At 40.9% G+C, this 114,299-nt stretch overlaps 2 protein-coding genes across 6 annotated transcripts; one reads left to right on the top strand and one right to left on the bottom strand.

Annotated features, from left to right (window-relative positions):
* The first annotated feature begins 19,978 nt into the window (after positions 1 to 19,978).
* On the top strand, positions 19,979 to 97,785 carry LOC112215312 (guanine nucleotide-binding protein G(olf) subunit alpha-like). 5 transcript variants are annotated; one of them, XM_042298761.1, is made up of 13 exons: positions 19,979 to 20,715; positions 30,050 to 30,122; positions 31,168 to 31,222; positions 31,406 to 31,525; positions 41,602 to 41,699; positions 70,502 to 70,556; positions 90,042 to 90,115; positions 90,731 to 90,789; positions 91,729 to 91,849; positions 95,544 to 95,674; positions 95,826 to 95,909; positions 96,228 to 96,295; positions 96,451 to 97,785. In XM_042298761.1, the coding sequence occupies exons 1-13, from the start codon at positions 20,286 to 20,288 to the stop codon at positions 96,595 to 96,597; spliced, it is 1,515 nt and encodes a 504-aa protein (XP_042154695.1). In that variant the 5' UTR covers positions 19,979 to 20,285; the 3' UTR covers positions 96,598 to 97,785. The 5 variants fall into 5 exon arrangements, with proteins under 5 accessions (XP_042154695.1, XP_042154696.1, XP_042154697.1 ...); XM_042298762.1 differs by having other exon boundaries at positions 95,841 to 95,909; XM_042298764.1 differs by lacking the exon at positions 19,979 to 20,715 and adding an exon at positions 29,023 to 29,811.
* Positions 97,786 to 98,479: 694 nt separating this feature from the next.
* On the bottom strand, positions 98,480 to 111,726 carry LOC112215313 (metallophosphoesterase 1). The gene is made up of 9 exons (XM_024374241.2): positions 111,071 to 111,726; positions 110,209 to 110,317; positions 108,667 to 108,770; positions 108,379 to 108,459; positions 108,100 to 108,208; positions 107,660 to 107,740; positions 101,868 to 101,990; positions 100,435 to 100,575; positions 98,480 to 99,458 (listed from the first exon to the last, which is right to left on the bottom strand). The coding sequence occupies exons 1-9, from the start codon at positions 111,304 to 111,306 to the stop codon at positions 99,276 to 99,278; spliced, it is 1,167 nt and encodes a 388-aa protein (XP_024230009.1). The 5' UTR covers positions 111,307 to 111,726; the 3' UTR covers positions 98,480 to 99,275.
* Positions 111,727 to 114,299: the final 2,573 nt, after the last annotated feature.

Here is a 114,299-nt window from a genome sequence, read left to right on the forward strand (position 1 = left end):
TACATATCCACTTTATACATATGAATCGCTGCAGAGAGGAAGAGGTGAAGCGAGTGAATTTACTCCACCCATTATCTGTCCACGTGAGATAAGCTCTGTATTGTATGGAGGTCTATGAGAGAGTGTTGAATTACGTGAGGCTTATTTGATCGAATAGAAGTTTCGTAATGTTTAGGCTGGCACACATGTACTGATATAACTGGATGCACATGGCTTTCCGGCAACTTTGAGAAAAACATGTTAGCTGTGCTTGTTGTTCACATGCTTGTGTGCCCTCTCATTGGCTAGAGTGGTTCCTCCTGATCTCTCCTCCGCCCACCTGCCTTCAATCATTGATGACATGTATTTCCATTTTTAGAGCTGTTACTCGGTTATAATGTCAATATAATAGATAATCTTTGATCGCGGCAAAGTTGCTTCCTATTTCATTCACGTCTTCCCGTTCGCGTGGGTCAAACAAACATTCAAATGATTAGTTAACAAATAGTGCCTCGCTCAATGCAGGCTATGGCTGCAAGTTGCAGCAGGTGAGGAGCAACTGCAGAAAATGTAAGTAAACTGCAGACGAAACTTCATGACCTTTGGTCACATGGTTGTTGTAAAGTGCATGCAGTTCACATCAGTGGAGGCTGCTGAGGGGAGAACGGCTCATAATAATGACTGGAATGGAGTATAATGGCTGGAATGGAGTACAATGGACGGAATGGTATCAAGCTAATGAAAACCATGTTTTTGATACCATTCCATTTACTCGATTCCAGCCATTATTATGAGCCGTTCTCCCCTCAGCAGCTTCCACTGGTCCACATATAGGAGCAAGTCGGACAATCTTTAATCCCATAATGCAACACCCTTGGTCACCGACTTGACAAAAGTGATCCGCCCACACTCTCCCTTGTGTATTCTTTGGGTTGTGCTATATATTTATTTACAGTGGCAACAACGTTGGCAACTACAATCAGGTGATCCAACCAAGTGGCCAAGATTCTGGTTAGGAAGCACACCATCCCATGTACCTAGAGGAGACTGACAGTACTGCACTTTAACAGACACTGAGCCCAGAAAGACAATTTCCATAGAGAAGTCTGAAAATCACTTTGTGCCAAAAATATCATAGAATTTTCCATGAATTGACTTCGAGGTCGATTTTCTTTCCAACGCTCACAGCCAAAGTTATTTACGTTTTATATTCATGCTGTTAAGTGAATGAGCTTGTGTCACATGAAATCACAGAAGGAGAAACTGCAGAAATCACTCACACACTCTCTTCTGGGACCTGCTCGTTCAAGGTGCTGGATTCCTTATACTTGAGTCTAACAACATATTTGCAGGTATTTCAGTAATGTTCTCATAACATGGTTGAAATAAAATGTTTATTTTCTTTAGTGTGTCTGTGTCTATTTATTCTTAATTGACTTGCCTAGTGAAATAAAAAACAAGTACAAATGTGTGTGTGAGTGAGTGTGTGCGTGCCTGCTTCCAGTGTAAATATGCTTCTAAACTAACTGTAAATATAAACATGTAGAGAGCTAATCTTTATCCATCCTTTACTGGTCTCAAAGCAATGGAAATGTTCACTATATGTTGACATACAAGTTGGAGTAACAATGAGTATAATGCTTGTCAACGTCAATCTATGTTAAAGTCATCATCACCAATCAACTGCTTTACAGTTAAAAACTCCTCATTTACCACCATTGATTTGTTTTGTATACTAGCTTCTAAACCTGATTTCTAAGAACAATTTATAAATGCATTGAAAACAGCCAAATATATCCAAATGTGACTTCAGTAACCACATTGTGGGCCTGTTGCTATACATGACGGATTTGACTAATATCCACTTTATTACATTATAGTTGTTGAATGTGAGCCAATGACAGCATCCTGCCTTTCCACTGACCCCTTTACCGCATCTTGTAACGGTTGTCTTCCTCTTCCTCTGACGAAGAGGAGTAGTACGAAGGGTCGGAAGACCAATGCGCAGCGTGGTGCGTGTTCATGATGAATTTATTCAACACAGAACACTAAAACAAAAATAACAAAGAGAAAGACACAAAACGAAACCGTCCTGTCTGGTGACATACACAAAGACAGAAAACAATCACCCACGAAACACAGGTGGGAAAAGGCTACCTAAGTATGATTCTCAATCAGAGACAACTAACGACACCTGCCTCTGATTGAGAACCATACCAGGCCAAACGCAAAACACAACATAGAAAAACAAACATAGACAACCCACCCCAACTCACACCCTGACCAACCTAAAACAAAGACATAACAAAAGAACTAAGGTCAGAACGTGACACATCTACTATGCTCTTAACTAACATTGTCTTTGTCTACTAACAACACTCCTAACATTGTGTTTACTAATAACCCACTCCTAACATTGTGTTTACTAATAACCCACTCCTAACATTGTGTTTACTAATAACCCACTCTTAACATTGTGTTTACTAATAACCCACTCCTAACATTGTGTTTACTAATAACCCACTCCTAACATTGTGTTTACTAATAACCCAAACATAAAACAAGACATTGTGTTTACACAGGATCAATACCAACTGAGAAATGACCAAAAGAAAGGGACCTATAACATTGTGTTTACTAATAACCCACTCTTAACATTGTGTTTACTAATAACCCACTCCTAACATTGTGTTTACTAATAACCCACTCTTAACATTGTGTTTACTAATAACCCACTCCTAACATTGTGTTTACTAATAACCCACTCTTTGTAACGATGCCGTTGTGAGTCGAGAAGCAGGTGCAAGTGAAACGTTTAATGAATAACAACACAAACATAAAAACAAGACAACATTGGGAATAATGAGATAACATTGTAACAACACACTCTTAGCTAGAATAACAACACACTGAACACAGGATCAATAACCACACTGAGAAATGACCAAACTCTTAGATAACATTGGACCTAACTAACATTGTCTAATAACACACTCTTAGATAACATTGAATAACAGGGGTGATAACATTGTCTAATAACACACTGAGATAACATTGAACCACACTGGTTAACATTGTCTAATAACACACTCTTAGATAACATTGTCTAATAACACACTCTTAGATAACATTGTCTAATAACACACTCTTAGATAACATTGTCTAATAACAACACACTCCTAACTAACATTGTCTAATAACAACACATTGTCTAATAACACACTAACTAACATTGTCTAATAACAACATTGTCACTCTTAGATAACATTGTCTAATAACAACACACTCCTAACTAACATTGTCTAATAACAACACACTCTTAGATAACATTGTCTAATAACAACACACTCTTAGATAACATTAACATTGTCTAATAACAACACACTCTAACTAGATAACATTTGTCTAATAACACACTCTTAGATAACATCTTAGATAACATTGTCTAATAACAACACACTCTTAGATAACATTGTCTAATAACAACACACTCTTAGATAACATTGTCTAATAACAACACACTCTTAGCTAACATTGTCTAATAACAACACACTCCTAACTAACATTGTCTAATAACAACACACTCCTAACTAACATTGTCTAATAACAACACACTCCTAACTAACATTGTCTAATAACAAAGATAACATTGTCTTAACACACTAACATTGTCTTAACAACACACTAGATAACATTGTCTAATAACAACACACTCTTAGATAACATTGTCTAACATTTAGTAACTTTACTAATAACAACACACTCTTAACTAACATTGTCTAATAACAACACACTCTAGATAACATTGTCTAATAACAACACACTCTTAGATAACATTGTCTAATAACAACACACTCTTAGCTAACATTGTCTAATAACAACAAACTCCTAACTAACATTGTCTAATAACAACACACTCTTAGATAACATTGTCTAACATTGATAACATTGTCTAATAACAACACACTCTTAGATAACATTGTCTAATAACAAAAACACTCTTAGATAACATTGTCTTTACTAACATTGTCTAACAACACACTCTAACTAACATTGTCTAACATTGTCTTTACTAATAACACACTCTTAGATAACATTGTCTAATAACAACACACTCTTAGATAACATTGTCTAATAACAACACACTCTAGATAACATTGTCTAATAACAACACACTCTAGATAACATTGTCTAATAACAAAACACTCTTAGATAACATTGTCTTTAACATTGTCTAATAACAACACACTCTTAGATAACATTGTCTTTAGATAACATTGTCTAATAACAACACACTCCTAACTAACATTGTCTAATAACAACACACTCCTAACTAACATTGTCTAATAACAACACACTCCTAACTAACATTGTCTAATAACAACACACTCCTAACTAACATTGTCTAATAACAACACACTCCTAACTAACATTGTCTAACAGCAAAACACTCTTAACTAACATTGTCTTTACTAATAACCCACTCTTAACTAACATTGTCTTTACTAATAACCCACTCTTAACTAACATTGTGTTTGTTTTCTAACAACACACTTTTTCTCCCTTCAGATTGCAACCTCTCACTTTCGGTTATCTCCAAAATATTGCTATTTTTAAAACAAGCCATAGAAAGTTGGTTGCAATTTCAGTTTAATTCACAAGAAAAGACAGAACAAATATTACAACAAATGTTATGGTTAAACAAATATACACATTTATTTAACAAAGAAGCTTAAGTGTTATTGTCCATTAGTTTACTCCAATTAGGGAGGGATGTTAGGGTTTGGAAACTGGCTCTAACCAGAATAGAACGAGGAGTGGGAGGCCCCGGTGCACAACTGAGCAAGAGGACAAGTACATTAGAGTGTCTAGTTTGAAAAACAGACGACTCACAAGTCCTCAACTGGCAGCTTCATTAAAGAGTACCTGCAAAACACCAGTCTCAACCTCAACAGTGAAGTGTCGACTCTGAGATGCTGGCCTTCTAGGCAGAGTTGTAAAGAAAAAGACATATCCTATACTGGCCAATTAAAAGAAAATATTAAGATGGGCAAAAGAACACAGACACTGGAGTGAGGAACTCTGCCTAGAAGGCCAGCATCCCGGAGTCACCTCTTCAGTGTTGATGTTGAGACTGGTGTTTTGCGGGTACTATTTAATGAAGCTGCCAGTTGAGGACTGTGAGGCGTCTGTTTCTCAAACTAGACACTTTAATGTACTTGTCCTCTTGCTCAGTTGATAACCGGGGCCTCCCACACCTCTTTCTATTCTGGTTAGAGACCGTTTGCGCTGTTCTGTGAAGGCAGTAGTACACAGCTTTGAATGAGATCTTCATTTTCTTGTCAATTCCTCGCATGGAACAGTCTTCATTTGTCAGAACAAGAATAGACTGACGCATTTCAGAAGAAAGGTCTTTGTTTCTGGCTATTTTGAGCCTGTAATAGAACCCACAAATGCTGATGCTCCAGATACTCAACTAGTCTAAAGAAGGCCAGTTTTATTGCTTCTTTAATAATCAGTTCAACAGTTTTCAGCTGTGCTGACATAATTGTAAAAAGGGTTTTCTAACGATCAATTAGCCTTTTAAAATTATAGACTTAGCTAACACAACGTGCCATTGGAACACAGGAGTGATGGTTGCTGATAATGGGCCTCTGTACGCCTATGTAGATATTCCATTAAAAATTCCAGCTACAATAGTAATTTACAACATTAACAATGTCTACACTGTATTCTGATCAATGTTATTTCATTTTAATGGACAAAAAATGTGCTTTTCTTTCAAAAACAAGGACATTTCTAAGTGAACCCAAACTTTTGAACCGTAATGTATATTTACAAAAACAATAAAGGGGATTGGAAATGATGCAGGCAGTTACATTGATCGTAGCTACAATCCATGTGCAATATTAAACTGATCTAAAAAACACACTCTTAACTAACATTGTCTAATAACAGCCCACTCTCAACTAACATTGTCTAACAACAGCCCACTCTTATCTAACATTGTCTAACAACAGCCCACTCTTAACTAACATTGTCTAACAACAGCCCACTCTTAACTAACATTGTCTAACAGCAACACAAACTTAACAAACATTGTCTAATAACAATACACTCTCAACTAACATTGTCTGATAACAATACACTCTCAACTAACATTGTCTGATAACAATACACTCTCAACTGACATTGTCTAATAACAAAAGACTCTTAACTAACATTGTCTAATAATAACACACTCATGGCCTGTACCTGTACCTGTACCTTCAAACCAAGACAGGCCATTGATTTCAGCATTTCTTTTAAATACTCAGATAACCACCTGTGTGGACACCTGCAGGACTACTTTCTGTATGGATCCAGGTGTGAATGTCACAGCTGCAACATAACTCTTCAACATGACAGAGGGACGAGTTATTGGACATTGAGTGTGTCTGTCTGTCTGGCCACACTGTCTTTGAGTTGGCTTTAGTTCTGCATTGATTGAATACATATTTTATCATTAAATTTAGTTTTGCACTAAATACATCGAGTAAATGACATGTTCAGTGTTCTAGCATCCCTGTGTTGTCTGTTCCTACTGTCACTGTGAGGTGGCTGAGCCGCTGGTGAGAAACGGGGCATCGGTCAACGTAACTAACTGATTTCACCCCTCTCTTTGAGGCTGTAGCCAGGGGTAATTAGCTCAAGGTTAGTCTTCCCGCCTTTCATAAAGACTCTTCAAAAATAATTGCGTTTGATTAACTGATGGCTACTAGGAAGTTTATTTTTATTTTTATAGTCAGTAGCCTGCAGTATGTATAATGATAAATTTTTACTTCAAATGCTTCTTGTGCATTTGAATGACTCATCTGTCTGTATGTATCCTCACCAAGAAGAACTGTGACGGTAACATGTCTCTGGGCATGGTGAAGGAGAGAGACAAGGGCATCCTGGACCTACTGAAAGGAGATGCTGCCCTCCTGGAGCACTGGGATGACGACAACGCTCAGGTCAGAGGAGGCCTCATCTCCCTGCACAACGGGTGAGTCCATACAAAGATTACATCAGGCCTTTGAAGACATTTTACATGCTGTACAGTTTGCCATAAGGTTTTTACATAGACACAGACAATGCATACAAAACACATATGCTGTGACATTGTGGCCTATGTAATAACTTGGATGTCATCATGCTTTAGAAGATATTGTGGCCTATGTAACAGCTTGGATGTCATCATTAGAAGATATTGTGGCCTATGTAACAGCTTGGATGTCATCATGCTTTAGAAGATATTGTGGCCTATGTAACAACTTGGATGTCATCATGCTTTAGAAGATATTGTGGCCTATGTAACAACTTGGATGTCATCATGCTTTAGAAGATATTGTGGCCTATGTAACAGCTTGGATGTCATCATTAGAAGATATTGTATGAATTGTTTAGTTGACATAACCTTACAGGAAACCATACATCACATCAAATAAAATCACTCTCACTGTGATGAAAGAGACCTGGTGGATGTTCTACAAATGCATTTTCTTGGATGTCATCAGTCTTTGGGCAAATCATGATGTTAAATCATGTCCCCTGTCTCTCTCGCTCCTCTCCTTTCTGTCTCTGCTGTCCTCTCTTCTCTCCTCTGTAGCACATGCATATTGTGGTCCTCCTGATCAAGTTTCATTCAGCGGCCCAGCACCAGTCAGCATGTAGCCTGACATCACTGGAGGTGAACTGATGGACAGTGGACCAGCACCAGTCAGCATGTAGCCTGACATCACTGGAGGTGAACTGATGGACAGTAGACCAGCACCAGTCAGTAAGTAGCCTAACATCACTGGAGGTGAACTGATGGACAGTAGACCAGCACCAGTCAGCAAGTAGCCTGACATCACTGGAGGTGAACTGATGGACAGTAGACCAGCACCAGTCAGTAAGTAGCCTAACATCACTGGAGGTGAACTGATGGACAGTAGACCAGCACCAGTCAGTAAGTAGCCTGACATCACTGGAGGTGAACTGATGGACAGTAGACCAGCACCAGTCAGTAAGTAGCCTGACATCACTGGAGGTCTTGATGGTACAGTATTTGTGTAGAATAAAAAAAAAACAGTAGGTGACCAGTAAAATGCAGACAACTTTAGTGAACTATTTACACATAACACATACACAAGATACCAGTATAAGTAGGAGCAGATCAGTCTGTAGTTGACAGCAATATGAGCGTGACCATATCCCTGTCCAAAGGCAGTAGTTCAGACACCTCCATCCCAACGCCGATGGCCACGCACCCCAGAGATCTCTCATCCTCATACCACTACTCTTCCTCCTGCATGTCCAGCTGAAGCTCCCTGATCTGACTCTTCTCCTCCTGTACTCTGGCCTCTAGCGATGCCAGCACCTTGTGGTAGAAGCTTGGGCTGTAGCGGGCTTGACTAGGTGAGACTGGGGCTTGACAAGAAGCTCATACAGGGCCTGGAGACTCCTGCTGGCTACCAGGGCTCCGATGTACCTGTCTGGAGGTGAGAGGTGCGCCAGCTTTTAAATGTAACAGGCACAAACTATTATGTAGGACCAACATCTCCAACATATTAATTTATATTTGTGTCATTTAGCAGAGGCTCTTATCCTGTGGGACTCATTGGAGCAATTAGCCTTGCTCAAGGGCACATCGGCAGATTTTTCACCTAGTCGGCCCGAGGATTCGAACCAGCGACCTTTCAGTTAAGTTCAGATTGTATCAACAGAAATAGCAATACATGGCATGCATGAAATAAAAATGTGAGTGAATTTCATGACGTAATGACATTATTTGGAACCATTCACTTCACAGTCAGTCTTCCAGTTTCATCTTCCAATCTCAGGAATCCTGCACCATGAAGGAGCAGGTCCCCAGACTAGAGCCAGTCAATGATTTCCTCAGTCTGTCCTTCTGTGATTGTATGTGACACAAGCTCATCCGTGTAACAGCATGAATATACAACATTAATAACTTTCGCTGTGATCAATGGAAAGAAGGTCAACCTCGAAAACACTTAATGGAAAAATTCAATGGTTATTTTAGTCAGAATGGAGATAACGAAAGTTTAAAAAAAAAATCTTTATAGACTTCTCTATTGGAAGTGTCTTTCTGGGCTCAGCGTCCGTTAAAGTGCAGTACAGTCAGTCTCCTCTGGGTACATGGGAGAGTATGCTTCCTGACCAGAACCCTGACCGCTTGTATCCACACAGGGGTGTAGTGCTGCTGGAGTGTGGAGGGGCAGCACTCCCTCACTTTTTTTTCCCGATTTGAGAATACAAGGTGCTGGTAAAACTATTTCAGGAAAATGTATTCTGAAACATTCAAAATAAATTATATTTAATTACCTCTTAAATTCCATGAAGAACGGTAGAATGACAAACCAAATAAATATGTACAGCAGTCTAGAGGTAAATGGTGGTTTCTTCCATGTCTTCTTTCTGGTGGTGGTAGGACCTATGAAGAACTATATAGGCTACCTGTTATGAAGAACTATATAGGCTACCTGTTATGAAGAACTATATAGGCTACCTGTTATGAAGAACTATATAGGCTACCTGTTATGAAGAACTATATAGGCTACCTGTTATGAAGAACTATATAGGCTACCTGTTATGAAGAACTATATAGGCTACCTGTTATGAAGAACTATATAGGCTACCTGTTATGAAGAACTATATAGGCTACCTGTTATGAAGAACTATATAGGCTACCTGTTATGAAGAACTATATAGGCTACCTGTTATGAAGAACTATATAGGCTACCTGTTATGAAGAACTATGTAGGCTACCTGTTATGAAGAACTATGTAGGCTACCTGTTATAAAGAACTATGTAGCCTACCTGTTATGAAGAACTATATAGGCTACCTGTTATGAAGAACTATATAGGCTACCTGTTATGAAGAACTATGTAGGCTACCTGTGTATACTGCAGAGGCCCATCACCTTGGCCAATCAGAACACAGAAAAAATTATATCCTAATTCACTGTGTGTTGACCATGTCTTGAGCAGTGGAACCCAGAACCATGTGACCACTTGGTAATGACGACACGTTTCTGCCAAGGACACCCAAACCAGAGGAAGCCTGACCCTCTGTGGAAGTTGCTGTAGCCCTGCTTGGGATAGTTTGTCTACATTGGCTATTGGTTGCGATGCAGGGCCCGTTCTAGCTTGGCATGTCAGGGTGGGAAATTGGAAATGTGAATTGGGAGGTCATAAAGCCTTTAGGTTCTAGTTTACTGAGGTACATGAATACACCACACCAAAAGGTTGATTTGACGGCTGTTTCAAAACAAATTTCCTGCAATTCCACATTCATTTCTGTTCACTACTTTGTCAATTGATTTGATAGCATGTTTAATCGATGCAAATACATTCTATGAATTGATAGTTCACCTCTGTTTTTTTATGAGCTTGTAGTATTGTAACCATGTGTTCCAGCTAATCAAATCAACGTTTATTTATGATACATTGTGTAAGCTACACAATACAAAGACATATCAACTCCCAAATAAAGCTCTCATCAACAGTGCAATGATATTAAGCTATATGTATTTCCAATAGTCTTTAGTGTACAAACAGCTGTACAATGTAGACACAGACCTATTAGACTTTACTGCAAATGATTGTTTGTTCCTGAACTGGTTGAATGTCAGAGCTGTCATTCAGCACCACACGTTGGTTCAACTTCTTTAATAACATTTTATTGCAGTGGGCTAAATCAGGGTCAAACGGTGACTCTTGGTATTCTTAAGCAAATCTACTTTAAAAAAAATAAGACACCTGTACCATGTCAGATATAGAGTTGAAATTGATCAAAATGTTTGAGTTTGCATCCCAATATTACACTTTATATACATCACAGAAGACTGAAATATAACAAAACTGTTTGACATAGAAACACCAGATTTGCATCAGTTTTATTTTTTTGAATCATTATTAATGATGAGATTCAGGAAAAATATGAATAACATTCCACCCATGAGGCTAAAGAGGGCGCTTTTGGTCAATGACTGCTGGAAAGGGATCTATATTGCGCAATCCTGACATTGTCCTTTCAGACCCCCGAAGGGTGCTCCAACGGTTTAAAATAACACTCATCAAGACCTGCTGCCTACGCCTAACAGTCCTTCTCATCACCTATTATTACTACAAATAGATGATCACTTCTCACAATGCTGCTCGTTTAGTAAAGTTCGATCAAAGCTGAATCAATGTCTCACAAGGTCACACAACGACAAAATGAGTATTTTACATAACTGAATATAATAGCATAGTTAAACCTATAGCGTATTGTTAAACAAAAAAAAACACCTCATTTTGAATTAGATTTTAGAATCTTTAGCGGGAGCTGAATAGTAGAAAAATAAAAAGATAATGCTCCAAAACAGATTGTTGCCACTACGATGATGTCTGCATTTGATTTAAAACAAAAATACAAGAAAGGCTAAAAGTTTGTTAACATCATCTGCTCTAATTGGCTCACGAAACAGTAATTCATGAAGATGGAAATTCATAGGCTGTTCCCATGAAACTAATCGAGATCAATCAAATGATTGGCATGCAGATGCAGTTCCCCCGGTAAAACGATTTACAGAGTGATTAAGGTCTATTTTGAAATGAGGTACGTAATTAGGTGTTTGAGGGTATTACAAATAGACCATTTTCTTGAGACAATATGTGTGGGCACAGGCAGACGCAATTGGAGGATGCATTTAATGCAAATTCTAAAGCAGGGCTGTCCAACGCTGTTTCTGTAGAGCCCTTTACAGCAGGGGTTTTCAACTCAAAGCCAATTTATGCTTCATCTGGATATGTGGTCGGAGGCTTCATATGGATGGTGTGACGCAATTTCGGAGCCTTTGGAGGCACGCAGAGGCCAAATCAAGCTCTGTACTGCATGGCCGTATGCCTCTCAAATGTTGTAACAATGTGGAGGGCTCCATATAGCTCCGTATTGACATGACTGGTTGACTGTAGGTGAGGGCAGGAGGTCCTGAATTAACACACTCACTTCCTTGACAACTTCCTTCACAACAGCTCTGCTCCACGAAGCACAAGAAGTATGAATGCCCCGAGTTCTGCAGAGGCCATATCACTATAAATGCTGCACAGCCAATGCAGATGTCAGATTGATCATCCAGCACCTTTAAAAGGCTCTGCATGGTCAATCTGAAGTTTGCAGTGGTGTTACGTAGCTCAATTTGGCGTCGCGTCACACCATCCAGACGATGCCTCTGACCACATTTTCGGATCAAGCATAAATTGGCTTCAAAGCTACCATCCTGTAGGTTTTCATTCCAAGTCCAACCCTAATCTAGTGTAACTGATTCTAATAATTAGCTGGTTTATTAGATGAATCAGGTTAGTTACAACTGGGGTTGGAGTGAAAACCTACAGGAGGTTCTCACCTAGCAAAATGTCATTAAAAAGATGTTGAAAAGATGACTATGCCCGACATCCTATCGATGTTTGATTTTGGTAGAAAGTCGAAAATGCATATTTTTAATGTAATTGAAATAGGTACATGTCATGTCCTTGAAAATACATGTTTTTTTATGTCGTTGAAAAGACAACTATACAAAGATTTCCGCCTACGTTCGTAAAAAAAAAAAAAACACACGTCGTTGTTTCAAAAACGTAATTTCAAGGAATTTCCATACACATGGACACAGTATAAAAAAAATGGGTAAATGAACTATTTTATTAAGAATCATATGTTCCAGTATTTACAAACAGTATTTATTTACAACATACGAGTGCCAATTGTTTTTATTACACTACTGAAGAAGCATGACTCAAATCACCTACTCATATTTCAAACAACCAGTGTTAAAAAATATAAAAATGTATTATTCCATGCCTCACCATTAAGTGAATTATTGCTAATAGATAGTAACAGAGGGGATTCCATTCGGTGTTGTATTTGATGTTGTAAAGTCGTGGCCAAAAGTTGAGAATGACACAAATATTAATTTTCACAAAGTCTGCTGCCTCAGTTTGTATAATGTCAATTTGCAGAATGTTATGAAGAGTGATCAGATGAATTGCAATTAATACAGTGCCTTGCGAAAGTATTCGGCCCCCTTGTAATCGCAGCAAAAGGTGGCGCTACAAAGTATTAACTTAAGGGGGCTGAATAATTTTGCACGCCCAATTTTTCAGTTTTTGATTTGTTAAAAAAGTTTGAAATATCCAATAAATGTTGTTCCACTTCATGATTGTGTCCCACTTGTTGTTGATTCTTCACAAAAAAATATCAATATCATATCATATTTCATATCTTTATGTTTGAAGCCTGAAATGTGGCAAAAGGTCGCAAAGTTCAAGGGGGCCGAATACTTTCGCAAGGCACTGTAGCAAAGTCCCTCTTTGCCATGCAAATGAACTGAATCCCACTGCATTTCAGCCCTGCCACAAAAGGAACAGCTGACATCATGTCAGTGATTCTCTCGTTAACACAGGTGTGAGTGTTGACGAGGACAAGGCTGGAGATCACTCTGTCATGCTGATTGAGTTCGAATAACAGACTGGAAGCTTCAAAAAGACGATGGTGCTTGGAATCATTGTTCTTCCTCTGTCAACCATGGTTACCCTCAAAGAAACACATGCCGTCATCATTGCTTTGCACAAAAGGGCTTCACAGGCAAGGATATTGCTGCCAGTAAGATTGCACCTAATCAACCATTTATCGGATCATCAAGAACTTCAATGGAGAGCGGTTCAATTGTTGTGAAGAAGGCTTCAGGGCTCCAAGAAAGTCCAGCAAGAGCCAGGACCCTCTCCTAAAAGTTGATTCAGCTCTGGGACCAGGGGCACCACCAGTACAGAGCTTGCTCAGGAATGGCAGCTGGCAGGTGTGAGTGCACCTGCACGCACAGTGAGGTGAAGACTTTTGGAGGATGGCCTGGTGTCAAGAAGGGCAGCAAAGAAGCAACTTCTCTCCAGGAAAAACATCAGGGACAAACTGATATTCTGCAAAAGGTACAGGGATTGGACTGCTGAGGACTGGGGTAAAGACATTTTCTCTGATGAATCCCCTTTCCGATTGTTTGGGGCATCCGGAAAAAAGCTTGTCCGGAGAAGACAAGGTGAGCGCTACCATCAGTCCTGTGTCATGTCAACAGTAAAGCATCCTGAGACCATTCATGTGTGGAGTTGCTTCTAAGCCAAGGGAGTGGGCTCACTCACAATTTTACCTAAGAACACATGAATCTGATGTTTCTATGTCAAACAGCCATGAATAAAGAATGGTACCAACACATCCTCAGAGAGCAACCTCTCCCAACCATCCAGGAACAGTTTGGTGACGAACAATGCCTTTTCCAGCATGATGGAGCACCTTGCCATAAGGCAAAAGTGATAACTAAGTGGCTCGGGGAACAAAACATTGATATTTTGGGTCCATGGCCAGGAAACTCCCCAGACCTTAATTCCATTGAGAACTTGTGGTCAATCCTCAAGAGGTGGGTGGACAAACACAAACCCACAAATTCTGACAAACTTCAAGCATTGATTATGCAAGAATGGGCTTCCATCAGTCAGGGCCCAGAAGTTAATTGACAGCATGCCAGGGCGGATTGCAGAGGTCTTGAAAAAGAAGGGTCAACACTGCAAATATTAACTCCTTGCATCAACTTAATGTAATTGTCAATAAAATCCTTTGACACTTATGAAATGCTTGTAATTATACTTCAGTATTCCATAGTGACATCTGACAAAAATATCTAAAGACACAGCGACCATACCCGGCCAAAATCAACGACATACAAAAACATAGAAAAAAGAACAGAATTCCCACCCTAGTCACACCCTGGCCTAACCAAAATAGAGAATAAAAAGCCTTCTAAGTTCTTTTTTCTATGTTTTTGTATGTCGTTGTTTTTGGACGGGTATGGTTCTCAATCAGGGACAGCTGTCTGTCGTTGTCTCTGATTGAGAACCATACTTAGGTAGCTCTTGCCCACATGGTTTTTGTGGGTAGTTGTTTCCTGTTTTGTGTTACCTTTCAGGACTGTTTCGATTTGCGTTGTTTCACTTTGTTATTTTGTATTTCGTGTTCAGTTATATTAAATTAACATGGACACTTACCACGCTGCGTTTTGGTCCGATATTAGCTGTTCCTCAGATGAAGATCGTTACACCAAGCCATCTCAATTTGGTTGAGGTCGGGGGATGTGTTGTGCCATTGTCCTGTTGAAAAACAAATGATAGTTCTAAGCGCAAACCAGATGGGAAGACGTATCGCTGCAGAATGCTGTGGTAGCCATGCTGGTTGAATTATAAATACATCACTGACAGTATCTCCAGCAAAGCACCCCCACACCATAACAGCTTCTCCTCCATGCTTTACGGTGGGAAAAACACATGCAGAGATCCTCTGTTCACCCACACTGCGTCTCACAAAGACACGGCGGTTGGATCCAGAAATCTCCAATTTGAACTCCAGACCAAAGGACAAATTTCCACCGGTCGAATGTCCATTGCTCGTGTTTCTTGGCTCAAGCAAGTCTCTTCTTCTTATTGGTTTCCTTTAGTAGTGGTTTCTTTGCAGCAATTTGACCATGAAGGCCTGATTCACACAGTCTCCTCTGAACAGATGATGTTGAGATGTGTGTTACTTGAACTCTGTGGAGCATTTATTTGGGCTGTAATTTCTGAGGCTGGTAACTCTAATGAACTTATCCTCTGCAGCAGAGTGTCATGATCATCATGGGAAGAAGTGGACCAAAGCGCAGCGTTCATTCTATTTATTTAAACAAAACAAAACTACGACCGTGCCGTTCTGCAGGGGAAAATAAGAACCCACAAATGAAAGAGGGAAAAGGACTGCCTAAGTATGATTCCCAATCAGAGACAATGATAGACAGCTGCCTCTGATTGGGAACCACACTGGCCAAAAAACAAAGAAATAGAAAACATTGAAATAAAGAAACTAGAATGCAAACCCTAGTCACACCCTGGCCTAACCAAAATAGAGAATAAAAACCTCTCTATGGCCAGGGTGTGACACAGAGGTAACTCAGTAACTTTACTGACCTTCATGTCTTAAAGTAATGATGGACTGTCGTTTATCTTTGTTTATTTGATCTGTTCTTGCCATAATATGGACTTGGTCTTTTACCAAATAGGGCTATCTTCTGTATACCACCCTTACCTTGTCACAACACAACTGATTGGCTCAAACGCATTAAGTAAAGAAATTCCACAAAATTAACTTTTAAGAAGGCACACCTGTTTATTGAAATGCATTCCCGGTGACTACCTCATGCCAAGAGTGTGCAAAGCTGTCATTAAGGCAAAGGGTGGATATTTGAAGTAGATATAATAAAAAATAAATAATAATAAATAATAAAAATAAATAATATGTTTTGATTTGTTTAACACTTTTTTGGTTGCTACATGATTCCATATGGGTTATTTCATAGTGTTGATGTCTTTACTATTATTCTACAATGTAGAAAATAGTAAAAAAAATTAAGAAAAACCCTTGAATGGGTATGTGTTCTAAAACTTTTGACCGGTAGTGTATACTTAAAATGAAATACTTTTACTCAAGTAGGATTTTACTGGGTGACTTCTGTCATTTTCTGTTAATGTTTTACTCAAGTATGACAATTGAGTACTTTTCCCACCACTGAGTGTACTGACAGTGAATGTGATTATACAACGGGTGGGTCTAATCCTGAATACTGATTGGTTAAAACCGCATTCCAGCTGGTGTCTATTCCATAAATTACCAACAGCTAATCTGTGACGTTAAAATGACTATTTACTCTGTTCAATCTGACTGCGCAATCCACTGTATCATTAGCCAAGCCAGGCAATTTATAAACTTGATCTCCACTATAAAAAGCATCAAGACATTATCGCACATTTCTATGTTCGATGTATACAGATAAAATCAAAACAGAAAATGAATATGCCCTTAAATCAGAATGTACTATTCAGCATTAAATAATGACTGTCTTCTGCATGGACATACAAACCTCTGAGCCTGACAGGTTCTCTCCAACGCAGTCTAAGGATGAAGGATATATAATCAAATTGAATTGTTTTTTCCTCGTATAAACATGTATCATATCTAGATATGTATCTGATCTTCCTGAAAGATACCCCCCCCCAGTGGATACATTAGTGTTTTGGAATGAAAATTGTTTACCTATTAGGAGTTAAGGTTACCCAGAGTAGTTAACTTTAACATTAGCTTCTAGAGAAAAAAATGTTTGCTAATGATAGCTAGCTACACGCGCACACACCAATGATTAGCTAATCCCCAGCAGTAGCTACAGTTGAAGTCGTAAGTTTAAATACACTTAGGTTGGAGTCATTAAAACTCGTTTTTCAACCACTCCACAAATTTCTTGTTAACAAAGTGTAGTTTTGGCAAGTCGGTTAGGACATCTACTTTGTGAATGACACACGTAATTTGACCAACAAATGTTTACAGACAGATTATTTCACTTATAAATCACTGTATCACAAATCCAGTGGGTCAGAAATGTACATACACTAAATTGCCAGTGCTTTAAACAGCTTGGAAAATTCCAGAAAATGATGTCATGGCTTTAGAAACTTCTGATAGGCTAATTGACATAATGTGTCAATTGGAGGCGTACCTGTGGATGTATTTCAAGGCCTACCTACAAACTCAGTACCTCTTTGCTTGACATTATGGGAAAATTAAAAGAAATCAGCCAAGACCTCAGAAAAAATAATGTAGACCTCCACAAGTCTGGTTCATCCTTGGGAGCAAATTCCAAATGCCTGAAGGTACCACGTTCATCTGTACAAACAATAGTATGCAAGTATAAACACCATGGGACCACGCAGCCGTCATACTCAGGAAGGAGACGCATTCTGTCTCCTAGAGATGAATGCACTTTGGTGCAAAAAGTGCTAATAAATCCCAGAACAGCAGCAAAGGACCTTGTGAAGATGCTGGAAGAAACAGGTACAAAATTATCTATATCCACTGTAAAACGAGTCCTATATCAACCTAACCTGAAAGGCCACTCAGCAAGGAAGAAGCCACTGCTCCAAAACCTCCATAAAAAAGCCAGACTACGGTTTGCAACTGTACATGGGGATAAAGATCGTACTTTTTGGAGAAATGTCCTCTGATCTGATGAAACAAAAATGGAACTGTTTGGCCTTAATGACCATCATTTTGTTTGGAGGAAAAAGGGGGATGCTTGCAAGCCGAAGAACACCATCCCAACCGTGAAGCATGAGGGTGGCAGCATCATGTTGTGGGGGTGCCTTGCTGCAGCAGGGACTGGTGCACTTCACAAAATAGATGGCATCATGAGGCAGGAAATTATGTGGATATATTGAAGTAACATCTCAAGACATCAGTCAGGTCAAGTTAAAGCTTGGTCGCAAATGGGTCTTCCAAATGGACAATGACCCCAAGCATACATCCAAAGTTGTGGCAAAATGGCTTAAGGACGACAAAGTCAAGGTATTGGAGTGGCCATCAAAGCCCTGACCTCAACCCTATAGAAGATTTGTGGGCAGAACTGAACAAGCGTGTGCGAGCAAGGAGGCCTACAAACCTGACTCTGTTACACCAGCTCTGTCAGGATGATGGGCCAAAATTCATCCAAATTATTGTGGGAAGCTTATGGAAGGCTTCCTGAAACGTTTGACCCAAGTTAATCAATTTAAAGGCAATGCTACCAAATACTAATTTAATGTACGTGAACTTCTGACCCACTAGGAATGTGATGAAAGAAATAAAAGCCTAAATAAATCACTCTATTATTCTGACATTTCACATTCTTAAAATAAAGTGGTGATCCTAACTGACCTAAAACAGGGAATTTTTTACTAGGATTAAATGTCAGGAATTGTGAAAAACTGAGTTTAAATGTATTTCGCTCAAGTGTATGTAAACTTCCGCTTTCAACTGTGGCTATCTAGGTAAATACATTTGCAACTCATTGTCCTCATCTCCCTTCTTAGTGGCTTATTAATGCCCCTCACAAACTATGATATCTAGCTATTTAGAAAGCTAGTTAACCCATACAGCACGTTAGATAGTTAGCAAATCAGCTAGCTCTGTTTTCACGCCTTGTATCTTGTCTAGATATTTAGCTATCCACTTCTGTCTGTGTTGTAACATTAGCTAGCCAGAAAGCTAGCTAGCATCTGCATTCTAGAGAGAAGACCTGAACAGATTACAAAATGTTTAGAAAAATATTCGGACAAAAATGTGTACTTATAGTCCCCACACTCGCTTGTCCTCAATTTTTTTTAAAGTTGTTGCTGTGCTGCATGGCTAATGTGTGATCGTAAGAGGAGTATAAATGGTGCTAATGGCTCAACGTCGCGTGTCCCTCTAGAACTTGTGCAGTAACGTTGTCAAAGAAGAAATGGCGTTTAAAATATCCAATTCAAATTGTTATAAATTCAGTTCTTAAATTGTGCACTCACAAGATTACAGGTTGTTTTCAGTCATATTCTGCCTGTCAGAACATCTGACAATTTAACAAGATAAATACTATTTTAAGATTATTTTACTGCGGATATTTCCATTAAGCCACCATAATGTAATCAATATAGGCAATGCAATAAATGGTTATTTCATGGATCTCGTGTTTTCAATGAGCACAGCAAGTTAGCGGATGAACTAAACATAGGCCAATTTGGGTAATAGCGGCCACTACCGACGGATTTGATAACGCCCATAATTCGAGGTCCATGGACGTCATGTACTGAGTGGGGTAGCTCTCCAGGAACAAGGTTGGAGAGCCCTGTTCTATAACGACATGTTGTTCAATAGGCTACATCTGTAGGTACAAACTTTGATTGAGGGAATGATGGCAACATTTACATTTTTTAAAATGTAGCACTACACCACTGGATCCACTACCCCGCAGTAATGCAGTCCCTGCTCCTGCAGGCGTTAAATTCTAGCTGGGCTTGGCTCCAGTGCTAGTGCGCATGTACTAATTGGCTCCTGAAACCGGAACTAGCAAGATGTCAGCCCCCACGAATCGCCGTATGCGACCATGAGTAGAGTACTTGAAAACAATGGTCGGCCATCTTGGAGGCTGTCTCTAGTTCTTATTATAGCTCAGCGGATCCAATTACGGGCTGACTGTCATTAACAGACGGGACAAAATGCTAAATTGTCCAGAACCGTGATTAGATAACATCTCCAGTTGGAATTCCACACACATCACAGGACAGGGGAAATACCGCAATGAGTACAGGAGGACAGGTATCATCTCTTGAGGAATTTTATTATTTTCATCTGAATTATTCGTTTCCATTTTACTAAGGAACAAACACGACAATGGGACTGTGCTATAGCCTGCGTCCTAGTCTTGACGAACCCGGTGATACCGAGCAGCCGGCGGACACCTCAATACCGTTACGCTCCAAGGACCTTGATCACGAGGATACAGGGGCATATAATGACATGTCTCCTTGCCGTCGTTGTTTGTGTCACCGCAGGGGCCCTGGCAAAGGCAAACCATTTGCGGGAGATGCCCGTCGAGGGGACACGACTGACGGCGTGCCCATACAGAATGGGGGCGGTGGGGGAGCAGACCGCAGCCAGCGACAGCAATTGCTGCAGAAAACGCTCAGCAAACAGAAAAACAGGGACAAAAAGTTATCGGAGGAGGTCAAAAAACAGGCGAAGAAAGTCAGTAAACATATCGATCTAACTCTGAAGGAGCAACATCGGGAATACGAGCAGATTCATCGTCTGCTTTTACTTGGTAGGTGGGAGATGGTAAGGTTGGGGCCAATAAATTGACCAGCCAAGTGCTCTTGTGTATCACATTTCAGCCCTGAAATAACTTTTCCAGCATTTAACATTTAATTTCGGGTGTCATGACCTAAGTCAGGTGCGAACGGAAGGCTGTATGCAGGGTAGGCTTATGAGGTATGCTATCTTATCCTTCTGCAATCAACGTGCCACAAAGTCAAACCAATGAGATATGATTTGACTATATTAGCTCTATCAAATGGAACAGAATAGACGTGTGAGTAGCTTCTGCCTATCGTATCCGCATATCGATAACCTCTCAACCCTGTGCACAATTCGCGCGCAATCAAGATATGGTAAACGTCTCGGGCAATTAATGCACGGGCCCTTTCTAACACGTGGTGTCTTGATGGTCACCAGGCTTATGGTTACTAGTTCTCCTCTACCAATTAATGAGTCTGTTATATTCAAAGTATGTAGCCTACCAGTGATGTACTTGGAGTTAAATGTAACAAGCCTACATAATGCAAAGGGGGTCATCGTTATCAGTGCACCAATGCTGTACAAGAGGCAACAGAAAATACAGAAACACTTCACCCAGCAACTTCAAATAATATTTTTAGTCCCTAAAGCCCATAAAGATCATAATTATACCCTGAAGAGGTAGCAGATACTTATATTGACCATGCATATGGTTTAGCCTAGTGGTTAGAGCATTGGGCCAGTAACTGAAAAGTTGCTGAAAAATTCCCAAGCTGACAAGGTAAAAATCTTTCTTAAAAAAAAATATATATATTTAACTACGCAAGTCAGTTAATAACAAATTCTTATTTACTATGACAGCCTAGGAACAGTGGGTTAACTGCCTTGTTCAGGGGCAGAATGACAGATTTTTACCTTGTCAGCTCTGGGATTCAATCTAGCAACCTCTTGGTTACTGGCCCAATGCTTGAACCACTAGGCTACCTGCCGCCCCTGAACAAGGCAGTTAACCCACTGTTCCTAGGCTGTCATTGTAAATAAGAATTTGTTCTTAAGCCTAGTAAATTTATTATTATTTTTAAATATAAGGCTCAGGGTTTCCCCTATATTCATTTAGCAGCGACGGGCCGCCACTCCCAAAAATATGATAATTGTTTGTAGAATTGCAAAAATAACAACTTAGATTCTTGCGATACAGGCATTTGGAACATTGCGCTAAAACATATACATTCAAATTAATTAAATATATCGCCCAGCCCTAGATTACAACATACGTGCCACTTTTAAAGTATTTCAAATTTAATTTAAAACCAAAGTTGAACACAAGACTACTGTAGCCTACCACATGCATCCACACAGATACTTTCATCCAGTTGCATGTAGTCCAAATCAAGCATGGAATCAGTGCTTTCTAACAATGTCACTATGACAGCCCCTTGTGTAACCTAGCCTGGTCCCAGATCTGTTTGTGAAGTCTTGCCTCAATGTGACAATGATCATATAGGAGTTGGCAAGACTGCACTAACAGATCTGGGACCAGATTATGTGTAACTGTCACAGTGGTAGTATCTCAGCATTCCAAAATCTAGTTTATTAAAGACCAAGACGCACACATCAAATACTGCTTAACTAGCAATGGTAACTAGCAGTGGTAGTAGGCCCAGTGAATGTAACCAGCAAGTGTCCTGGAACATCAGTCAGTCAGTTCCCCTTATAACCTCAGATGGAGTCTAGATTTCAAATGAGGGTAGCAATCTGTATTTGCTGTTTTTGAGTAAAAAAGTAAATTCTGTCATTGGACAAACAAATATCTTTTTATTGACAGCAGGCAGTAAAGATCAGAACATACTTGCTGACCATAACACTCACAACTATCACATGATAGTTCATGTTATTATACAGTGTAAGCTGTAGCAGTTTACTGCTGAAATGACAAGTACACTAGATTTGACACCATTCCTCTGCTTTTTATTTGGAAGGGAAGTCGAAGGAAGGTGACAACTTCACTTAGGGTTATATGACTGGCGCCTAGCAACCACAGGTATCAGGGTGTGTGTTAGTCTAAGGAATTTAACGTTTAGGTAGGTCGGAGGTGATCGGAGCTAACAGTCAGGTAATGTTTTGACCATGTCAGATTCAGAACAGCATCAGCACTGATTCTAATCAAAAGTGAGTGTGTTATTCACAGTCACACTGAGGCATCCTATTTAGAATGTCAGTCAGTTTGCCACGGTAGTTTAATTTTATTAAAAGGCAATCGAAGTTTTAGACCTACCAATGGCAATTTGAATGATTACATAAAAGACAATCAGCATCTTCTTGCGTAACCTTCAATCATCCTGAAGTATTTCAGCATTCTTGATGGAAGCTAATCATCATTGGGAGCACAGGCAGGCATCATATGCCCAACACTCATCTGCTACATAACCCTTTCCACACTACTGAGCCAAGCTGAGCCAAACCAAGCTGGACTGTGCAGGCCTGGTTATGTATTCGCCATAGTTGCTGGAACTGGACAATGTGAAAAGAAAACATCACAGTATGGTTTGTGTCGGCATAAAAATGTGAAAATGGTACGTGACCTGTTGGTAGTTAGTTTGCTGCTATCCAATCTCTGGGCTACCCTATGTGCATCTGAACCAATGTTCAACCCCCACATTTCAGGTGGGGGACCAAGGCCTCCAAAGCAGCCTCTGGGGAAAACGGACAGAATTTTGGACACACACACACACACACACACACAGAGAGAGAGAGAGGTGTGTCCAGATCACAGCATACACTTGAACTGGCAGGTAGTATCACAATTCTACAAATATGAATACTATATTTTGCTACTGTTGTCTATAACCAAATAAGGGCTGAGATGATTAGGATTAGTTCTATTCTCTCCTTGACCAACAACTCCTAATTCTTCTACTGTATGCACGTCTCATCCCATCTTATGATATCCTGTTTATTGAGAGTGAGGTCCATCCTTGTGTCAAGTTGCCATATATAGAAGCAAGTGGGAATAGTCCAAAGTCTGTGCTATTTTTGCAGCCGGTCCGTCCCATAAACCCTTCACCATCTCATGGCCTGATTGTGGCAGCCACGTTTTCAGGTATTGGGATGTTTAATTTCTGGGATGGCCAATGATAAGAGATAGAGGGGAAGGCTTTACCTTAGAGCACCATATGTTCATTGATTATTCATACAGCACATATCCCTTAGTTATGAAGATGGAAGCTTGAGTTCAAGTGGTGTGTGTGTGTACATACACGTGTGTGTATACCTGTGTGTGTGGTGGAGCAAGTTTGTGAGGCAGTAAAGGGAAGTGTGCACATATGTGTACAGTGTTACATGTCTCTGTGTGCATGTTAGTTTGTGTGGTTTCTGCATGCTAAGTGGCAGGTTGGCTCTGTTATCATTCCATATCAGAGCAGCAGTGAGGGGCACAGAGCGAGGGAGACACTCTCCAGGAGGCTATTTTTAGCCCATATTCAGATAGAATCTGGGTTACGGAATTTCAAGAAATGGAACAGAGATGCTCTCAAGCAGGTTCGGGTTCTATCCAAATATGCAAATGTTCTGAGGTCAGTGGGAAAATATCCTACGCCCTCAAGTAGCTGTGATTCACCTGAATGGATATAGCGGCCATCTTTTGAAAATGTAACACTAAAGTCATATACGTTGCATTTAACCTTCTAAGAGAGTTAGAAATCTACAATAGAGAGCTCTTAAAAACATATCTTCAGGGTTAGGGTAGCCAATCAGTTCTGTTCCTCCCATTTTCACCTAAGTGTCATATTCATTAAGGATCATTCTGAGGTAAGAACATGCCGTGTGAAAAGACCAAACATGTCCCCAAAAGGTTTTATCTAAAGTACCAGTCAAAAGTTTGGACACACCTACTCATTCAAGGGTTTTTCTTTATTTGTACTATTTTCTACATTGTAGAATAATAGTGAATACATCAAAACTATAAAGTAACACATATGGAATCATGTATTAACCAAAAAAGTGTTATATATATTTGACATTCTTAAAAGTAGCCACCCCTTGACTTGATGATAGCTTTGCACACTCTTGGCATTCTCTCAACCAGCTTCGTGAGGTAGTCACCTGGAATGCATTTCAATTAACAGGTGTGCCTTGTTAAGTTAATTTGTGGAATTTCCTTCTTAATGTGTTTGAGCCAATAAGTTGTGTTGTGATAAGGTAGTGTTGTTATACAGAAGACAGCCCTATTTGGTAAAATACCAAGTCCATATTATGGCAAGAACAGCTCAAGTAAGCAAAGAGAAACAGAACAGTCCATCATTATTTTAAGACAAAGTCAGTCAATCCGGGAAAATTTAGTTCAATTTTTTTGTACATCGTTCAAGCCTTGGTGGCATTTCTCTGTTTGGTAAATAGGAAAAATAGGACTATCATTCTATTTACATTTTGGTCAGCAGACACTGGTCAGGTTATTGGGACAAAAACCTAACTACTGATCTCTTCTAACATCCTTTAATGTTCCTTGACGGCAATGTCCCTAATCCGTTTTCTCCCTTAGTCACTAGACCAGTAGATCTGACCTGGGAGTTTCCTCAACCGGAGAATATGATTCACTATATAGAGTGCCAAAGTCAGTAGCCAAACGTCTGCTGGTTACACTTAACTGGAGACCTAAGTTAGGAGGGTTACATATTGCTTTTATAATAGTGATGTAACAGATTTCATTTGGGGGGGGGGGGTTTGTCAACTGACTCATCAGATAAAATGTCACGAGGTCAGCAAATTGGTTATCGTTAAACCTTGGCTTATTTCCAACTGTTTAAAAGCTGATACCAGTCCAGCATCCAGATATATTTATGACATCCGTTACATAATTACCACGACATGTAGCTCTTTCTACAAAGGGTTCAAGTCAAGGTGACTTAATTATGGTGTGCCGTTTGTAAAGATATGTCATTCCTGGGAATGGTTTCACTTGCTCAGTCCTGTGTCCAACTCTGGCCAGACAGTGGTGGTGATGACCTCATCAGACCTCTCTTACACCTACCATTATCTGGGGAGAAAATGTGCGTCCTGTTTTCTGGCCATATTTTTACTCTCGCTTTCTAAATTGGGCCCCACCGTCCTGCGGATACTAGCCCGGGGCTGTCCAGTGGGATTTGAAAGTTCATCTCCAACAAAAAAACAAAACGAAAGATCACACACCAGGAATGTGTGACAAAGGACAGTAATATCCCAAACTCACTCATTTTGGCCACTAGCCTACTGACAGACTGCACTGTTTTTAGCCTACTGACAGATTGCACTGTTTTTAGCCTACTGACAGACTGCACTGTTTTTAGCCTACTGACAGACTGCACTGTTTTTAGCCTACTGACAGACTGCACTGTGTTTAGCCTACTGACAGACTGCACTGTGTTTAGCCTACTGACAGACTGCACTGTTTTTAGCCTGACAGACTGCACTGTTTTTAGCCTACTGACAGACTGCACTGTTTTTAGCCTACTGACAGACTGCACTGTTTTTAGCCTACTGACAGACTGCACTGTTTTTTTAGCCTACTGACAGACTGCACTGTTTTTAGCCTACTGACAGACTGCACTGTTTTTAGCCTACTGACAGACTGCACTGTTTTTAGCCTACTGACAGACTGCACTGTTTTTAGCCTACTGACAGACTGCTCTTCTCGTAGATGCACTCTCAACTACCTGATCAATAGTAACCTGCAGATCTCCTGGGTCGAGTTCAGTAGGGCACACCGTAGCGAAGTGTTTTGGGAAAAGAAGTCCAATAAGTAACAAATGTTGGTTAATTCCAAGTTTCAAGATGTTTTCTTCCATTTGGTGCCCAAAGAATATGACCCTGTACTGGGCCTGTTGGGAATCTCATATGGATAACTTTTAGAACTGGTTAGCATTCCAGACATCTTCTTAATCTCTAACCATCTCTGTGTACTCACTGGAAACAGAATGAATGCACCTGACTAAAGATAGACTGGAAACCTGTTTTCTAGTCTATGACCTGAACATATATCAACCTCATACCCAATACATTTTTATCCAGTGAACAAGGAGGAGGGGGGAAGTCATACAGTCATGGCTATCTAGTAAAGGACCCCTGTTTTTCTTGACCATTCCCTTGTAAATGCACATTGTCATCATGCATGCACACACATTGAAGTGTAGTATTCATGAAAACCACAAGAGGGAGACAAAGGCCAATGTAAGACAACATGCAATGTGCTGATTTACATTGACACTAGCATTAAATAGATGTGTTTTGTTACTTACCTTGTATCAAACAGGAAAAGAACTTGGGCACCGTAGCTCACATAGTTGTATTGAAAAAGGTGACAAAAAAAAACAAAATGAGAGACAGCTAAGATTGTCTTTACTCCCCATGGCCACTGTAGGGAGACATGACTCACTTCTGAATACATCTCTCAACAGTGCACTCAACCAACACACATTAACAGTTAGGAAGCTCAGCGGACTACATTTGCATCCAGAGGAGCCGGACACTGGTCAACTCACCCTATAAGATCACATTTGCATCTTGTTTTCATATTATTTATTTATTTTTGGTACTGGAAAATCTTTCAATTGTTCTGGAGGCTGTAATGTTCTCGCCAGTGACACGTCACTACAGATAACCATCTGGTCTCACGGTTGACCCTTTTCCTCACACTACTTTTGGTATAATCCATGTTTTGATATGATGTCTGAATTCTGTTTTTGACGTTTTGGAAATCAATCAATCGTTCAATCAATGTAATTGATTCGAGTCCTTCTGAATCTGGTTTGCCACTGAAACGGTCAAACACATCTACCCCACTTACTTCAGATCACAAAGTACTACTTTAATCAGTGTACCTGTTGTCTTTTCAATTAGTTCACTACATTTTATTGGGGTTTGAAAGGACTTCATTAGTAATTAATTTCCCCAACAATTGCTTTCCTTTTGAGGATTTGTATAAAAAAATGTAACCTTTTATTTAACCAGGGAAGTCAGTTAAGAACAAATTCTTATTTTCAATGACTGCCTAGGAACAGTGGGTTAACTGCCTGTTCAGGGGCAGAACAACCTTGTCAGCTCGGGGGTTTGAACTTGCAACCTTCCGGTTACTAGTCCAACACTCTAACCACTAGGCTACCCTGGCTTTTATTGGTTGTCAGAATATTTGTCTGTTTATCCAGCCTACCCTTAAAATGACCCAGAAAGCTCCTCCATCCTATCATATTGGGAGGTTGTCTTGGGCTCTCACTCACTACATGGATATCTGCTAGGACATAGACACTGATATGCAAACTCCAACTTGTTTGGATATATTTGCATTATGTCTTTTTTTTCCTCAAAGGTTGAGGTGCTTTTCTGTTATAGTCAACCTTTACATTCTTTACTATTTATTATAGTTTGACATTTTGTTTTGCTACAGATTGAAGATCATATACAGTAGTAGGATATAGGAGGCCTATGCCAAGTTAATACTTCAGAGAACTTTGAGTAGAAGCCAACTATACTTTTTTCTTTCTTATTTGTTCAGATTTTGTAACTGTGTTATCATTTGGTCTCGTAATTTCAATATGGTTTGTGGCTTAGTGATATCAAGGATCCTTGGGACGTCCCTACCCTAATCGCTAACCTTATCCCCTACCTATACCCGTTCCATAACCCTTCCCGCTGGGCATAAATGTCAAGGTATAGTTGTGATTGACATTTGGTTGAGTTGTCAACTAACTTGAATTTAAAGTGAAATCAAAAAAAAAATGCGCCATGCCATTGGATTTAGGTTAAAAGTTGGGTAAAAAAGAGACGAAATAACCTTATGTTGTTGACTTTTTCCAAATCCAATCAGTTTTCCACGTGAATTAATTTAACCATTTGAAATTACGACTGCAATAGGGTAGGGATTCTGTATAGTGTGCAGACCTGTCTGGTCGCGCGCTCTAGTTTAGCTCCATTTACCGGTGTTTGCGGGCACCAGTGAAATGATTTACGCGCGTGAAGTGTATAAGGGAAACTATTTGTGGAAAACGCCATCAAGTGTCTGTCTGGTGCATCTTCTATTCTAGGTAGCCTATTCAATAATAAGACTAATATAAACACGTTTTGGGAAACTATATTTAACTATATCAATTACCTTTAAAAAAAAAAATGCTGAACATTCATTAGGCTATCAGATGGGCCATTAGAGAGCTTTCAATACATTCAACAAGGCTTTGAATTATTCTCGTGTTACTGTAGCCAATGTTTTTAATAGTGTAAATATGTAGGCTATATGTAAATACGTTATATAATTAACATAATATATAGACCCGCCCATTAAAGAACTAAAGTGAAGCCAATGCCCCTCTATAACAGAGAGAGGAAGGCACATCTAGAAATCATATCAACGGGTAGTCTTAACTTTCTCTGGGGCCCCCATCCTTTTGAAGAGAGCTTTTGACGCACATTTACTAGATTAACGTAGCCTGTACTTTTTGTTTGTTCTACCGGTAAAAATCAAGATAAGATCGTCGATGATTTTGTTTGTTTGTTGTTAAACTGGATATTCAAACACTGGTATGGTGGCGCGCGCTTTGAGGTGTTTCTTTTTCGGTTCTGTGTGACTTCCTGGTGCTACAGAGAGAGGCAGTGCTGAGTTAAAAAGACAGAAACACAAACAGCATTTTAGAAAGGAAAAATAGAGAGTGGGAAGCAGGAGCGAGAGAGAGGAGCAGTTGGCTGGCTTCCAGATTCAGCCCCGCTCCACTCTTTGCATATTTATGAAATTAATGTATATTTTTATTCTATTTATGATGCACATATTTATTAGAATCGACTGAATCTACTGGATTGGGTTTGACAAGGGGTTAAAACGAAATTGTAACGGGAAGGTTTTTCTCTGAGCGACGGAGAAGTGGCGCACGGATTTATCGCCCCATTTGTTCTCATTTTATATTGAAAGAAGGATTTACATTAGCTGTTATTTTATACTTTCTGTTTACGAGAAGAGGTCAGCGGAAGATGGGTTGTTTGGGCAACAGCAAGACTGAAGATCAACGCATCGATGAAAAGGCACAAAGAGAAGCGAATAAAAAAATAGAGAAACAATTACAAAAGGAAAGACAAGCATATAAAGCCACACATCGACTGCTTTTATTGGGTAAGGTCCAGAAGGTGGATTTGATAAATGATATGTATCATGTATGTTTTCAGGGATTCGCACCCCAGCCCACATACGTTGACAGGTCTCGCAAGCGAGCGCTGACTGAATCTTCAAATGGATTGTAGCCTAATTCTCATGGATTTTAAACACCAGCATATGCGGCACCCAAGTATATTTTTTTATATTTTAGTGATAGCTCCAGGTCCTTATGCTAGATCTGTGTTTTATGTCGAAGGGGCTGGAGAGTCTGGGAAAAGCACGATTGTCAAGCAGATGCGGATTCTGCACGTCAATGGCTTTAACGCAGAGTAAGTACACGTTATTTCATATATTTGACCGCATTTACGTGCCAAATGTTGACGTATTCCTATTCTATGTGGATACTGTTGTGTATTAGAATATGTTTTATTGTGGTCATTTCTATTTGTTCCATGCGAGAGAAGAAAATGACCGAGTGTTGGGTAGACGTTTCTTTGCGCTGTAGCACTGCAGTGTCCATCGGGAGTCATCGGGCCCAAAGGTTATAACAACAGCATGGCGACCAGCCTGCTATGTCCAACTGATTTCTAATAGCTGTCACAGAGATAAAGACGTCATATTCTGTGTGCCAAAACACTGCCAGATAAATGTTAGTTGTTATTACATTATAATGCGCAAGCCAACAAAAAAACATCTAAAAACTGAATTCATTGGCAGAAAAAACGGTTATACAAAAGTAACGTGTGCAGTGGTATTTTACAACGATGCTGAAACAATGTATCTAAGCCTTTCAATGGCCTATAATATCCCATCAAGACTTGGTTACATTATCGTTTGATTTGGTTACATTGTAGTATAGTATTCTGTAGAGGTCTAATTAATACGTTTTTTGAAAATCTCTCCCCTATTTATATATGTAATAAAATCTTTGATGTTATTTCAGCAAATAGACCAAGATACATACAGTCGATGCTTAATGTCCATCCACTTTTGTTGCTGAATGGGACAAATCTCTCTGAATATTGGTCTAGTGCTAACAGCCCACTGAATCAACTTGTTTCAAAATGACGTTGAACCAACGTGGAATAGACGTTTAAATATTGTCTGTGCCCAGTGGGAGGCTATTGTAATAGTATTAAAAAGTAATTTTTAAAATAATATTTTAGCACATTACATAATTACTGTTAATTTACAAATGGTAAGTATGACCAAACAACCTATTATGGCCTCTGATGGTTTGCATTAGTGGTCTGTGAGACACCCTCTTCTTTCTACAGGACAGCATAAAGGTTCCTTTCATGAATCCAGTGATCACTTTTCCACTATTCATTAATGCCTAACAGTCCAAATTCTATATGTTGTTTCTCCACCCAGAGAAAAAAAACAGAAGGTCCTGGACATCCGGAAAAATGTGAAGGATGCCATTGTGGTAAGTTGTAGGCTGTATGTAGCCTACTCAAATAAATAGGTGATGTGCTGAGATTTGTATGATATAATGTACATGGTCACACCCTCTGAGATTTGTTTCCTGCAATCCCATTTGACTGATAGACTGGCTTTTCCCCATGTATCCGGCTTGATGTCTGTGTTTTTGTTTTTATCTGCTTTGTAGACGGTAGTTTCGGCGATGAGCACGTTAATACCCCCAGTTCCAATAGGTAACCCAGCAAACGAGTCCAGAATTGACTACATCAAAAGTATAGCACCTCTCTCGGACTTCGACTACACAGAGGTAAGGGGCGACCGTCTGTCAAACTGACTGATCTGTACATACATACATACATACATACATACACACACACACACACACACACATACATACATACATACATACATACATACATACATACATACATACATACATACATACATACATAGAGAGAGAGATCTTTACAGCTTGTTAGTTATGCCCTGAGAAGCAACCTCAATGCATTGATCAGGTCTTTGCTATTCATAGATTCATAGTGTATCCAACTCTGATTTGAATTTATACATTCAGTGGACAATCAAATATAAATGTTGTCTAAGTCTCTTTGTAGTCAGGTTGTTCAAAGTGGAGTCTGTTTAAATGCTGATGCCAAACATACGGTGACTATGAAAAAAGTTATGTAAGCTTAAACTGAAATAGCAGTTATCTAAAAAAAAAAATAGCCACATTCACTAGTGTCCACTAGCTCCATTTGTAATTTCTTCTTGGAGGAAACAACGAGAAGCGAGGGATTTTACATTTGTTCTGAGAAATGTTCAGATCCTACATACAAACGATAAGAGTCCATTCAAAACCATCACCTACTGGGACATAAGCTATATGATTAGGCAATTTAGAAATGAATGAACCATGGCAGGGTATATTTTTTAAAGTTGTAAATGCTTTATTAAATTGTGAAATATGTATGATTACCTGAGCTCTGCAACACGTTCTGCAAACACCCAGTAGTAAGCCACGGTGGAATTACCTTAGATGATTTCTTTACTTTGGATTTGATTGAAAGGGCCTGACGTGGGCAAATAGATGTCATTACTTCTGGTGTTTGCTTCCAGTGATATCTCCCAGCTATGAATAGAATTTTATGAGTACACAATAAAACATATGCTTTGCTATATTTGACTGCCTGGAAATATACACTACATGACCAAAATGATGTAGACCCCTGCTCGTCAAAGATCTGATTCCAAAATCATGGGCATTAATATGGAGATGGTCCCCCCCCCTTTGCTGCTATAACAGCCTCCACTCTTCTGGGAAGGCTTTCCACTAGATGTTGAAACATTGCTGAGGGGACTTGCGTCCATCCAGCCACAAGAGCATTAGTGAGGTCCGCACTGGTGTTGGGCGATTAGGCCTGGCTCACAGTCGACGTTCCAATCCTTCCCAAAGGTGTTCGATGGGGTTGAGATCAGGGCTCTGTGAAGGCCAGTAAAGTTCTTCCACAGCGATCTTGACAAACCATTTCTGTATGGACCTTGCTTTGTGCACGGGGGCATTGTCATGCTGAAACAGGAAAGGGCCTTCCCCAAACTGTTGCCACAAAGTTAGAAGCACAGAATTGCCATATGCTACAGTGTTAAGATTTTCCTGCACTGGAACTAAGGAGCGTAGCCCAAACCATGAAAAACAGACTGAGACTATTATTCCTCCTCCCACCAAACTTTACAGTTGGCACTATGGCTTCGGGCAGGTAGCATTCTCCTGACCTCTGCCAAACCCAGATTAGTCCGTTGGAAAGCCAGTTGGTGAAGCGTGATTCATCACTCCAGAGAACGCGTTTTCACTGTTGCAGCGTCCTATGGCGGCAAGGTTTACACCACTCCAGCCCACATTTGGTATCTGCCATGGAAATCCATTTCATGTAGTTCGCGACGAAGTCTTGCGCTGACGTTGCTTCCTGAGGCAGTTTGGAACTCGGTAGTGAGTGTTACAACCGAGGACAGACAATATTTACACTCCACAGTTCGGCAATCAGTGGTCCCGTTCTTTGAGCTTGTGTGGTCTACCACTTCGCGTCTGAGCCGTTGTTGCTCCTAGACATTTCCACTTCACAGTAACTGCACTTACAGTTGACCGGGGCAGAAATTTGACAAAATGTTGTTGGAAAAATGGCATCCTATGACGGTGACACATTGAAAGTCACTGAGCTCTTCAGTAAGGCCATTCATTTGCCAATGTTTGTCTACGGAGATTGCATGGCTGTTTGCTCGATGTTATACACCTGTCAGCAACGGGTGTGGCTGAAATAGCCAAAACCACTAATTTGAAGGGGTGTCCACATACTTTTGTGTATATATAGTGTATCTACATAGTATATACCCTGTAAGAGTTCCTATTGGCTGTTGGGCTTTGTTCTTTTTTCTCTCCCATTGGAATCTCCACAAAATCGGACATAGGACCAAAACTTTGCTCCAATCAGGAACCTTCTTTTTTTCAGACAGTGAGTAAGGGTAAGCTGGCCCAGTGCACAATCTGGACACATCTGTTGGACTAGATAAATACTAATCAACTGTTACATGATTAGTCGGCTTGCTAAAAAAAGCTTTTAGTAACCTAATTTTCTTTTTTGGGGGGAGGGCGGAGTTTGGGGGAGCGCATCGTTAGAAATTTAAATCAAAGCCGTCCCTTCTCCCTCAAAAGGAATTGTTTGATGCCTTTTCTGAGTGCAGTGGGTCAAGGCAAGGCAGACAAAGCGTTGGTCTGTTTGTGCCGAGGTGTTACGAAAGATTCCAAACAGTCGATTCTTTTAGTGTCTCAGATTCCCTGTGTTGGGTCAGCGACACTGCAGACGACATGAAACGATGATGAGAATAAGGGTCTGCTCCAGGGTTTGTTGATACTCTGTTATCTAATGCTTTTAACTGTGTACTCTGCAAGCGCTGATGAAGGCTGTTGTGATGTTGACAGTGGATTGCTAATAGTAAACACTGATTTGTGAGTGGACCACAAACATGAAATATGGGACTTTCAAAAGTTTATTTGACCCCGAGATGAGAATATCTGTGACGTACGAGCCTCCGTTTCCGCTGTGCAGATTTTTTGTTAATTAGCTTTTTATAAGGGACCACTCTAAGAAGTAGTGGTACATGAAGTTTATTGCGTTGTGTGCGAAAAGATCTTCCCTTAATGTTGTTTTGAGTTAGATTTGGTGCTTCTGCTTTAATGTTCAAACTAATTAGATGTAAATTAATGAATTACTTATTTTTTTGTCTTTCTTTAATTAGTTGAATTAGTCCTATTCTCTCTGGTTTTGCCCAGTCGTTGGCGGTATCTGTCCCGTATCCGTTTGTCTGTGTATTCATACTAGTGGCGGTCCATACTGTATACCAGTCGGTCAAAGATGGACAGTAGAAGCAGTAGATGTTGTGGCTGCAACATAGGTTTCATTAATTAGGCCTATTATGTAAAGGCACATTGATTTCTGTTAGTAAACCAGCTGGCTAGTGGCTCAGACATGTAGACAAAGAAAGGCCCTGACAGCATTCAAACAAATGAATATTTTCCTCTAAAGCAGGTCCGTGTTTCATGTATGGCCTCCTATGTCACATGTAAAGCCCTGTTTCTGCCGGGACTCACAAAACCGTTTGTCTACCACAGCGGAGATTTCAAAATGCAACTTCCCCACAAACCGTATAGAAAAAATGACAAAGAATAGCTTTTAGCCTTGGCCTCCGCTGACGATTTGACATTTGATGTGATGCCTTTGCTGGCATGCTATGCTACCTGGAGGCAAATGTAGATTCGTATCATCCAATTGCCGCCTGCATGTGTAACTTGTTAACGTTGCAAAAAAAAAAAAAAAAAAGGGAATTTCTAAGAGCACTTGTACAGTGTTTAAGTTGTTTAGCAAATGGGTTTGTTTAACCTCACGTTTTGTTGAATTTCACTTGAATTAATGAAATTATGCCCTCAACTTCATGCACCATGCCCACGAGAGAGAACGAGTGAGAGACACACACACACACACACAAAATGGTTCCCTTCAGATTATTAAAACAATAACAAGCAGAGTTTCAAACCATATGCTTTAATCACTACCTACCTGCACTCGTTGGTAATTGATAATCACAACCAGTTTATCATGCAGCATGACAAAACCGAGTGAAAGTGTCTTTGTCTATCTCGTTTTTCAGAGATTGCTTGGCCATTATTTAGGCTAAAATAAATATGGCAAAATATATGGCTCGTGTTGCTGCTGCCTTGGCTCAATGCTTATATTGGCAGTAGATGACATACCCTTGGTCTTAAAACACTGGGCTTTAAAACAATGCATCGGCAGTTGATTGTGGTTACATAATTGAAGAGCATACTTTTTTTTTTTTTCATCCATTCCAGGATTTATTGACATGGTGCCAGTAGCGGCTAGACTATAATAATCTTAGATTGTTTTGGGGCCTGCCACTTGGCTCCAGTACATTCTCATGTGTTCCGTTTACTAGGCCTTTTTTTCATCTGCCCAAAGCTGACGTTTGACACTTCAATATGCAACATCACAACTATTCCTTCAAACATTTAATCTACCTGTGTCTATCTATTCTATGTAAACTATTGATGCCAGATGCCGGTATTACGCTGTAACAATCAATTATATAAAACACACACTCCTGTTAATATCTCATGTAAATGACAGCAGTTACCAATGCAGACATTTATCTGAGACAATTTCAGAAATGTCAGTATATTGGATTAATAAAGTTTGGCCAATATGGTGAGAGCGCGGTGTAAGACCATAGGTATGAAACAGTTAAGGAGAACTGTAAGTTATGTGCACAACGTCCCAGTTGCTCTCTTTCATGGGCCCCTCCGTTAGAGGCAGTAAACTGCCTTTATTCACACTGTGTCATGAGCCTCCCTGAAACTGAGCCCTGAGGAGTGTCTCCTGCTTTTTTATATATACAAAAACACAAACACACACACACACACACACACACACACACACACACAGTTTGATCATAGTAGGCCTCCTTTGTTAAGCCATTGGCGCTTAAGTCTTTTCACCTTGACGGCTGGACGAACCCGCCAGAGTGTAGGGAACGGGGTTGAAGGGTGGACGAACCCGCCAGAATGTAGGGGACAGGGTTGAATAATGGACAAACCCACCAGAGTGTAGGGGACAGGGTTGAAGGGTGGACGAACCTGCCACAGTGTAGGGGACCAGGTTGAATAGTGGACGAACCCGCCAGAGTGTAGGGGACAGGGTTGAATAATGGAGAGTGTAGGGGACAGAACCCGCCAGAGTGTAGGGGACAGGGTTGAATAATGGACGAACCCGCCAGAGTGTAGGGGACAGGGTTGGATAGTGGACGAACCCGCCAGAGTGTAGGGGACAGGGTTGGATAGTGGACCCGCCAACCCACCAGAGTGTAGGGGACAGGGTTGGATAGTGGACGAACCCACCAGAGTGTAGGGGACAGGGTTGGATAGTGGACGGGATTAACACCATACACTGCAGTATGGAGTAGTCTGGCTCTCTGTGACTTCATTTTGGTCCGGCATAGCATACATAGCATTTGTAAACAAAGTGAGATCAGTCATATGTTTTAGTTAGTAGGCTGTTGATAGCAAGATGAAGACCGATTAGGCTTTTTAATCAAAATTTAATGGGGAAGCAGGGAGCCTAGTGGTTAGAGCATTGGGCCAGTAACCGAAAGGATCGAATCCCCGAGCTGACAAGGTAAAAATCTGTCGTTCTCATTGTTCCTAGGCTGTCATTGTAAATAAGAATTAGTTCTTAACTGACTTGCCTAGATAAATAAAATAAAACATGTAAAAATTATAATTTGAGTTGCAGACCTCCAGTCTTGTCTGGATAAGCCCGCCCTTCAGACAGACCTCCGCAATGATGTTTTGTAATGCTTGCTGAAGACACTGAATACTACTGTGTAACTGTCTCCCCCACCCAAACATCCTTAAACCAAAATAGACCATTGATAATTGCAGATGAATCCGATATTTATCTGTTTTAGTTCTAAGAAGGTTCCCTGAAATGCCGTGTGACATGTTTGTGGGGTGTTTATTGTCAGGCTGGGATTTCAATACATTCAGATCCATTCTTCTCTTTGTCAGCCAGTGGCAAAATAATACAGCAGAATTGGTAACAGAACCAGATTTTCTTTCTTTCTTTTTTCTTTCTTACTCTCTTGTCTCACTTGTTCTTTCACTATCTCTCTCTGTCTCTTTCACTATCTCTCTCTGTCTCTTTCACTATCTCTCTCTGTCTCTTTCTCTATCTCTCTCTGTCTCTTTCTCTATCTCTCTCTGTCTCTTTCTCAATCTCTCTCTGTCTCTTTCTCAATCTCTCTCTGTCTCTTTCTCTATCTCTCTCTGTCTCTTTCTCTATCTCTCTCTGTCTCTTTCACTATCTCTCTCTGTCTCTTTCACTATCTCTCTCTGTCTCTTTCTCTCTGTCTCTCTCTCAATCTTTCTATCTCTCTCTGTCTCTTTCACTATCTCTCTCTGTCTCTTTCATCTCTCTCTGTCTCTTTCTCATCTCTCTCTGTCTCTTTCTCAATCTCTCTCTGTCTCTTTCTCAATCTCTCTCTGTCTCTTTCTCAATCTCTCTCTGTCTCTTTCTCAATCTCTCTCTGTCTCTTTCTCAATCTCTCTCTGTCTCTTTCTCAATCTCTCTCTGTCTCTTTCACTATCTCTCTCTGTCTCTTTCACTATCTCTCTCTGTCTCTTTCACTATCTCTCTCTGTCTCTTTCACTATCTCTCTCTGTCTCTTTCACTATCTCTCTCTGTGAATCCTTTGTCTGGGGCTCATTTGCTCTGGGCTGCATCACCATTTCCTAACAGCAGAGATTTAGACCAGATTAGTCGACTCTACGGCATGGCATGGCACAGACAGACAGTCAGGCAGGCAGGCAGTCAGACAGACAAACAGACTTGCAGGGAGTCAGGCAGACAGGCAGGCAGTCAGACAGTTGAGATTTGCTTATGTTTTTCGACCAGAAAGTGTGTTTGTGGTTGTGTGTGTGTGAGGTTGTGGCTGTGTGTGTGTGGTTTTGTGTGTGGTTGTGTGTGTTTGACAGGAAGGGAGGTTTTGAAGTGTAACAGGATGTAGCTGAGAGACGCAGGATCACGCCTCACTGGCGTTGTGACCAGCACTGTGTCTCCCCTGACGATCTTGTCTGATGGTGTGTGTGTGTGTTCGAGAACTATTAGTTTTGTTGATGACTCATCCTAGCCTTATGTATGACAGTAAAGCTATACCTGGGCCAGAAACGCAGGCTCTGTAAAATTACTTAGTGCATAGGTGTGCATTGGAAAATATATCTAAGAATCCTTTGGTTTATTGTATTCGCCAACTTGGTTTCTAAGCCGAAATACTTTCAAGGAGATCGTTCATGGGACTTCATGTTTGATGTTGTTTTCATAAACTTGATGAACCATTGTATTCAAAAAGGGATGACCATGAATAACAATGTGGATATTGCTGCATTCACGGTTTATGGAATATGTATCCACATGCACAAACTGAAACACTGGAGCATTTAGTGACAGCAAACCATAGCTGACAGGCAGGCTACCCAAAGGGCTTCATTGAGTGAGTTGATTACTCTTTACACGTGACTGAGAATGTCGTCTCACCAGAACTTTGTCTTTTCATTTGTCTGTGGTTACCATAACACAACAGTGTTGCGGAAGACACAGGAAGAATTCCCTCCCTCCCTCCCCACACACACACACACACACAGTTGTTTTGAGCTGAACGTCCACAACATCCTTGTGTTCTAGGTCAGGTATCAGACCATCCTGAACATGGCCTTTACATGACTGTGATGTCACCCATCACCTGGACATAACTGTGGCCCTAACGACTAGAGTCACATCCGCCATAGATTGACCCTGTGTTGTGGCACTAAAGACAGCGGTATCCTAGCACAATCTCCCTCTCTGGTCCAATGGTGGGTATACAAGGGATAGCGATGATACCCAGGGGTGGGTGAGTGTGCCCAGGGAATCTGAGGTGATCGCACTGGTAGTGGTGTGGAGGGACTGGAGGATGCCCGAAAAGCAGCCAGGGACTTCATTAGCCACAGGCCCATGGGCTAGTTGTTTCTAACCCAACTGCTAATGACTCTTTTTTTCTCTTCGCCACATCACTAATGAAGGCTTAGGTTCAGTAAAGGACGTGCTGGTTAAATGGAAGAGCTAATGGGCTTCAGTGTTTTGTTTATGTGTTTTTGTGTCACCAGGTGCTCCCCAGGGCTCAATGTTGGGCCCTGTGAGTTTTGACTGTGGGGACTCACAGGGCTGCTTTAGCATTCCCCATCCCTGTGATAGGCTGCCTGTCAAATAGGGTACATAGGTTCTCTACAGTTATTTAGTTTTTTTTGCTCAAGTGTTTTTTTTTTCAGGAATTGAAACTGGTTCATAGTTGTGAATTTCACATTATTGTGGATTTCAGTAGACTGGGTACCTCGACTTTTTGCACTCCACAATTAATTAACTTTCTTAGCCAATTTTTGGGGGACAAAATTGTAGAAAATTATAGGCTGTGTGCTTGTCAGTCGTTATAGAACATTCTAGAGCACCCTCATTGCAATCCCTGTGATACTGACAGTCTTAGGTTGAGTTGACAACAGTGCAAGTAATGACTCATATGGGGGAAAAACATCCGATTTTCCTCAGTCATGAGACCGACAGGACCTGGCTCAGTGTTATTGTAACGTAGTAACATGGCACACGTTAAAGCAACATCCCCATATCTTCTCCATTCTCCCTGTAAACACACAGTACAGCAGCGTCTGGGCTGATACGGGCAGATGAACTGTCTCTGTGTCCTCCTCTCCGCTTAGCGACTTCCTGTTCTCGCGATGAGATCATCAGCCTTGGCCAGGAAACTGCCCTGGCATGCAGACGCACTCTGCTTTGCATGTGGAGAGAGATCCTGACTCGGTGCATCAAAATGTCACCTGTAACTAATGGGAGCAAAGAGGAAGTCTGAGAGGTGCGGTTGTGCTCATATACACAGTTGGATTTCAGTGTGTGAAGGGAGACATTCACAGTAAACCTGTTAAGTGAAGCTTATTAAGATGTAGTTTCGAGGTGTAGGTTATTACCATTAACTATCTTGCATATTTTGCACATTACAGTGTGTGGAGGAATTGTTTTTCTGATGGTAGTAATTGAGGTGTGAAAGTAAAAAAGTAAACTGTCAAAATGAGTAAATGGCCTCCTACTGTGTTTTTGTTTCTAGAAAATGGTTGACACGTTTTTTTTTTTGACAATAGATTCACAGTCGATACTGCGCAATAGTTCAGCGCAGACTGTTTAGCTGAAATCGTGAACAAGCTGCCATTTACAAGGTTGTTCAAACTTCACTCAAGGCCTTGTTGCATCGGCGTTAGCGACTTTAGCATCCGAGTTTGTTTTGCATCTCTGTTGCCATTTGTTTGCCTGTATTGTGGTTATTATGCGATGACCCCACCGGGGGACTAATTATTGTAAACCCAGCTCTCGGCTCTCTAAGGAACAAGCGGGTGGGAAAACAAGTCTTCTCTTTCTCAGAACCTCACTCCCTCTCTTCTCTCTTCGCCTTCCTGCCTCCACTCGTCCCTCCCTCCCTCTCTCTTTCCCATTGGTATACTTCTGAGGCAGAAGACGGCAAACAGTGTGTTTTGTGTTGCATCCCCAAAAAATATTTTGGATTTTAGTGCTGGTTGGTCCCTAAACGTTCAGCTTTATATTGTCATGTCTTTCTCAGTTGGGCTTTTTAAAGTTAACCTTTATATTGGTGTGTCTGTGACTGTCTAGAAGACAACACTGTTAGATGTTAGATTAGCCCGGACCTCATATGAAACAAGTCCCCTTCCCACCCTCCTCCACTACACAGGCAAGTGAGTGGAAGAGCAGTCTATCATTGAATAGGTAATTATGGGGATGTTCATTCTCAGGGAAGGGTATAATTCCCCTTCCCCTTATTCTTGTTTTTTTGTGTTGACGTCGTGAAAACAGCCGTTTTCCACCGTAGTTGTACTTCTCATCCTATAGGACCAGTCTGTTCACCCGCTGCACCACCTGAGTAATGTACAATGATTATCTACCATGCTGCTACAGAGGACACTCACATCAAATGTACTTTCATCTATCATGCAACTGTACAGCAAAGCCAACATGATGACAGGTTGTCTCTCTTGTCTGAAACCAAAGCTCCTGTTGAAGACGCCGTGCTCCCTGAGCTGTCACGTGTCTCTCCTTCTCCTAACCCCGTCTCTCTCTCTCTCTCTCTCTCTCTCTCTCTCTCTCTCTCTCTCTCTCTCTCTCTCTCTCTCTCTCTCTCTCTCTCTCTCTCTCTCTCTCATATGAACAACAGGAGTTCTTTGAGCATGCCAAACAGCTGTGGGACGATGAAGGCGTGAAGGCTTGCTTCGAGCGCTCCAACGAGTACCAGCTCATCGACTGCGCACAGTAGTGAGTACCCCCTGGGCCCCAACCCTCGTGCCCTCCCTTCCTCCCCATCTCTCTCTTCCACTCTCACCATTCTTTTCCCATTCCCCTTTCTCCTCTCTACCCTTCTCTCCCCAACGCCCCTCTCCACCCTTCTCTCTTCCTCCCTGTCCATTTTCTCCCTCTGTCCTATTCCTTTATCGCTCTCCATTCCCCTTTCCATTCCTATACCTCCCTCCCCATCCCTCTTTCCATTCCTATACCTCCCTCCCTCCCCATCCATCTTTCTCTTTCCATTCCTCCCTCTTTCTCAAACTCCATCCTTCCCTCTTTCCTCCTATATACCTCTCTCCCCATCCCTCTTTCCTCCTATATACCTCTCCCCATCCCTCTTTCCTCCTATATACCTCTCTCCCCATCCCTCTTTCCTCCTATATACCTCTCTCCCCATCCCTCTTTCCTCCTATATACCTCTCTCCCCATCCCTCTTTCCTCCTATATACCTCTCTCCCCATCCCTCTTTCCTCCTATATACCTCTCTCCCCATCCCTCTTTCCTCCTATATACCTCTCTCCATCCCTCTTTCCTCCTATATACCTCTCTCCATCCCTCTTTCCTCCTATATACCTCTCTCCATCCCTCTTTCCTCCTATATACCTCTCCCCATCCCTCTTTCCTCCTATATACCTCTCCCCATCCCTCTTTCCTCCTATATACCTCTCTCCCCCATCCCTCTTTTCTCCTATATCCCTCTCTCCCCCCATCCCTGTGGACTCTCCATCTCTCCACTGACGTTGCGTGTCTCGCAGTCTGCTAACCCGAACCCCCAGAAGCCCACGTGCCAGGTGCGCTGTTGTGACGACCAAAAGACACGCACAGTTGTGATAGTACCCTTAAAACCGTATTTTGAGACGCACGCTACCGGTGAAGAGAGGAGAGGGCTTTTAGCGTTGTTCACAACACGTGTCTTTTACCCTCCACTGAGGTAACTGTTCTTTCAGGCTATTTCACCCAGTCACATTGATGTCCCCCAGGAAGGTAGCGCTACCTGGGGTTTAACATGTGGATCGCTTAGAGGCTTGGTCCAAATGACAATGTTTGTGTTCCATCTCAGGGTGCTGGAAATTACCGACTGAAATTCATACCACCCCAATATAATTTTTCTGGTTAGCGGTGCGTGAAGAAAACACACGCAGGCACACATGTATTGTTCTGCATAACTACTCATCCCCAAGTAACAGGTGACCCTGTTGGAAGAATCCAGTGGAGAGGTTGATGAAAGTACCTTAATTAAGCCAGTCCGGTTGTTTTACGTGTAAGGATATTCATTGTGTGTTACTCAAGCTTCCTCGTTAATGAAAGGTGGATTCCCTCTGAGAGGCAATTTCCATCCCATCACAGCCCTGGTTGCTCTCTCAACCAATGGTGCGTCTCCGTTGACTCTCCTCATGTGCCCTGGGCATTCTGATTGGCCTTTTAGACCTCATATAATCACCCATGGAGCTCTGACAAAGTCTTCCAAGTCCTCAGAGGTGCTCTTCAGGGAGTTTAATGGCACATCATGTTTTGGCTATTTGTGTGTGTATGAATGTGTATATATATATATATATATACACACAGTACCAGTCAAAAGTTTTGACACACCTACTCATTCAAGGGTTTTCATTTATTTGTACTATTTTCTATGTTGTAGAATAATAGTGAAGACATCAAAATTATGAAATAATATACAGTTGAAGTCGGAAGTTTACATACACCTTAGCTAAATACATTTAAACTCAGTTTTTCACAATTCCTGACATTTTGTCCTAGTAAGTATTCCCTGTCTTAGGTCAGTTAGGATCACCACTTTATTTTAAGAATGTGAAATGTCAGAATAATAGTAAAGAGTGATTTATTTCAGCTTTTATTTTTTCATCACGTTCCCAGTTGGTCAGAAGTTTACATACACTCAATTAGTATTTGGTAACATTGCCTTTAAATTGTTTAACTTGGGTCAGATGTTTTGGGTAGCCTTCCACAAGCTTCCCACAATATGTTGGGTGAATTTTGGCCCATTCCTCCTGACAGAGTTGGTGTAACTGAGTCAGGTTTGTAGGCCTCCTTCCTGGCACCTTCTTTTTCAGTTCTGGCCTCACATTTTCTGTAGGATTGGGGTCTGGGCTTTGTGATGGCCACTCCAATATCTTGACTTTGTTGTCCTTATGCCATTTTGCCACAACTTTGGAAGTATGCTTGGAGTCATTGTCCATTTGGAAGACCCATTTGCGACCAAGCCTTAACTTCCTGTACATACAGTGCAACATGTTGTCGACGATGTGCTTGAATGAGAGTAGACAATATGTGACTCAAGGTTATGATTTCCATAGCTTTTGTTTAAGAGGAGCACTCCAGACACCACTTGGCTTGCTGGCCGAGTTCTAGTCTCTGATTGTGCTCCCCTCTTCGGTGTGAAGCAGGGTTTTATACCACCGGCAAGTTCTGTGACCATGAAATACACACAAGTTGTCCCTTTTCTGATCTCCAGTCAGTCAGAACGTGGCTGTGAGGTGTTTGGATTGGAGTGGCATGAAATGTGACGTCAGACACCCTTGTTGTTCCTCTCCTAGGAAGACACACATTATGCTGAGGCTTACAGAAGGCAGACACACACCCGTCTAGTGTTTGTTCTGGCTAACTGTGTGTGTGTGTGTGTGTGTGTGTGTGTGTGTGTGTGCGTGCGCGCATTCACACATCGCTCAATGCCATGACGCACAGTAGCTCCACTGTATCCATGTTTAACAGCTCTATCTCGTTTCCATTGACAATATCTCTGCCTTCTGTATACTGAAACAAAGTGACACCCGTTGGGGCTAGGAGGAGGAAACTGTTATCTGTCAGGGCCCATAACTGACGCTTAGCTCTAAGTTAGCATGACAGCGCATTTCAACCTCTGTTCCTGTCAATTTAGCCGTAGCTAGCATGATAACGTGTTCTTTCTAGTCTGCTCACTTTGTTTCGCCTTAAAGGTAGATTCCGCGATATGATGTCATTGTACACAGCTGGTAGACAAACGTCTACTCTGCCAAGGCTGCCACTATTGGCTGCTTAAATTCTGATGTCGGTAAGCAGGAAGTCGCCCCTCTGTTTTGATGATGTCATATTGCTGTGTCTTTAAGTCGTGATTGTCCATTGGTGGCTGGTTCAGAGCCATCATCAGAACCAGCATCTACGTGGTGCTATTCTTAGGTCCTCCAATGAACGTGTAAAGCAATGGAAACTGCTGAGCAATCAGTGCTCGCTAGCACCCCCTTGTTCAGTTAGCTGCTGCCATCTCTCCAGCCCCAATTGAAACGCAAAATGATTATAGGCCGATCCAAGTGCTTGTGTCAAAGAGGATGCCCATATTGACGTTCCACAATCCTATAAGCCAGTCAATACCGACTGTATATTGTACATGTAGGGCTGTTTTGGGAGGAGGGGTAGATCCATTTTCAGCATTTGAATTGATTTCAATGTTCTGTTCCATTGCCTAGTCCGTTGGAGCCTTTGGGCCATGCAATGAAGCATCGTTGTTTGGAAAAGCCCATAAATGTCATGGAATGGCTCCTTTGTTTCATTCCACTTTGTTTACTCATTAGTGTTTTGTCCAGAGTTTGACTCAACTTGTTCTAAAGTAAAGTGTCAACTTTACTTTGTACTTGTAGCATCCTGTATCAATACAAAACAGTCAGTTGTGGGTATATTACACTATTAAAAAATATACTATTAAAAGTCCAACATTTTAACTTGCCAACAACAACCATACCAAAGATTCTGACATTCGTCTAGTTTTATATACAATACTGTGCCGTAGCTTGAGAGCTAGCATCTAGATGCACTTCCCTTTGTGTACCATGGAGTTTATCCCCTAGCTTGCTGTACGTTTCAGTAACTGAGATCATACTAGTACTCAAGAATTCCTCCCTTGACAGGTAATCTCGGCTTCAGGCTACTTCATCCTGATATACAAAACTCCAATGATTTAAGCCCGTCAAAATGGATGCCTTCAACCTGTGACTTAACGTTTGAATTTTGGGGGGGGACGACACATTCTGAAATTGCATTTTTGTCCCCCTAGTTTTATCATTGGAATGCGATACAGAACGAGGCAACGATGTGATTTAGGACCTAGCTAACGCCTCTGAGCGGTCGGGTAGGCTGTTTGGAGTGTTTATCTGACTTGGGGGGGAATAAGAATATTGCCGCCCTCCCACTTCTAAAACCAAAGTTGCGCCCCTGTATACACATAATAACTATATGTTGTACTCTCAAAGCTACACGGTAACTCCTGTCGGCTGTGTCACTGATACTGGTAGCTTAGTGGTTAAAACGTTGGGCCAGTGACCGAAAGGATGCTGGATCGAATCCCCGAACTGCCAAGGTAAAAATCTGTTGTTCTGCTCCTGAGCAAGGCAGTTAACCCACTGTTCCCTGGGCCCCGAAGACGTGGATGTTGATTAAGGCAGCTCCCCGAACCTCTCTGATTCAGAGGGGCAGGGTTAAATGAGGAAGACACATTTCAGTTGAAGGCATTCAGTTGTACAACTGACTAGGTGTCCCACTTTCCCTACTCATGTGGTCATGTATTTGATAGCTACCACCTCCAAAACATTAGCGCTAGCATGGTAAGTGTTAGCACAATAGACGTCATCATTAGCTTAGCACAGTGGTGTGTGTGTGTGCTCATTAGCATTAGCATGCTAAAGCTGTAGATCCTGGTGTGTGTGTGTGTGTGTGTGTGTGTGTGTGTGTGTGTGTGTGTGTGTGTTGTTTGTGTGTGCTCATTAGCATGCTAAAGCTGTGTGCGCTAGTTGCAGATCCTGGTTGTTTGCTCAGTAGGCAGTAGGAAGCAGAGGACACTGTTGATGTTGCAGGCTGATAAGGCCTTAATATAGTCCTGTGGGAGCACAATAGGTGCCCTGTTCTGGCTTGCCTGTTCTGTTTCTAGCTGGGGAGAGCATTGTGTGTACACAAACCCTGCACTCCCTCTCCAGGCCAGCCCTAGTTAATCTAGATGGTCCTATGTGGAGACTCCCAAGTGTACCGTTTCCCCCTGCCCAAACCAGATTGTAAGCAGCCTTTAGTTTACGTTTCTGTCTCAGCCGTATTTCAAACTGCGCCACTGTCCGCCCAATGAACGTTAGTGTTTTTGTTTTGTTGACGAAGCAGTACATATTCTGTTCTATCAGTGATGTCATGGGGGAAAAGCACTGTTGTTTGCAGTAACGTCTTTGTTGTAATATTGCAAACGGATGTGGCAGTTTGACCATTAAGGGTTCTAGCTTTAAAGATATTATCCGGGACTCTTGTATACCTTTTAGCCAGTAGTTCTGAAAGTAGTGCTCATGAGCCAAAAGTGGTCCCCTAAAATTGCGTACTACATCACATACAGTGGGGCATAATTTGCAAATAAATTCATTAAAAATCCTACAATGTGATTTTCTGGGTTTTTTCCCCCTCATTTTGTTTGTCATAGTTGAAGTGTACCTATGATGAAAATTACAGGCCTCTCTCATCTTTTTAAGTGGGAGAACTTGCACAATTGGTGGCTGACTAAATACTTTTTTGCCCCACTGTATGTGCACCACGTCATTGCTCTCTTACTCTGCTGTGTGGGTCTTGCTAGCTGTGACTCAAATGGCAAGGGGCTGAAGCCCATTGGCTGAAACTCGAATTGCTGGCCTACTCGAATTGCTGGCCTACTCGAGGGCTGGCCTACTCAGGGAAAATGTAAGGGAAATGGCACTTTTGGCATTTCAGACTTGAAAAAATGTATCAGCCCTACACAAATGTCCATTATTAAATCTACATAATAATTCCTGTTGCTGCAGGAATATTTTCCTGCTGTATCAAACTGGCTTAAATTAAGATCTTAGATCTGTAAAAACGTTATTCTGCTTATAGATTACGCCTGTATGACCTACACATTTAGACATCCAGCCCAAAACGGGAGGTTTAAAAAAAAAAAAAAACGTACTAGTCGCCAAAGTACCGGAGCATGTCACCAACTCTGGTGCTTTTGGAATGGGCTTTGGCTGAACGCGTATACCCTGAAAAACTGGTATTGAGATTTCAATTTGAGATCAATTAATGTTCTGATTGAGGTGTGGCGTTCACCAGTTATGTCAATGAATTCAGGAATATCAGGACTTCCTATGTACATTTGCCATACAAGGGCTTCCTAGAAGATTGTTCAATGCAGCCAAATTACTCAGTACAGTTGAATTCAACCACACACTGTGTCATTGTTCTATGATACAGATGCCTTATCTTAATTTGATCATCCTGTTGTTGCAGAAAGCTTGCTCAAATTAAGATCTTAAATATGTAGTGTTCATGTGGTTCTGCCGTTGTGCTGGATTTCTTCCAGATTATACAACGAGGAGCACCCGGGGTCAAGTGTGTAGCCTGGCCACCGGAGGTCCTCTGTAGATCAGTTTGTAGAGCGTGACGCTTCCAATGCCAGGATAGTTGGTTCGTTTCCCAGGACCACCCATACATAGAAACTGTGTGCACGTGTGACTGTAAATAGCTTTGGATAAAAGCATCTTGCTAAACAGCATATACTGCATAATGTCTTATTGCCCTTATATGGCCTGTCTTGTTTTGATGACCATTGCAGTTGTTAGTTCTATTTAATTCTGTGGTTGGACCCTGGTGCTTGCAACACTAGGGTGGTTCTGACTCCTGCATGAGCCACATATACTGGGCATACAGTTAAATACATAAAAATGACAATATCATGATAATGAAGTATTCTGTGACCCAGTATAAATGGTACAATCTGTAGGGGGTCCAATCAAAAACACATATTTTGACCAATGGGTAAAATGTAGGTAATTATGTAGATACTACTCTATGAAAAACTAATGTTCTAAACCTCATGTCTCTATCATAATCCGTTCAAAGGTTATTGGAGTTTTTCCCTTGTAGGATGGCTAGAATTAGGGTGACTAAATCAATGGAGGCCAGAGGGGGAAAAAAAGTGGTAAAAAAATCAGGAAAATAGCATTAAGTCAGCTAGGCTGGATGCTGTGAGAGTTGATGCTAACTGACAGGCTCACCGTTGAACTCATCTTTCTTCTCGAATCCAGAGGACATAAAACAATATAGAGGTAAGATACATATAAAGTAGATTTTAGATTTAGCATATCTGTCTGTTTTAAGTTAGAGATATCTATTGTTTTGCATGGGCTGCATCTCAATCTGCCGATGTTGGCCTTCCGCATCTGCAGTGGAAGTTGGCAGAGCTACAGCTCTGTTTGTCAGACTAGGAGACATCCCGGAAATCGATCTTCTCACAAAAACATATTTCACGTCCATTTGGGCTACAAAATAATCTGACCCCTCTATGACAAGATGAAACACTCACAAACACGATTAGAGGTCGACCGATTAATCGGAATGGCCGAGTTTTCTTAACAATCGGTATTTTGGACACCGATTTGGAATTATTATTATTTTTTTTACACCTTTATTTAATCTTTATTTAACTAGGCAAGTCAGTTAAGAACACATTCTTATTTTCAATGACGGCCTAGGAACAGTGGGTTAACTGCCTCGTTCAGGGGCAGAACGACAGATTTTCACCTTGTCAGCTCGGGGGATTCAATCTTGCAACCTTACAGTTAACTAGTCCAACGCTCTAACCACCTGATTACATTGCACTCCACGAGGAGTCTGCCTGTTATGCGAATGCAGTAAGCCAAGGTATGTTGCTAGCTAGCATTAAACTTATCTTATAAAAAAACAATCAATCAATCATAATCACTAGTTAACTACACATGGTTGATGATATTACTAGCTTATCTAGCGCGTCCTGCTTTGCATATAATCGATGCGGTGCGTATCGTTGCTCCAATGTGTACCTAACCATAAACACCAATGCCTTTCTTAAAATCAATACACAGAAGTCTATATTTTTAAACCTGCATATTTAGCTAAAAGAAATCCAGGTTAGCAGGCAGTATTAACCAGTTGAAATTGTGTCACTTCTCTTGCGTTCATTGCACGCAATGTCAGTGTATATGTAACCGTTTGGGCCACCTAATTTGCCAGAATTTTACGTAATTATGACATAACATTGAAAGTTGTGCAATGTAACAGGAATATTTAGACAAATGGATGCCACCCCTTAGATAAAATACGAACAGTATTGTTTTCGAGATGATAGTTTCCGGATTCGACAATATTAATGACCTAAGGCTTGTTTTTCTGTGTGTTAGTATGTTATAACTAAGTCTATGATTCGATAGAGCAGTCTGACTGAGCGGTGGTAGGCAGCAGCAGGCTCGTAAGCATTCATTCAAACAGTACTTTCGTGCGTTTTGCCAGCAGCTCTTTGTTGTGCGTCAAGCATTGCGCTGTTTATGACTTCAAGTCTATCAACTCCCGAGATGAGGCTGGTGTAACCAATGTGAAATGGCTTGCTAGTTAGCGGGGTGCACGCTAATAGCGTTTCAAACGTCACTCGCTCTGAGACTTGGAGTAGTTGTTCCCCTTGCTCTGCATGGGTAACACTGCTTTGAGGGTGGCTGTTGTCGTTGTGTTCCTGGTTCGAGCCCAGGGAGGAGCGAGGAGAGGGACGGAAGCTTTACTGTTACACTGGCAATACTAAAGTGCCTGTAAGAACATCCAATAGTCAAAGGTTAATGAAATACAAATGGTATAGAGAGAAATAGTCCTATAATTCCTATAATAACTACAACCTAAAACTTCTTACCTGGGAATATTGAAGACTCATGTTAAAAGGAACCACCAGCTTTCATATATTCTCATGTTCTGAGCAAGGAACTTAAACGTTAGCTTTCTTACATGGCACATATTGCACTTTTACTTTCTTCTCCAACACTTTGTTTTTGCATTATTTAAACCAAATTTAACATGTTTCATTATTTATTTGAGGCTAAATTGATTTTATTGATGTATTATATTAAGTTAAAATAAGTGTTCATTCAGTATTGTTGTAATTGTCATTATTACAAATACATTTTAAAAATCGGACGATTTAATCGGTATCGGCTTTTTTTTGGTCCTCCGATAATCAGCATCGGCATTGAAAAATCAAAGTCAGGCGGCCTCTAAACACGATGGTGTTCTCCGTTTTGCTCTATGATCTCTAAGTGTCACGGGAAGGTAACCTGGTGAATTGGGCATTTCCACATCAAAGGTGTAGGGATAATTCCACAAAATATTTTTTTCTGATCTTTCGTATATATCTCAGATTTAGGACAGACTCTTCAAAACAAACTTCCTTTTGATTTATTTTTGGACTAACTGTTTTTCCATGTATGAGTCTGTTAATCAATGTGTTTCTATTGAATTATATATATATTAACCTACAGGGGTCTTAAAATTAAAAATCAAATGGCTAAAAGATCCATGGTATGTCTTAAAACATCTTAAAACAATTCCATATGTCAGTTTAGTATAAACCCAACCCCAGGCTTTATTACTGAATGATATGTTAGCTTAGTATAAACCCAACCCCAGGCTTTATTACTGAATGATATGTTAGCTTATGATAAACCCAACCCCAGGCTTTATTACTGAATGATATGTTAGCTTATGATAAACCCAACCCCAGGCTTTATTCATGAATGATATGTTAGCTTATGATAAACCCAACCCCAGGCTTTATTAATGAATGATATGTTAGCTTATGATAAACCCAACCCCAGGCTTTATTAATGAATGATATGTTAGCTTATGATAAACCCAACCCCAGGCTTTATTAATGAATGATATGTTAGCTTATGATAAACCCAACCCCAGGCTTTATTAATGAATGATATGTTAGCTTATGATAAACCCAACCCCAGGCTTTATTGCTGAATGATATGTTAGCTTATGATAAACCCAACCCCAGGCCTTATTGCTGAATGATATGTTAGCTTATGATAAACCCAACCCCAGGCTTTATTAATGAATGATATGTTAGCTTATGATAAACCCAACCCCAGGCTTTATTACTGAATGATATGTTAGCTTATGATAAACCCAACCCCAGGCTTTATTACTGAATGATATGTTAGCTTATGATAAACCCAACCCCAGGCTTTATTAATGAATGATATGTTAGCTTATGATAAACCCAACCCCAGGCTTTATTAATGAATGATATGTTAGCTTATGATAAACCCAACCCCAGGCTTTATTAATGAATGATATGTTAGAGAAAGACCCCACTGAACTGTTCAGAACATGAAGAATCATATTTGTCTTGGTGACATTAATTTCTAACATTTTTATTTTTATTTTACCCTTATTTTACCAGGTAAGTTGACAGAACTCATTCTCATTTACAGCAACGACCTGGGGAATAGTTACAGGGGAGAGGAAGGGGGATGAATGAGCCAATGGTGAAATGTATTTTATAACATAAGGAAGGGAAATTTCATCACCAAAGTGCATTTTCACCCACTCTGGGCGGGGAATTGCCAGGGACCGCATAATACAATATTATTACAATACTTTGGTGCCGATACGATATGTATTGAGATTCGATGTTCCAAATATTGCTCACCATATGTCTGCAAGAGACAGCCATGAGAAAACATGTTTTTTTTAATTTATCAGTCATGGAAATAAAAGTTAAACGAATAAATAATAATTGGCTCGCTTTAAAAAGAAGATGGAGCACAGACTATGAAGGGAAAATACTGGAGTTTTGGTGCAGTTACAGCCAACTAGTGCAACAATAACGATACAATACCCTATATTATCCAGAATAATATCCCGATTTTGTAACTTTATCATTTTTCTTTTTTGATCACTTCTTTGGGCAGAGTGAGGTGCACACCCTCCAATATGGCCTGGAATCAGAATCAACAAGTACATTTACACATACTGTACTCAGAATTTTACTTGGTGATATGATGCTGCTAGTGATGGACAACATTTAGAGACAGAATATTCTCAGAGGAGTTTACATGAAGTTTACATTCATTATATACAAAATAATCTGAACAAAAATATAAACTCAACATGGAACAATTTCAACGATTTCACTGAGTTACAGTTCATTTAAGGAAATCAGTCAATTGAAATAAATGTGTTATACCCTATGAATATCTGGGAAGGGGCAAAGCCATGGATGGGCCCGGGAGGCCATAGGTCCACACACTGGGGAGCCAGGCCCAGACAATCAGAATATGTTTTTCCCCACAAAAGGGCTTTATTACAGACAGAAATGCTCCTCAGTTTCATCAACTGTCCAGGTGGCTGGTCTCAGACGATCTCACAGGTGAAGAAGCCGGATGTGGAGGTCCTAGGCTGGCGTGGTTACACGTGGTCTGAGGTTGTGAGGCCGGTTGGACTTACTGCCAAATTCTCCAAAACGACTTTGGAGGTGGCTTATGGTAGAGAAATTAACAATAAATTCTCTGGCAACCGCTCTGGTGGACATTCCTGCAGTCAGCATGCCAGTTGCACAATCCCTAAAAACTTGAAACATCTGTGGCATTGTGTTGTGTGACAAAACTGCACATTTTAGAGTGGCCTTTTATTGCCCCCAGCACAAGGTGCACCTGTGTAATGATCATGGTGTTTAATCAGCTTCTTGATATGCCACACCTGTACATGTGGATGGATTATCTTGACAAAGGAGAAATGCTCACTAACAAAGATGTAAACAAATTTGTGTGCAAAATTTGAATAGGAAAAAAATAAGAGATTAGGACCGCAGCATAGGACCGCAGCATAGGACCGCAGCATAGGACCACAGCATAGGACCATAGCATAGGACCGTAGCATAGGACCATAGCATTTCACCATTGGGTAAAAATCACAAAATGTCAGCTAAAAGTGTGTTTTAATTTAGAAAATCTGTTCCCAAGTATTCCCACGAATAAAACGAGACATGATCGTGTCTCAATATAGTCAAGATATAAAATTATTGTTATTTTGAAATACAGTCTATTTTGGGGTTTAGTTGTGGTCAATTTGTAGTGTACAAATTATTATAACAAAAATTGTCCCGTGGCTGAATCTAGTTTCTACCCCTGCTATACAGGTATACACAAATGATACTCTGTGTTTAATGATATACATGATATGGCCCTCTCTACTTCATACACTATGTTACCACTAATCTGACGCACTAATTCTCATTCATGCAAAGTTAGTCAACAACTGTGTCGGTAGCAGTCTCTGGTAAAGTCAATGCTATCTCTAAGGATTGATTCAATGTCTAGTCTAGCTATTCACAGTTTAACACTTCGGCCAACCACACAATGCTTACTGTGTCAGTTTGTCAGTTTTGTACAGTGTATGCCAACATAATTTACTCCAGGCACGATACAAGCTAGTTGGTTGATTGGTAGACACTGACAGTTTATTGGTACATTAGTGGTGTGTGATTTGGAGGCAGAGGACCATAGCATATCACCATAAAGACAGATTAGGACCATAAAGACAGATTAGGAGCATAGCATATGACCATAAAGACAGATTAGGATCATAACACCATAAAGACAGATTAGGATCATAGCACCACAAAGACAGATTAGGATCATAGCACCATAAAGACAGATTAGGATCATAGCACCATAAAGACAGATTAGGAGCATAGTATTGCACCATAAAGACAGATTAGGAGCATAGCACAATAATGACAGATTAGGAGCATAGTATTGCACCATAAAGACAGATTAGGATCATAGCACCATAAAGACAGATTAGGAGCATAGCATAGCACCATAAAGACAGATTAGGAGCATAGCATAGCACCATAAAGACAGATTAGGAGCATAGCATAGCACCATAAAGACAGATTAGGACAGATTAGGACCGTAGCATGGGACAGATTAGGACCGTAGCATGGGACAGATTAGGACCGTAGCATAGGACAGATTAGGACCGTATCATAGGACAGATTAGGACCGCACCATAAAGACACATTAGGACCGTAGCATAAGGACAGATTAGGACCGTATCATAGGACAGATTGGGACCGTATCATAGGACAGATTGGGACTGTATCATAGGACAGATTAGGACCGTAGTATAGGACAGATTAGGACCGCACCATAAAGACACATTAGGACCGTAGCATAGGACAGATTAGGACCGTATCATAGGACAGATTGGGACCGTATCATAGGACAGATCGGGACCGTATCATTGGACAGATTGGGACCGTATCATAGGACAGATTGGGACCGTATCATAGGACAGATTGGGACCGTAGCATAGGACAGATTAGGACCGTAGCATAGGACAGATTAGGACCGTATCATAGGACAGATTAGGACCGTAGCATAGGACAGATTAGGACCGTATCATTGGACAGATTGGGACCGTATCATAGGACAGATTGGGACCGTATCATAGGACAGATTGGGACCGTAGCATAGGACAGATTAGGACCGTAGCATAGGACAGATTAGGACCGTATCATAGGACAGATTAGGACCATAACACCATGAAGACAGACTTGGAGATGACTACTCTGTGACTCATTCAGTATCTATGTGTGTACATGCGTATCTGTGCCTGTCTGCTTCTCTGAGTGTGTTTGTGTACGTGTTTCTGTTTCCGTCTGTGCGCATGCGTGCATCAGGAGAGAGAGAGAGAGAGAATATGCAGGAACAGCTGGAGAGCAGAACAGCTGGCAGCAGCGCTGTATTTTAGGCCCCAGCCAGCGCCTGTGGAGTTCTGTCCACTACTCCTCCTCTTTCTCATCCCCCTCCTCTCCTCGGGGTCTCTTCCCCCCCCCAGCTCCTCAGAGCTTATGTAAACGAGCTGTGGAGCTGGGGCGAGCTGGAGCTATTTTTAGCAGTGCGGAGTTGCAGAGCACAGGCTGGCTGCAGGGTCACGTGGCTGTGTGGCCAAATCAAAGGGAGGAACCCACCAATAGGCTGTAGACAAAGGAAGGTCAGGCACACACACACACACACACACACAGAGAGGTGGTCTGCACACATACACATTTAACACACACACACAGAACACACATACTAGGTACTGTAGTAGTACATGGGTCTTTCAGCACACACACACACATACATGTGTACATACATGCATACTGTACACACACACTCATAGACTGTACTACTTACATACACATATAAAATGTTCTTTGGTCTTTAGTGCACACACTAGCATAAACACACACCCACACCCACCCTTACTGAGAAGGTGAGACAGTGCACATATAGATTGCTTTGCTTGTGCACTCACACAGTCCTGCCAAACATTCAACTCAATCAAGCCACACGGGCTGAAGGCCTTAGGAGAGGATATCATTGTGACACCAGCTCTGATTATAGCAAAACACACACATTTGTGGTGCTACTGGATAGGGATAGGTGGCCCCTAGAGGAATGTGTGTGTGTGCTTGCAGACAGCTCATCCTTGTGTGAAGCCCCCAGTGCCTTCCACCCCCTCCTCTATCACTCAGGCGTGTGTGTGTGTGTGTGTGTGTGTGTGTGTGTGTGTGTGTGGTAGCCGTCTTAGGAAAGTGGAGGGGATGGCACCACACAGACTAGACACACAGAACAGAGCATTTGTCATATGCATGTAACTCACGCACTAATACACAGTCACACACCAATGCTCTGAAGATATTCTGCTTCTTAGAATGATATAGTCGTGGCCAAAAATATTGGCACCATTTCTTCCAGAAAACGGTTGAATTTAAAATGTCTTTTGATATCCACATATGTATGTCTTTGGTTTGCAGTGCAACAAAACCAAAATATCTGAATAATTTACTAAATGTTAGCTTATTCCACAAAGAAATCCTAAAATGGCCCGGACAATATTATTTGCACCTTCTAGAAGTTAGAAATATCGCTAATTCAACCAGTTTGAATATAGAAATGGACTCAATCTTCTGTTTTGTGTCACTGTGTGTACTGTAAATGAGCATGATGGAGAAAACAAACACAACCAGAGAATTATCTGAGGAGGTCTGACACAAGATTGTAGCCAAGCATGGACAATCTCAAGGCTACAAGTCCATCTCCAGAGACCTTGGTGTTCCTGTTTCCACCGTACGTAATGTGATCAAGACGTTTAAGGCCCATGCCACTGTAGCCAACCTCACTGGACGTGGCCTAAAGAGAGACCTTGGTGTTCCTGTTTCCACCGTACGTAATGTTATCAAGACGTTTAAGGCCCATGCCACTGTAGCCAACCACACTGGACGTGGCCGCAAGGGAGAACTTGATGGAAGATCGCAGCAAAGCATTGTTCCAATGGTGGAGAAAGCACCTCAATCAACTGCCACACAGATTCAAGCTGAACTTTAGACACAAAGTACGACAGTTTCAACTCACACCGTCCGTCACCAACTCAATGAAAGGGGGTTATATGGTAGGAGACCCAGGAGGACCCCACTACTGAGAGAGAGAGTAATGAAAAATCCTGACTGCAATTTGGATGCCAACATGCCAAAGTCCTTCTGGGAGAATGTCCTGTGGACAGATGAGACCAAATTAGAGCTTTTTGGTAAAGTACACCATCTCTGTGTTTACAGAAAGCAAAATAAAGTTTTAAAATAAAATAAAACCTTCCCTATAGTCAAACATGGAGGAGGTTCAGTGATATTTTGGGGTTGCTTTCTGCCTCTGGCACTGAGTGGCTTGAACGTGTGTATGGCATCATGAAATCAGAAGAATACCAAGGCACTTTGGAGTGCAATGTCAGAAAGCTGAGTCTCCGTCAAAGGTCATGGGTCTTCCAGCAGGACAATGACCCCAAACACACTTTAAAAGGTACCCAGGAATGATTCAAGACAACACGCTGGACTTGATCGCAGTTATTTTGACCAAAGTTTGTGCTACCAGATATTAAGTCTAGGATGTCAATTTAAATGTATATATTAAGTTCTAAATAAAAAAACAAAGGTTCTGTTTTATTAACAGGGAAATAATGACCTGTGGAGACCAAATACTTTGGTCAATTTCAACTTATTTTTAGGGAAAATTGTGTGTTACTTGAAAGAAGTGCAAGGGTACCAATATTTTTGTCCACGACTGTATACATGATATATCATGTCTGATCCACCTCTATGCAGACGACTCCATTCTGTATACATCTGGCCCTTCTTTGGACACTGTGTTAACTAACCTCCAGGCGAGCTTCAATGCCATACAACTCTCCTTCCGTGGCCTCCAACTGCTCTTTAAATGCAAATAAAACTAAATGCATGCTCTTCACCCGATCGCTGCCCACACCTGCCCACCCATCCAGCATCACTACTCTGGACAGTTCTGACTTAGAATATGTGGACAACTACAAATACCTAGGTGTCTGGTTAGACTGTAAACTCTCCTTCCAGACTCCTTCCAGACTTCCAGTTAAGCATCTCCAATCCAAAATTAAATCTAGAATCAGCTTCCTATTTCGCAACACAGCATCCTTCACTCATGCTGCCAAACATACCCTCGTAAAACTGACTATCCTACCGATCCTTGACTTCGACGATGTCATTTAATAAATAGCATCCAATACTCTACTCAGCAAATTGGATGCAGTCTATCACAGTGCCATCCGTTTTGTCACCAAAGCCCCATATACTACCCACCACTGCAACCTGTATGCTCTCGTTGGCTGGCCCTCGCTTGATATTTCTCGCCAAACCCACTGGCTCCAGGTCATCTATAAGTCTTTGCTAGGTAAAGCCCCGCCTTATCTCTGCTCACTGGTCACCATAGCAGCACCCACCCGTAGCACGCACTCCAGCAGGTATATTTCACTGGTCATCCCCAAAGCCAATTCCTCCTTTGGCTGTCTTTCCTATGCGTGCTCTGCTGCCAATGACTGGAAAGAACTGCAAAAATCACTGAAGCTAGAGACCCATACCTCTCTCACTAACTTTAATCATCAGCTGTCAGAGCAGCTCACAGATCACTGCACCTGTACGTAGCCCATCTGTAAATAGCCCATCCAGCTACCTCATCCCCATACTGTTATTTATTTTGCTCCTTTGCACCCCAGTATCTCTACTTGCGCACTCCTCTTCTGCACATCTACCATTCCAGTGTTTAATTGCTATATTGTAATTACTTCGCCACCATGGCCTATTTATTGCCTTACCTCCCTTATCCTACCTCATTTGCACACACTGTCACGCCCGGACCGTAGAGCTTTTTACGTCTCAAATTTGGTTTGGTTAGGGTGTGATTTGGGTGGGCATTCTATGTTCCTTTTTCTATGTTTTTGTATTTCTTTGTTTTGGCCGGGTATGGTTCTCAATCAGGGACAGCTGTCTATCGTTGTCTCTGATTGGGAACCATACTTAGGTAGCTTTTTCCCACAGGGGTTTTGTGGGTAGTTATTTTCTGTTTTGTGTTTCTGCACCTGACAGGACTGTTTCGGTTTTCATTCATTCTCTGTGTGAGTTTTGTTATTTAATGTTCAGTTGAAATATAAGTATGAACACCTACCACGCTGCACCTTGGTCCTCACCTTCTTCAACAGACGATTGTTACACACATTGTATATAGACTCTTTCTTTTGTATTATTGACTGTATGTTTGTTTATGTGTAACTCTGTGTTGTCTTTGTCACACTGCTTTGCTTTATCTTGGCCAGGTCACAGTTATAAATGAGAACTTGTTCTCAACTAGCCTACCTGGTTAAATAAAGGTGTTCTCAACTAGCCTACCTGGTTAAATAAAGGTGTTCTCAACTAGCCTACCTGGTTAAATAAAGGTGTTCTCAACTAGCCTACCTGGTTAAATAAAGGTGTTCTCAACTAGCCTACCTGGTTAAATAAAGGTGTTCTCAACTAGCCTACCTGGTTAAATAAAGGTGTTCTCAACTAGCCTACCTGGTTAAATAAAGGTGTTCTCAACTAGCCTACCTGGTTAAATAAAGGTGTTCTCAACTAGCCTACCTGGTTAAATAAAGGTGTTCTCAACTAGCCTACCTGGTTAAATCAAGGTGTTCTCAACTAGCCTACCTGGTTAAATCAAGGTGTTCTCAACTAGCCTACCTGGTTAAATCAAGGTGTTCTCAACTAGCCTACCTGGTTAAATCAAGGTGTTCTCAACTAGCCTACCTGGTTAAATCAAAGGTGTTCTCAACTAGCCTACCTGGTTAAATAAAGGTGTTCTCAACTAGCCTACCTGGTTAAATAAAGGTGTTCTCAACTAGCCTACCTGGTTAAATAAAGGTGTTCTCAACTAGCCTACCTGGTTAAATAAAGGTGTTCTCAACTAGCCTACCTGGTTAAATAAAGGTGTTCTCAACTAGCCTACCTGGTTAAATAAAGGTGTTCTCAACTAGCCTACCTGGTTAAATTAAGGTGAAATAAATCAATAAACAATGTATACGGCAACTTCTGTATATATGCCTGTATGGCAACTATACTAAATAGCTCCAATACTGGTGGTAATGCATCTAAAATGGAGGAGAGTTGAAGGCCCATCCTTCTCTGACTGCCTTCACCACTTGGTCCTCGTCAGACATTTTGATTCCTTCTCTAGTTTGTCACCTTCATTACTTACCACACATCCTTTGGTCATTGTTTGTCCATGTGCAGAGGTTTCTAGACAGATAAAATTTGATGTGTGTGATGTACACTCGTTCTTTAGGTAGTTTATGATTTCCCTCGTCAGTCAGTTAGATCCAGCTGTAGTGACTTCCCTCGTCAGTCAGTTAGATCCAGCTGTAGTGACTTCCCTCGTCAGTCAGTTAGATCCAGCTGTAGTGACTTCCCTCGTCAGTCAGTTAGATCCAGCTGTAGTGACTTCTCTCCCCAGTCAGTTAGATCCATCTGTAGTGACTTCCCTCGTCAGTCAGTTAGATCCAGCTGTAGTGACTTCTCTCGTCAGTCAGTTAGATCCAGCTGTAGTGACTTCTCTCGTCAGTCAGTTAGATCCAGCTGTAGTGACTTCTCTCCCCAGTCAGTTAGATCCATCTGTAGTGACTTCCCTCGTCAGTCAGTTAGATCCAGCTGTAGTGACTTCTCTCCCCAGTCAGTTAGGTCCAGCTGTAGTGACTTCTCTCCCCAGTCAGTTAGGTCCAGCTGTTATGGAAAGAGGCCTATAGGCACATACACACATCTCTGTCAAGTGTGTGTGTGTGTGTGTGTGTGTGTGTGTGTGTGTGTGTGTGTGTGTGTGTGTGTGTGTGTGTGTGTGTGTGTGTGTGTGTGTGTGTGTGTGTGTGAGCGAGCGAGCATAAGCCAGCTAAGGAAGAGGAGGAGCGCTCTCTATCGACCCCACTGACAGGGGTTGCCGTGGCAACCCAGCTGCAGCCCAATGCAGGCACAGTCGATCACCAAAGGAGGTGTTCTCACTTCGCCCATCTCAGAGGGGGTGCCACCCAGAGGCCACTAGAGGAATAACACAAATGGAGCCTCACCCTGTCTGCTCGGGTTCAGTCAGTATAGAGTCAAGAAGCTGCATGGGCTTGGCCCCGTTCCTTTTGGAGGAATAAAACATCCTATCAGAGCTCTGCTATTTTATATTTGTCCCCGTTTTATTTAGGAAAGTTAACGATTGGACAGACCTCTCTCGTTGTGAGCAGTTCCTCAAAAGTTTGCACATAAATCTACTCCCCTGTGTGTGTGTTTATCCCCCCCCCACTCTGTGCACAATCTTAGTGGGGCAGGTACAGTGTGTGTGTTTATCTGCCCGCTCGGGGCTTGTATAATCTGAAGATCCATTCCCAGGGTTATTTTTAGCACCAGCTCCCCTACAGCTGGGTGTGTCTCTGTGTGTGTGTCTCTGTGTGTGTCTCTGTGTGTATTTCTGTGTGTGTCTCTGTGTGTGTCTCTGTGTATTTCTGTGTGTCTCTGTGTGTGTTGGGGGGGGGGGTATTTGCACGTAAGTGTTTCCTCTGGAAAAATATGTAGCAGTGTGGGGGGTTGTTCTGGGAGTCTGGGGTTCCCCCCTGGATTTTTTTTATTATGTGGAAGTCCTGAGTAGCTCAGTTCTGGTGACTTTTTAAAAGGACATTATACTCCAAAATAAATGAAAATAAAATTATGCTGACATCATATAAAATATCATTAATATCATATAAAATATCACGCCTCCAGAAATGAGCCCAATAATATATTGGTAAGTGTAAACTCAGCAAGAAAACAAATGCCCTTTTTCAGGACCCTGTCTTTCAAAGATAATTTGTAAAAAATCCAAATAACTTCACAGATCTTCATTGTAAAGGGTTTAAACACTGTATCCCATGCTTGTTCAATGAACCATAAACAATTAATGAACATGCACCTGTGGAACGGTCGTTAAGACACTAACAGCTTACAGACAGTAGGCAATTAAGGTCACAGTTATGAAAACTTAGTACACTAGAGAGGCCTTTCTACTGACTCTGGAAAAACACCAAAAGGAAGATGCCCAGGGTGCCTGCTCATCTGCGTGAACATGCCTTAGGCATGCTGAAAGGAGGCATGAGAACTGCAGATGTGGCCAGGGCCATAAATTGCAATGTTCATACTGTGAGACGACTAAGACAGTGCTACAGGGAGACAGGACAGACAGCTGATCGTCCTCGCAGTGGCAGACCACGTGTAACGACACCTGCACAGGATCGGTACATCCGAACATCACACCTGCGGGACAGGTATAGGATGGCAACAACAACTGCCCAAGTTACACCAGGAACGAACAATCCCTCCATCAGTGCTCAGACTGTCCGCAGTAGGCTGAGAGGCTGGACTGAGGGCTTGTAGGCCTGTTGTAAGGCAGGTCCTCACCAGGCATCACCGGCAACAACGTCACCTATGGGCACAAACCCACCGTTGCTGGACCAGACAGGACTGGCAAAAAGTGCTCTTCACTGATGAGTCACGGTTTTGTCTCACCAGGGGTGATGGTCGCGTTTATTGTTGAAGGAATGAGCGTTACGCCGAGGCCTGTACTCTGGAGCGGGATCGATTTGGAGGTGGAGGGTCCGTCATGGTCTGGGGCAGTGTGTCACAGCATCATCGGACTGAGCTTGTTGTCATTGCAGGCAATCTCAACGCTGTGCGTTACAGGGAAGATATCCTCCTTCCTCATGTGGTACCCTTCCTGCAGGCTCATCCTGACATGACCCTCCAGCATGACAATGCCACCAGCCATATTGCTCGGTCTGTGCGTGATTTCCTGCAAGACAGGAATGTCAGTGTTCTGCCGTGGCCAGCGAAGAGCTCAAATACAAATATTTAGACATGTTAAGTTTCCTGAAAATAAATGCGGTTGACAGTGAGAGGACGTTTCTTTGTTTATTTGTAACATTTAGCATATGCATGGTCCGCATAGTACTAGCAATAAACATTATCACCCAACTGATGCAGCATAGTGGCTGAAAATATATAGGCTGAAGCAAGGAGTTTCCTATCTGCATTTACCCTATTGGGCTAATTATTAGCCAGATCCCAAATGTAATCTTTAACCTAGTTAGCATCCTATTGATACATTTTATCACCCAACATTTTTTTTTACATAGGCCTACATTATATTCACTGTGTCTGCCTGTTAGGGTAACTTCAGTACTCACTGAAACCACTTCACGCCACCTTTTTTTCCCCCAACTATCCCTGGTTGCCACTACTCTCGCTCATCTAAAAATGTTGTCTTGTCTCATCACAATTTAAGTCACTCAAAAACAATATATTTTCAGGTAGGGTGGCGTGTTACCCTATTGACCCGTGTTACATTTAACCCCTGGTACATTTATGCCCTCGCATCCAATTGCTGCAGAGTAGTAACCTGCTTAACAATGATGCTGCTATAAACTCCAGATTTAAAATGGTGCGGCTCTCGCATATTTAAGAGTTAAGAGATAAATAAAGTTAGAATGGAAAGCTAGGATCCCCCTCTGTTTAATAAAGACCATTAAAATGTCTGTTTTCCCCACGATTGCATTGACTGCTTGTCAGAATGCAGGGTTTCCTCTCTGTGGCACTGGTAACTTGAATGTGCCTCAAGGAATATTTCTCTAGTATAGAACACACAAGAACAAGCCGACTAGATAAATAAATCAACTATTCTACTATGGTGTTGTCTGATTTGTCTATTTATTACTTGTTTTCTTTGCAGTGAAAAAGGATATGTTATAGAGTCTTCGAAGTGCGCCTCCGCATTAATATTTATTTCATGTTACATATTTTTGATTTTGCTGTGGCGTGCCACCACAGCAAAATAAGTGCAGCAGAAACACTGGTGCAAGTCTTAATCTGTTTAATGTATCTGTCAGGATGCAAAATGGCCCCGTCTTTCCTCATATAAACTCTCTCCATTATCAGGCAGAAGAGCTCCTATCATAGGCTCTAGTAGTATTTACAACACTCCTAACATCAAGCTAGTAGTACTAAGAACACTCCCTAACATGTAGTAGTACTAAGAACACTCCCTAACATGTAGTAGTAGTACTAAGAACACTCCCTAACATGTAGTAGTAGTACTAAGAACAGTCCCTAACATGTAGTAGTAGTAGTACTAAGAACACTCCCTAACATGTAGTACTAACACTCCCTAACATGTAGTACTAAGAACACTCCCTAACATGTAGTAGTAGTACTAAGACCACTCCCTAACATGTAGTAGTAGTACTAAGAACACTCCCTGACATGTAGTACTAAGGACACTCCCTGACATGTAGTACTAAGGACACTCCCTGACATGTAGTACTAAGGACACTCCCTGACATGTAGTACTAAGGACACTCCCCGACATGTAGTACTAAGGACACTCCCTGACATGTAGTACTAAGGACACTCCCTGACATGTAGTACTAAGGACACTCCCTGACATGTAGTACTAAGGACACTCCCTGACATGTAGTACTAAGGACACTCCCTGACATGTAGTACTAGTAGTAGTAGTACTAAGGACACTCCCTGACATGTAGTACTAAGGACACTCCCCGACATGTAGTACTAAGGACACTCCCGACATGTAGTACTAAGGACACTCCCTGACATGTAGTAGTAGTAGTAGTAGTACTAAGGACACTCCCTGACATGTAGTAGTAGTACTAAGAACACTCCCTGACATGTAGTAGTAGTACTAAGAACACTCCCTGACATGTAGTAGTAGTACTAAGAACACTCCCTAACATGTAGTAGTAGTAGTAGTACTAAGAACACTCCCTGACATGTAGTACTAAGAACACTCCCTAACATGTAGTAGTAGTAGTAGTACTAAGGACACTCCCTGACATGTAGTACTAAGGACACTCCCTGACATGTAGTAGTAGTAGTAGTAGTACTAAGGACACTCCCTGACATGTAGTACTAAGGACACTCCCCGACATGTAGTACTAAGAACACTCCCCGACATGTAGTACTAAGGACACTCCCTGACATGTAGTACTAAGGACACTCCCTGACATGTAGTACTAAGGACACTCCCTGACATGTAGTAGTAGTAGTAGTAGTACTAAGGACACTCCCTGACATGTAGTACTAAGGACACTCCCCGACATGTAGTACTAAGGACACTCCCGACATGTAGTACTAAGGACACTCCCTGACATGTAGTAGTAGTAGTAGTAGTAGTACTAAGGACACTCCCTGACATGTAGTAGTAGTACTAAGAACACTCCCTGACATGTAGTAGTAGTACTAAGAACACTCCCTGACATGTAGTACTAAGAACACTCCCTGACATGTAGTAGTAGTACTAAGAACACTCCCCGACATGTAGTACTAAGAACACTCCCTGACATGTAGTAGTAGTAGTAGTACTAAGAACACTCCCTGACATGTAGTACTAAGAACACTCCCTGACATGTAGTACTAAGAACACTCCCTGACATGTAGTAATAAGAACACTCCCTAACATGTAGTAGTAGTAGTAGTAGTAGTAGTAGTAATAAGAACACTCCCTAACATGTAGTAGTAGTACTAAGAACACTCCCTGACATGTAGTAGTAGTAGTACTAAGAACACTCCCTGACATGTAGTAGTAGTAGTAGTACTAAGAACACTCCCTGACATGTAGTACTAAGAACACTCCCTGACATGTAGTACTAAGAACACTCCCTGACATGTAGTACTAAGAACACTCCCTAACATGTAGTAGTAGTACTAAGAACACTCCCTAACATGTAGTAGTAGTAGTAGTACTAAGAACACTCCCTGACATGTAGTAGTAGTAGTAGTAGTACTAAGAACACTCCCTGACATGTAGTAGTAGTAGTAGTACTAAGAACACTCCCTGACATGTAGTACTAAGAACACTCCCTGACATGTAGTACTAAGAACACTCCCTGACATGTAGTACTAAGAACACTCCCTGACATGTAGTAATAAGAACACTCCCTAACATGTAGTAGTAGTACTAAGCACACTCCTAATGTCAATTCCAGCAGTCAGCATGCCAATTGCACGCTCCTTCAAAACTTTAAACATCTATAACATTGTGTTGTGTGACACAACTGCACATTTTAGAATGACCTTTTATTGCCCCCAGCACAAGGTGTATCTGTGTAATGATCATGCTGATATGCCACAACGGTCAGGTGGATGGATTGTCTTGGCCAAGGAGAACTGCTCACTAACAGAATTTGAGAGAAATCAGCTTTTTGTGCATATGGAGAATTTCTGGGGTCTTTTATTTCAGCTCATGAAACATGGGACCAACATTTTACATATTGCGTTTTATATTTTTCAGTGTATTTTAGGGCCCTGCTTTGGTGTTACAAAGTGTGTGTGTGTTATGTATACAGCATCCTATTGTGAAATGGCTTCATACTCCATCAAGCTTACAGATGTGCCTTTAGGTCATAACTTGTGGTCTAAAATGTTTCCATTCTCTTCTTTGTCAGATTATCTGTCATTAGGAGGGACTACAGTATAGGCCGTCGCAATCATCCATATTTCTCTCCCTGCTCTTTTGAAAGAGTCTGGTTCTTCTGGTGAAGCCATTCTCTGTGTGTTGTATCGTGAGTGATCGTTTTGTTGAGTGACCCGATTTCCACACTGACCGCCACAGACACTCAAAATGTGGAAACTATCGATCCCATCTTTCCATTCGACCAGCATCAGCCAGTAGATTTAGGCTGTGGACAGGTCCATGGGTCAAATTAAAACAGGGCAGCACTGGCCTGTGTTTAGTGGAGGAACAGTTCAACTTTGTGTTTAAGAGCTGAGTGTTGGTAGCAAGGGATGGGGATCACTCAGTCAGGGAGAGGGAATTATGAAACGTGGCTGTGTTTGGTCGTGTTTACAGGCCCAAACTCTACAGGATACTTTTTATGTTTTGGGGTTTCTGTGTAACTTGTATAAGAGGGTTGGTAACATCTTATTAACTATGGTTCTTACTAAATAATTCCATTGGCAACTGCCTGGTACCAACTGGTCCATTATAAAGAACTAACCAGGTAGTTACATCAGAATGTATTTAACCAGGTCCATTATAAAGGACTAACCAATAACACTGTAACAACCTTATATTCTGTTTTTTTATGGGACTAATTCAAACTAGCACCAGTCAGTACTTACTTACTTAGTGACTTTATTGTCCCCATGGGGAAATTTTGTTGCAATGTCATGTACACTTTAAACGCGAGTACCGACTAGTGCTAGTTTGAATTAGTCCCATAAAACAAAAGAATATAAGGTTGTTACTGTGTTATTGCCTTCATATACATTATGATGTACCTGGTTAGTTCTTTATAATGGACCTGGTTAAATACATTCTGATGTAACTACCTGGTTAGTTCTTTATAATGGACCTGGTTAAATACATTCTGATGTAACTACCTGGTTAGTTCTTTATAATGGACCTGGTTAAATACATTCTGATGTAACTACCTGGTTAGTTCTTTATAATGGACCTGGTTAAATACATTCTGATGTAACTACCTGGTTAGTTCTTTATAATGGACCTGGTTAAATACATTCTGATGTAACTACCTGGTTAGTTCTTTATAATGGACCTGGTTAAATAGACTTGATAACGGACCTCCCTAATGCTCAACGTTTGATCATTGTAATCACGCGCAGGCCTATATATTCGTCAATTCTTAAGTTAGAACATAACCTCAAGTAAAACTTTACAGAACTGACTTTTGTGGTTGTTCCCTCCTCAGTGTAGAATAGAAGACAGCAGAATAGAGTAAAATAGAATTGGGATGTTTCGGGTGGTATCTGCTGGTTCAGCGGTTACAAATGTGCGCGTGCGTGCGTGCGTGCCTGGGGTTTGGGACCGCAGGGACACACACACATACACCCAGGGAACATACAGCTCGTGCACACCAGAGCAAGATGGTCTGATCTAGCTCTATGGCAGGAACTAACTGCTGTCTTTAATAATGGAACAGGAAGAGGGGGACACCCTCTGCTGGGGAGGGATGGTACAGCCTGGGGATGAGATCTGCAGTAGTGTTAGTCATTCAGCATAAAGATGTCTCCTAGCAATATAAACTCAGCAAAAAAAAGAAATGTCCCCTTTTCAGGACCCTGTCTTTCATAAAAAATACAATTCCAAATAACTTCACAGATCTTCATTGTAAAGGGTTTAAACACTGTTTCCCATGCTTGTTCAATGAACCACAAACAATTAATGAACATGCACCTGTGGAACGGTCGTTAAGACACTAACATCTTACAGACGGTAGGCAATTAAGGTCACAGTTATGAAAACTTAAGACACTAAAGAGGCATTTCTACTGACTCTGAAAAACACCAAAAGAAAGATGCCCAGGGTCCCTGCTCATCTGCGTGAACGTGCCTCATGCTGCAAGGAGGCATGAGGACTGCAATAAATTTCTATGTCTGTACTGTGAGACGCCTAAGACGGTGCTACAGAGAGACAGGACGGACAGCTGATCGTCCTCGCATTGGCAGACCACGTGTAACGACACCTGCACAGGATCGGTACATCCGAACATCACACCTGCGGGACAGGTACAGGATGGCAACTACAACTGCCCGAGTTACATCAGGAACGCGCAATCCCTCCATCAGTGCTCAGACTGTCCTCAATCGGTTGAGAGAGGCTGGACTGAGGGCTTGTAGACCTGTTGTAAGGCAGGTCCTCACCAGACATCACCAGCAACAACGTCGCCTTTGGGCACAAACCCACCGTCACTGGACCAGACAGGACTGGCAAAAAGTGGTCTTCATTGGCGGGTCACGGTTTTGTCTCACCAGGGGTGATGGTCGGATTCACGTTTATCGTCGAAGGAATGAGTGTTATGCCGAGGCCTGTACTCTGGAGCAAGATCGATTTGGAGGTGGAGGGTCCGTCATGGTCTGGGGCGGTGTGTCACAGCATCATCGGACTGAGCTTGTTGTCATTGTAGGCAATCTCAATGCTGTGCGTTACAGGGAAGACCTCTTCCTCCCTCGTGGTACCCTTCCTGCAGGCTCATCCTGACAAGACCCTCCAGCATGACAATGCCACCACGCACAGAACGAGCAGTATGGCTGATTTCCTGCAAGACAGGAATGTCAGTGTTCTGCCATGGCCAGCGAAGAGCCCGGAACTCAATCCCATTGAGTAATTCTGGGACCTGTGGGATCGGAGGGTAAGGGCTAGGGCCATTCCCCACAGACATGTTCAGGAACTTGCAGGTGCCTTGGTGGAAGAGTGGGGTAACATCTCAGAGCAAGATCTGGCAAATCTGGTGCAGTGCATGAGGAGGAGATGCACTGCAGTACTTAATGCAGCTGGTGGCCACACCAGATACTGACTGTTACTTTTGATGTTGATCCCCCTCCCCCTTTGTTCAGGGACACATTATTCCATTCCTGTTCATCACATGTCTGTGGAACTTATTCAGTTTATGTCTCAGTTGTTGAATCATATGTTCATACAAATATTTACACATTCAATTAGCTGAAAATTAACACAGTTGACAGTGAGAGGACATTTCTTTTTTGCTGAGTTTAGCTATGTAGTGAAGTGACATGGTCAGAATGCAGTAGATAGAAATACAGTGAATAGAGCAGACCCCATTATTTATATATATTCACATGAACCTGCCAAACTAAAGGAATCACCAACATAAAGTGTGTTAATAGGGCGTTGGGCCACCATGAGCCAGAACAGCTTCAATGGACCTTGGCATAGATTCTACAAGTGTCTGGAACTCTACTGGAGGGATGTGACACCATTATTCCACGAGAATTTCTATAATTTGGTGTTGATGGTGCTGGAAAACGCTGTCTCAGGCACCACACCAGAATCTCCCGTAAGTGTTCAAATGGGTTGAGATCTGGAGAATGAGAGACACACACACACACCCTAAACTCCTTTGAGACCCCTCTTTCAAAGTCCCTGAGATCTCTTCTTCTAGCCATGGTAGCCAGAATAGTGGGTAACTGGGCGTTTTATACATGACCCTAAGCATGATGGGATGTTAATTGCTTAATTGACCCAGGAACCACACCTGTGTGGTCGCACCTGCTTTCAATATACTTTGTTTCCCTCATTTCCTCAAGTTTTTACTTTATTTTGGCAGTTAGAACAGATATAGCTATGTAATGAAATGATTGTTCCGTGCTTGGCTAGACCTCTGATCCACTGTCTGTTTGATAGAAACACATTATGTTGTAGTGTGTATTTCTCTAGTGTTCTCACTGTCCCTCCCTCTTCTCCGGTCCCTAACCACTGACTGTCTCAGAGCCCCAGCTCCAAAACCAGCCGCCATGTCCAGCCATATGCTGCATCTATCCAGGAACACACTGGAGTGCGTGCGTGCGTGCGGTATGGGAGTGGTTTAAAGACACCATGGCAACAGACACAAGAAAATTACTTTATTTCTTCTTAATGCTTTTCCTTAGTTAAAATGTGTAGAGTCAGATCTTTATCTATTCTACTGTAATGTCAGTGATATGTACTGTTCCTTAGATCCAGGCCAGTGTCACATAATTATGTCTTTTGTTTTCTGTTTTGCAGCTTCTTGAACAAAATTGAGTCTGTGAGGTCGAATGACTACACACCAACAGATCAGGTTAGCAGGCTTTTCAACATTCTGGAGCATAGCTCTAATGTACTGATGAATGACAGCTCTAATGTACTGATGAATGACAGCTCTAATGTACTGATGAATGACATAGTTCTAATGTACTGATGAATGACATGGCTCTAATGTACTGATGAATGACAGCTCTAATGTACTGATGAATGACAGCTCTAATGTACTGATGAATGACATAGCTCTAATGTACTGATGAATGACATAGCTCTAATGTACTGATGAATGACAGCTCTAATATACTGATGAATGACATCTCTAATGTACTGATGAATGACAGCTCTAATGTACTGATGAATGACATAGCTCTAATGTACTGATGAATGACAGCTCTAATGTACTGATGAATGACAGCTCGAATGTACTGATGAATGACAGCTCTAAAAACTGATGAATGACAGCTCTAATGTACTGATGAATGACATAGCTGTAATGTGCTGATGAATGACATAGCTCTAATGTACTGATGAATGACATAGCTCTAATGTACTGATGAATGACATAGCTCTAATGTGCTGATGAATGACATAGCTCTAATGTACTGATGAATGACATAGCTCTAATGTACTGATGAATGACAGCTCTAATGTACTGATGAATGACAAACCGCTAATGTACTGATGAATGACAGCTCTAATGTACTGATGAATGACATAGCTCTAATGTACTGATGAATGACATAGCTCTAATATACTGATGAATGACATCTCTAATGTACTGATGAATGACAGCTCTAATGTACTGATGAATGACATAGCTCTAATGTACTGATGAATGACATAGCTCTAATGTACTGATGAATGACAGCTCTAATGTACTGATGAATGACAGCTCTAATGTACTGATGAATGACAGCTCTAATGTACTGATGAATGACATAGCTCTAATGTACTGATGAATGACAGCTCTAATGTACTGATGAATGACAGCTCGAATGTACTGATGAATGACAGCTCTAAAAACTGATGAATGACAGCTCTAATGTACTGATGAATGACATAGCTGTAATGTGCTGATGAATGACATAGCTCTAATGTACTGATGAATGACATAGCTCTAATGTACTGATGAATGACAGCTCTAATGTACTGATGAATGACAGCTCTAATGTACTGATGAATGACAAACCGCTAATGTACTGATGAATGACATAGCTCTAATATACTGATGAATGACATAGTTCTAATGTACTGATGAATGACATAGTTCTAATGTACTGATATATGACAGCTCTAATGTACTGATGAATGACATCTCTAATGTACTGATGAATGACAGCTCTAATGTACTGATGAATGACATAGCTCTAATGTACTGATGAATGACAGCTATAAAAACTGATGAATGACAGCTCTAATGTACTGATGAATGACATAGCTGTAATGTGCTGATGAATGACATAGCTCTAATGTACTGATGAATGACAGCTCTAATGTACTGATGAATGACATAGCTCTAATGTATAATGTACTGATGAATGACAGCTCTGATGTACTGATGAATGACTTAGCTCTAATGTACTGATGAATGACAGCTCTAATGTACTGATGAATGACATAGCTCTAATGTACTGATGAATGGCAGCTCTAATGTACTGATGAATGACATAGTTCTAATGTACTGATGAATGACAGCTCTAATGTACTGATGAATGACATAGCTCTAATGTACTGATGAATGGCAGCTCTAATGTACTGATGAATGACATAGTTCTAATGTACTGATGAATGACAGCTCTAATGTACTGATGAATGACATAGTTCTAATGTACTGATGAATGACAGCTCTAATGTACTGATGAATGACATCTCTAATGTACTGATGAATGACATAGCTCTAATGTAGTGATGAATGACATAGCTCTAATGTACTGATGAATGACATAGCTCTAATGTACTGATGAATGACAGCTCTAATGTACTGATGAATGACATAGCTCTAATGTACTGATGAATGACATATCTCTAATGTACTGATGAATGACATCTCTAATGTACTGATGAATGACAGCTCTAATGTACTGATGAATGACATAGCTCTAATGTACTGATGAATGACAGCTCTAATGTACTGATGAATGACAGCTCTAATGTACTGATGAATGACAGTTCTAATGTACTAATGAATGACATAGCTCTAATGTACTGATGAATGACATAGCTGTAATGTACTGATGAATGACATAGCTCTAATGTACTGATGAATGACAGCTCTAATGTACTGATGAATGACATAGCTCTAATGTACTGATGAATGACAGCTCTAATGTACTGATGAATGACATAGCTCTAATGTACTGATGAATGACAGCTCTAATGTACTGATGAATGACATAGCTCTAATGTACTGATGAATGACATAGCTCTAATGTACTGATGAATGACATAGCTCTAATGTACTGATGAATGACAGCTCTAATGTACTGATGAATGACATAGCTCTAATGTACTGATGAATGACAGCTCTAATGTACTGATGAATGACATAGCTCTAATGTACTGATGAATGACAGCTCTAATGTACTGATGAATGACAGCTCTAAAAACGGATGAATGACAGCTCTAATGTACTGATGAATGACATAGCTCTAATGTACTGATGAATGACATAGCTCTAATGTACTGATGAATGACAGCTCGAATGTACTGATGAATGACAGCTCGAATGTACTGATGAATGACAGCTCTAATGTCCTGATGAATGACATAGCTGTAATGTGCTGATGAATGACATAGCTCTAATGTACTGATGAATGACATAGCTCTAATGTACTGATGAATGACATAGCTGTAATGTACTGATGAATGACAGCTCTAATGTACTGATGAATGACATAGTTCTAATGTACTGATGAATGACAGCTCTAATGTACTGATGAATGACATAGTTCTAATGTACTGATGAATGACAGCTCTAATGTACTGATGAATGACATAGTTCTAATGTACTGATGAATGACATAGCTCTAATGTACTGATGAATGACAGCTCTAATGTACTGATGAATGACATAGCTCTAATGTACTGATGAATGACAGCTCTAATGTACTGATGAATGACAGCTCTAATGTACTGATGAATGACATAGCTCTAATGTGCTGATGAATGACATAGCTCTAATGTACTGATGAATGACAGCTCTAATGTACTGATGAATGACATCGATCTAATGTACTGATGAATGACAGCTCTAATGTACTGATGAATGACATAGTTCTAATGTACTGATGAATGACAGCTCTAATGTACTGATGAATGACATAGCTCTAATGTACTGATGAATGACAGCTCTAATGTACTGATGAATGACATAGCTCTAATGTACTGATGAATGACAGCTCTAATGTACTGATGAATGACATAGTTCTAATGTACTGATGAATGACAGCTCTAATGTACTGATGAATGACATAGTTCTAATGTACTGATGAATGACATAGCTCTAATGTACTGATGAATGACAGCTCTAATGTACTGATGAATGACATAGCTCTAATGTACTGATGAATGACAGCTCTGATGTACTGATGAATGACTTAGCTCTAATGTACTGATGAATGACAGCTCTAATGTACTGATGAATGACATAGCTCTAATGTACTGATGAATGACAGCTCTAATGTACTGATGAATGACATAGCTCTAATGTGCTGATGAATGACAGCTCTAATGTACTGATGAATGACATCTCTAATGTACTGATGAATGACAGCTCTAATGTACTGATGAATGACAGCTCTAATGTACTGATGAATGACAGCTCTAATGTACTGATGAATGACATAGTTCTAATGTACTGATGAATGACAGCTCTAATGTACTGATGAATGACATCTCTAATGTACTGATGAATGACAGCTGTAATGTACTGATGAATGACATAGCTCTAATGTGCTGATGAATGACATAGCTCTAATGTACTGATGAATGACATAGCTCTAATGTACTGATGAATGACATAGCTCTAATGTACTGATGAATGACATCTCTAATGTACTGATGAATGACAGCTCTAATGTACTGATGAATGACATAGCTCTAATGTACTGATGAATGACAGCTCTAATGTACTGATGAATGACAGCTCGAATGTACTGATGAATGACAGCTCTAAAAACTGATGAATGACAGCTCTAATGTACTGATGAATGACATAGCTGTAATGTGCTGATGAATGACATAGCTCTAATGTACTGATGAATGACATAGCTCTAATGTACTGATGAATGACATAGCTCTAATGTACTGATGAATGACAGCTCTAATGTACTGATGAATGACAAACCGCTAATGTACTGATGAATGACAGCTCTAATGTACTGATGAATGACATAGCTCTAATGTACTGATGAATGACAGCTCTAATGTACTGATGAATGACTTAGCTCTAATGTACTGATGAATGACAGCTCTAATGTACTGATGAATGACATAGCTCTAATATACTGATGAATGACATAGTTCTAATGTACTGATGAATGACATAGTTCTAATGTACTGATGAATGACAGCTCTAATGTACTGATGAATGACATCTCTAATGTACTGATGAATGACAGCTCTAATGTACTGATGAATGACATAGCTATAAAACTGATGAATGACAGCTCTAATGTACTGATGAATGACATAGCTCTAATGTACTGATGAATGACATAGCTCTAATGTACTGATGAATGACAGCTCTAATGTACTGATGAATGACATAGCTCTAATATACTGATGAATGACATAGTTCTAATGTACTGATGAATGACATAGTTCTGATGAATGACAGCTCTAATGTACTGATGAATGACATAGCTGTAATGTGCTGATGAATGACATAGCTCTAATGTACTGATGAATGACAGCTCTAATGTACTGATGAATGACATAGTTCTAATGTACTGATGAATGACAGCTCTAATGTACTGATGAATGACATCTCTAATGTACTGATGAATGACAGCTCTAATGTACTGATGAATGACAGCTCTAAAAACTGATGAATGACAGCTCTAATGTACTGATGAATGACATAGCTCTAATGTACTGATGAATGACATAGCTCTAATGTACTGATGAATGACAGCTCTAATGTACTGATGAATGACAGCTCGAATGTACTGATGAATGACAGCTCTAATGTACTGATGAATGACAGCTCTAATGTACTGATGAATGACATAGCTCTAATGTGCTGATGAATGACATAGCTCTAATGTACTGATGAATGACATAGCTCTAATGTACTGATGAATGACATAGCTCTAATGTACTGATGAATGACAGCTCTAATGTACTGATGAATGACATAGTTCTAATGTACTGATGAATGACAGCTCTAATGTACTGATGAATGACATAGCTCTAATGTACTGATGAATGACAGCTCTAATGTACTGATGAATGACAGTTCTAATGTACTGATGAATGACAGCTCTAATGTACTGATGAATGACATCTCTAATGTACTGATGAATGACAGCTCTAATGTACTGATGAATGACATAGTTCTAATGTACTGATGAATGACAGCTCTAATGTACTGATGAATGACATAGTTCTAATGTACTGATGAATGACATAGTTCTAATGTACTGATGAATGACAGCTCTAATGTACTGATGAATGACATAGTTCTAATGTACTGATGAATGACAGCTCTAATGTACTGATGAATGACATCTCTAATGTACTGATGAATGACATAGCTCTAATGTACTGATGAATGACATAGCTCTAATGTACTGATGAATGACATAGCTCTAATGTACTGATGAATGACAGCTCTAATGTACTGATGAATGACATAGCTCTAATGTACTGATGAATGACATAGCTCTAATATACTGATGAATGACATCTCTAATGTACTGATGAATGACAGCTCTAATGTACTGATGAATGACATAGCTCTAATGTACTGATGAATGACAGCTCTAATGTACTGATGAATGACAGCTCGTATGTACTGATGAATGACAGCTCTAAAAACTGATGAATGACAGCTCTAATGTACTGATGAATGACATAGCTGTAATGTGCTGATGAATGACATAGCTCTAATGTACTGATGAATGACAGCTCTAATGTACTGATGAATGACAGCTCTAATGTACTGATGAATGACAGCTCTAAAAACTGATGAATGACTCTAATGTACTGATGAATGACATAGCTCTAATGTACTGATGAATGACATAGCTCTAATGTACTGATGAATGACATAGCTCTAATGTACTGATGAATGACATAGCTCTAATGTACTGATGAATGACAGCTCTAATGTACTGATGAATGACATAGCTCTAATGTACTGATGAATGACATAGCTCTAATGTACTGATGAATGACAGCTCTAATGTACTGATGAATGACAAACCGCTAATGTACTGAAATGACAGCTCTAATGACTGATGAATGACATAGCTCTAATGTACTGATGAATGACAGCTCTAATGTACTGATGAATGACATAGCTCTAATGTACTGATGAATGACAGCTCTAATGTACTGATGAATGACATAGCTCTAATGTACTGATGAATGACATAGCTCTAATGTACTGATGAATGACATAGTTCTAATGTACTGATGAATGACAGCTCTAATGTACTGATGAATGACATCTCTAATGTACTGATGAATGACAGCTCTAATGTACTGATGAATGACATAGCTCTAATGTACTGATGAATGACAGCTCTAATGTACTGATGAATGACATAGCTCTAATGTACTGATGAATGACATAGCTCTAATGTACTGATGAATGACAGCTCTAATGTACTGATGAATGACATAGCTCTAATGTACTGATGAATGACAGCTCTAATGTACTGATGAATGACATAGTTCTGATGAATGACAGCTCTAATGTACTGATGAATGACATAGCTCTAATGTACTGATGAATGACATAGCTCTAATGTACTGATGAATGACAGCTCTAATGTACTGATGAATGACATAGTCTAATGTACTGATGAATGACAGCTCTAATGTACTGATGAATGACATCTCTAATGTACTGATGAATGACAGCTCTAATGTACTGATGAATGACAGCTCTAAAAACTGATGAATGACAGCTCTAATGTACTGATGAATGACATAGCTCTAATGTACTGATGAATGACATAGCTCTAATGTACTGATGAATGACAGCTCTAATGTACTGATGAATGACAGCTCTAATGTACTGATGAATGACAGCTCTAAAACTGATGAATGACAGCTCTAATGTACTGATGAATGACATAGCTGTAATGTGCTGATGAATGACATAGCTCTAATGTACTGATGAATGACATAGCTCTAATGTACTGATGAATGACATAGCTCTAATGTACTGATGAATGACAGCTCTAATGTACTGATGAATGACATAGTTCTAATGTACTGATGAATGACAGCTCTAATGTACTGATGAATGACATAGTTCTGATGAATGACAGCTCTAATGTACTGATGAATGACAGTTCTAATGTACTGATGAATGACAGCTCTAATGTACTGATGAATGACATCTCTAATGTACTGATGAATGACATCTCTAATGTACTGATGAATGACATAGCTTCTGATGTACTGATGAATGACAGCTCTAATGTACTGATGAATGACATAGCTCTAATGTACTGATGAATGACATAGCTCTAATGTACTGATGAATGACAGCTCTAATGTACTGATGAATGACATAGTTCTAATGTACTGATGAATGACAGCTCTAATGTACTGATGAATGACATCTCTAATGTACTGATGAATGACATAGCTCTAATGTACTGATGAATGACATAGCTCTAATGTACTGATGAATGACATAGCTCTAATGTACTGATGAATGACAGCTCTAATGTACTGATGAATGACATAGCTCTAATGTACTGATGAATGACATAGCTCTAATGTACTGATGAATGACATAGCTCTAATATACTGATGAATGACATCTCTAATGTACTGATGAATGACAGCTCTAATGTACTGATGAATGACAGCTCTAATGTACTGATGAATGACAGCTCTAATGTACTGATGAATGACAGCTCTAAAAACTGATGAATGACAGCTCTAATGTACTGATGAATGACATAGTTCTAATGTACTGATGAATGACAGCTCTAATGTACTGATGAATGACATCTCTAATGTACTGATGAATGACAGCTCTAATGTACTGATGAATGACAGCTCTAAAAACTGATGAATGACAGCTCTAATGTACTGATGAATGACATAGCTGTAATGTGCTGATGAATGACATAGCTCTAATGTACTGATGAATGACATAGCTCTAATGTACTGATGAATGACATAGCTGTAATGTACTGATGAATGACAGCTCTAATGTACTGATGAATGACATAGCTCTAATGTACTGATGAATGACAGCTCTAATGTACTGATGAATGTACTGATGAATGACAGCTCTAATGTACTGATGAATGACAGCTCTAATGTACTGATGAATGACAGCTCTAATGTACTGATGAATGACATCTCTAATGTACTGATGAATGACAGCTCTAATGTACTGATGAATGACATAGCTCTAATGTACTGATGAATGACAGCTCTAATGTACTGATGAATGACATAGCTGTACTGATGAATGACATAGTTCTAATGTACTGATGAATGACAGCTCTAATGTACTGATGAATGACATAGTTCTAATGTACTGATGAATGACAGCTCTAATGTACTGATGAATGACATGAATGACTCTAATGTACTGATGAATGACATAGCTCTAATGTACTGATGAATGACATAGCTCTAATGTACTGATGAATGACATAGCTCTAATGTACTGATGAATGACAGCTCTAATGTACTGATGAATGACATAGCTCTAATGTACTGATGAATGACATAGCTCTAATATACTGATGAATGACATCTCTAATGTACTGATGAATGACAGCTCTAATGTACTGATGAATGACAGCTCTAATGTACTGATGAATGACAGCTCTAATGTACTGATGAATGACAGCTCGAATGTACTGATGAATGACAGCTCTAAAAACTGATGAATGACAGCTCTAATGTACTGATGAATGACATAGCTGTAATGTGCTGATGAATGACATAGCTCTAATGTACTGATGAATGACATAGCTCTAATGTGCTGATGAATGACAGCTCTAATGTACTGATGAATGACAAACTGCTAATGTACTGATGAATGACAGCTCTAATGTACTGATGAATGACAGCTCTAATGTACTGATGAATGACATAGCTCTAATGTACTGATGAATGACATAGCTCTAATATACTGATGAATGACATCTCTAATGTACTGATGAATGACAGCTCTAATGTACTGATGAATGACATAGCTCTAATGTACTGATGAATGACAGCTCTAATGTACTGATGAATGACAGCTCTAATGTACTGATGAATGACATAGCTCTAAAAACTGATGAATGACAGCTCTAATGTACTGATGAATGACATAGCTCTAATGTACTGATGAATGACATAGCTCTAATGTACTGATGAATGACATAGCTCTAATGTACTGATGAATGACATAGCTCTAATGTACTGATGAATGACAGCTCTAATGTACTGATGAATGACAAACCGCTAATGTACTGATGAATGACAGCTCTAATGTACTGATGAATGACATAGCTCTAATGTACTGATGAATGACAGCTCTAATGTACTGATGAATGACTTAGCTCTAATGTACTGATGAATGACAGCTCTAATGTACTGATGAATGACATAGCTCTAATATACTGATGAATGACATAGTTCTAATGTACTGATGAATGACATAGTTCTAATGTACTGATGAATGACAGCTCTAATGTACTGATGAATGACATCTCTAATGTACTGATGAATGACAGCTCTAATGTACTGATGAATGACATAGCTCTAATGTACTGATGAATGACAGCTATAAAAACTGATGAATGACAGCTCTAATGTACTGATGAATGACATAGCTGTAATGTGCTGATGAATGACATAGCTCTAATGTACTGATGAATGACAGCTCTAATGTACTGATGAATGACATAGCTCTAATGTACTGATGAATGACAGCTCTAATGTACTGATGAATGACATAGTTCTAATGTACTGATGAATGACAGCTCTAATGTACTGATGAATGACATAGCTGTAATGTGCTGATGAATGACATAGCTCTAATGTACTGATGAATGACATAGTTCTAATGTACTGATGAATGACAGCTCTAATGTACTGATGAATGACATAGTTCTAATGTACTGATGAATGACAGCTCTAATGTACTGATGAATGACATCTCTAATGTACTGATGAATGACAGCTCTAATGTACTGATGAATGACAGCTCTAAAAACTGATGAATGACAGCTCTAATGTACTGATGAATGACATAGCTCTAATGTACTGATGAATGACATAGCTCTAATGTACTGATGAATGACAGCTCGAATGTACTGATGAATGACAGCTCGAATGTACTGATGAATGACAGCTCTAAAAACTGATGAATGACAGCTCTAATGTACTGATGAATGACATAGCTGTAATGTGCTGATGAATGACATAGCTCTAATGTACTGATGAATGACATAGCTCTAATGTACTGATGAATGACATAGCTGTAATGTACTGATGAATGACAGCTCTAATGTACTGATGAATGACATAGTTCTAATGTACTGATGAATGACAGCTCTAATGTACTGATGAATGACATAGTTCTAATGTACTGATGAATGACAGCTCTAATGTACTGATGAATGACAGTTCTAATGTACTGATGAATGACAGCTCTAATGTACTGATGAATGACATCTCTACTGTACTGATGAATGACAGCTCTAATGTACTGATGAATGACATAGCTCTAATGTACTGGTGAATGACAGCTCTAATGTACTGATGAATGACAGCTCGAATGTACTGATGAATGACAGCTCTAAAAACTGATGAATGACAGCTCTAATGTACTGATGAATGACATAGCTGTAATGTACTGATGAATGACAGCTCTAATGTACTGATGAATGACATAGTTCTAATGTACTGATGAATGACAGCTCTAATGTACTGATGAATGACATAGCTCTAATGTACTGATGAATGACATAGCTCTAATGTACTGATGAATGACAGCTCTAATGTACTGATGAATGACATAGCTCTAATGTACTGATGAATGACAGCTCTAATGTACTGATGAATGACATAGCTCTAATGTACTGATGAATGACAGCTCTAATGTACTGATGAATGACATAGCTCTAATGTACTGATGAATGACAGCTCTAATGTACTGATGAATGACATAGCTCTAATGTACTGATGAATGACAGCTCTAATGTACTGATGAATGACATAGTTCTAATGTACTGATGAATGACAGCTCTAATGTACTGATGAATGACATAGTTCTAATGTACTGATGAATGACAGCTCTAATGTACTGATGAATGACATCTCTAATGTACTGATGAATGACAGCTCTAATGTACTGATGAATGACAGAGCTGTAATGTGCTGATGAATGACATAGCTCTAATATACTGATGAATGACATCTCTAATGTACTGATGAATGACATAGCTCTAATGTACTGATGAATGACATAGCTCTAATGTACTGATGAATGACAGCTCGAATGTACTGATGAATGACAGCTTGAATGTACTGATGAATGACAGCTCTAAAAACTGATGAATGACAGCTCTAATGTACTGATGAATGACATAGCTGTAATGTGCTGATGAATGACATAGCTCTAATGTACTGATGAATGACATAGCTGTAATGTACTGATGAATGACAGCTCTAATGTACTGATGAATGACATAGCTCTAATGTACTGATGAATGACAGTTCTAATGTACTGATGAATGACAGCTCTAATGTACTGATGAATGACATCTCTAATGTACTGATGAATGACATCTCTAATGTACTGATGAATGACATAGCTCTAATGTACTGGTGAATGACAGCTCTAATGAATGTACTGATGAATGACAGCTCTAAAAACTGATGAATGACAGCTCTAATGTACTGATGAATGACATATCTGTAATGTACTGATGAATGACAGCTCTAATGTACTGATGAATGACATAGTTCTAATGTACTGATGAATGACAGCTCTAATGTACTGATGAATGACAGTTCTAATGTACTGATGAATGACAGCTCTAATGTACTGATGAATGACATAGTTCTAATGTACTGATGAATGACAGCTCTAATGTACTGATGAATGACATAGCTCTAATGTACTGATGAATGACATCTCTAATGTACTGATGAATGACAGCTCTAATGTACTGATGAATGACATAGCTCTAATGTGCTGATGAATGACAGCTCTAATGTACTGATGAATGACATCTCTAATGTACTGATGAATGACAGCTCTAATGTACTGATGAATGACAGCTCTAATGTACTGATGAATGACAGCTCTAATGTACTGATGAATGACATAGTTCTAATGTACTGATGAATGACAGCTCTAATGTACTGATGAATGACATCTCTAATGTACTGATGAATGACAGCTCTAATGTACTGATGAATGACATAGCTCTAATGTACTGATGAATGACATAGCTCTAATGTACTGATGAATGACATAGCTCTAATGTACTGATGAATGACATAGCTCTAATATACTGATGAATGACATCTCTAATGTACTGATGAATGACAGCTCTAATGTACTGATGAATGACATAGCTCTAATGTACTGATGAATGACAGCTCTAATGTACTGATGAATGACAGCTCTAATGTACTGATGAATGACATAGCTCTAATATACTGATGAATGACATAGTTCTAATGTACTGATGAATGACAGCCTATAATGTACTGATGAATGACATAGTTCAAATGTACTGATGAATGACAGCTCTAATGTACTGATGAATGACATAGTTCTAATGTACTGATGAATGACAGCTCTAATGTACTGATGAATGACATCTCTAATGTACTGATGAATGACAGCTGTAATGTACTGATGAATGACATAGCTCTAATGTGCTGATGAATGACATAGCTCTAATGTACTGATGAATGACATAGCTCTAATGTACTGATGAATGACAGCTCTAATGTACTAATGAATGACATAGTTCTAATGTACTGATGAATGACAGCTCTAATGTACTGATGAATGACATCTCTAATGTACTGATGAATGACAGCTCTAATGTACTGATGAATGACATAGCTGTAATGTGCTGATGAATGACATAGCTCTAATGTACTGATGAATGACATAGCTCTAATGTACTGATGAATGACATAGCTCTAATGTACTGATGAATGACAGCTCTAATGTACTGATGAATGACAAACCGCTAATGTACTGATGAATGACAGCTCTAATGTACTGATGAATGACATAGCTCTAATGTACTGATGAATGACAGCTCTAATGTACTGATGAATGACAGCTCTAATGTACTGATGAATGACAGCTCTAATGTACTGATGAATGACAGCTCTAATGTACTGATGAATGACAGCTCTAATGTACTGATGAATGACAGCTCTAATGTACTGATGAATGACAGCTCTAATGTACTGATGAATGACATAGCTGTAATGTGCTGATGAATGACATAGCTCTAATGTACTGATGAATGACATAGCTCTAATGTACTGATGAATGACATAGCTCTAATATACTGATGAATGACATGAATGACTCTAATGTACTGATGAATGACAGCTCTAATGTACTGATGAATGACATAGCTCTAATGTACTGATGAATGACAGCTCTAATGTACTGATGAATGACAGCTCGAATGTACTGATGAATGACAGCTCTAAAAACTGATGAATGACAGCTCTAATGTACTGATGAATGACATAGCTGTAATGTGCTGATGAATGACATAGCTCTAATGTACTGATGAATGACAGCTCTAATGTACTGATGAATGACAAACCTCTAATGTACTGATGAATGACAGCTCTAATGTACTGATGAATGACATAGCTCTAATGTACTGATGAATGACAGCTCTAATGTACTAATGAATGACATAGTTCTAATGTACTGATGAATGACAGCTCTAATGTACTGATGAATGACATAGCTCTAATGTACTGATGAATGACAGCTCTAATGTACTGATGAATGACATCGATCTAATGTACTGATGAATGACATAGCTCTAATGTGCTGATGAATGACAGCTCTAATGTACTGATGAATGACATAGCTCTAATGTACTGATGAATGACAGCTCTAATGTACTGATGAATGACAGTTCTAATGTACTGATGAATGACATAGCTCTATTGTACTGATGAATGACAGCTCTAATGTACTGATGAATGACAGCTCTAATGTACTGATGAATGACATAGCTCTAATGTACTGATGAATGACAGCTCTAATGTACTGATGAATGACAGTTCTAATGTACTGATGAATGACATAGCTCTATTGTACTGATGAATGACATAGCTCTAATGTACTGATGAATGACAGCTCTAATGTACTGATGAATGACAGTTCTAATGTACTGATGAATGACATAGCTCTATTGTACTGATGAATGACAGCTCTAATGTACTGATGAATTACATAGCTCTAATGTACTGATGAATGACATAGTTCTAATGTACTGATCAATGACAGCTCTAATGTACTGATCAATGACAGCTCTAATGTACTGATGAATGACAGCTCTAATGTACTGATGAATGACAGCTCTAATGTACTGATGAATGACATAGCTCTAATGTACTGATGAATGACATAGCTCTAATGTACTGATGAATGACAGCTCTAATGTACTGATGAATGACATCGATCTAATGTACTGATGAATGACATAGCTCTAATGTGCTGATGAATGACATAGCTCTAATGTACTGATGAATGACATAGCTCTAATGTACTGATGAATGACAGCTCTAATGTACTGATGAATGACAGCTCTAATGTACTGATGAATGACAGCTCTAATGTACTGATGAATGACATAGCTGATGAATGACATAGCTCTAATGTACTGATGAATGACAGCTCTAATGTACTGATGAATGACATAGCTCTAATGTACTGATGAATGATAGCTCTAATGTACTGATGAATGACAAACCTCTAATGTACTGATGAATGACAGCTCTAATGTACTGATGAATGACATAGCTCTAATGTACTGATGAATGACAGCTCTAATGTACTGATGAATGACAGCTCTAATGTACTGATGAATGCCAGCTCTAATGTACTGATGAATGACAGCTCTAATGTACTGATGAATGACAGCTCTAATGTACTGATGAATGACATAGCTCTAATGTACTGATGAATGACATAGCTCTAATGTGCTGATGAATGACATAGCTCTAATGTACTGATGAATGACAGCTCTAATGTACTGATGAATGACATAGTTCTAATGTACTGATGAATGACAGCTCTAATGTACTGATGAATGACAGCTCTAATGTACTGATGAATGACGTAGCTCTAATGTACTGATGAATGACAGCTCTAATGTACTGATGAATGACATAGCTCTAATGTACTGATGAATGACAGCTCTAATGTACTGATGAATGACAGTTCTAATGTACTGATGAATGACATAGCTCTATTGTACTGATGAATGACAGCTCTAATGTACTGATGAATTACATAGCTCTAATGTACTGATGAATGACATAGTTCTAATGTACTGATCAATGACAGCTCTAATGTACTGATCAATGACAGCTCTAATGTACTGATGAATGACAGCTCTAATGTACTGATGAATGACAGCTCTAATGTACTGATGAATGACAGCTCTAATGTACTGATCAATGACAGCTCTAATGTACTGATGAATGACAGCTCTAATGTACTGATGAATGACAGCTCTAATGTACTGATGAATGACATAGCTCTAATGTACTGATGAATGACAGCTCTAATGTACTGATGAATGACATAGCTCTAATGTACTGATGAATGACATAGCTCTAATGTACTGATGAATGACATAGCTCTAATGTACTGATGAATGACAGCTCTAATGTACTGATGAATGACATAGTTCTAATGTACTGATGAATGACAGCTCTAATGTACTGATGAATGACATCGCTCTAATGTACTGATGAATGACATAGCTCTAATGTGCTGATGAATGACATAGCTCTAATGTACTGATGAATGACATAGCTCTAATGTACTGATGAATGACAGCTCTAATGTATTGATGAATGACAGCTCTAATGTACTGATGAATGACAGCTCTAATGTACTGATGAATGACAGCTCTAATGTACTGATGAATGACATAGCTCTAATGTGCTGATGAATGACATAGCTCTAATGTACTGATGAATGACATAGCTCTAATGTACTGATGAATGACATAGCTCTAATGTGCTGATGAATGACATAGTTCTAATGTACTGATGAATGACACAGCTCTAATGTACTGATGAATGACATAGCTCTAATGTACTGATGAATGACATAGCTCTAATGTACTGATGAATGACAGCTCTAATGTACTGATGAATGACAGCTCTAATGTACTGATGAATGACATAGCTCTAATGTGCTGATGAATGACATAGCTCTAATGTACTGATGAATGACATAACTCTAATGTACTGATGAATGACATAGCTCTAATGTACTGATGAATGACATAGCTCTAATGTACTGATGAATGACAGCTCTAATGTACTGATGAATGACATCGATCTAATGTACTGATGAATGACATAGCTCTAATGTGCTGATGAATGACATAGCTCTAATGTACTGATGAATGACATAGCTCTAATGTACTGATGAATGACAGCTCTAATCTATTGATGAATGACAGCTCTAATGTACTGATGAATGACAGCTCTAATGTACTGATGAATGACATAGCTGATGAATGACATAGCTCTAATGTACTGATGAATGACAGCTCTAATGTACTGATGAATGACATAGCTCTAATGTACTGATGAATGACAGCTCTAATGTACTGATGAATGACAGCTCTAATGTACTGATGAATGACAGCTCTAATGTACTGATGAATGACATAGCTCTAATGTACTGATGAATGACATAGCTCTAATGTGCTGATGAATGACATAGCTCTAATGTACTGATGAATGACATAGCTCTAATGTACTGATGAATGACATAGCTCTCATGTACTGATGAATTACATAGCTCTAATGTACTGATGAATGACATAGCTCTAATGTGCTGATGAATGACATAGCTCTAATGTACTGATGAATGACATAGTTGTAATGTACTGATGAATGACAGCTCTAATGTACTGATGAATAACAGCTCTAATGTACTGATGAATGACAGCTCTAATGTACTGATGAATGACATAGTTCTAATGTACTGATGAATGACAGCTCTAATGTACTGATGAATGACAGCTCTAATGTACTGATGAATGACAGCTCTAATGTACTGATGAATGACAGCTCTAATGTACTGATGAATGACAGCTCTAATGTACTGATGAATGACAGCTCTAATGTGCTTATGAATGACATAGCTCTAATGTACTGATGAATGACATAGCTCTAATGTACTGATGAATGACATAGCTCTCATGTACTGATGAATTACATAGCTCTAATGTATTGATGAATGACATAGCTCTAATGTGCTGATGAATGACATAGCTCTAATGTACTGATGAATGACATAGCTCTAATGTACTGATGAATGACATAGTTGTAATGTACTGATGAATGACAGGTCTAATGTACTGATGAATGACAGCTCTAATGTACTGATGAATGACAGCTCTAATGTACTGATGAATGACATAGCTCTAATGTACTGATGAATGACAGCTCTAATGTACTGATGAATGACATAGTTCTAATGTACTGATGAATGACAGCTCTAATGTACTGATGAATGACAGCTCTAATGTACTGATGAATGACAGCTCTAATGTACTGATGAATGACAGCTCTAATGTACTGATGAATGACAGCTCTAATGTACTGATGAATGACATAGCTCTAATGTACTGATGAATGACAGCTCTAATGTACTGCTGAATGACATAGTTCTAATGTACTGATGAATGACAGCTCTAATGTACTGATGAATGACAGCTCTAATGTACTGATGAATGACAGCTCTAATGTACTGATGAATGACAGCTCTAATGTGCTGATGAATGACATAGTTCTAATGTACTGATGAATGACAGCTCTAATGTACTGATGAATGACAGCTCTAATGTACTGATGAATGACATAGCTCTAATGTACTGATGAATGACAGCTCTAATGTACTGATGAATGACAAACCGCTAATGTACTGATGAATGACAGCTCTAATGTACTGATGAATGACATAGCTCTAATGTACTGATGAATGACAGCTCTAATGTACTGATGAATGACTTAGCTCTAATGTACTGATGAATGACAGCTCTAATTTACTGATGAACGACATAGCTCTAATGTACTGATGAATGACATAGCTCTAATATACTGATGAATGACAGCTCTAATGTACTGATGAATGACAGCTCTAATGTACTGATGAATGACATAGTTCTAATGTACTGATGAATGACAGCTCTAATGTACTGATGAATGACAGCTCGAATGTACTGATGAATGACAGCTCTAAAAACTGATGAATGACATAGCTGTAATGTGCTGATGAATGACATAGCTCTAATGTACTGATGAATGACAGCTCTAATGTACTGATGAATGACAAACCTCTAATGTACTGATGAATGACAGCTCTAATGTACTGATGAATGACATAGCTCTAATGTACTGATGAATGACAGCTCTAATGTACTGATGAATGACAGCTATAATGTACTGCTGAATGACATAGTTCTAATGTACTGATGAATGACAGCTCTAATGTACTGATGAATGACAGCTATAATGTACTGCTGAATGACGTGTTAAATGTTGTTTAGCTGCATCATCTGAACCACTGTGTAGGAAAACGTTACTCTTTCTCTCTTCTTTATTTCTCTCTCTCTTCTTTATTTCTCTCTCTCGCTCGTTCCGTCACTCTTTTTCGCTCTCTCTCAATTCAATTGAATTCAAAGGGCTTTATTGGCATGGGAAACATATGTTTACATTGCCAAAGCAAATGGAATTCACAATAAACAAAAGGGAAATAAACAAGGGAAACATTAGTACATTTAATTTCAAATGTTATATTGTTGGCAATGTACAGTGTTTTAACAATGTGATAGGAGTTGAAGTATGAAAGGGAAAATCAACATAAATATTGGTTGTATTTACGATGTTGTTTGTGCTCCACTGGCTACCCTTTTCTCATGGCAACATGACTGCACACTGCGGTATTTCACCTCACAGTTATGGGAGTTTATCCATTTTTGATTTGTTTTCAAATTCTCTCTTTCTTCCTTTCTATTTTGCTTATTCTTTTTGTGCATCTCTTCATCTCTGTGCCCCTCTTGTTTTTGAACCCCAGGACTTGCTTCGCTGCCGAGTTTTGACTTCAGGTATTTTTGAAACAAGATTTCAAGTCGACAAAGTGAACTTTCAGTAAGTGTTCCCTTTCATTCATTGTGATGTAATGTTACACAGCATTGTCTGTTGTCTTAACTGTATGAACAATGTACTGTATGTACATGGCTATGGTGGTTTCCTGTTGTCATGGAAATGTCCCCACCTTGTGGTCGTCTAGGGTAGTTTTTTAATTTGTCTCTAAATGGCTGTCATGAAAAGCATAAAGCTTTGCTTCTGTTTGTGTTAGGTTTTTGTTTGTTATATGGACATAATTTGTTAAAATACAAATGCAGCTAAGTCAAATGTGATTAGTATCATACCATTTACAGTCAACCACCAACATTTCTTTGGAAGAGTTTTTTGTCTTCCTTTTGCTAATTAACATTTTGGTTGTCTAACAAATGCACACTAAATGGAAAGTATCTGCACTGAAACACCATGACGCGGCAAATCAACATACTGCCAAGTGGTTTAGTGTTGTGGTTAACTTTACCCACAAGGGGGCTCTGTTTCCAGCACCATCACTCCATGTAGAAAACTAGTCCAATAGACTGTCTCTCAAGATTTGAGATCAAGACATGGTTGAGTTAAATGTGCTTCTTCCACACATTGGCCCATACAGAAGTTAACAGGTTTGTCCCTCTCTCTCAGTATGTTTGATGTAGGCGGCCAGAGAGACGAGAGGAGAAAATGGATCCAGTGCTTTAACGGTGAGTTTGGATTCTGTGTACGGTTCTGCTGCCCACAGTGCTGTTCTGCTCCCCACTGTGCTGTTCTGCTCCCCACAGTGCTGTTCCCCACAGTGCTGTTCTGCTCCCCACTGTGCTGTTCTGCTCCCTATTGTGCTGTTCTGCTCCCCACAGTGCTGCTCCCCACAGTGCTGTTCCCCACAGTGCTGTTCTGCTCCCCACAGTGCTGTTCTGCTCCCCACAGTGCTGCTCCCCACAGTGCTGTTCTGCTCCCCACAGTGCTGTTCTGCTGCCCACAGTGCTGTTCTGCTGCCCACAGTGCTGTTCTGCTCCCCACTGTGCTGTTCTGCTCCCCACAGTGCTGTTCTGCTCCCCACTGTGCTGTTCTGCTCCCCACTGTGCTGTTCTGCACCCCACTGTGCTGTTCCTCTGCCCACAATGTTGTGTTGTGAGTGTAACTATGGTGTTCGGTGAATGATGGTCAACGAGTAACCTTTTCAAGTAAACTTTTCTGAAACTGGAAGACTCATGTTAGCACATATGATAATGCCCAGGCTTTAGCTTTACAGGCTAGCACAGTCTTGAGGTGGGACAGGATTCATTAGTATTACATGCTATATGATGTGGTTTGCAAGGTCTCAGCGTCTGGTACTCACTCCCGAGTGGCACAGCGTTCTAAGGCACTGCATCTCAGTGCTAGAGGCGTCACTACAGACCCTGGTTCGATTCCAGGCTGTGTCACAACCAACTGTGATTGGGAGTCTCATATGGCGGCGCACAACTGGCCCAGCGTGGTCCTGGTTAGGTTTTGGCTGGGGTTGGCCATCATTGTATATAAGAATTTGTTCTTAACTGACTTGTCTGGTTAAATAAAGGTTACATTTTTTTCCTTTTTTTATTTTTTATAAATGAGTGAATTATAAATGACAACTCATTTCACTGTGTACCTATTTCTTTCAGACGTGACGGCCATCATCTTTGTGGCGGCAAGCAGCAGTTATAACATGGTCATAAGGGAAGACAACAGCACCAACAGACTCCGGGAATCACTGGATCTCTTCAAGAGCATCTGGAATAACAGGTTGGTCCACAGTCACTTTGTCTGGCTCTCTGCCCTCTGGTCCACAATTACCTTGTCTGGCTCTCTGCCCTCTGGTCCACAGTCACCTCGTCTGGCTCTCTGCCCTCTGGTCCACAGTCACCTCGTCTGGCTCTCTGCCCTCTGGTCCACAGTCACCTTGTCTGGCTCTCTGCCCTCTGGTCCACAGTCACCTCGTCTGGCTCTCTGCCCTCTGGTCCACAGTCACCTCGTCTGGCTCTCTGCCCTCTGGTCCACAGTTACCTCGTCTGGCTCTTTGCCCTCTGGTCCACAGTCACCTCGTCTGGCTCTCTGCCCTCTGGTCCACAGTTACCTCGTCTGGCTCTCTGCCCTCTGGTCCACAGTCACCTCGTCTGGCTCTCTGCCCTCTGGTCCACAGTCACCTCGTCTGGCTCTCTGCCCTCTGGTCCACAGTCACCTCGTCTGGCTCTCTGCCCTCTGGTCCACAGTCACCTTGTCTGGCTCTCTGCCCTCTGGTCCACAGTCACCTCGTCTGGCTCTCTGCCCTCTGGTCCACAGTCACCTCGTCTGGCTCTCTGCCCTCTGGTCCACAGTTACCTCGTCTGGCTCTTTGCCCTCTGGTCCACAGTCACCTCGTCTGGCTCTCTGCCCTCTGGTCCACAGTCACCTCGTCTGGCTCTCTGCCCTCTGGTCCACAGTCACCTTGTCTGGCTCTCTGCCCTCTGGTCCACAGTCACCTCGTCTGGCTCTCTGCCCTCTGGTCCACAGTCACCTCGTCTGGCTCTCTGCCCTCTGGTCCACAGTCACCTCGTCTGGCTCTCTGCCCTCTGGTCCACAGTCACCTCGTCTGGCTCTCTGCCCTCTGGTCCACAGTCACCTCGTCTGGCTCTCTGCCCTCTGATCCACAGTCACCTCGTCTGGCTCTCGCTGCCCTCTGGTCCACAGTCACCTCGTCCGGCTCTCGCTGCCTTCTGGTCCACAGTCACCTCGTCCGGCTCTCTGCCCTCTGGTCCACAGTCACCTCATCTGGCTCTCTGCCCTCTGGTCCACAGTCACCTCGTCTGGCTTTCGCTGCCCTCTGGTCCACAGTCACCTCGTCTGGCTTTCGCTGCCCTCTGGTCCACAGTCACCTCGTCTGGCTTTCGCTGCCCTCTGGTCCACAGTCACCTCGTCTGGCTTTCGCTGCCCTTTGGTCCACAGTCACCTCGTCTGGCTTTCGCTGCCCTCTGGTCCACAGTCACCTCGTCTGGCTTTCGCTGCCCTCTGGTCCACAGTCACCTCGTCTGGCTTTCGCTGCCCTTTGGTCCACAGTCACCTCGTCTGGCTTTCGCTGCCCTCTGGTCCACAGTCACCTCGTCTGGCTTTCGCTGCCCTCTGGTCCACAGTCACCTCGTCTGGCTTTCGCTGCCCTCTGGTCCACAGTCACCTCGTCTGGCACTCTGCCCTCTGGTCCACAGTCACCTCATCTGGCTTTCGCTGCCCTCTGGTCCGCAGTCACCTTGTCTGGCTTTCGCTGCCCTCTGGTCCACAGTCACCTCATCTGGCTTTCGCTGCCCTCTGGTCCACAGTCACCTCGTCTGGCTCTCTGCCCTCTGGTCCACAGTCACCTCGTCTGGCTCTGCCCTCTGGTCCACAGTCACCTCGTCTGGCTTTCGCTGCCCTCTGGTCCACATTCACCTCGTCTGGCTTTTGCTGCCCTCTGGTCCACAGTCACCTCGTCTGGCTCTCTGCCCTCTGGTCCACAGTCACCTCGTCTGGCTCTCTGCCCTCTGGTCCACAGTCACCTCGTCTGGCTTTCGCTGCCCTCTGGTCCACAGTCACCTCGTCTGGCTTTCGCTGCCCTCTGATCCACAGTCACCTCGTCTGCCTCTCTGCCCTCTGGTCCACAGTCACCTCGTCTGGCTTTCGCTGCCCTCTCCCAACCCAATTTTGCCCTACTGAACATTTCGCACCAGATTTAGTAATATATTCTATTGTGTTACGATTTCAATATATTTTCAATACACTGAAAATGCATTTCAAACCAACTGTAACACATTGCAACACTATATAAATGTGCTTCCCATTTAGTGTTAATCGGTCAAGGTGGTAAAATCAGTATTAATCGGACAATGTTGTGATATCGGCGTTAATCGGACAATGTTGTGATATCGGTGTTAATCGGACAAGGTGGTAAAACCATTATTAATCGGACTATGTTGTGATATCGGTGTTAATCGGACAATGTTGTGATATCGGTGTTAATCGGTCAAGGTGGTAAAATCAGTATTAATCGGACAATGTTGTGATATCGGTGTTAATCGGACTATGTTGTGATATCGGTGTTAATCGGACAATGTTGTGATATCGGTGTTAATCGGACTATGTTGTGATATCGGTGTTAATCGGACAATGTTGTGATATCGGTGTTAATCGGACAATGTTGTGATATCGGTGTTAATCGGACTATGTTGTGATATCGGTGTTAATCGGACTATGTTGTGATATCGGTGTTAATCGGACTATGTTGTGATATCGGCGTTAATCGGACTATGTTGTGATATCGGTGTTAATCGGACAAGGCGGTAAAATCATTATTAATCGGACTATGTTGTGATATCGGTGTTAATCGGACAATGTTGTGATATCGGTGTTAATCGGACTATGTTGTGATATCGGTGTTAATCGGACAAGGCGGTAAAATCATTATTAATCGGACTATGTTGTGATATCGGTGTTAATCGGACAATGTTGTGATATCGGTGTTAATCGGACAATGTTGTGATATCGGTGTTAATCGGACAATGGTGTGATATCGGCGTTAATCGGACAATGTTGTGATATCGGCGTTAATCGGACAATGTTGTGATATCGGTGTTAATCGGACAATGTTGTGATATCGGTGTTAATCGGACTATGTTGTGATATCGGTGTTAATCGGACAATGTTGTGATATCGGTGTTAATCGGACTATGTTGTGATATCGGTGTTAATCGGACTATGTTGTGATATCGGCGTTAATCGGACTATGTTGTGATATCGGTGTTAATCGGACAAGGTTGTAAAATCAATATTAATCGGACTATGTTGTGAAATCAATATTAATCGGACAATGTTGTGATATCGGTGTTAATCGGACTAATGTTGTGATATCGGTGTTAATCGGACAATGTTGTGATATCGGTGTTAATCGGACAATGGTAAAATCATTATTAATCGGACTATGTTGTGATATCGGTGTTAATCGGACAATGTTGTGATATCGGTGTTAATCGGACTATGTTGTGATATCGGTGTTAATCGGACAATGTTGTGATATCGGTGTTAATCGGACAATGTTGTGATATCGGTGTTAATCGGACTATGTTGTGATATCGGTGTTAATCGGACAATGTTGTGATATCGGTGTTAATCGGACTATGTTGTGATATCGGTGTTAATCGGACTATGTTGTGATATCGGTGTTAATCGGACTATGTTGTGATATCGGCGTTAATCGGACTATGTTGTGATATCGGTGTTAATCGGACAAGGCGGTAAAATCATTATTAATCGGACTATGTTGTGATATCGGTGTTAATCAGTCAAGGTGGTGAAGTCAGTGTTAATCAGAAGCAGAAACATGAGAGTTGGATGGAGAGGTTTTATTTTGAAACCCACCCGTTCACATTCCACTAACTCTGAGGAAATGTGATTGTTTAAATACCTGTCTAGTCACGCCATTCTTTGTTTTCAGGTTTCTACGGACCATTTCAGTCATCCTGTTCTTGAACAAGCAGGACATGTTGGCTGACAAGATCTTAGCAGGGAAATCCAAACTTGAAGACTACTTCCCTGAGTATGTTCGCTATACAGTACCGGCTGAAGGTGGGTACTAAGATGGACGGAAAACAACCCATTGTTTAAATCATTGTTGATTTGACTCATATTCAATATTTATAAGCATTTATAATTGTTCATTATTTAAAATATATTATGAACTGGATCATAATAAATTAAACAAATGTACTAACCTAAGGTTCACACACTCCAGAAACGAAGCCTCGTTGTTGTTGCTTCACAGTGAAGGACTCCCAAACCGATCCTCAAGATGTATTCAAAGGTTAACCCATTTTGGCAACTCACACTTTTTGAAAATGTGAATCAAATGGAATCATTTGCGCTGGCCCTGGAATCAACCTAATTTACACCTCTTATGACACTATTACTTATAGATATTCCAGGGACTCTATTGCAGTATGTGAACAATAGCATTAACATGCTTTTCTTCCCATTGTCAAATGAGAATGGTTTGGAGCATGGAGAACAGTAGTTAGAGATACAAACATTTGATTGCAGGCACTGCCATCAGGCACTACACTGATTACATCCGGTCCTAATGATATCCTTCTTCTGATGACATATGTCTCTTTGTGGTCAGCCGTTCCAGACCCTGGAGAGGACCCTAAAGTGACCCGGGCCAAATTTTTCATCCGAGATGAGTTCCTTGTACGTACCGTTTTCATTCTGTACTGACTGTAGACCCTTGTTTCCTAGTGTTAACTTAAGAGTCAACCATTTCAAGGTTTGAGTCATTTCCATTTCAGTTCAGTCAATTGACGAAATAAAGTGAAATGTGGATGTGTCTCTCCGCCACCCCACAGAGGATCAGCACGGCAAGCGGCGACGGCAAACACTACTGCTACCCCCACTTCACCTGCGCCGTGGACACGGAGAACATCCGCCGCGTCTTCAACGACTGCCGAGACATCATCCAGAGGATGCACCTGCGTCAATACGAACTCTTGTGATTGGTTGCAGCCCACCATCCAGTCAGCACTCTGCCAATCCCGGCGCAGTTTGATTCCACTCCCAAAACACAAGGCCCTGTTACCAGGAGAACTACTGAAGCATCACAATGCTGTCATTTTGTTTGCCATTGTTGTTGTTTTCTATTTACTTTTCTCCTTCCTTTGTTCTTTTATCTATGGCCCATCTTGACTTTATTTTGTAGGTCTAAGCAGGGATGGGACATTGTGTGTGTGCCTCATCTTTTATTTCCAATGCCTTTATTCTGTTCATTCCACTAAGCCTTTTTAGACCTTTTTTTTTGTAGTTTTTGTTTGAAACTAGTCTTCTTCTTCTGTCATTTCTGTTGTTTTGATCTGGACCAGCTGAAGTTGTTATGAGGGTGTGTGAGAGTTGAGGGATCTGATGGACTCCTGTGAATGCTGGTTCCTCCCAACACCTCTCTCTCTCTCGTACTTGATGTAGGGGTGGGCAGCAGAAGTATCAGGTAACTTAATGCCGTCAAGGAAGTATACACATGATGTAGCACCGTGATATTTATTACTCTGTCACTTTTTGTTTATTTTGTATCATTTTATTGCAGGATGATGGAGAGCGAGGCTTTCAGGCTGTAGATTTAGCATAGAGGGGGTGGGGCTTGTGGGAGAATAGGAGGATGCTGGGAGTTTGAGTCCTATGCACCTCTGGCCGTAGGAACAGCAGCAGCTTTCTGCCACGTGTCTAGATGGAAAGAGAAATACCACACTCACTTTGATTTGCCCACAGACGGTCCTTTTTACTTAGATCCTCTTGGGCAAGAGTTCTATCTATATATATATATATAGATTTGTTTTTGTTGATTATCTTGTACAGACTGCAAAATGTAATGTTATTTTGTACAACTTTATTGAGAAAAAAACTACTTGTAGAAGATCTTTGTGCCTTGATAATGGCTGTACCTGTAAATTGAGCTCTGATGTATGTTGTTGACTGCGCTGTACAGCTTGATGTCAAACTCTATCTGACAGTAGAGACTGCAGGTAGGGCGTCTCTCTCTCTCTCTCTCTCTCTCTCTCTCTCTCTCTGTAGAGGTACATTTTTCTGGTTTATAAAAAAGGAAAATGTTCTTTAGTAGAAAAAAGGAGGAAAAATTTGCGAGGGGTTAAAAAAAAAAAAAAACACGGAAATCCTGTATACATTATGCAAATTAACCACTTACCTACCGCAGTGACCAGGTCGCAGCCAGAGACATTGCCTTCATCCTCCTTCGTTTTGACGGTGAACATTTCAATTTTTGTTTCTGATTCTCAGCTTTAATACATTACAAGATCAATTGACGTGTCCAAATCGCAACCTGGTGTTGTTTTACTACAGTAGGAAGCAACTTTTTAGATATGAAGTGTGTATGAGATGTATACATACGCGTGCCAGTAAATGTGTGTGTGTGTGCTTCGAAGCATGCATGTACTGTAAAACATATACACACATGCACTCATGCATTGTATATGTACATTGTACATATACATTTTATATTAATATATATGTACATATACATTTATAAAGATATACATATATTCTATAAATCTATATGTACAATTATACATAGTAATGTGTGTGCCTATGCGTATACATATTTATGAATGTCTAGAACGTATGTATGCATACACATGCATAGGCATCAACTTATATAGAATGAGAGGAGAAAGTAGTGATCAAGTCGGTCATGGACATGGAGAGCCCTTCACATTGCCACAGGTGTGAACCCAGTTAGATGGGCTGTTCTTTACACCGAACGGCAGCTTTCAATGTGCAAGTCTATTCTGAGAGCGAGGAGGCAGGAGTGATACGTTTGTGTCAGGCCTTTATGGAATACGGAAAAATATTTTTATTTTAATAAAGAGGCACATCAGAATACTTTTTTTGGGGGGGGGGGGTTGTCTAAACTGAATATGCGGGAAAATATGACAGATTATGTACACTTTGTATATGCATAAATTACAGTTACAAGAAAACCAGTGTCACCATCTTCCCTCAACTGTTTTCATCCAGGTCACGTTTAAAAAGCTCAAAGATGGCCCTGCCATAGCTTATTCACCAGTATATCAGAGATAAAAATATAAAAACATTCAAGTTGCCAATAATTTAAAAAGGGAAACGAGGGATAAAATCTCAGGGCACGTAATTGATCAGTAAAAACTATCCCAGAGTGACCCAGGCCCTCCCTGTAAAAGGTGCTGTTGTGTTCTATGTCAGGACCCAGACCCTCCCTGTAGAAGGTGCTGTTGGGTTCTATGTCAGGACCCAGGCCCTCCCTGTAAAAGGTGCTGTTGGGTTCTATGTCAGGACCCAGACCCTCCATGTAGAAGGTGCTGTTGGGTTCTATGTCAGGACCCAGGCCCTCCCTGTAAAAGGTGCTTTTAGGTTCTATGTCAGGTCCCAGGCCCTCCCTGTAAAAGGTGATGTTGGGTTCTATGTCAGGAGTGTCTACACAGGAGTCTTTGGAACATGGGGCCTGAGGGCATCAAAGGTGACAGGTCACACAGATGTCCTCATACAGTTACTTTGACAGGTAATCATAGGGCCTATCTCTTGCCATTCACCTAGAACATTTCACCCTCTATTGGTTTCAGTCACACTTTACTTCAGGGGACTTTTTTTTAAAGCGGCCCGCCAAGCAAACTGTACGATCTAGGGGAAAATGTCAGAAGCCCTTGTGCTTGCCCATAAGATTGGTGGCCAGGAGCATGGAGGTCTTGGTGAGATGTAGGTGGGCCAAGAGCAGGAGGAAGACGACCATGGCTGTGGAACAGTAGATGGCCACCACGCTGCTCTCCTCTGGCAGGAAGCACTTGGCCAACTGGAAGTCCGTGGGAGAGAAGGTGCCCTGGAGAGAGCGGGAGAGAGGTAAACTTTCATTTAAAATGGAATTGACCCCAACCCTGAGACTGAACAAAAATATAAATGTAACATGCAACAATTTCAAAGAAGAGTTACAGTTCATATGAGGAAATGTGACTGGGGAATACAGATAGGCATCTGATGGTCACTTAAACAAAAAGCTAGGGGTGTGGATCAGAAAACCGGTCAGTATCTGGTGTGACCACCATTTGCCTCATGCAGCACGACACATTCCTTTGCATCGGGTTGATCAGGCTGTTGATTGTTGACTGACATTTTTTCCCTCTCTACAATGGCTGTGCAAAGTTGCTGGATATTGGTGGGAACTGGAACGCGCTGTTGTACACGTCAATCCAGAGCATCCCAAACTTGCTCAATGGGTGGCATGCCTGGTGAATATGCAGGCCATGGAAGAATTGGGACATTTTCAGCATCCAGGAATTGTGTACAGATCCTTGTGACATGGGGGCAGCAGGTAGCCTAGTGGTTGGAGCATTGGGCCAGTAACTGAAAGGTTGGTGGATCGAATCCCCGAGCTGACAAGGTAAAAATCTATCATTCTGCCCCTGAACAAGGCAGTTAACCCACTGTTCCTAGGCCGTCATTGTAAATAAGAATTTGTTCTTAACTGACTTGCCTGGTTAAATAAAGGTTAAAAAAAGAACAATGATGGCGGTGGATGAATGGCACGACAACAGGCATCGGGTTCTCGTCACGGTATCTGTGTATTCAAATATCCATTGATAAAATGCAATTGTGTTCATTTTCCGTAGGTTATGCCTGCCTATACCCCCACCGATTAGGATAAATGCTCACTAATAGGGATGTGCACAACATTTGAGAGAAATATGTTTTTTTTTGTGTGCATATGGACAATTTCTGAGATGTTTTATTTCAGCTTATGAAACATGGGACTTTACATGTTGTGTTAATATTTTCATTTAGTGTAGTTAATTAGTTACCAGGATGAAGCTGGGGTTGTTGCGGTTTCTCCAGCTGAAGGAAGGAACGCTGATCTCTGGGTGCTTGTTGTCGTGGACCACCTTACAGGCACTGTGGGTGTGGCCACTCAGGATAAGACGGGGCTGGAACCACCAAAGTAACTGCAAAGTGGGACCAAAAGAATCCATCATATTTCTGTAATCACATGCCTCTAAAGCCGTGTTCACATTGGCTGTTTGAACTGACTCAAATCGTATTTATTTATTTATTTTTCCTGTGGTATGAACAGCCAAAAAAACACATGGAATCAGATATTTCTAGCCACATTTCAAACCAGCGTCTTAAGTGGTTTGAAGTCATACACATTTGATTCCTGGCCATGCGACTTGTGTCTGAACGGTCAAATCTGATTTATTTGTCATCAAGTGGTTTTAGACTGTTAGTTGGTATCTTGTTGCTTGCTAGCTACTCTGTTTTTAATGGTTTTTTATTTATTTAACCTTTAGTCAACTGTTGACGTGATAGCCAACTAGCTTGTTAATTGTTTAGAAACAAATGAGTGAATGTGCTAGAAAGCTAAACAGCTACCTAGCCAGCTAGTTAGTGGACTGCTGTGGCTGGCTAGTAAGTGGACTGCTGTGGCTGGCTAGTAACTGCTGGGCTGGCTGTGGCTGGCTGGCTGGCTAGTGGACTGCTGTGGCTGGCTAGTAAGTGGACTGCTGTGGCTGGCTAGCTAGTGGACTGCTGTGGCTGGCTAGCTACTAGTGGACTGCTGTGGCTGGCTAGCTAGCTAGTGGACTGCTGTGGCTGGCTAGCTAGCTAGTGGACTGCTGTGGCTGGCTAGCTAGCTAGTGGACTGCTGTGGCTGGCTAGCTAGCTAGTGGACTGCTGTGGCTAGCCAAAAAGGACTCGTTTTGAAAGTTGGATCATCTTATCCTTTGAGGCTTTAAAAGTGTTCTTACCACTATGATTTTGAACATTCAAAAGCTTGCTACAGAACTGAGTGATAGGAAGCACAAGTACCACCACCAATCAGTCTAGACCACTGCACTCACCCCCCTCGGGACTATGACAACTAGTGTAGCCTTGTCATCACATGACTGCTGTCTGAACACACACAATTTGGTCACTTGTAACTTGCTGTTTGTACAGTTAGTTGTCCAAAACAAACTGAACAAACAAAACTGATATGAGCATTAAGGCATGCAGTGTGAACAAGGCTGAAGAAGACCCAACATTTGTTATGGTTTTCAGTCAGAATGATGCACTCTTCAGAATGAGCCCTAGGGCTGTATCTCAATAGTCTAAAGTGGCTTCCTCTCCTTGTCTCCTTTCCTTCATCTGCACGATCTGAATAAAATAAAACAGGTGCAAGCAAGAAGAGGAGGCCACTTTAGACAATGAGATGCACCCCAGGTGTTAGTTATATGACTGAGTGTGTGTGTAAGCTCACCCTTTGAGAAGCCTCCTGGGATAGCACGTCATAGCGCTCATGGAACACCTGGTGTCGCTCTTCAGGAGAGGCGGCGTCCTGCCCAGTGCACTCTGCATCGTTAGGTCGGTACAAAGGGTAGTGCTTCCGACAGAAGTACATAACATACTGTAAGTGAACAATGCTAGGTGTTTTTGTATAATAGGTAGGCTATACACAATATGGATTTCATTTGCAACTAACCAATAACCCCACCCTCCCCCCCAGAACAGCCTCAATTCGTCAGGGCATGGACTCTACATGGTGTTGAAAGCGTTCCACGGGGATGCTGGCTCATGTTGATGCCAATGCTTCCCACAGTTGTATCAAGTTGGCTGGATGTCCTGTGGGTGGTGGACCATTCTTGTAACACACATGAAACTGTTGAGCGTGAAACCCAGCAGCATTGCAGTTCTTGACACTAACCGGTTTGGCTGGCACCTACTACCATACCCCATTCAAAAGGCACTTAAATCTTTTGTCCTGCCCATTCACCCTCGGGATGGCACACATACACAATCCATGTCTCAAATTTATTTGAACTCTTATTTTACCAGGTTAGTTGACTGAGAACACATTCTTATTTACAGCAACAACCTGGGGAATAGTTACAGGAGAGAGGCTTTAAAAAAAAATCTATCTTCAAGTGACATCAATAAAGGATCATCATTTTCACCTGGTCAGTCTATGTCATGGAAAGAGCAGGTGTTATTAATGTTTTGTACTAAAAATACCTGTGAAATCAACATCGCTATTTAAAAAATTATCATTATATTTACTCAACTCATTAGCACGGATAGAGAAGCTTGCTTTGGAACCCTAGTTTACATGTTTGATTGATCAGGTAAGTGCAGGCGTGAGAAATTTCACCAGTGGGGAGAGAGCAAGAGAGAGGGGTACACATTGATGGCGCATGGCTTGAAATGCTGAGCATCATGAGATGATGTGAACTGGAACAGGTTTATGCTATTATAACTTCACAGAATTATATACTAGACATACACTACCATTCAAAAGTTTGGGTCACTTAGAAATGTCCTTGTTTTTGAAAGAAAAGCACATTATTTTGTCCATTAAAATAACATCAAATTGATCCAAAATACAGTGCAGACATTGTTAATGTTGTAAATGACTCTTGTAGCTGGAAACAGCAGATTTTTTATGTAATATCTACATAGGTGTAGAGGCCCACTATCAGCAACCATCACTCCTGTGTTCCAATGGCACGTTGTGTTAGCTAATCCAAGTCCTCAACTAGCCTAGCTGCTAGCTAGCTGCATATCAAGGTAGCGGTGTTTTCTTGAGGGCTTGAACGCAGCCCGCGACGTGGTTAGTCATTGTGGCTGGGACCGCAGATTGTCCCGGGTTTGTTGTTTTCAATCTTCCCTGTGACCTGTCCTGTCTGGAACTGTGAGGAGTAACAACGTAAACTACTTTACTAGCTACCATGACAAAGACCACACCTTGCGGGAGTACCGTTGAGGACAGTGGTGTCTCTCTCACACGTGAAGGATCTTTTAAACAAACAAAAATAGTTCTACAAGCAGTTGTTACAACAACAAGAAAATAGCTTCAAGTGTTTTGTCCAAATATTGGTGGATTCTACTAATAAAAGAATGGATGACCTGACCAGAGAGGTCCAGGACCTGAAGAACAGTTTGCAGTTCTCCCACGGTCAGCTCAATGAGTTGAAACAGGAGAACGGCAAGATGACAGCAATCTGTAAGTCATTGAGAGAGGACATCAGATCTGTGTGTGAGGCCATGATAACAATGACAGATACATCGGGGGACAGTCAAGGTGGAACAACATGGTTGTGGATGGAATTGCAGAATCTCCACATGAGACATGGATGGAGTCTGAAGACAAAGTGAGGGAAATGATCTTTGAGAAATTGAAGATGGACCACAGGAAGATTGAGTTGGAACGTGCCCACAGGACTGGAAAGCCCACAACCGGCTTATGTGACAGGCCCTGACCGATAGTGTTCAAGTTCATGAGGTTCAAGGACAAGGTAGCTGTTCTGGAAAGAGCCAAGAACTTGAGAGGAACATATATCTTCCTCAATGAGGATTATCCTGAAGCTGTGCGCCAGAAGAGGAAAGAACTGATCCCAGCCATAGAAGCTGCCAGAGCGTGTGGGGACATTGCTTACATCTGCTATGAGAGGCTCATTGTCCACCCTCCTTCCCAGAAGCCTGGAGGGGATGAGAGCCAAGCCTATGGGTTCGTAGGTTCAACCCTGCAGCACACACAACAATTGATTAATGGATTGCTGAATGTATATTTTGTTCTCTTGCTTTGCTTGCTCTTTTCAGTATTATGTCTAAGTGATAAGCTACCCAGGAAAGTGTTGAAAATAGCCCATATTAATATATGTAGCCTTAGAAATAAGGTTCATAAAATCAATAACTTGCTAATATCAGATAACATTCATATATTAGCCATTTATGAGACTCACTTAGATAATTAATTCAGTAACTAAATAATATGTGTGAAATGCTTGATAGTGTATGTGATGTAAACAAAGAGGTCTACTTTCTTGGGGACCTGAATATTAACTGGTTTTCATCAAGTTGTCCGCTCAAGAGGAAGATTCTTACTGTAACCAGTGCCTGTAATCTTGTTCAGATTATTAATCAACCTACTAAGGTGTTTACAAACACTACAGGAACAAGAGTATCTACATGTATCGATGACATTTTTACTAATTCTGTAGAACTTTGTTCTAAAGCTGTATCCGTACCCATTGGATGCAGTGATCTCAATATAGTGGCTATATCCAGGAAAGCCAAAGTTCCAAAAGCTGGGCCTAAAATAGTGTATAAGAGATCATACAAAAATATTTTTCCGTGACTCATGTTCAAAATATTTGTCTGATGCGATTAATGAGGAGCATCCAGACGCTGCACTTGATGAATTTATGAAATTGCTTCTTCCAATTATTGATAAACATGCACCTGTTAAGAAACTGACTGTTAGAACTGTTAAGGCTCCATGGATTGATAACGAATTGGAAAACTGTATGGTTGAAAGAGATGGGGCAAAAGGAGTGGCTAATAAGTCTGGCTGCACATCTGACTGGCTGATTTACTGTAAATTGAGAAATTATGTGACTAAACTCAACAAAAAGAAGAAGAAACTGCATTATGAAGCTAAGATCAATGGAGTACTTTATATGAAATTATGGGCAGAAAGACATATTCAACTCCATCTTTCATCGAATCACAAAACCACTTGATGTTGCCAAATATTTCAATGATTACTTAATTGGCAAAGTGGGCAAACTTAGGCAGGAAATGCCAACAACGAACAGTGAGCTGTATTCATGCATTAAAAAAGCATTGCAAGTTCTGTAAAGTTATTATGGGAGAGGTGGAAAAATAATTGTTTTCTATCAATAAATTACAAATCTCCTGGCATTGACAACTTAGAGGGAAAGCTACTGAGGATGGTAGCTGACTCTGTAGCCACGCCTATCTGTCATATCTTTAATCTGAGCCTTGAGGCAAGTCTTTGTCCTCAGGCCTGGGTGGAAGCAAAGTCATTCCGCAACCCAAGAGTGGTAAAGCTGCCTTTACTGGTTCAAACAGCCAACCTATCAGCTTGCTGCCAGCTCTTAGCAAACTGTTGGAAGAAATTGTGTATGACCAAATACAATGCTATTTCTCTGTAAACAAATTCACAACAGACTTTCAGCATGCTTATAGAGAAGGGCACTCAACATGTACTGCACTGACACAAATGACTGATGATTGGTTGAAAGAAATTGATAAGAAGATTGTGGGAGCTGTACTGTTAGATTTCAGTGCAGCCTTTGATATTATTGACCATAACCTGTTGTTGAAAAAACATATGTGTTATGGCTTTTCAACTTCTGCCATATCTTGGATTCAGAGCTGTCTATCTAATATAACTCAAATGGTTTTCTTTAATGGAAGCTTCTCTAATGTAAAAAATGTCAAGTGTGGTGTACCGCAGGGCAGCTCTCTAGGCCCTCTTTTCTATTTTTACCAATGACCTGCCACTGGCATTAAACAAAGAATGTGTGTCCATGTATGCTGATGATTCAACCATATACCCATCAGCAACCACAGCTAATGAAGTCACAGAAACACTTAAAGAGTTGCAACCTGTTTTGGAATGGGTGGCCAGTAATAAACTGGTCCTGAACATCTCTAAAACTAGAGCATTGTATTTGGTACAAATCATTCAATAAGTTCTAGATCTCAGCTGAATCTGGTAATGAATGTTGTGGCTGTTGAACAAGTTGGGGAGAGTAAATTACTTGGTGTTACCTTCGATTGTAAACTGTCATGGTCAAAACATATAGATTCAATTGTTGTAAAGATGAGGAGAGGTCTGTTTGTAATCAAGAGATGCTCTGCTTTTTTGACACCACACTCCAAAAAGCAAGCCCTCCAGGCTCTAGTTTTGTCCAATCTTGATTATTGTCGAATTGTGTGGTCCAGTGCTGCAAGGAAAGACCTAGTTAAGCTGTAGCTGGCCCAGAACAGAGCGGCATGTCTTGCTCTTCATTGTAATCAGAGGGCTAATATTAATACTATGCCAGTCTCTCTTGGCTAAGAGTTGAGGAGAGACTGACTGCATCACTTCTTTTTATAAGAAACATTGTGTTGAAAATCCCAAATTGTTTGCATAGTCAACTTACTCATATCTCTGACACACACACACCCCACCAGACATGCAGTCCCCACAGTCCCCAAATCCAGAACAAATTCAAGAAAGCGAACAGTATTATATAGAGTCCTTATTGCATGGAACTTCCTTCAATCTCATATTGCTCAAATAAACAGCAAACCTGGTTTAAAAAAAACATATAAAGCAACACCTCACAACGCCTCTCCCCTATTTGACCTAGATAGTGTGTGTATGTATTGATATGTAGGCTACGTGTTCCTTTAAAAGAAATGTATGTAGTTCTGTCCTTGAGCTGTTCTTGTCTATTAATGTTCTGTATTATGTCATGTTGTGTGTGGACCCCAGGAAGAGTAGCTGCTGCTTTTGCAACAGCTAATGGGGAGCCTAATAAAATACAAAATACCAAAGCTATGATCCCTTACTTGTTAAATCCACTTCAATCAGTGTAGATTTATTTTACCTTTATTTAACTAGGCAAGTCAGTTAACAACAAATTCTTATTTTCAATGACGGCCTAGGAACAGTGGGTTAACTGCCTGTTCAGGGGCAGAACGACAGATTTGTACCTTGTCAGCTCGGTTGTAACCTTCTGGTTACTAGTCCAACGCTCTAACCACTAGGCTACCCTGCCGCCCCTAGATGAAGGAGAGGAGACAGGTTAAACAAGGCTTTTTTAAGCCTTGAGACAATTAATAAATGGACTGTGTATGTGTGCCATTCAGAGGGTGAATAGGCAAGACAAAATATGTAAGTGCCTTTGACTGGGGTACGGTAGTAGGTGCCAAGCGCACCCGTTTGTGTGTGTAAAGAACTGCAACACTGCTCGCTTCAACCCTCAACAGTTTCTTGTGTGTATCAAGAATGCTCCACTACCCTAAGGACATCCAGCCCACTTGACACAACTATTGGAAGCATTGGAGTCAACATTGGCCAGCATCCCTGTTGGATGCTTTCAACACCTTGTAGTCCATGCCCACAACAAATTGAACTCAAATTTAGGAATGTGTTCCTATATGTTGTACACTCAGTGTACAATGACACCGCAAGGACCTATAATTAACTAAAGTAGTCTCAGTCACTTCGCAAGCACGCGCACACACACTAAACCGTACCTGTAGAATGATAGGTAATGAGCGGGGAAACTTCTGCATATCCTCCTGACAGTATGTTCTCATGCTGCTTGACCGGTGGCTCTGTGAAATCCACAATATCATTACAATCTACTTTCACATTAGCAATGGGAGTAACATAATGTTGACAATCCTTCCTCTTTCGTGACAACATAATGCTTACCACGTTTCAAAAATACATTTCTGGGGATGTTACTGAATAAAGTCTGGGATTAAACTCAAAACATTTGACTCACATATTGTTGGCGCTGAGTAACATGCAAAAGCCATATGGTGACTCTTGATTGCACTCGGGAGAGAAATACGTATTTTTTTGTCAATGCTCAAATCTCTTGCTTCTTTCCAAATCCCAATAACCCCCATTTTGTTTGTGTGTTTGTGTGTGTGGCATTGTTGAGGATGATGGTTGCGATTAAGATCACCAGCACTGAACAGTTGAGTGCCTGAGAGAGGCTGTACAGCTCGTTTTCCACATGCTCGCAGATGGGGCAGCGGTCTCCATGCATGGCCATACTGTTCACCAGTACAAAACTTTGTGGGAACACACACACACACACACACACACACATTAATGATGGTACAAGGATTGGAGCTAAGCTACACATCAACGTGACTAACCACAAACAACATATTGTTAAACTGTTTACATGCATAATTTTGAGACAAGGTTAGATGACGCTATTTACAGTAAAGTGACCTACTTGACTCCCTTGTTGGTTACGATCCGGGCAGAGGTGACATTGAACACCCTCTCGAAGCGTTCAAGTTTGTACCAGCTCATTCTGTTCAAAGATTTAAAAATAATAATAATAATGTTATGTCAAGAGAAAGTGAGCACAAGCACAGGGCTAGGGCCTACTAACGCACACCAACTACAGACAACATAACTCCCTATTGTTAACGGAACTAGTTGAGAATAGAGAGAACAACGTTGTCGACATGTTCTTGGTAGCCTCCATTTAACAGTGAGACTTCTGAACTTAACTTACTCATGATGGAAGCCGATGTCATGGTTACCAATGAGGGCTATAAGCTCCACGTCTCTGGGATGTCGGAAGATTTGCGTAAAGCGGCGGACGTCGTCCTCCCAGTCCTGAAGAACACAAGGTGCATATTCAGATGGTCACAGAGGAACAGTTTGAGCTGGGGTATCAACATCTGCCTCAACCCCTCCTAGCACTAGACACAGTAGGGTGTTACAGTAGGGTGTGTACTACTGTTATTTAATTCCTCCCTCAGTTACATTTAGGTTACATCATACCATTCCTCATAATAAATGTAATGAACTCCCAAACACCTACTCCCATTCACTGTCTGTGTTTCTACTAAAGCACAACTGGTGGAGGTTAGTCACAACTCAAGGACAATCAAATCAAATCAAGGAAAATGAAATTGGAACGGCCAATGCTCAAATCCACGCACACACACACACACATCCCCTTGTGTGCCAACAGATGATGTTATTATCACATATCCTGAGTAGTCGAGCTGTTGGCGGTGTGTGTGGTCTATCCACACACACCGCCACTCACGCCGCCAAACTTACCCTAGTAAAACTGACTATCCTACCGATCCTCGACTTCGGCGATGTCATCTACAAAATTGCTTCCAACACTCTACTCAGCAAACTGGATGCAGTTTATCACAGTGCCATCCGTTTTGTCACTAAAGCACCTTATACCACCCACCACTGTGACTTGTATGCTCTAGTCGGCTGGCCCTTGCTACATATCCGTCGCCAGACCCACTGGCTCCAAATCATCTACAAGTCCATGCTAGGTAAAGCTCTGCCTTATCTCAGTTCACTGGTCACGATGGCAACACCCATCCGTACCACGCGCTCCAGCAGGTGTATCTCACTGATCATCCCTAAAGCCAACACCTCATTTGGCCGCCTTTTGTTCCAGTTCTCTGCTGCCTGTGACTGGAACGAATTGCAAAAATCGCTGAAGTTGGAGACTTTTATCTCCCTCACCAACTTCAAACATCTGCTATCTGAGCAGCTAACCGATCGCTGCAGCTGTACATAGTCTATCGGTAAATAGCCCACCCATTTTTACCTACCTCATCCCCATACTGTTTTTATTTATTTACTTATCTGCTCTTTTGCACACCAATATCTCTACCTGTACATGACCATCTATCACTCCAGTGTTAATCTGCAAAATTGTAATTATTCGCCTACCTCCTCATGCCTTTTGCACACAATGTATATAGATTCCCCTTTTTTTTCTACTGTGTTATTGACTTGTTAATTGTTTACTCCATGTGTAACTCTGTGTTGTCTGTTCACACTGCTATGCTTTATCTTGGCCAGGTCGCAGTTGCAAATGAGAACTTGTTCTCAACTAGCCTACCTGGTTAAATAAAGGTGTTCTCAACTAGCCTACCTGGTTAAATAAAGGTGTTCTCAACTAGCCTACCTGGTTAAATAAAGGTGTTCTCAACTAGCCTACCTGGTTACATAAAGGTGAAATATTTTTTTTATTGTTTAAATCCTTTCTGATAACCGACAGTGCCCATCAACTAACCTTTGGGGAGCTCCATTTCCCCTCGTCGAATATGTCTCCCAAAATGAAGACCACCTCTGGCTGTAGGACCCCCAGTGCTGTCTGGAAAGCTCTCTCCATCTGCCATTCTCTATCAGGGAGGAATGTACAGTACATTATGATTAGGGCAGGGAGTTTTCCTGACCATGTGGAAAGACCACAAGGAAGGACCACTAGGAAAAACTCTGGGCCCTGACTATAGCGATAGCCTATTACAGTCCAGAGTTGTCCTGATGAGGCCTCATAAGAAAATACTCCTGGCCCTGATAATAATCTGTTGGACATGACTACCCAACTCTACCAAGATACAACCACCTTTGATTGAAAGTGTTCTTGTCCATCATGCTGTATAATGTATTTAATAAATCCTGGTAGCATCCTCCCAATGAAAAACCCTATTGAGACTGACCCCTAGAACTCATTTTGTGAACCATGTGAACATGAAGCACTGCAGTCAAAGATGTGATCCGGTTTAGTGCCCTAGCTGGTGAAGTTGGATGCCATGGGGATTTCATATGATCTGATATTAATTTGAGACATCTAAGAGGATTAATTCTATTCCTGTCCTAAAAAAAAAAAGCTCCCACTTTCCATGATTTATGGACGTGTTTGGAGGGACTTGTACTGTCTGTTTCTGTTCATTGTTTTCAGATTTTATTTTTTTGTACATCTGATATGAGATGCAAATTACAGTTTTGATCAAAGGTTTGAAAATGCACACATTCAACAAATGACAGTCCTACAGGGATGTAAAACACACAAAAATAAACTATTTTTTTTATTAATATGATAACTTATCAAATACGCACAAGCAATGAAATTGGAATAGGAGTTTAATGCCTACCTTCGCAGTTTGTCGAACCAGTGTCCCTTTATTGCGCCAAGGAGGTGGGTATCCGACAGAAACAAAGCGCGAAGCGGGGGGACTCCCTTGCCGCTGTCTCTATTCAACTTCGGCCACGAACAACGCAAAATTGCAGGGTAATATATCAAATATTCACAGAAGATAAACACGCAAATGACAGATAAGAACAGAGTGAAAGTAAGGCCCCATTTACATTTGCAACTCAGTCCGTGCATTTCTAAAAACGAAATAGCAATCTGTTCCAGTCACTGCTGGACAAGGCGAACTAAATCCTGCTAAATCATTGAAAATAACTTGCCCTAGATAAACGTAACGGCTTAAGAATTGTACAGAGGACCCATGCCCTGCCTAAAAAAATACGCATATTCGTCTGTATCAATAGTTTTTGGTCCTTTAGGATTGTCATGCGACAGCAATCTTCCAAATATGACTCGCGTGGGATGTCTAGTCAAGAGAATGCGGAGGCTGAATAATTGTTGGTAGCAAAGTACTTTGTATATATCAATATTTGACTGCAATTATTGATTAATTTGGCTACAAAGTCCTCAAAACTAGTGTATGGCATTAAGCGCGATGCAGTTTGAGCATGTGAAAGAAAGAGAGAGAGAGAGAGAGAGAGAGTGTGTGTGTGTGTGTGTGTGTGTGTGTGTGTGCTGGAGTGCGTTCAGTTCGCGTTAACGTTTACACTGAACCACACGTTTCCACAAAATGGTCCTCAAAAAAACGGTGCGGTACTTTCTTCGAAAGCCTTTTAGGTAGCATACTTTTGCGCCCGTTTGGTGTGTGTGTGTGGCCTGGTAAACATAGGTGTGACCATCTGAAATCGCAAAACTCGTGCAGCACACCATATGATAACTACACTCTGATCCACCACAATTTCAACGTTTTTCAACTGGTCGTTCAATACAGTAGGTCTACCGTTTTCGTTGAATTCAACGTTGCATACCGTTCTGTCGTACTGAACGCAACCCCGTTTGACTTGTTGTTAAACTACTGGGCAGGACGAACCACAATGTTAATCAGAGATGGATCAGATTCGTAATTATACAAGCCTGACTGGTACTGTATGTGTCACTTTTTTCACGTGCATTTTAATTGACTTGTGACTAGCTACATTGTTTTGATGGCAACAGTATAAAGTTTGTATTTGTCAACCATCCACACATCTAAATTCGAATATCTATTCTATCCATGTGATGAAATGTACTGAACGGGTAACTAAATCCAGTTGAATTCAATCTGTTTTTGAGAGTACTCCTTTTGATAGATATTTACCCATTGTAGAAGTGCTCAGAAAGTGACTTTTTTGGTGATAAAAAAAAATAAAAGGTTCAGATTGATATCATTTAAAAGCTTACAAACAGGGTTGTGAAATTCATTTATAATTGAAGATTTATTTTGTATTATTATGTCATTTTTAACCTTTCACATCGACCTTTAACGACACTAAGGTAACCTGCCTACAAGACTACCGACCCGTAGCCCTCATGTCTGTAGCCATGAAGTGCTTGAATAGCTGGTCATGTCTCACATCAACACCATTATCCCTGAAACCCTAGACCCACTCCAATTTGCATACCGCTTGAACAGATCCACAGATGATGCAACCTCTTTTGTACTCCACACTGCCCTTTCACACCTGGACAAAAGGAACACCTATGTGAGAATGCTATTCATTGACTACAGCTCAGCGTTCAACACCATAGTGCCCTCAAAGCTCATCACTAAGCTAAGGAGCCTGGGACTAAACACCTCCCTCTGCAACTGGATCTTGGACTTCCTGACGGGCCACCCCCCCAGGTGGTAAGGGTTGGTAACAACACATATGTCACGCTGATCCTCGACACGGGGGTCCCTTGGGGGTGCATGCTCAGTCCCCTCCTGTACTCCCTGGTCACTCATGACTGCACGGCCGTTCACGACTCCAACACCATCATTAAGTTTGCCGATGACACAACCTGATCACTGACAACGACGAGACAGCCTATAGGGAGGAGGTCAGAGACCTGGCCATGTGGTACCAGGACAACAACCTCTCCATCAACGTGATCAAGACAAAGGAGATGATTGTGGACTACAGGAAAAGGAGGACCGAGCACGCCCCCATTCTCATCGACGGGGCTGTAGTGGAGCAGGTTGAGAGCTTCAAGTTCCTTGGTGTCCACATCACCAACAAACTGACATGGTCCAAGCACACCAAGACAGTCATGAAGAGGGCACGATAAAACCTATTCCCCCTCAGAAGACTGAACAAATTTGCCATGGGTCCTCAGATCCTCAAAAGGTTCTACAGCTGCACCATCGAGAGCATCCTGACGGGTTGCATCACTGCCTGGTATGGCAACTGCTTGGCCACTGACCGCAAGGCACTACAGAGGGTAGTGCGTACGGCCCAGTACATCACCGGGGCTAAACTTTCTGCCATCTAGGACCTCTATACCAGGCGGTGTCAGAGGAAGGCCTTAAAAATTGTCAAAGACTCCAGTCACCCTAGTCATAGCCTGTTCTCTCTGCTAAAGCGGTACCGTAGCACCAAGTCTAGGTCCAAGAGGCTCCTAAATAGCTTCTACCCCCAGGCCATAAGACTTCTGAACAGCTAATCAAATGGCTACCTAGACTATATGCATTGAACCCCCTTTACGCTGCTGCTATTCTCTGTTATTATATATGCATAGTCACTTTCATAACTCTCTCTACATGTACATATTACCTCAATTACCTCAACTAACCGGTGCCCCCTCACACTGACTCTCTACCGGTACCCCCTGTATATAATAGCCTCACTATTGTTATTTTACTGATGCTCTTGAATTATTTGTTACTTTTATTTCTTATTTTTTAGGTCTTTTTCTTAACCTCGTTGTTGGTTAAGGGCTTGTAAGTAAGCATTTCACCGTTGTATTGGCGCATGTGACATACAATTTGATTTGATCTAAAAACTCATAAACTCCGATTCTTTTCATACTCGCATACTTTGTTGCTTAGACACTATTTTACATCATGTATATGCGTTGTGCCCGCCATCGGTTAAAACACAACACATTATTGAATACAAGGTGGGTGTAAAAAATGTATGAAATTGTAATGTTAACTTTCAAAATGGTACCACAAAGATGGTTGGAGGGCCACACATCAGAGAAGGTTGACTTGAATGGGAATAACTGTTTTAAATTATAATGTCAATCCTCTATATGAAACCTATTGAAAT

This window comes from Oncorhynchus tshawytscha, linkage group LG16 (assembly GCF_018296145.1).
Source record: "Oncorhynchus tshawytscha isolate Ot180627B linkage group LG16, Otsh_v2.0, whole genome shotgun sequence".
Lineage (NCBI taxonomy): Eukaryota > Metazoa > Chordata > Actinopteri > Salmoniformes > Salmonidae > Oncorhynchus > Oncorhynchus tshawytscha.

Bases quoted from the DNA above. Each gene is read 5' to 3' on its own strand.
- LOC112215313 (XM_024374241.2), bottom strand. From the start codon at position 111,306: ATGCACGGACTGAGTTGCAAATGTAAATGGGGCCTTACTTTCACTCTG. The intron at 108,771-110,208 runs GTTAGTTGATGG...TGTGTTCTTCAG, and splicing joins GGAAATGGAGCTCCCCAAAG to GACTGGGAGGACGACGTCCG. The intron at 101,991-107,659 runs GTACGGTTTAGT...TTCTGTCGGAAG, and splicing joins CATTACCTATCATTCTACAG to CACTACCCTTTGTACCGACC.
- LOC112215312 (XM_042298761.1), top strand. From the start codon at position 20,286: ATGGGACTGTGCTATAGCCTGCGTCCTAGTCTTGACGAACCCGGTGAT. The intron at 31,526-41,601 runs GTAAGGGGCGAC...TATGAACAACAG, and splicing joins CGGACTTCGACTACACAGAG to GAGTTCTTTGAGCATGCCAA. The intron at 96,296-96,450 runs GTACGTACCGTT...GCCACCCCACAG, and splicing joins TCATCCGAGATGAGTTCCTT to AGGATCAGCACGGCAAGCGG.